This window comes from Protomyctophum bolini (assembly GCF_963924005.1).
Source record: "Protomyctophum bolini genome assembly, chromosome: 9".
Classification (NCBI taxonomy): Eukaryota; Metazoa; Chordata; class Actinopteri; order Myctophiformes; family Myctophidae; genus Protomyctophum; species Protomyctophum bolini.
This window is the reverse complement of record NC_137870.1, coordinates 4056036-4200214: the sequence shown is the minus strand read 5'-3', so window position 1 is coordinate 4200214 and position 144179 is coordinate 4056036. Positions and strand designations below refer to the sequence as shown.

Sequence of the window (144179 nt, the reverse complement as noted above, 5' to 3'; positions counted from 1 at the left end):
TGGAGCAGGACATACCTGGGAGCAGGGTGGGACCCGAGCCCACCACCGACTGCTTCACCGCCATCATGCACGGCGAGGTGGAGGGCGTGATCCCCGGCAACGCCCTGATCGTGGACCCCAACAAGCCCTTCCGCAAGCTCAACCCCTTTGGAAACACCTTCCTCAACAGGTGAGTGCATTGGAGAGAGAGAGAGTGGCAACACCTTCCTCAACAGGTGAGTGCATGGGAGAGAGAGAGAGAGTGGCAACACCTTCCTCAACAGGTGAGTGCATGGGAGAGAGAGAGAGAGTGGCAACACCTTCCTCAACAGGTGAGTGTATGGGAGAGAGAGAGAGAGTGGCAACACCTTCCTCAACAGGTGAGTGCATGGGAGAGAGAGAGAGAGTGGCAACACCTTCCTCAACAGGTGAGTGCATGGGAGAGAGAGAGTGTGGCAACACCTTCCTCAACAGGTGAGTGCATGGGAGAGAGAGAGAGAGTGAGAGTGGTAACACCTTCCTCAACAGGTGAGTGCATGGGAGAGAGAGAGAGAGAGAGAGAGACAACACCTTCCTCAACAGGTGAGTGCATGGGAGAGAGAGAGAGAGTGGCAACACCTTCCTCAACAGGTGAGTGCATGGGAGAGAGAGAGTGTGGCAACACCTTCCTCAACAGGTGAGTGCATGGAGAGAGAGTGGCAACACCTTCCTCAACAGGTGAGTGCATGGGAGAGAGAGAGAGAGAGAGTGGCAACACCTTCCTCAACAGGTGAGTGCATGGGAGAGAGAGTGGCAACACCTTCCTCAACAGGTAAATGGTGCATTTATATAGCGCCTTTATCCAAGGCGCTTTACATAGATTGTGCATTACATTCACCCATTCATACACCGATGGCAGCGGAAACCATGCAAGGCACCAACTAGCACATCGGGAGCAATTAGGGGTTCAGTGTCTTGCTCAAGGACACTTCGACAGTAACTCTGGGGGAGCCCGGGTTCGAACTGGCAACCTTGCGGTTCCCATCCAGGCACTCTACCCCTGAGCACACCTTCCTCAACAGGTGAGTGCATGGGAGAGAGAGAGAGAGAGAGAGTGGCAACACCTTCCTCAACAGGTGAGTGCATGGGAGAGAGAGAGAGAGAGAGAGTGGCAACACCTTCCTCAACAGGTGAGTGCATGGGAGAGAGAGAGAGAGTGGCAACACCTTCCTCAACAGGTGAGTGCATGGGAGAGAGAGAGAGAGTGGCAACACCTTCCTCAACAGGTGAGTGCATGGGAGAGAGAGAGAGAGTGGCAACACCTTCCTCAACAGGTGAGTGCATGGGAGAGAGAGAGAGAGTGGCAACACCTTCCTCAACAGGTGAGTGCATGGGAGAGAGAGAGAGAGTGGCAACACCTTCCTCAACAGGTGAGTGCATGGGAGAGAGAGAGAGAGTGGCAACACCTTCCTCAACAGGTGAGTGCATGGGAGAGAGAGAGAGAGAGAGAGTGGCAACACCTTCCTCAACAGGTGAGTGCATGGGAGAGAGAGAGAGAGTGGCAACACCTTCCTCAACAGGTGAGTGCATGGGAGAGAGAGAGTGGCAACACCTTCCTCAACAGGTGAGTGCATGGAGAGAGTGGCAACACCTTCCTCAACAGGTGAGTGCATGGGAGAGAGAGAGTGGCAACACCTTCCTCAACAGGTGAGTGCATGGGAGAGAGAGAGAGTGGCAACACCTTCCTCAACAGGTGAGTGCATGGGAGAGAGAGAGAGTGGCAACACCTTCCTCAACAGGTGAGTGCATGGGAGAGAGAGAGTGGCAACACCTTCCTCAACAGGTGAGTGCATGGGAGAGAGAGAGAGTGGCAACACCTTCCTCAACAGGTGAGTGCATGGGAGAGAGAGAGAGAGTGAGAGTGGTAACACCTTCCTCAACAGGTGAGTGCATGGGAGAGAGAGAGAGAGAGAGAGAGAGACAACACCTTCCTCAACAGGTGAGTGCATGGAGAGAGAGAGAGAGAGTGGCAACACCTTCCTCAACAGGTGAGTGCATGGGAGAGAAAGAGAGGCAACACCTTCCTCAACAGGTGAGTGCATGGGAGAGAGAGAGTGGCAACACCTTCCTCAACAGGTGAGTGCATGGGAGAGAGAGAGAGAGAGAGAGAGAGTGGAAACACCTTCCTCAACAGGTGAGTGCATGGGAGAGAGAGAGAGAGAGAGAGTGGCAACACCTTCCTCAACAGGTGAGTGCATGGGAGAGAGAGTGGCAACACCTTCCTCAACAGGTGAGTGCATGGGAGAGAAAGAGAGGCAACACCTTCCTCAACAGGTGAGTGCATGGGAGAGAGAGAGAGAGAGAGAGTGGCAACACCTTCCTCAACAGGTGAGTGCATGGGAGAGAGAGTGGCAACACCTTCCTCAACAGGTGAGTGCATGGGAGAGAAAGAGAGGCAACACCTTCCTCAACAGGTGAGTGCATGGGAGAGAGAGAGAGTGGCAACACCTTCCTCAACAGGTGAGTGCATGGGAGAGAGAGAGAGTGGCAACACCTTCCTCAACAGGTGAGTGCATGGGAGAGAGAGAGTGGCAACACCTTCCTCAACAGGTGAGTGCATGGGAGAGAGGCAGGGGCGGACTTAGGAATCTGGAGGCCCGTTTCAAGACCAAATATGAGGCCTCCATATATACCTAATGTGACATCATTATCCTGTTGATACAGGCATATTGATACAAATAGTTTAGATTTGTTCAATATCGCGCGCAATCATTAGTCTCGACAATTACGCTGTAACAACACCCCCTCATCCTGTCGACCCTTCACAATAAAGTGTCTCCCCATTTACCTCCCAATACCGCACATTTTACCCAGGTTATTAACGGGAAATAAGTGTAACTTAACATCGCGGGAGAGAGTAACACCGGGGCTGCACCGGGCACGTCAGCGTCACAGAATGTTCCCTTTTTAATCAATGAAGGGTGGCTCCACTGCCCGCCTTGCGTCTCCGTCACCATTAAAATTGCCCCGGTTCGTTTTTTGCATTATCGACCCATTCTGTATACGGGAGCCCCTTTTGGTGTTTTATTATTATTAAGCATTCTGTATATCCTTTTAGCTTTCGGGAAATAGCAGATCTACAAGCTCGTATAGCGTGGCACCTATGAGCTTGTGGATCTACTGTTTTTGAGAAATCGTGAAAATGTGGCGCACGTCTTTGAACATAAATTCTTTCAAACGTACGTTTTAAACTCAAATCTTTGCTTCTGGTGGGGGGGGTCCCTGGAACAACATATTATCAGATGGGGGTCGGCGGCCAGTTACAGATATAGTTTTTGGGGTCCCCTTGACATGAAGTAGATTGAGAACCACTAGATATAGAAAAAGGGATTTCAGAAAACTGTCAGGATTATGAAGACATTTTCGACGTCAGGCCTAAATGGGTTTTAAATCACGTCCCCACTGGCGTTGGAAATGAATGCCCGAGAGGGGGATATTGAAAGCATCCCCCCCTCCCCCCACCCCATCCCCCCCACTAGAGCCACTAACATAAGGACGATGAAAGCAAGGAACCAGGAGCCCCGAAAGTGAGAGTTGATATCCCTCGTCGCTCTCCCCGAGGGGGAGCAGGGAAAGGAGAGATAACGGCAGAGAGAGAGAGAGAGAGAGAGAGAGCCAGCTTTTTTAGCTCTATGGAATTTTAGAGTCTCGGTGCCAAATTTCAAAGTGGGGAGTCACTTGCCTTATCCCATTCTGAACGGGAACACCTTTTGGCGTTTTAAGCATTGTGTTATATCTTAGCTATTTTTGAAAAATCTTTGAAAATGTGTTGCAAATCTTTGAATACAAAGATTGTATATATTCTTTCAGAGTGTTTTTAACTCAAATCTTTGCTTCTTGGGGGTGGGGGGGGTCACTGGAACAACATATTTTCGGATGGGGGGTCGGCGGCCAATGACATTTTTGGGCGTTCCTTGCCGTGAAAATGTCTGAGAACGACAGGATTTTCAGAAAACTGTCATGGGATTTCGACGGCATTTTGTATAAAGAATCTCTTCTCGGGACGGTCTAAACGGGTTATTTGTGGAAAAAAGTGGAGAAAGAGGAGAGACATCACCCGAAGAGGGGGCGATGAAAGCTCATGTACGCAGAGAGAGAGGGAGCTTTGCAATGTACTCCGGGTTCAAAGGCAAGGTCAGAGGGCTCTGTTCCGTGTGGACGCTCCAAGTTCAAAGACAAACAGATGACGCCACTTGACTGCAGTAGGTTTTTGTTTTCTCCGTGCGAGAGAAACGTAACACATGTTGCGCTTCCCCCCCCACCAGCTCTGTTTACTCTCTAGACCATTCTGACCTGAGATCAGATTCTAAACATTTTAAAAAGTTTTCTGAAAAAGCTATGTTTCTATGTCAGTCGTTCTTCGATTTTTCAAAAATAGCAGATCTACAAGCTCATAGCGCGCCACCGAGTGGCGCGCTATGAGCTTGTAGATCTGCTATTTTTCAATAGCTAAAGCATAACATAATGCTAACACCAAAAGGGGGTTCCCGCACAGAATGGGCTACTAGACTGCCAGCTCTGTGTGGGTATAATGTTGTTTCATTGATGTAATCCCCCTAAACCAAATCGTTGGAAGACCCCAGCATGCCTTTCACACAATGAAGCCCCAGACTAGTCTCCGTTAATGGGACACGTAATGTCCCAAAAAAACAGGACAGCTAGGCCAAAAAATGTTATTGAAACACTCATGAGCTCATGTTAGACGACGGGTTTCCACTTAGAGAAAGAAAGGGTTCAGTAAAAAAAGCTCTGACGCCAGTTTTTTTCTGTTTGTTTCATTCTTTTTAGCTTTCCTTTTTTTCCAAAGGGAGTCCCTCACCACCTCCGCGGGGTGTTTGTGATCATGTTTTGCGTCTCTCTCCCTTTTTGCTTTGACTTCCCGTTCTGGGAAACCGGTATGGGCCGGTGGGCTCGTTAACCCATTCTGAACGGGAACCCATTTTGGTGATAGCATCATGTCGTGCTTTAGCTATTGAAAAATAGCAGATCTACAAGCTCATAGCGCGCCACCGAGTGGCGCGCTACGAGCTTGTAGGTCTGCTATTTTTGAAAAATCGAAGAACGACTGACATTTTTCTAGAATCTGATCTCAGGTCAGAATGGGTTCATCAGACCAGTGTGTGTCCTAGTGGAAACCTCGTATGAATCTGATCTCAGGTCAGAATGGGTTAAGCTCGTCAGCCACAGGAAGACGCACTGTTGTTCTAAGCCTCACATCATTAGTGCCCCTTATTGTTTTTGATTCTGGCACTGGTGGCCATTTTCCACCAGGAAGCCCTGAAGCAACGAGATGAAGGCTTCTACACAATAGACCTCGCATGCATGCGGAACGGGGAGGGGTGTGTGTGTGTGTGTGTGTGTGTGTGTGTGTGTGTGTGCTCCTTGGAAACACATTCACCTAGCCACGGCCCTGATAACAGATAACCATATTTCACATGATTAAGATTCCTTCCACCATGCACCCCCCCTTTGGCTTTCAACGGAAAGCATTTGAAGCGAATCCCACCTCGGTGACCTCCCATACCACGGGATCATTCCAGAAGTAGCTGTCATAAGATGCGTGTGTGCGTGTCAGTGTCAGTGTGAGTCAGTGTTCCCCTCTCTCTTCTCTCCTGTCTGTTTTTCCAGGTTCCAGTGCGCCCAGATTCCCAACCAGGTCCTGGAGAGCATCAGCATAATCGACACTCCGGGCATCCTGTCCGGAGCCAAGCAGAGAGTGAGCAGAGGTGAGAAAGGCTTTGGGAAAGGTGAGGCGAGGGGCATGATGGGGGGAAGGGAACAACCAGCAGGAGAAGAGACGCACGTCCCTGAAAAGCTTCGACTTCACACGCTCATCATCATCATCGTCATCCTAAACTGTCACACCTGGCTAACTCATTTGGTGACTGACATCCTCTTCGTTCTGTGTCACAATAACACTTGGCTACGGAGGCAGGGTGAGGTAAACAAAGAGGCAATAATTATAGACAGAGGAAGAGAAGCAAATTCCACTTGCACATCTGGAAGTAGTGCGAGACTATAAACCCTATAATACTCGCCATGCCTCATCGTCATCCATCTTATCCGTATAGTCGTTTTTACTTTTTCAAATCCTCCACCCACTTTTTTAAAATTTGGTTCATTCAGTCGATCTGCTATCACTTAAAGTCATTGTGCATGAGCAACTAACAACATTAAATGTGTATCATGTTGGTATGCACACACACACCCCTAGGGTACTGTAGGTATACCCTCACAAAAACATGCAGTAATCCTGGTCTTTAAACTACCTCCCCCTGGCCAGCCGGGGCGCCTGATGGAGGGGAAAGGAACTGATCGGAATAACGTGTTCCTCCCACGTGCTACGTCCGGCCGGGGAAACTCCCCCCCCCCCCCCCCCCCCGTCCCCCCCGTCAGGTGAAAAGAAGCAGCTTGGACTCCTCATGCATACAGGGAAGCATGAGGTCAGTCCGCTGCCCCCCCCCCCAGGTTGGCAGAGGAAGTGTAGCGCCCAGGATTACATTAGATAAATGACACTGGGTGAAAAAATGGGTTGCAAAATCGTGGGATAAAAAATATTTTAAAAAAAAGATATGCGCACAAACGCACACACCCACCCCCACACACGGACATACACACACGGACATACACGCACAAACAATACTATAGTATGGAAGTATCATATTAGATAATTTGCACTTTAAAGTCAAGGAACTTTTTTTGTTCAAAGTTGTAACATGTCCAAGGTTGGGGGCCGCGATCGCCGATCAGAGGCTCAGGTACAGGAATGTAGATACGATAGAATGTGAACTAGATAAGAGGGGGGTCCAGTGAGGTTCAAAGGAAAACAAAGGAGCTGAGAAGGGTTTGTGTCTACTGTATGTTAGTTAACCTTCTCCCCTTTCTCTACTGTATGTTACTTAACCTCCTCCCCTCTCTCTGTAGTCAGGCTTCCGGACTGGGAAGTGGGACATTTGGTATTGTCTTTTTTTATTGGCCTAAAATATTGTCTACGACATTCATGAATCCACTTGCTGACCGGCTGACGGCATTGGGCAATTACCGACATCCGGTCAGCAAGTGGATTCATGAATGTATAATATACCATATAGACAAAATTTTAGGCCAATAAAAAACAAACTATATACCAAATTTCCCACCCCATAACCCCCGGCTGCCGGACTATACTGTGTGTGGGTGTGTGTAAAGCCTAATTATACAACATACTTTGACGTACCAAGGTGTCACTCTGTGAAACTGTGTGTGTGCGTGTGCGTGTGAGTGTGAGTGTGCATGTGCGTGCGTGCATACATATACTGCATGTCCATGTAGGTCTGTATGTGCATTCATTGCAGTGTTGTTTTCGTCGACTAAAACTAAGACGAAAAATGTTCGTCGACTACCTATTTCCACTGACAAAAACGAATGGAAACTAAATGAAAACTATAAGCTACGATGACTAAAACTAAGACACAACTATATTTAGTCGACTAAAATCTTATGACATTTAGTCGACTAAAACTAGACTAACACTAAGACATTCCTGGTGACTAAAATGTGAAACTAAATGAAGTTTCAGTCCAAAGACTATGACTAAACTAAAATAGAAATTTGCTGCCAAAAACAACACTGCCTGTATGTGCACTCATTGTATCGGAGCCTACACAACAGCGAAGTCACCTTCTTCTTCTTCTTCCCTCTCTCCTCTCACACAAGGCTACGACTTCCCGGCCGTGCTGCGCTGGTTCGCTGAGCGCGTGGACCGCATCATCCTCCTCTTCGACGCCCACAAGCTGGAGATCTCGGACGAGTTCTCCGAGGCCATCGGCGCCCTGCGCGGCAACGAGGACAAGCTCCGCGTCGTGCTCAACAAGGTTAGAAGAGTTTTGGTTTTTTTTCATTATAGTTTAGTTTTAGTTTTTTTTGTAATTCAGTTCGTTTTTAGTTCGTTTTTAGAGCGTGTTTGCTAGTTTTTATTTTGGTGAAATGCTTCGTTTTAGTTTAGTTTTAGTTTAGCTATAGTTTAGTTTGAGTTTTTTTCGTACTTTGGTTTATTTGTGGGTTAGGGTTAGCGTGGTCTACATGCTGCCGTACGGTGCTGAAAACTGTTGGAGAAATGAGGAAATGAATCGAATGAATTTAAAAGGATTTATATTATAAATATCCGAAAGGCATATAAATATTGATAAAAAAAAACTACGGGTATTTTGTCTATAATTTCAGTTAGTTTTAGTTAGTTTTGAGGACACACAATACAAGTTTTAGTTTTTATTAGTTTCAGTTAAAGGTAGAGTCAGTGATTTCACTTAATTCAAATATCACTTATTTTTTTGTTTTGTTGTGATCCTCTCTACGATAGAGTGTGCTGACCATATAAGGAGTTCCTCCCTGTCCCCAGTTAACCCCTGGGGGTCAAAAAAACCGTAGGTTTCGTTTTTGACTCTCTATCCTGATTGGACGAAGGCTTTTAGGTCCCACAGCCAAAAACGAAACCTACGTTTTTTTGAGTGAAATCACTGAATATACCTTTAACTGTTATAACCTTCTGCTCGACATCAAGGCCGACATGGTGGACACGCAGCAGCTGATGCGCGTCTACGGCGCCCTCATGTGGTCGCTGGGCAAGGTGTTCGGGACGCCCGAGGTCCTGCGCGTCTACATCGGGTCCTTCTGGTCCGAGCCGCTGCTGGTGGCCGACAACCGCCGGCTGTTCGAGCTGGAGGAGGAGGACCTGTTCAACGACATCCAGAACCTGCCGCGCAACGCCGCCCTGCGCAAGCTCAACGACCTGGTGAAGAGGGCACGCCTGGTCCGGGTGGGTTGTCTGTCTGTCTGTCTGTCTGTCTGTCTGTCTGTCTGTCTGTCTGTCTGTCTGTCTGTCTGTATGTTTGGGGTACGACCCATTGGGCATTGACCCCTGCAGTTTATTGGGGTTCGATTCGGGTCACACAGGCCCCTTTTCCACCGGTTGGTTCCCATGTGGGAACCGGTTCAGTTATTTTTGGTTCTTAGTCCAAGAGCTCCAAAATTGAAACGTTAATTATGAATTGAGTGGAGCAAAACCACTACCATACCTATATTAGATTGTTATCACCATTAAACTTCCCCAATTGAGTACTTACACGAAGACAATGATTTATTGTATTACAAATTTTACATTTTTAAATATGCAAATTAAGCATTATGTAGGAAAATATGCAAAATAATAAAAAATATGAAAAAGCTACTACTGTGGAAGGGTTATCATGTATTAATTTACTTGTATTGATCCTATAAACAATTTAATACAGGGTTTACATGCAGGTAATACAGAGTTTGCCCACCAATTTTTGGAGCTCTGGCTCATGGACTAAAAACCCAAAAGAACTGAACCGGTTCCCATTGGGAACCAACCGGTGGAAAAGGGGCCTCACTGTTAAGCAGCCTAACGGGCCATTGTCGAGCAGCCCGCACCGCTCATTTCACACGGGTGTGATCTTTTTATCATTTATATGAAGTTTGATTTAACACCGTTTTCCCCAGAGTAAAAAAACCTCTCCCAAGCTCTGTGGTTGGTTATCCCCTTTTGGTGTTTTTATAACATTATGTTATAATGTAGCTATTGAAAAATAGCAGATCTACAAGCTCATGGTGCGCTACGAGCTTGTATAGGTCTGCTATTTTTTTTAAATCGAAGAACGACCGACATAGAATCATGGCTTTTTTTTCCAGAAAACTGTCAGGATGTGTAGAAGACATTTTTAGAATATGTTTCCCATATAATGCCAAAGCTATACTGAAGTGTGCTAGTGTTTCACTCACTATATAAGGCCAAGTACCGCACCTGGGGGGACAGGGCCTTCTACGTTTCGGCCCCCAAACTCTGGAATGAACTCCCTAAACCATCTCAGAGTTGCTCCCTCTCTCCTCTCTTTCAAAACCTCACTCAAAACCCACCTCTTCAAAATAGCTTTCCCCAGTTGACGTCTCGTTTATCCTTTTATCTTTTAACCCTGTATCTGTTATGTTTTACTTTGTTTTTTTTCTCTTAATAAAGTCTGTTCCTAGTGTTCCCTTGTAAAGCGCTTTGGGTATTTAGAAAAGCGCTATATAAATCTGAGCTATTATTATTATTATTATTATTAACATTCTCCTTCATCCGTCTGAAATCCCATCACTGTTATCCAGGTTCACGCCCACATCATCAGCCACCTGAAGCAGGAGATGCCCTCCGTCTTCCGCAAAGACAACAAGAAGAAGAACCTCATCTACCAGCTGCCCGTCATCTTCGCCAAGATCCAGCTTCAGCATCACATCTCCCCCGGAGACTTCCCCGACGCTGCTAAGATGCAGGTAAATATTGTCTTTGTATCCACATTTTTCATATTAATATAGCCCATAAGTCTTCTTTGCGTTTGTGTGTGTGCGCGCATAAGTTCCTCTTTCTCTTGCTGTGTTGCCAGTTTTGCAAGAGAAACCAAGTGGCCACAGGTCTATGAAAACAAGCACAAATGAAAATAGCTGATCTACAAGCTCACAGCGACACATTTTGAGGTTGTACATCCAAACATTTTAATAAAAAAGGCACAAAATATGTGCAGATGGATGTCTGTGGACAATTACATATAGTATTCATCTGGGTTTCCTTGTTGTGAAGAAATGTGGAAGCAAGCCCAAATAAGCCACTACTATACACTTTAGAATCAAGCCCAAAAAACATCAACCAGCACTATACCAATAATTTATTTGCAAGTGATTTTACAGAAAAAAACAAGCGCTTATAATAAGCAGACATGGCAACACGGCCTGAAGGAAGCAAAGCACACACACAAGTATAGCCCCAGTACGTTGGCAGGGAAAAACGTGGATAAGTTGTTCTTGGCTGTACTTCTGTAGATTTCCATTGCCTGTACATACATTAGGCTAGTATACGTAATTGAGCTGGATGAACGGTCTTAAAGGAGAAGTCCATGCTAGAATGCTTTCTTATCTTTCTTACCTTTCTTTGTAGTTGTTACGTCCCCACCAAAGAGGTCCAGGTGTTTTTTTTGTGCAAAAACTCCTTATTGGCTATTTTCCCTACCATAAGCCCTAAATGAATTGCATTGCATTGAATGGGAATTGAATGGGGCTATGGGGTGTTATGCTAGTTCGCTTATTTCCATCGAAAGAAGTAGTAAAGTGTGCCGCTTGGGATATTATTTACATTATGAAGAGAGGATATATACAAAGAAATTATAATTTTGAGCGATGGAAATAAGCGAATTAGCACAACACCCCATAGCCCCATTCAATTCCCATTCAATTCAATGCAATTCATTTAGGGCTTATGGTAGGGGAAATAGCCAATAAGGAGCTTTTGCACAAAATAACACCTGGACCTCTTTGGTGGCGACGTAACAACTACAAAGAAAGGTAAGAAAGCCTTTTAGTATGGAATTCTCCTTTAACACCCGCATTAATTTCTACTTGCAAAAAATAGATTTCAACCTTACTACTACTTTGTACTACTAGCACTGACACTAAAAAAGATGTTAAAAAAATAAAAAAATAAAGTTTGATGAAAACTTTATAATAATTATATAATAATTATATAATAATTATATAAATTAATAATTTACATTTGGGGGATATCTTTCACAATAATGAATAAAACATGTTCTAGACATTCTAATGATCACAAAAAAACATATGTTACAATTATTTTACCTACTTTTATTAGGGTAAAGGTCAAAAGTTTTAGGTTAAAAAATGTTCAAAATTGCACAGAGTCCAAACATTTTTTATTTGTGTGAATTTCAGCCTCTGTGGGGGGTATTTATATGCAAATATCATGACTAATGGCATTGAATTGGCATTGCAATGAACATCACTGATTACATTTAGGTGAAAAAAGAACAGAAAAAAAAAAACTAAATTTAGTAATTAATTAAAATAAAATTGTAGCTAAAAAGCAACTCTGGGTGCTAGAGGGTTAAGCCAAAGTTTACTTCATCTTATGATGCCCACCAAAAATAGCCGATCTACACGCTCACAACGTGTCACATAACCAGTGTTGTGTGAGCTTGTAGATTGGCTATTTTTTCTACTCTATGGCACAGGTATAGAGTGTCGCAGTCCCGCCCCCCTACCACCAGGGCCCAGGAAATGATTCCCCCGTTCATTTTCCTCATAGACTTTTCAAAAAGTATTTATTTAAAGACCTTTTAAGCCTCGTACAAAAAGCCAACTCGAGTTGTGACAAATCATGACAACAAACAACAATTCTTTGGGCCGAACAAAGAATTAGAAAGGAGGAAAAAAAACGGCAGGTTTATACAACACTTTTGTTGTTTTTCTTCTTTGTAATTATTTGTTTGGTCCAAAATATTGTGTTTGTTGTCATGATTTGTCACGACCGGCCTTGAGTTCGCTTTGTCCGCGGTCGTATAACCGTCTTTAAATAAATACGTTTTGATTTGAAATGTCTTTGGGGGAAAAATGCATTGTGGGATCATTTCCTGGGCCTGGCGTCATGTCGTCATGCCAGGGGGCGGGACCGCGACGCTCTACTGTTGTCACTGCAGGAAACGTTAGTTGCTTGGCAACGTGAATCAACTCTAACATTTAATATAGTGATGGGATTTCAGATGGATGAATCATGAAGGAGAATGTTATAGTGAGGGAAACACTAGCACGCTTTGGTAGCTTTGGCATTATGGAAAACATAATGAACCCCTTTTGGACTGAGGTCGATTAAAAAAAAGGCTTCTAAATCCTAATATGTTTTTGAAAAACCCATGTTTCTATGTCAGTGGGGCTCAACCTTTTTCATGTCAAGGACCCCCAGAATTATCTCTATTGGGCCACGGAACCCCCATCTCAAAATATGTATAGTTCCAGGGACCCCCCCAGAGAAGCCAATTGATATCTTAGTTAAAAATGTTTGCTCGGAAATATATATTCAATGATTTGCACCACATTTTTACGACTTTAAAAAAATAGCAGACCTACAAGCTCGTAGCGCGCCACTCGGTGGCGCGCTACGAGCTTGTAGGTTAACCCAGATCTACAAGCTCACAACGAGCTTGTAGATCGGCTATTTTCAGCAAGTGTAAAATCAGTCATTAGTACGACAGCATCAATGCGCGCCCAAAAATCTATAAATCTCACACTATTAAGGCAACCGGACGGTTCCACGCGCTGCACAAGGTGCCCTTTTTCACTTGAGCACCTCGCCTCTAAATGTCTGTGCACGTCACTGATGTCTGTTTGTTTCTTTTGCACATCGAAGGAGCAACTGATGGTCCACGACTTCACCAAGTTCAAGACCCTGAAGCCCAACCTGATGGCGGCGCTGGACGAGCTGCTCTCCAACGACATCGCCCAGCTCATGCCCCTGCTGCGGCAGGAGGAGCTGGACGAGCGGGACCTGCCCGGCGTGCAGGGCGGGGCCTTCCTGGGCACGCGCGGCGGGCCCTTCCAGGAGGGCGACCCCTTCGCCATGGAGATGAACGGCGGCGGCGGAGAGGCGATGGAGACCGGGGACGGCGTGGACGAGGTCTGGGTGGTGACCAAGGACAAGCCCAAGTACGACGAGATCTTCTACAACCTGGCGCCCGACGAGGGCAAGCTGAGCGGCACCAAGGCCAAGGACTGGATGGTGAGCACCCGGCTGCCCAACTCGGTGCTCGGGCGCATCTGGAAGCTGTCGGACGTGGACCGCGACGGCATGCTGGACGACGAGGAGTTCGCCCTGGCCAGCCACCTGATCGAGGTGAAGCTGGAGGGCCACGGCCTCCCGCCCATGCTCCCCAACCGCCTCATCCCGCCCTCCAAACGCCGGCAGAAAGGCTCCGACATATGATGAGACACGACACACTGTCCCCGACTCCCCCCCCGTCCCCTAAAAGGTGAGAAAGACTCTCCACTAATGCCCCCCCCCAACCTACACTCATGCTACTGTTTCTGTCCGTCTCCCATATCCTTCCCCCCCCATGTGTGCCGAGTTTGAGCAGTTTCATTATTACCTTTTTTCTGTGGTCCCTTGATTTTGATCTGGGGAAACAATGGAACACGTTCGATCACACATTGTGTGGTCTATAGGGGGCTATAGGCCAAGCTATTCAGACTATTCAGATCTAAATGAAAATATTCCAAATGGATTCCTCTAAGTTTTCATTCATAATGTTCTTTCATATATTATGCTCTTAAACCATTCTGTCCTGAGATCAGATTCTAAAAAATGTCTTCTACATCCTGACAAGTTTTCTGAAAAAGCCATGTTTCTACATGTCAGTCGTTCTTCGGTTTTTCTAAAAATAGCAGATCTACAAGATCATAGCGCGCCACCGAGTGGCGCGCTATGAGCTTGTAGATCTGCTATTTTTCAATAGCTAAAGCATAACATAATGCTAACAGCAAAAGGGCGGGAACCCCCCAAAAATGGGATAGCTATTCAGACTATTCAGATCTAAATGAAAATATTCCAAATGGATTCCTGTAAGTTCTCATTCATATAATGTCACAATGTTCTTTCATATAATTATGCTCTTAAAAAAGGGGTTTGCTGGGCGGAGCTAATAAAGGCTGGCAGGCACACTCTATTGAGTTTAGAAATATTCACTGCTTTGTATTTACAATGTTTGAAAGGATACAGAACAGAACAAAGCATTCTGGTATTCATTGATTCAGAACATTCCTTATACTATGACTTTTTAGACCAGACTGGCACAGTATTATTATATTTGGCAGTACATGTTAATGCATTGCCACTTGATTCTCCGGTCATTTAAATGTATTTTACATGTACAGTAGAAAATAAATTATGCTGTAATGATGCACACGCTTCTTTTTCTTGCTTCAGCTTAAATGTGGTCGACTCAAAAACGACTCAAACTCTGACAACCTTTGAATGCCCACAGATTTTCCTTAAAGGCTTTTACCTGCCACACCATTTTGTGATGTTTTTTTTTTCATCAGCCTTATAGTGTTTTGTAATTATTGCTTGTTTGTATTGTATGTTGTAGGGGAATAAATGCCTCTGTTGTATAAATAAATGAATGTCACATGCAATGATGGAATTCCACACAAAATAAAAGATGTATTCATATCTTGCTGACTACTGTAGCCTTACACAGTTTACCAACTGTTCCCATATCAGCATTTATCACAATAACCAAATAAAACTTCAGTGACTGTGTGTATTGCCTGTTGTGTCACTTATTTGGGTCATGGTTATATTCACCCATTCTGACCTGAGATCAGATTCTAAAAATGTCCATGGTCCAAAATGATGAGAAACGAGGATAACTTTTTTTTTTTAATAAAAAAAAACATGGGCTATAACCCATCGTTTTTTTCAAATCCTCAAAAATGATGAAAAACGGCGTGCTATAGTATGCCGTACGGGCGTACGATATGGGCTATAGCCCACGGTCCAAAATGATGAGAAACGAGGATAATTTTCAGTACCCTAACCCTAACCCTTGATCGTAGGAGATAGTAATGTAGGAATCTACAGATCGAGTGCTATCCAGTCATACAATTTGAACACTTGAAGAAACTACTACAGAAAACTGGAAACACCGCCAATGTGGCGCACTGCATCCTATCCGTAGGAATGAACAATGGACAGCAGGTGACAACATAGAAACAGGACGGAAGACAATGAGGGCGGACACAAGTGTGGCCTACATGGGTCACGTATAATTGGCCCAGCTGGTACCCACTTAAGGCCCAATCAGATCCCAGTTCAAACCCATATAGGCAAACACAGGTGGCGCAGACATGGTTCTGAAATAAAATGGCCCATTTGGATACCACCTAAGATCCGGTTAGAAACCCACGTAAGCCCATATGGGCTAACACGGGTGGGCCCTTTGTGAAAACTGGGTGCACGGCCCACTTGGGCCGTGCTACGAGCTTGTAGGTCTGCTATTTTTGGAAAAATGAGCTTGTAGATCTGCTATTTTTCAATAGCTAAAGTATGGCAAACCAGGGGAAACAGCCAGACCTATTCCCCACAGAATGAGGCTGGGGGAGGTAGGTGATAGAGGGAGTATATCACCCGGTACAGGTATTGCAGCCAATGGGAGCCTGGACATGGACGCACCTGCAGCCAGTATAAGGCAATCACCAGAAGCTGTTAAAGAGCCGACGCCCAAGCTGTCTGGTGGGTGAGTTTGAACTAATGGAGGAGTGAGGAAGGAGGAATCTCTCTGTGCATGAGGAGGCTGGTATGAGGGAGATCTCTCAAGTGAGTACAAGACCTAACTCCTTAACCTTTTGACCCACGTGTATGTGCTGTGTGTGTATTGTAGTGGCTCACCTGGTCTCGTTCTCTCTCCCAGTCCCTCCTAGGCCGACTGAACTCCTCAAGGGAGAGCCTACAGCACCCTCCCCCAACTAAAAGTCACTAGCTCTCTCTCTGCTCTACACACAGGACTGCCAGTGACTATAGAAGCCTAAGCCCCTGAGAAGAGGAACCTTATGTTGATGTTTTGCCCCGTTTTCCCCTTTCCTTAAGACTTTAAATAAAAGACAATTTAAGTTTATGTTGACTCCGAGCCTCTTACTTTATTGTGAATCTGTACCTATTCTCCCCTGGGTTGCCACAGTATTATAACATAATGCTTAAAACACCAAAAGGGGTTCCCGCCTACTTGATGCATATACTTTAAAGAGAAGTATTTCGTGTGTCGTTAAAGTTGGCTGAAAGACGTTGTGGGCTTTTCTTTGACAAATGTGTGTTTTTTCTCTATCATGGCGGTCGCTCAGTGACAGATCAGACAAACAGTGAGTCACAGTCAACCTCGCCAGAGCCTCATACCACCATTTTCCATGACCCCCCCCCCCTCCCCCCCCACCCGTTTCCCTACTCTCTCTCTCTCTCTAGCTATCTCTCTCTCTCTCACACTGTACACACACACACACACAGAGTTTCACAGAGCGACACTTTGGTACGTCAAAGTACACGTGCACGCGCACGCATAATACCTTTTAATTCCTATATCCTCTTCCTTCTTCCTATACAAACTTGCACTTTGAAAAGTATGTAGGCCTTGCTGAATGGAGGCAAAGCAAATGACAGATGACACTCCTCTCTCTCTCTCTCACACACAGTACAGTAGGCTACAGTACAGTAGGCTACAGTACAGTACAGTACAGTAGGCAGTTCCCTATCCTCTCACCAGCCTGCATATCTGAAGGTGTTTATATATTACGCCTTGGTAAACTATGTGGAGTAGTAGTACGGACGTTCCACTGTACTGTACTGTGAAGTCTAGTCTGTGTGTTATATCCTTATAATATGCACGATGGGTCTTCTAACTCATTCTGGGCGGGAACCCCTTTTGGTGTCAGCATTATGCTGTGCTTTAGCTATTGAAAAATAGCAGATCTACAAGCTCACAGCGTGCCACTCGGTGGCGCGCTGTAAGCTTGTAGGTCTGCTATTTTTGAAAAATCGTGAAAATGTGCCTCAAATTTGGAATATATTTTTTTCAGAACAACTCAAATCTTTTGCTTCTGGGGAGGTCCGGGACAACATATTTTCAGATGGGGGTCGGAGGCCAATTATACAGATCATTTTTGGGGTCCTTGACATGAAATATTGAGTGATATAGGCCTATAGAAACATATAGGTATTTCAGAAAACTGTCAGGATTTAGAAGACATTTTTTTCCAGGCCTAAATGGGTTAAGGTTCTGTGAAAGGAGGGTGGTCTTCCCCCTCTCCCTCCCTCTCTCTGTTCCACTCCTCCATGGAAAGAGAAACAGCGGTGGATCCGATCCGAGCCGCTATAGCGTAGCTCCTTTCCTCCTCGCTCTCTCTCTGGTCCACACAGTGTGCGTGTGACTCACATGTGAAGAATGTGGTGGGCTGGCCCCAGGAGTTATTAATATCTCCTTTCCTAGGGGTCCGTGAAGTTTCCCTCGCGCTCGGCCGGCGCATGAGCGGCCTAGACACTGTACCTTTATGAAAGACGTTTAACAACATCCCCCTATTTGGAGTGTTGCTGAACTTGGCCCCGAAGTTAAGACCACACCCTCTCTGTTATGTGTTCTACGGTTTCATGCAGGGGGGGGAGAGGGAGAGGGAGAGAGAGAGAGAGAGAGAGAGAGGGAGAGAGAGAGGGAGAGGGAGAGGGAGAGAGAGGGGGGAGAGAGACAGAGGGAGTGAGAGAGGGGGGGAGGGAGTGAGAGAGGGGGGGAGGGAGTGAGAGAGGGAGGGAGAGAGGGGGGGAGGGAGTGAGAGAGGGAGTGAGAGAGGGGGGGAGGGAGTGAGAGAGAGGGGGAGAGAGGGAGTGAGAGTGAGACAGAGGGAGTGAGAGAGGGGTGAGAGAGACAGAGGGAGTGAGAGAGAGACAGAGGGAGTGAGAGAGGGGGGGAGGGAGTGAGAGAGAGGGGGAGAGAGGGAGTGAGAGAGAGACAGACAGACAGAGGGAGTGAGAGAGGGGTGAGAGAGATGGGGGAGAGAGAGAGAGAGACAGAGGGAGTGAGAGAGGGGGAGGGACTAGGGAGAGAAAGAAAGAAAGACCGACAGAGAGAGAGAGAGATAGAGAGAAAGAATGTGCAAATTTTTATCTGAGAATGTGCAAATTTGAATTTGACTGCTTTTAATTAAAAACAAACTCGTCTTCCCATCCCATGTATTGCCCAATGTGGGTGCTATCAACATTCTTTTTACAGACAGTGGAGTCAATAAAAATGTCCTCAGAATTAAAGAATGTTCACCCTTAACACAATTAATCTTCACTGATGAGTCACACTCACACATTCAGTGCAAGCTTTACATATTCAGCTGTTGCACAAAAAGCAAGAACAAATGCTCTGTAGGCCTACAAAGTAGCCTACAAATGCTACATTGCAATGCAGCACCACGTTCACACAGTGGATAATAGGATGTCTGACCTACAGCGCCGCACCACCGTTGCAATAACAAACACCCCCCAACAATGTAGGCTACAGTTAAGTGACTCAACTAAACTGGGGTCTCCATGTACGTCACGCCATGTTTATGTGGGGAATTCCTCACAAAGGCCCAGGCCAGCGGTGGAAGACACCGAACGAATTCAAGACTGACCCGTAGTGGAGAGAAAAGGAACTCTTCCATAAATCCATTCATTCCCCCCCATTAAAGAACATTAAATTGCCTATGTTCTCTTTATGGTGTACTGTAGCCCCACCTAGTGGTCAGCTACAGGCACTTATATTCCAGTTGCACAGTATTAACTTTTGGACTGAAGTCGATTAAAAGATATATATCTGAAAAACCCATGTTTCTATGTCAGTAGTGCTCAACCTTTTTTATGTCAAGGACCCCCAGAATTATCTCTCAAAATATGTAGTTCCAGGAAACCCCCAGAAGCCAATATTTTAGTTAAAATGTTCGCTCTGAAATATATATTCAAAGATTTGCGCCACATTTTCACGATTTTTCAAAAAAAATAGCAGACCTACAAGTCCATAGCGTGGCACTTGGTGCTGCGAGCTATGAGCTTGTAGATTTGCTATTTTTCAACAGCTAAAGCATAACATGCTTAAAACACCAAAAGGGGTTCCCGCCCAGGTTAGGCAGATTAACTAAATGTATCTCTCAACAGTGCATGGATGCATACTTTACTCAATGTTATTCACTATAGACTGTACATACCCAGATACTGTTTGACATCTATAATGTACATAATTATTCATTCTATTGATACTCTGTAATATGCGTTCATATATTTGCCAATGGACATGTATTGGTGAGACTGTACATCCATACACTGTACATACTTTCAGTTAGTGTCAGAAGCTAAGCCTAAGTTATTTGTATTGACTCTGTCTGGACTACTCTTAAATGTCCCATTTCAGTCTTCCTGCTCTTGTTGCAGGATACCAGAAGCCCCTGCTCTCCAAGTAGATTTTAATTTGTTTCCATGTGCCATAAATTCCCCCATTTAATGTGTTACTTTTAAGGCTTTAAGATTTTAATTTCAAGAATTTAGAAAATATTCAGTCGATGACATGATGCAAGGGACTACAAAGAATGTTTATTTTTACTCTCCAAAGAAACATACAAAACAACATATTGAATATAAAATATTGAATATACATGGACTGTATTCAAAACATTTCCCCCCATGTCAATAACCCATTGATTCCAAACATGCCACACATTCTGTTGGTGAGACTAAAGCGCTGACAGAAGAAATGTATCCATTAGGTTTTCACATGAAAACGTCATATTTCAACGTCGACTGTTAAAGCGCTTTAACAGACAGTAAAAATGGGACTCGGAAACATTTTTTTTGAACACTCCCGAGTTCAATTAACCCATTCTGGACGGGAACCCGTTTTGGTGTTTTAACTAAGCATTATTTAGCTATTTTTCGAATAATCGTGAAAATGTCGCACAAATCTTGGAATATATATTCTTTCAGAAGACTATTTATTTCGACGTCAGGCCTAAATAGTTACTTTGACCAGTGTCCCTGGATCTACAGGGATCTACTCCTCATGCCTCTGTCTACACCAAATATTTTCCCTGAAATAGCTGCTCTACAAGCTCACATGGGACACGCCATGAGCTTGTAGATCTGCTATTTTTGATTAATGTTAGCCCCAGACCATAGTGACGGTAGTAGTAGGGGTGTAAAGGAGACCTTTTAACCTATTTAGGCCTGTAAAAAAAACGTTCGCTCTGAAAGAACATATATTCAAAGATTAGTGCCGCATTTTCACCATCTTTCTAAAATAGCAGACCTACGAGCTCGTAGCGTGCCACGCTATGAGCTTGTAGATCTGCTATTTTTCAATAGCTAAAGTATAACATAACGCTTAAAACACCAAAAGGGGTTCCCCGTCTAGAATAGGTTAAAACACACTCTGCTGGCGTTTTCAGAAACTGAAATGGTTCTTGACGTCCTTGATCTGCTTCATCATGTCGGCGATGTGCTCCCCCTGCTCCTTGAGCACGCCCTGGACGCACTTCCGCTGCTGCGCGTTGAGCGAGACGCCCGTGGCCTTGCCGGCCGCGGCGCTGGCGCTCGTCCCCTTGTCCACCTGCTTCTTCTGGTACTCCATCTTGGTGTGCACCTGCTTGATGCCGTTGTCCAGCCTCTGCAGCTGCTCGCTGACCGACTGCAGCTCCCGCCGCATGTCCTTCTCGCTGTCCGACAGCACGGGCAGCTGGCTGCGCAGGCTGCCCAGCACGCGCCGCACCCGCGCCATGATGGCCTCCTGGCGGTACTTGGCGTCCTCGTACTTGTCGGCGAGCCGCTCCGCCGCCTCCCGCAGGCTGCGCTTCTCCTCGCGGCACAGCGCCATCTCCTCCTGCTGCCGCGTCTTCTGGCCCGCCGTCAGCAGCTTGGCGCGCCGCTGCATCTCCTCGCGGGCCATGTCCTGCTTGAGGACGTACTCCTCGCGGAAGACCTGCGTGGCGCGGCTGAGCAGCTGCAGGCACTCGGCGGGCAGCGGCGCCGACGACGACGACTTGTCGCCCGCCGCCTTCAGCATCAGCGGGTTGGTGGAGCCGCGCGCCAGGATGTTACGGATGTGCTGCTCGATGGAGGAGTCGTCCGCCAGCCCGCGCAGCGGCGAGCTGGGCGACCCGCCGCCGTCGCCCGGGTGGGAGCACAGCAGGGGCGGCGAGGGCGGGCGGATGGAGCTCAGCAGGGGCAGCAGGAGACACTCGTACGTGCTGGTGATGCAGATCATGGTGGCGCCGAGGGAGAGGTCCGACACGATGAGGAAGCCGCGCACGGGCGCCGGCGCGCTGGTGCAGAGCGGCCGCGTGCAGAGGATGTGCTCCACGATGCAGCGCTGCTCCGCCGCCAGCTCCGTCAGGCTGTCCTTGTCCTCCTCGTCGTCCGTGGACTGGAGGAACTTGTGCAGCTTGTTGAACCAGGTGAGGCCCACGCTGTGCACGCCGGCCTCGTGCGTGCAGTGGTAGCGGTGCTGGCACAGGGGGTCCCGGTGGAGCCGGATGGGACAGGTGAAGTCGGACTCCGGGGGGTCCTCGTCGTCCCCCGTGGCCAGCTTCAGGGTCAGCTCCAGCTCCACGCACTCGAACACGTACAGGGACGGCACGGCGGCCGAGCGGTCCGCCGCCCAGCGCTCCACCGCGCCCCCCGTCGTCGTCTCCTCCTCCTCGTCCGCCTCCAGCACCACGCAGTGGTAGAGGGTGCCCGTCTCCGTGGCGATGACTAGGATGTTGGGCACGCAGGGCAGGCAGAGGATGGCGCAGGCGTCGTAGCCGTAGTTGTCCTCGGCCGCCGGGTACATGGGCAGGGGGCCCGTGGGCTTGCCCACGGTCATTCCGCCGCTGGGCGTCTGGCTGGCGTAGCTCAGGTACATCTCCCCGTTCTCGTAGAGGACGTACAGCGGGTACACCAGCAGCTCCTTGGAGCGCTGCTGGCCCGTCACCAGCTGCCGCGGGCCGCTCGACGCCACGGGGCCGAAGTCGAACGCCACGGCGATCTCGCCGAGGGACGCCGCGTAGGAGCGCGCCGTGGCCTGGACGCCACCGCCGCCGCCGTCCTCGTCGGACTGGGAGACGGACAGCGCCTTGGCCGGGATCTGGGGCGACTTCAGGCTGTAGAAGCGGACCGTGTTCTCCGAGGTGAGCAGCACCAGGTGCGGCTCCTCCGTCTCGCTGGGGTACCAGGCCGCCTGCCGCAGGCTCACGGACGCCGAGCTGGTGAAGAAGCGCTCGGCCACGGGCACGGTCTTGCAGTTGACCTTGGCCCGCCCGCCCTCAAACTCGGACCTCTTGCCCCAGCGCTGCGGCAGCTCCAGGACGGTGGCGCCCCGCTGGCCCACCAGCGCCACGTGGTGCTGCGTGGGGCTCAGCAGGACCTGGCACACTTCGAAGCGCGGCGGGTTGATACATAGCAGGGTCTGGTGGTGGGTCCCGCTGTCCTCCTGGCCCTCCTCTTCAGAGTTCAGCTGTTGTGAGATTCAAAAGATGACATTTTTACTCAAGCGCACAAAGTGGAAAATATTGCTTCAGCTTTCACCCATACAATAAGTATATATAATAATAACAAAACCACAAAAAAAACTCTAAACAGGAAAAGTGCACAGTCAAAGAGAAGTGTGTCCGTCGTAAGCTTAGGTAGTGTAACGGACCCGCAGTCTACCTTTTTATTGTGATGTTCAGGAAGTGTTGACATGCTGGCCCTTTAATTTGACATGGGCCTAGTTAAGGATAATTGGTGATTGGAACCCAGGTAGCTCAGCTGTGGAGGTGCAGACTGGTTTAAAACAGTCCTCCATGGTTGAGCATCAGAGACACAAGGACAAACATTTGTTCATTATGGATGGAAAGGAGCCAAAGTAAAGGCAATGGAACGTACAAACGTAAAGGAGAATTGGAACAAACCATGGACACACGGACTCAACAATTAGCACCCAGCTGGAAAGGGGACAAGGTGAAACTCTTTTGTTTATTATGGTCCGATGGTCTTGTGTTACATTCTTTGATGTTTATTGTTTTCATACCGAGTTTGATATCTGCACTGTATGGATTTTATTGGTTATGTAAATATGGTTTAAGTGAACAGCTTGTGCTGCCTTATATATGTCGTTCATTGATTATTGTCTGATTTATGATGCATATTATGTTTTTCTTTTCTTTTAGTTCTACGGTGATTCACTAATAAAGCAACTTAAAATCATCAGTCAGTCTTCAACCTTTCATGGCCAGCTGGGTCCGCTACAGGTAGTAGCTACACCATATTCTTTGAGACATGCATACAGGTATTTGGGTGCATGACTTGAGTTTACCATTGTCTTGTAGGTGCAAACAAACAGGTATCACAATAATGATTATATAATATAAAAAGCTAACAGCTCAGATATGTCTTCATTGAGCCATGGTTGTCATTGACAACTATAGGACGGACTTATTATTGCATAATATGATCAGACAAGGCACTAAAGCTTTGGCTTGCAGAAAACAGCCAATCTACAAACTCACAACTTGTCACTGAGCTTGTAGACCTGATGGTGAAGTGACAATTCATGGACTTAATTTTAAGATCTTAAAAAAAAAAGTAAAAGACCAATATTGCATCAAAAAGTAATCAACAGATTATACTACAAAAACGGGTCAAACTTCCTCCAAATTGTTAAATAGTACAACAAGGAATTTTGAAAACTAGCCAAGCTTGTTGTAGGTCTGCTATTTTAGCATTTTCACAAGTATCCGTGGAACCGAAAATGTAATGCCGGCAGGCTCAACTCCTCAGGATGAGGGGTCCACAGTCCACACATAGCCAGGGATAACGTCCACGGTGCATACGATTATTTTGGGGCGTCACGAGTCCACGACCGGTCCTGAACATGTTGCGAACATTTGAAAGTCATTTTCGGCGGGGTTTGTGGAACTTTAAGTTTCCCTTTACCAGTAAAAGTTGCGCATGATGCGTCAAGCGTGTGACACAGGCAGGCACTCAGCTCTGTCTGTTTACACGTGACGTGACTATTCCCTACAACATTTCTAATGTGTTTTGATCGTTTTGTTTGACCCCTCGTAAATGAACGAATGTTTTTCTCAAGACAACTTTTTAACCCTCCAAATTGAATTCAATGGAAAGATCGTTGCCGCGTTGAGGAGGAGAGACTGATGGGGAGACACGGACAGAGACAGTCAAAGATACAGACCTGTCTCAGGTTGGTGGTGTAGAACACGCGGCTGGAGTCGTCCCACACGAACAGGTCTCCGTTCAGACAGAACGTCAGGTTCTTGGTGCTGGTTCCTCTGTCGCTCGCGCTGGGCTCGGCGGCGAGGCTCTCCCGAAGTTTGCTGAACACCGAGTGACTCGGTAGCTCGTTCTGCCAACGCTCTCCGGCGAACGCCGCCATCTTGCCCGCGTCTTCTTACTAACTAACTAGTACGAGGGTTTTTTTTTGCGACAGTCGTGTGCGCCTGTGCGGCAAGCATAGTCTTTCTTCTTCTTTTGGGGAGCCATCATCAAGCAAAGCTCTGGTGGTTAAAACAGCTTGGACGCATTGGCGCCACCAACTGGACTGGATCATCATAGGGATTGATTGATTGATTGATTGCTTGATTGATTGATTTCATTGATTGAAGTATTTTGTATTTATTAACAGTTTTGAGAATTACAGTACATTCCAAGTGCAACTCAATATACAAGACTGTTAACTGTGGACGGCACCATACAGCATCACATGTTCAATCTTCATCATAACATTTAGAGACGTACAAATATACACTTAATAGCCAAAAACAGGAAATCATCATAGAGGAGGACATAAACATATACAGTGAGGGGAAAAGGGGTTGGGTGGGGGATTCATATTTTAGGGAAACAACGTTATTTACTTTGCTGATTGATTTGGAATGAATACTTATCATTATAGTAACAGTTTGCACAGACAAGTATAGGGCGGCTATGGCTTGTTTCCATTGGGGCCCTTTGTACTCAATTCATCGAAACATTAAGCATCATATAGCAGCATATACCAGTAAGACGCCCTGAGGTTGCGTGCACGCATCCGCCTGGGTGACGTCAGACTGCTGAGCGAGCGCTGGCGCTTTGGCATGGTGGGGGGTCATATCAACATATGAAATGAATTCTGTACGCCACCCCTTAAGGCTTAAACCTTATTTGCCCTTTTTTTTTACTATTTTAAAACATTTCAAAATAGTTCAACTAGCCAATCTACATCGACACGTTGTTAGCTTGTAGATGGCTATTTGTACTATTTTAAAATATAAAATATTATGCCCATATATGGGCATAATATTGATGACATCTCATTGATTGATTGATGGAATCATCAGGGATCTCCATCCCTGATGATGTCACGTGATGTCACGAGGCAGTCGCAATAAACTTGTAGAAAACAAAATAAATAAATAAAGTTGTATTTTATAATAATGTGACGTAGCCTACATGTGCTGCCTTTTGACAGTTTATGTACAGTGTTTATGTTTTATTTTATTGTCTGTTTTGTGTTCTTTTTGGCGCTCGACACCGTCGTACCACGGGGTATAATCGTAGTTTTACGACAGCCCATATTGCCGTATTCCGACGGCCGGTGTCGTTTATTTTGCAGAATCACCATGGCGCTGAAAGAAACAGCAGGTTTGTATGAATCTCTGAAGTCGGAGTGGAACAAGAAGAACCCCAGCATCAGCAAATGTGGAGAACTGTTGACCAAACTGAAGGTAAAACACACAAACAAACAAACAAACACACGACATCGTGTTGAGGATGTCTGAACGTGTATTCATGTACTGTTCTGTAAACAAGAGGCGAGCTATAGTTAGCTTTAGCACGCAGGGAAGGCTAGCTCAGCTGGCTAGGACGTTTGACATCACTGTGATCACCAAAATATTAAATAATCAACGTAACGCATGGAAGATGGGGTATGTGATGTGTTTTGGTTTATACAAAAACGATTAAAGCTCTATGATTCTGATTGTAATCATTGTTAGTTCAGGAACAGGGCAGCTCTTTAATAACAGAACTTACATTTTCAGGTGGGTTTCCAATTCGAGGATTCCAAATTGCTCTGATCATTTCTTGGTGCCATTCACTTACTTATTCATCCTGTACTCTGTAGTTCTCTCTGCTGGTAGGATACAATTGGTATCCCGACCTAAAAGGGTCTTTTCTGGAGAAAAAAACAAACCATAGCAAGCAAAGTATTCGTATTATCAGAATTTAGAGCTATTTAGCCACTAGACTAGTACTGTTGGAAATATTTGATGTGTTTATATATTACAAAATAATAATAAAACTGTTGCCATTGTGGTTTGAACTTTGAAGTATTGAAACCTGTCTTTGCAGATATCTTTATTGGAGTTAAACTTTTTGCCTACGTCTGGGACCAAGCTCACTAAGCAGCAGCTCATCCTGGCCCGTGAGTATTTCTTTACTAGTCTACGGGTTAACAAGCTAAAAGCCGTGTTCATAATCATAATAAGAGCAGGATCTACAATCTGACAACTTTAAGCGAGGAACACTGTCATTTACTCTCTCTCTTTCAGGCGATGTTCTGGAGATCGGAGCGTTGTGGAGCATCCTCAAGAAGGACATTCCTTCCTTTGAGAGATACATCGCCCAGATCAAATGTTACTACTTTGATTACAAGTAATGGAGCCTTTCTGACCATGTTTTTCCGCTAAGTTTATTATTGTTGTTATTATGATTATTATTGATTGAATATTTTATTCGTAGTTTAAAAATCACACCCGTAAGAAGTGAAGGGGCGCTAATATATTAAAGTTAACTCATGTTGATTAGGTGATACATGCTGATGTAAAACAAACTGTGCAAGCACAAACATTAAACGCCATTAACAATAAAGAGGCAATATGACGTAATGAGGCACATTATGACGAACATTGAAGTAAAGACCAAACATTAAACCTGTAGGTCTGCTATTTTTGAAAAATCGAAGAGCGACTGACATTTTTAGAATCTGATCTCAGGTCAGAATGGGTTAATCAGACCAGTGTGTGTCCAGTGGAAACCTCGTATGAATCTGATCTCGGGTCAGAATGGTGTTGTGTGACATCTGATGTGTCACTTTTTCTCCACCCAGAGATGAGCTGCCCGAGTCGACCTACATGCACCAGCTGCTGGGCCTGAATCTGCTGTTCCTGCTGTCCCAGAACCGCGTGTCCGAGTTCCACACAGAGCTGGAGAGGCTGAGCGCACGAGACATCCAGACCAACGTCTACATCAGACACCCCGTGTCTTTAGAGCAGGTGCTGCACACGTCCTTAACGACCTTTCAACCTGGAATCCTTGTGTTGGGGATGTCATTAAGGGCAAAATATATATAATATGATGCATCATTATAATAGCACATCTAGAAGCACCACGATTGGCTCTTATTTTATGACAAAAAAAACGTTTAAGTGTAATTGGGACTTATTTTAATAGATAAATAAACCAATCTCTATGTTAGAGGTAATGTTAAAATCCAATATAACCAGCACATCTGCAGTGGTTGGAGATCATGGTCTGCCCTACTCTTCTATTGAGACATTTAAGTTGCATTCACACCAGGATCAGGATGCTTTTCTGTGATTTAAAATGACCAATCCCGCCCGCTCCCGCAATGGTTTCATTTTTGACCGCCCGCAAGTGACCGCCTCGCCAGCCCGTGACAAAAAAATAAGTACCACTATAGTCCCGCACCATCCCGCAATTGTATAATTTAGTCTCGCTAAACCAGCAATATTTCGATTGAGATTGAAAGGAAAAAATTTTTTTTTTACAGTTGCTGAGATTGAGCAGGCGTGCATGCACAAGAGAGGAGTTATGTATTTGTAACTCCTCACTCGTGTATTTGTAACTCCTGCGCTCGTAGCGCACCACCGAGTGGCTTTCAGAAGACTTTATTTTTTATTTCGACGTCGGGCCTAAATGGTTTAAATAATAAATACAGGTATACGAAAAATTCTATATCCAAACGTGTTTTCTTTGTCTCGGTTTATAATAACTGTTGTGTATGTACAGTGGTAAGTGATACGTTTGTTCTGTCTCTCGTGTTTGCAGTACCTGATGGAGGGAAGCTACAACAAGGTGTTTCTGGCTAAAGGGAACATCCCGGCCGAGAGCTACACCTTCTTCATAGACATTCTGCTCGACACCATTCGGTGAGTACTAGTTCCTGTGCACCCGGTGTCCATTCTGAACACTGTTTAACTGTCTTCAGCCCAACACACACCGTCTGTGAACGTCAAAACAGCCGCCTCCGTTATTTTCAATGAACCGAGGGGTGTGTTGAGCTTTCCACACATCTGCTGTCTCACTGGTCGTTTAGTTTACATATAGTCTTTTTGAGCAACCTATGTGATCTGGCTTGCAGTCAAACAAAATGTATCGATGTCACAGTTGTACTATATTATCCACATTATCGAGTCAGTAAAGATGTTCTTAAGAAGATGACGTTCACGTACAACTCTGCTTTGAATCAGTTTGAGTGCCTCAGCCATGGACCTTTTACGATAGGCTATACGAATGGCTGCATAAGAATGGCTGTTCACTGTATCTGTTAATTGTACAGTGATGATTTTGGTGAAGCGTTGAAAAATGAGTGATTTCTTGTGTAGTTCATCATCCACCACATGTTGTGTCGTTGACTTGCAGTGATGAGATTGCTGGTTGTATAGAGAAGGCCTACGAGCAGATCCAGTTCCCTGAAGCCTCGCGTGTGCTCTTCTTCAACACTCCAAAGAAGATGACAGAATACGCCAAGAAGGTTGGTAATCATTGAATGGCATTCTAAAAACGCTTATCGGTGGTCGGGTCACGGGGGCAACGGCTCCACCAGAGCGCTCCAGACTAACCTTAGTTAGCAACATTAGTGACTTCCTCCTGGGCGATCCCGAGGCGTTCCGAGGCCAGTGAGTCGACGTCGATACAAGTCATCGTTGGTAAACAAAAGATGTCAGTGAGGATAGAATCCATGTTAACCCATATAGACCTGAGGACGATTCTAAAAATGGCTTCTAGATAAACAGTTTTCTGAAAAACCTGTTTCTATGTCAGTGGTTCTCAAACTATTTCATGTCAACACCCCCTAGAATTAAATGTAGGCTATTTGGCCTCCCGACCCCCATCTGAAAATATGTTGTTCCAGGGACCACCCCCAGAAGCAAAGATTTGAGTTAAAAAAAAATAAGTTCGTTCAATCTGAAAGAATATATATTCAAAGTTCCGTGCCACATTTTTGAGATTTTTCTAAAATAGCAGATCAACAAGCTTGTAGCGCGGCACTCGGTGAACTGTTTTCTTTAACACTTTTAGTGCCGGAAGTGCTTCAAAATAGGAGCTCTGGTGTGCCGAAGTTGTCTGATCGCTTTTACTCTGAAAGCCATGAACCGGAAACACTTTCCTAAAAAAAGTTGACTTTACAAAGTTGACCTTACATCCCGATCATTTTAATTTATACAATATATGATCCAAAAAGCGTTCATATTGTGCGGGAGAGACGGATGAGGAGCAGAAATGAAGCGCCAGCATATGGATCCATTCATCACCACGGAGAGCGCCCTGGATTAGGAGATGCGAGTCATTCTTTCCGCCGCGCTAACATGTGAGTCAACGGCAAGCTAATAATTGCTATTTCTATCCCCCTCCAGAGAGGCTGGACTCAGAGCCCAGATGGCTACTACTCGTTCAGCAGTCAGCAACAGAGAACGGAAGAGGTGACCATTCCCTCCACGGAGCTGGCACAGCAAGTCATCGAGTACGCACGACAGCTGGAAATGATTGTGTAATCAAAGCCCCCCATGGAACTCCGCCGACAACATGCAACAGACGTCACACACGACGACAACGGTGCCGATACGGTAGAAAACAATTGACTTGCAAACATGGGGCTTTCCCCCCCCCGAAGGACCTGCGTTTACATATTGCCAGACTAGTTTAATTTGTTGCCTACATTTAAAAATTGGTTAATAAAGTTGGTTAATATCCTCCCCCTTTTGAAAGTCGATGGCGAGTTTTTAAGTGTCTGAAGATGTCGTCTTTGATCCAAGTTTTCATCTTATCCATCCAACACTGGAGGGATGTTTCTGTTACTGGGATCACCTTCACTGCTGTCAGGAAGGTTAAAGAGCGTTGGATGTGTGATTGACCACGCTGTGACTTTTAATTCCCATGTCAAACAAGCCTAGCCACATATTTCTCCCCCCCCCCCCCCCCCCTTCCTACTATAAGCAAATTGCTTCTGTATACAAAGTTTATTTCTCTCTCTCTCTCTCCAGTAGCGCTCACAAAACTGTGTTTTGCTGCCCTTGTCTTGTATCCTAGCAACTGACTAGAATTATTTGCCATTGACGTTTGCGAGTGTTTTCCAAATGGTAAATTCTTGTCCCTCGATGGTTTGTTTTGATCTGGAAATGGGTAAAAATATCTGTCTGAAACAGGTTATTAAAAATAATAAACCTTTCTTTTTTTTCCAACAGTCGTATGTTTTGCCTTAATTTGATCATGAGCTGTAAGCTCTCTTATTTTGGATCATTCAGTTGGAAACCGTTCACAAAGCGTAAGCCCATTGACCATTCTTGAAAATGTTTACGATACAATGAAATGTGTCGGTCTCTGTATGCTTCTCTTCTCAGCTGTATTAGAAGCTGTATAAGTGTTGGCTGTGCTAGTCTGTTTCTCAACAGGTTGTGTTGCATCCAACATTCAACCGCTTGAAGAAAATGGAGACGTCGTCAAGAGGGAGATATAATAAAAAAATAAATAGATGCCTCATTGGTAGCTGCAGTTCGTTTGGAGTGATGTGTGACGACAGGGGAGTGCAGAACTATTTACACTGGTGGCGGAAGCATTATGCGTTAGCATTATGTTATGCTTTAGCTATTGAAAAATACTCGGTGGCGCGCTATGAGCTTGTAGATCTTGCTATTTTTGAAAAATCGTGAAAATGTGCCTAAAATCTTTGAATATATATATTATTACAGTGAACATTTTAACTCAAGTCTTTGCTTCTGGGGAGGTCCCTGGAGCAACATATTTTCAGATGGGGCGTGGAGGTCAATTACATGTAGTTTTTGGGGTCCTTGACATAAAATATTGAGCACCACTGATACAGAAACCTAAGGTTTTTCAGAAAACTGTCAGGACTTTTTGTTAATTTCGAACTCAGTCTAAAATGGGTTAAGTGAAAAATAGCTCTATATTCTGATAGCACTAATTGCTATAGAGCAGTTGGTTTTCAACTTGTTCTCACATCAAGTCCCATTGTTTATCTGGCATTGGAGCCACAGATCACACTTTGATGAGATTCAGCCTCTCTGGCCCTAAACTTTGAATAAATATGTTCTCGTTGCTGTCAATACAGCACTAAGACCAGTTTACGTCAGGGTCCTCCTCGGGTCAAACCTTGCTGACCTCTGCTATAGTCTAGTGAGATTAGTGTCTCCAGCTCTTTATTAAACAGGAAAAAAAAGGTCGGGACGGGATACCAATTTTATTCGAACAGGATTGGAGAACTCAAAGACAGGATGACACAAACTAAATTAGATGACAAAATTGCAACCGGAAACGTTGAAAATGAAGCTGATTTAGAAATGTTGGGAACACACCTGACAATGTATTTCATTCAAAGAGCCGGATTAATGGGGGGTACCCCTGTAAGTGAACAAAGACTACCTGCAGTACTACTTTTCAACCACAAGGTGTCCTACCTGACACCAGGGAGAGAATTTTCTCAATGAAACTGCGCGGAAGACCACCTCCAAACAATGCATCTACCATCCTCCAGGGTTTACTGCTTTGCATTAACGTGTGTGTGTGTGTGTGTGTGTGTGTGTGTGTGTGTGCGTGTGCATGTGTCACTATTGTGTCAGAAATCACTTCAGTTGTCACAGCAGTAGATCTAATTGCTTGTTGAAACCATTAACTGACATTTTCATTTGTTTTTTTTACCAAAAGTGAAGACAGGAAATTATGGACTTTGGACTTGCTTTCCCATTAAATATTTAGCTTGTTAATTTTTCATGAAACAATTGCCAGATTGACAACAATTAGCTGTGCACATTAATACTATATTATTATCGGTATTAATATTAATACTGATTGGTTTTGGTGACCCCTTGCATCTATAGCATCAGGCCAAATATTCCATTTTGAAATTATGAGCATATCGGATTTGAGCAATTAACAGTAGCTATAGTAAGAGCAGTAAATTACAAACCTGCAAGGGAGAAGGGACACGGGTACCATTTGCAAATCCACTCAAGGAACCCACTTTGAGTTGAGTTCAGCATTGCCTGCACTGTAAATGACTCCATACACTGATACACTGTAAATGACTCCATACACTGATACACTGTAAATGACTCCATACACTGATACACTGTAAATGACTCCATACACTGATACACTGCGTTGAAGGCCATCGGTTTTGATACATGCAGTGGGCTGCATGAGATCCTATACTAATAAAGATATGATATGATATAGTACTTTATTGTCAGTTCACACTGAAATGTGTCTTGCGACACAGCAGCCAGATAGCTTTCTTAACAGATGTCTTCATGAAGGTGTCTACAATCACATAATTATACATTTGTTCCAAACCAACACCTTTGGGAAACAGCTGCTGAAAGATGGGGTACCATTATCAACCAATATAAGGCTATTCCAAATTTCATTATGCTTTAAGTAGCATGCGACGTGTCAAACTAGGGTTTTTTTCATGATTCTGAATCCTTTGCAAGCCTTAGTTTTGTATTAAAAAACACTTCTTTGCCTAAAAATGCCCATAGCCGTCAGGTCAGCACATTTTGACACATTAGTGCTATAGTTGTCATGATCTGTCACTCCACAGACCATGTCTCCTCCCTGGCCAGAAGAAGAAGAAGAAGAAATGCGTTCTGGTAAATCATGTTTACCAAGGGTAACTCGACTAAGCATCAGATACTTGTTTACAGCAAGGCCCACATGGAGCATTTCATGGTAGAGGTTCAATGCCTTGTCCAAGGGCACTTCAACGGTGGTAATTTTAACGTGTCGGATCGCTGATTCGAACTGGCGACCTTCCGGTATCTAGACCGCTCCGCAATCCACTCGGCCACCGCTGCCACTCCCTCATTTCCATCCCATTCACTCACCTGCTTCCAACTCCCTCGTCATTCCACCTGTGAACAATTCCTCAATCAACCTCCCCCCTATAAGACTGGACTCATGGCTAACATTCAGTGTCAGTTCATTATTTGTTGTAGCAGATGCATGTTCCTGGTTTTTGACAGTTTGGACATTTTCTGATTTGATTCCTACGTGCTGCTCTAGTGTGAGTTTTTGTCCTATTTTCCTGAAATCTACTGTTGTGAGATTTATGCCTGGATTCCAGAGTTTCGTCTTCATTGTCAGATATTTTGATTTATTAAATACTTTGAATTAGACACTGTTTCCTGTGACTCTGCATTTTGGGTTCATCACTCTGCCACCGCTTAACAATAGTGGCTATGGCCGAATTTAGTATTTTCGTGTAAAAAAACTAATGGTTGGAATGGATTCCGCATCATGAAAACACGACACGTCACATGCTACTTATTAAAACATATGACATTTCGGGAATTTTGCCTCATATTGGTTGTTAATGGAAGCAGCTGTCACAAAGTTCCCCAAGGGAGTTGGGTTGGAACAAATGTATTAATGTTACAGTAGACACCTTTTATGAACACATCTGTGAAGAAAGCTAGTGGTAAGCATTTCTTCTTCTTTTTTCTTGCAGATTTGCCACACATTTAGCTAATTTTCTCTTAACTATTTCTGGATGTGAGAGAACAGGTGTTGGAGGTGGGGTGAAATAAGTTGTACTGCTATGGCACCAGCCATGTGGAACCCCTTTTGGTGTTAGCATTACGTTATGCTATTGAAAAATAGCAGATCTACAAGCTCATAGCGCGCCACCGAGTGGCACGCTACGAGCTTGTAGGTCTGCTATTTTTTGAAAAATCGACTGACACAGAAACATAGCTTTTTAGACATTTTTTTAGAATCTGATCTCAGGTCAGAAACTTAAACTGGTCTGATCAACGTGTAAACTCAACCCCAGAAATGGACCCCTGCAACTTTCCCCCGTCGTTATCACTGCGTTAAATATACGAAATCAACCCCGTTATCAGGACGTTGGAATATGGCCAATATGGCCATACTGGCATACTAGACATTGTGGTGTTTGGCATGTGTTCACCCAGGATTACACGGCACACCTCTGTCATGGACACAAAAAGCAAAACGCTCCCATAGTGTCACTTCCCGGATTTCCCAGTATGTTGATTATCACATACTGAGGGTATTTCTAAGGCGCTGATCACGGACATTCCCTTGATTAAGGGGTGATAACATCCGAAGCGGGTTCATTTTTTACTGGATATAGTATTGTATATTATTGTATGTCTTTATGACTCTATGAATTGAATACACAGGACCTCAATGGAAACCAGTCCTCATACCAGGACTTTTGGGCGTTATCCTTTAAGACCAAGTGTATGACTATATTCGTGCTGTTTGCATCTCTGTCTAAAGTATTCAATCAATCAATCAATCAATCAATCAATAAATGTGAATCTTATGTTCGGTGGCACAGCCCCACTATATGCAGTACGTCCCCACTTAAAGAGATGAGTTGGTGTAACTAAGAGATTAAATTAAATCCCACACTTGTGGGAAGTGGGGGGCACCTGACCCATAGACTGTAAACATTAAAGAGGGCACCTCACGCATTTAAAGATGCAGTGCTGTGATTCTTCTCCTCCCTAAAACAAGATCATCAGGTATCATTATTATATTATGTGACAGAGCAGCCTCTGTCAGAGTAATGTAATGTACAATATACATTCATTGTATTGTTTCTGTATGCTATGTTTAACAGGTTGATTCTCAGTCCCGCACAGAAGGTGCACATTCTGCTGTGACATGTGTGTAAGTGTCCCAGCAATGGGATTTTGTAATTTCCTATTTCTATTTTTCTATTTCTATTTCTATTTTCTATTGCTATTTTATTGCTTACCTTTCGGAAATGTATATGTGAACATTATGTAGGTTTATTTGGGTACATATAGATGCATGGTGATATAGTGCCATCTACTGTGCTCTGTTTTGTGGTCTATCTGGTTCCTGGGCAGGTTGAATTAGGCTCACCTGCTCTAATCACCTCATTCTAATCACCTCATTTACAGCACCTGTGGGTCTTGGGCATGTCAGATCAGAACAAACAGCAGAGCTGCAGAGAGGAGCTCTCTCATGTCAGAGTCTGACATGACGTGACAAAGATAAGAGAAAATAATATAATATGAAAGAACTTAACTGAACTCCTGAATAATCTGTGCAGAAGGCGCATACGGTACGTTCCCAATTGTTTTGTTTGTCTGTAAAAGTTATATTGCCATTGTTTGGGGTTATTGTTTGTGTGTATATATATATATATATATATATATATAAGGGGGACATGGCTCAGTAGAGTTTGTGCTGCCATGGCGAGAGGTTGACACCAGTACCTCTCTGTTCACAGTTAAGTTGTGTTATGTTGTTTGAGTTGTTTTGAGTTCTTTCTTTTCTTTATTAAGTCTGCCTCATGTCCAATATGTCATTTAAAAGGTTTTATTACTGACAAACAGCCCATCCTACGGTCCCACTTGGTAACAATATAAGGTTATTAGATTAACCTAGTGTCATGCCTGGTGGGTGGTGATGGGTGGTGATCCACCTGAACTGAAGCCGCACCCACAGCCTCAAAAACGCATGAAAAACTGGAAGAAATATAAAAGATCACGGCACTCCATCTTTAAACAAACACCGTACTCTGTTTAAAGTGCTCCAAACAAACAGAAGAAAGTCCATAGACTTGGCTGGCGGCTTCCACACGACGTCACATGGGTATGGAAGCATATATATATAGCTGGCATAATTCAAATGAAATGGCAAATATGAAAAGTCAATTGAAATGAGATAAATGATTTTTAATCTTTACATTGGAGGGATAGTGCCCCTCAAAAAGCTAGGACAAAATGTATGCAGAACAGAACAGAACTTTACATGTGACCCGCCTGACATGACATCAATGTATGACGTCAGTTGTCTCAGTCTGTGACGCGGTATGACTAGCCTCCTGCTGATTTTAAAAGTATTGTGTTAACACACAGAAATAGCGGATTTGCTCAGACACATATGACATACATTTTCCATTTCATTGTCAACGGCATTTAATGTTTGCGTTAGGACGAGAATCTACACTATAGAGGGTATGCGCATGCATAAAGTGAACGGCAAATCGAGTAGCAAAGTGAATTTAATGTGGTTTAAAGTCATTTAATGCAATCAAATAGGACTTTTCTGTTTGGATGTATGGGGCTGTCAAGGCCGGAAAGTAGTGTTTTTTGCCACGCATTCCCGCATAACTTTCCGGGTATGATGATGATTCGGTCAACCTTTGCACCTTCTTGGCATTCTGTCAACCAACTTGATGAGGTACATTTGTGGAATTTGGGATTTTATTTAATCCCAAATTTGGGATTTAATCCCGAATTCCATTTCATCTCTCTCTCCAGTCCAGTCCAACTAATATTTGGACTGGAGAGAGAATGAAAGGCATCCAACCTATACTAACTGTAATACGTTTAAGACTGATTTGTAAAGTATTCCAGATGACAACGTCATAAGATGGTCGAGAGAGAATACCAGGAGTGCACACAGCTGCAAAGCATAGCAACTTTGAACAAATGTAAACATACAGTATATTAGTTTAGTATCAGTAGAATGTATAATAGTTCGTGTTTGCCTATATAGCGACTATAAATCACTATAAATCATACTATAAATTTGACTGTAAATCAAATCATGAAAAGCACAGAAAAATGCAGTCTCTCCATTTTATTCTGTTAAGGCTGACATCATCATCATCATCATGAATATGTTTGTCTGAGACTCAGCTTGGAGCCACGCCATTATTTGTACCGTCCACTTCTGGGAAACATGAGATGTATAGTAAGTTAGTAACCCTTCAATTGAGTCGGGTTGTCCTCACTCCTTCTGCCACTGCCAGACAGTCCTTCTGCCTTAACAGTATTCAGACTAAGAGACGTAAACAAACACAGACCTTGCCTAAAACAATCACAGGAAAATAGGGAATATGTGACCGGGGACAGTATAGTTTGATATATACAAGGGGGCCATGGTCATTTTTCAGTTCTTTACATATTATGAAACTGCACACTGTAACCTTTCATATGATCTATTGCTCATTGAAATTGGGGGGAGGGGGGGGGGGATGAAGAAGATATGACCATTTGAAACTTGTTGAACCAGAAATCCCAAATTAGAGAATTCCCTCTTCAAAGATTTCAGCAGTGATCTGTGACTTTAGGGGGCGCTGTTTTCCCTTCATTCCTCCATTAGTCAACCAGCAGTGTTGCCATGTCTGCTTATTATAATTAGTTGGCCTGTTTTTTGGGGCAGCAAGCAATTCAGAAAAGGGCAGGGGAATAAAAACACCAACCAACCCTCCCCCTGGTGGCTATAACAGGGCTGTTTGTAGTTCCTATATAGGACAGGTCTGGGACTCAGAAGGCCTGCTGCTGGGCCGGGTTGTAGTTCAACGTCGTCGGCACACGACAAGGCCTCCTTTCCAGCTTGTCGTATTCCACGTGAAACTCCCTGGCTACCTTCCTCCAGTTGAGCCAGTCAAAGAAGTAGTAGGTCCCCCTCTCGTAGGTGTCCGTCTTCAGCGTGGGCTCCGCGGTGCCGGGCGCCTTCGTGATCCAGACCCGCTCCTCCCGGTGGTACCGCCAGTCCTGGTCGAAGAGCTCCTCCGCCGACCGGCGCCGGAGGTCTCCGCCGTGCATGTAGTACAGGTAGAACAGCAGGTCTTCGCCGCATCGAGAGAGTTTTATCGCGGGCAGCTTGTCCCGTATGTGAACGTGGAAATCGATATCTGGATTCGACGACGCGTCCCCCCAAGGGGAAACAAACTTGGGGTACACGTTGCCCGGCGAGTCGAAGTCGACTCCCAGGGTCGCGGGGTCGGTTCCCAGCGCCAGATGGACCATCCCGGGACCCGTCGTCTGTGCCGCTCGCAGGAACGTCAGCAGTCCGATCATCCCGAATTGGTCCGTCACCATTCCCGAAGGGACGTTTGTCACCTGGCCGCCCGGCGGCGAGACCCGAACACCTTTCTTCGGGTCGCTCCGTGCCGAGGTGGTCTCGTCTCGGGGGAACACGACGGGCCCACCGGCGTTGGATACGGTGCTCTTGCCGGCGGGGTTTAAGTTGGCTTTACCGACGTCATTGCTCGGTGTAAGGCGCCCGTAGTCGAGGCCAGGAGGAGGAGTGGAGTTCACATCGGTTTGTCTGTTGTTGAGACGCTTGAAGTGGCGAACGGGCAGCGCGGGGAAGTCCTCGTTGTAGATGGAGAAACCCTGCGTTTGTTCGTGGGAAGGTTTTGGCACCGTGCCAACACATTGCGCGGGGTCTCCACAGCTCCCATCTTCTTCTTTCCTCCGACTCCTGCGGTGGTCCAATAAGGAGGAGAGGTCTGAATCCAGTCCCGTTAATATATTCCCCCTCACGTCTTCTTCTCTGCCAAAGACGTCGTCGCTCCATATGGAGCTGTTCGTCCCATGAACAAAGGCCTGATGACTGTGGTTCATTCCAAACCCTGCCGTGCTGTTAATGGCGAAGGGCTGGCCTACTACTGGCTGTTGCTCGGGCATACGGACGATGCCGGGTGAGCTGTGGTTGGGACTTACTAGTGCAGAATTCTCCATGTTGTTTGTGCCACCACCCATTGTAAACGCTTTGGCCGACGTAAAGCAGAAGCATTACGAGAAGTGATATGAGAGTACTTGTATAGGTTAGTCCAAGACGTTAGTCACCTGTGATGTCAGTAGACTATACACCAGTAGTTCAGTACCCATTATTCGGAGTCTGCGTAGAGCTCCTTATTTGGGAAGGACGACCCCTTTGGTGACCTCATCGATATGTCATCAGCCATCTCCATATTTGGGCATGGACAGACACCTCCAGCTATTATGTCGGCAACAATGTTGCCGCACGCCGGTTTCCCGGACAACTGTTGATCTTATACCGACTTCACAGTCGACACTGCACACTCTTGGGGTCCTCAATACTCAGACTAAGTTTGAAGGTTGAATGGTTCTCGACAAAGGACATACGTGCTTGCATATTCACGATATATGCAGAGATTAGCTAGATAGAACATATCAGGATTGGATTGAATTGGCACCAGTAATGCATTTTATTTTTATTTTTGCAGATTATTTATTCATCTCAAATATTGGTACTACCTATACTACAATAACATTCGAAGGTTGGTAGAGGAAGTTTTCTAAAGGATTACATTAGATAATTGACACTAAGTGAAATCAATGGGTTGCAAAATCGTGGGATAAAAAAATTAATTCAAGAAGTTGCCTCTAGTCATGATCTGGAAAAATAACATAACATGACACATGTTTTTGATACATTTATATCTGTTTGACTCAAGAATAATCATAACATGCAATGTATATATACCACATGATGCAAAACTGTTGGCCCAAATAAAAAACATAATTAAAAAGAAAACAAAATAAGTTGCCTCTGTATTGAAAAATGAGTTCGTACAAAGTACTATAAATAGATAAATAACGTATTGTATAATTGACACAGCACCTGGCACACCGTTTTACGAACCACAGCGGGTTGTGAATGAAAATAAAATAACACAATTGTGTATTAATACAATTAAATATATATATATATATAAATAATTAATTCATTGTCCATGTGTATATTAATTGTATATATGGACAACATTTGCAAGAAGAAGCCCATGGCCTGTATACATTCGGCCCAGAGTGGAGCAGAGTTGCGGGGAGATGTCGCTGTCCGTGGTGCTGAAACCTTATGTCCTGCACCTGATGTGTTGCTGTCCGTGGTGCTGAAACCTTATGTCCTCCACCTGAGATGTTGCTGTCCGTGGTGCTGAAACGTTATGTCCTCCACCTGAGATGTCGCTGTCCGTGGTGCTGAAACCTTATGTCCTCCACCTGATATGTCGCTGTCCGTGGTGCTGAAACGTTATGTCCTCCACCTGAGATGTTGCTGTCCGTGGTGCTGAAACCTTATGTCCTCCACCTGATATGTCGCTGTCCGTGGTGCTGAAACGTTATGTCCTCCACCTGAGATGTTGCTGTCCGTGGTGCTGAAACCTTATGTCCTCCACCTGAGATGTTGCTGTCCGTGGTGCTGAAACCTCATGTCCTCCACCTGAGATGTTGCTGTCCGTGGTGCTGAAACCTTATGTCCTCCACCTGATATGTTGCTGTCCGTGGTGCTGAAACATTATGTCCTGCACCTGAGATGTTGCTGTCCGTGGTGCTGAAACCTTATGTCCTTCACCTGAGGTGTTGCTGTCCGTGGTGCTGAAACCTTATGTCCTGCACCTGAGATGACGCTGTCCGTGGTGCTGAAACCTTATGTCCTCCACCTGATGTGTTGCTGTCCGTGGTGCTGAAACGTTATGTCCTGAACCTGAGATGTTGCTGTCCGTGGTGCTGAAACCTTATGTCCTGCACCTGAGATGTTGCTGTCCGTGGTGCTGAAACCTTATGTCCTGCACCTGAGATGTTGCTGTCCGTGGTGCTGAAACGTTATGTCAGAGTGCATTTCTATTTGACACTATAGTACTCTATGGACTATATAAGCAGACCGCAGCCATCTTACCATATATAAGTCAATGGCATTAAGGTGCTAACAAGGTTCCCATTGGCAGCCCATTCATCCAAACAGAAAAGTCCTATATCTGATTGTATTATACACACACTGCACAACGTCAAACTCGCCAACATTGCAGCTGTACAAAAAGCTTGAATTTATTATTCTCTTTTTTTTTTATCCCACGATTTTGTAACACATTTTTCACCCCTGTGTCAATTTTCTAATGTGGTTCTGCAGGGCTCTATACACACCCTCCGCCAACCTATTCCCATGGGGGACATGCATGGGGAGAGCAACGGACTTGAACTTTCTCCTAACAGGGGGGAGTTTCCCTGGTTGGAAGGAACACGTTATTCCAACCAGTTCCTTTTCATTCTCTTTCTACCCTCAAAGTGTTTGTGTCATAAAAATCCACCGTAGACATGTTATGAGCTACGTTATGTCCTTGCAGGTGATTCTTCTTCTAAGTGTTGAAGTTTGGAAGTGCTCGTTAGATATATCACTCGTCTTCCCCGCCTACCACCTGTTTTTAATTTGCACATAATGCAGGAGGCAGCATGCAGGACACATGCTTTACTGAAAACGAGCGCTTCCAAACTCTGACGGCAAGATGGCCGCGGTCTGCAAATGGTCAATACCGGTCCGTCCATAGATACCACACCAACATTCATTGATCAGCATTCAAATTGTTATGAATGGGCGCGCACAGCATTGGGGCTGGCACGTTTAACTCTGCGTGTACACATGTAAACAAATGGAAGGGTCCATTTTGCATGTGTATAGACTAGAGTATATATGGATACACTCTCAGAGTTTAGCTTGTTTTCTCCTTTTACAACACATTTAATCATTTATCGTCCACATAGTTACAGACAATACACACAGTGATGCGTGCGGATGTGATGTAGTTGGAAGGAGGGGAGGCAGCAGGTATAGACAGAGGAGGGAGAGAGAGAGAGAGAGAGAGACAGAGGAGGGAGAGAGAGAGAGAGAGAGAGAGAGAGAGAGAGAGGGAGGGAGGGAGGGAGGGAGGATGATGCTGCTGCTGCTGCCAGCGGAAAATGGCTGCTGTAACCTCGAGCCTATCCTGATCCACCGAAAAACTACATGAAGGTGGAAGAGAGAGAGAGAGAGAGAGAGATTAGACTTTAGAGGGGGAAATGAGAGCAGCAGCGGGTTCGATATAGACGAGAGAGAATGAGAGGAAGTGTGTGACCATACGTGCGTGTGCGCACGTGCGTGTTTGTGTGTGTGCGCGCGCGCGTGTGTGTGTGTGTGTGTGTGTGTGTGTGTATATATATATATATATATGCGCGCGCGGGCGCGTGTGTTCCGACAGGATAAAGAGGACAGGAGACCGGGTTGGGGGGGACTGTGGGGTGTGTGTGTGTGGGGGGGTGGGGTGGGGGGTGGGGGGGAGTGTGGGGGGGGGGCCTGGGGGCGGGTGGGGGGGTGGGAGGGGGGCTGAGAGCTGCAAGCGGAGGCTGCGAGCGTCGGGCAACACCGAGCCATGGAGGGCGAGTAAGTCCTTATATTATATTTTCATTCTTTTTTATTTTATTTTTTTGTATTTATAACATCCTTTCAATTCAGTCATCCAACTCATCGGAACCAACCAGAGCCCGATGCTGGTGTCACACTGATGCATATAATCCAAGTGTACAATGAGCATATAATCTCTATAGCTAATTACAAAAGGCTAATACAGGAGAATAAACAATATTACGTATATGGTGTTGAATCAACAGTATGCAGGCTACATGTATACACTCCATTTCCCACATAGACCCATCCATGTCAATAACGTGTGATCAATATGTTAAGTCATATAGCCTAATATGCTAGAGCGAATTGTGGCACTTATAAATATCCGAAATAATATCAATCAATGAACAAATAGCCACGGCGAAATGTTTGATTCCAAGCTTATAAACGCGCGTGCATGGAGGGCAAAAAAATAAAAAATAAAAAAATAAATATAAATATATATATATAGTCACGAAGTCGTATAAGCATTAAATAAATGAGTCAGTGTGTAAAATGTATAGAAATATGGCGAGTTGTGGACATCCATCGCGTCATTATGTTCGGGTCTACCGCGGCTGTGATGGAGGCTGGTGATTTTTATCAACGTGTCTCGGCTTTCATTATGATTTTTAAAGCCAAACTTTATGAATGAAATGTGATTTTTCTCTCTCTCCCTCTCTCTCTCTCTCTCTCCCTCTCTTCCTCACCCCTCCTCTCTCTTCTTCCTTTCTCGTCGCCCCCCTCCCCCATCTTTCGTTTTTCTCCATCCTGTGTCACCCACTCGTTTTACCTTTCACACACACACACACACACACACACACACACACACACACACACACACACACACGATCGTGGGATTATATTTGTATAGGGTTTTTTTATTTATGCTTTATTGAAATATCGTTCATAGATACAGCCTCTCTGTAGACCGTCGCATTTCAAACCCCAACGTTGTTTGTCTCTAGGCTATTCATTCACAAAAAAAAACGAACACATATCAGGGTGTGTTAGTGTGTGTGTGTGTGTGTGTGTGTGTGTGTGTGTGTGTGTGTGTGCGTGCGCGCGCGTGTAGGGGCGGAATGGACAGAGAGAGAGAGAGAGAGAGAGAGAGAGGCGCGTCTCGAACATATTATTACCAGCTTTATTGAAACCATTCAAATTCAACGTGATACATAACAACGCATAGGATTGTTGCATATGTTTCAAAATGCAGTATTAGGCATATATAATAGGGTATATGCATCGAGCATGCTGTGACATGGAGCCTATAGTCACATTATCGGGCCTTGGATAGCGAATGGGCGCGTTCTTCATTCATATGATAGCCTGTACATATTATGAGGGGAAACACTCATTCTTTCCCACCTAGCTCCCATTCGCTGATTCTCTCCTCCATTCTTGCAGCATGCACGCTCATGCAGGCACGCTGTAAGCCTGTGCTATAATATAACTGGATATATACTAGTGTTCAAATGCGCACAGTTATTTCTCTCCATTTAGACAATATAGTTTCCTTTTATTCCTAAGCACATTTTGGCATGGTAATAATGATTTGCAAAAAAAGAGCAAAAGGCACTTTGTTCGTTTTCTCTTTCATTGAATGCACGCGGGCATCACATCCCAATACAGACTTATACCTCCATCACATCCCAATACAGACTTATACCTCCATCACATCCCAATACAGATTTATACCTCCATCACATCCCAATACAGATTCATACCTCCATCACATCCCAATACAGACTTATACCTCCATCACATCCCAATACAGATTTATACCTCCATCACATCCCAATACAGATTCATACCTCCATCACATCCCAATACAGATTCATACCTCCATCACATCCCAATACAGACTTATACCTCCATCACATCCCAATACAGACTTATACCTCCATCACATCCCAATACAGATTTATACCTCCATCACATCCCAATACAGATTCATACCTCCATCACATCCCAATACAGATTAATACCTCCATCACATCCCAATACAGATTTATACCTCCATCACATCCCAATACAGATTCATACCTCCATCACATCCCAATACAGATTAATACCTCCATCACATCCCAATACAGACTCATACCTCCATCACATCCCAATACAGATTCATACCTCCATCACATCCCAATACAGATTCATACCTCCATCACATCCCAATACAGATTAATACCTCCATCACATCCCAATACAGACTCATACCTCCATCACATCCCAATACAGATTCATACCTCCATCACATCCCAATACAGATTCATACCTCCATCACATCCCAATACAGATTCATACCTCCATCACATCCCAATACAGATTAATACCTCCATCACATCCCAATACAGACTCATACCTCCATCACATCCCAATACAGATTCATACCTCCATCACATCCCAATACAGATTCATACCTCCATCACATCCCAATACAGATTCATACCTCCATCACATCCCAATACAGACTTATACCTCCATCACATCCCAATACAGATTTATACCTCCATCACATCCCAATACAGACTTATACCTCCATCACATCCCAATACAGATTTATACCTCCATCACATCCCAATACAGACTTATACCTCCATCACATCCCAATACAGATTTATACCTCCATCACATCCCAATACAGATTCATACCTCCATCACATCCCAATACAGATTTAATACCTCCATCACATCCCAATACAGACTTATACCTCCATCACATCCCAATACAGATTTATACCTCCATCACATCCCAATACAGATTTATACCTCCATCACATCCCAATACAGACTTATACCTCCATCACATCCCAATACAGATTTATACCTCCATCACATCCCAATACAGATTTATACCTCCATCACATCCCAATACAGATTTATACCTCCATCACATCCCAATACAGATTTATACCTCCATCACATCCACAAATGAAGAAGAAAACAACAACAACAACAACAACAATAGAGGATAGATGTCTATACATACAGACAGCTATAGCCTATAACCTTTGACCCATTATAGTAGAGGAACCCCTTAGGCCTGACGTCGAAATAAAAAATAAAAAATCTTCTAAATCTCCAAAATCTTCGAAATCTGAAATACATAATGTTTCTATATAAGTGGTCCTCAATATTTCATCATGTCAAGGGACCCCAAACATTAAATGTAATTGGCCACCGACCCCGATCTGAAAATATGTTGTTCCAGTGACCCCCGATTCATAAGCGATTTCAGCCACATTTTCACTATTAAAAAAAACCCAAAACAAAATAGCAGACCTACAAGCTACAATTTTTTCAATAGCTAAAGTACGGTATAACATAATTTAAAACACCAAAAGGGGTTCCCGCCCAGAATGGGTTAAGGTCATTCAATACCAAGTTAACCACTTCTAAATACCGCTATTATATGTGCAGACTATTCATCTTTTATATTTTGCAGCCTATAAATAGGGCATATGTGCAGACTGCTTGTTATAGTTAAAGGGTTTCCAACGACTTGGAATGCCCAAAAAAGGAGGGCAAAAAGGGCTGGCAAAGTATTGTGGTGTCTACGCTATAATTGGCAGCCGTCATACATGGCGGAGACGCTGTTATACTTATCCCCATAGAGTACTGAGTGACATGCCTATTGTATAGAAAACACATGCCTGTGTGGAGTTTGCATGTTCTCCCCGTGTCCCCTAGGGTAGGTATACCCTCACAAAAACATGCAGTAATCCTGGTCTCTAAACTGCCTCCCCCTGGCCAGCCGGGGCGCCTGATGGAGGGGAAAGGAACTGGTTTTGGAATAACGTGTTCCTTCCACGTGCTACGACGTCCAACCAGGGAAACTCCCCCCTGTCAGGTGTAAAGGAGCAACTTGGACACTCCGGCATGAAGGAAGCACGAGTTCAAGTCCTCCCCATGTCCCCCATATTTGGGGACTAGGTTGGTGGAGGGTGTGTAGAGCCCAGGAACACATTAGATGATTGACACAGGGGTGAAAAATGGGTTACAAAATCGTGGGATAAAAAATATATATATAAAAAAACAAAAAAAAAAACACATGCCATGATTTTGTAAATGTACTACTCTAGTCTACTGCACCAGTGCACCTATAATATTTTAATCAAAATGTGGGTGCGTGCTCTGCGTGTGTGCGTGCGTGCGTGCGTGCGTGTGAGAGCTCGTGTGTGCTTTGTTTTAATGGGCCCCGGTGGTTCTGAGCTTATACATGGCTTCCTCTCTGCTCTTTCCCCTTCACAGCGTGCGCGTTCGTGCGGTGGTGATGACACGTGATGACTCCAGCGGCGGCTGGGTGCCCCTCGGAGGCGGCGGCCTCAGTCACGTGGTCATATGTAAGGGGCGGAGTCAAGACGGCAGGGGGCGGAGAGAGTACATTGTGCGGGGCGAGCGGCTCCGAGACCGAGCAGTGAGTGTGTGCGTGTGTGTGACTGTGTGTGTGTGTGTGTGTGTGTGTGTGCGTGTGTGTTATGGCCGCCCTCCTCTCTGGTATAGCTCCAGTCGCTACGCCGGCACCACCCGGGCAACCTGACCCATGTATATAAATACCAACACCTTCTTTTTTATGAATGGTGGATTTTCTTGAAGGGGTGAGGGGGGGAAAAGTGACCCTCCGCCCACCCATCCCCTCCTGACCTCTCATGGAGCCTTCTTTTTGTATGTGTGTGTGTGTGTGTGTGTGTGTGCAGCCGGTGTTGGAGTGCGCCGTACAGAGGGGGCTGGTGTACAACAAAGTCAACCCCATCTTCCACCACTGGCGCGTGGAGGAGCGCAAGTTCGGCCTGACGTTCCAGAGCCCGGCCGACGCCATCTCCTTTGAGAAAGGCCTGCAGAGTGTCATCGACAGACTGGACAGAGGTAAGGTGTATATATGTTGTCACGGGGCAACCCGTGTGGCAACCCGCAAATGGCAACCCATGTCAACTGTCAATCAAGGCAGTATAAAAGTGACATCAGGTCCTACACTCCCCACTCCCACTTCCACCTATGCAAGATGGCCGAAATGTTTGACAGCAGCATGGCAGCAGTAGCAGGTTCACTGTGACAACCTTTGGTTACTCTTTGGTCAGGTTTTTGTGTCCTTAAAAGGAAACCCATTGGATGGTCCAGGTACCAGCCGGTACCACTTGCTACACGTGCCCTATAGACACTAGAAGACTCCACAATGTGAAACTGAACATTACAAAGTACAAACACACACACACTGCACAGCTGCTTCCATTAATTGACTGTCTTCAAGCTCCGTGGAGGTGTGGCATCATATACTACTTATCTGTGTTGCCTAATGCTATCATAATTGTTTTGTGTTTGATGTGATGCCTTGGAAAACATTCAGACTCTATGAAGGAATTGTGTAATTGTATAGTTGGTCTAACTCATCATGGGTCATGGTTTACCTTGTTTGAGTAGATTGGTCCAATTACTAATCATTGTGGGTGGGGTCTCACCTGGTAGGCCTATATAAGGGAGGCTTGTGGAAATGTTCAGTTTTGCTTGAGACTAACAAAGGAGACAACTCCAGGGGAGAGCTGGCAGGGCCAGGAAGACATAGCCTGTTTTCAGTTTCTTAAGTTCTTGGTTTGTTGTTTTTCCTATAGTTTAGTTGTCAAGTGTTCATTTCTTACTTTCTGTTATGTGAAAGTGTATTGTTAAGTCTTTATTCTGGAAGTATTATCTTTGCCTGCACAGTTGAATCCGGCATGGTGTCGTTCACTCCGTGTTTTGAGGTCAGTTTAAAATACCAAAAAGAGATTTATATTCTTGGACTGTCGATTCTTGGAGCCTTGGCCGTTCGGGAAACTTTACATAAATACTAGACGGGAACTCACCTATGCTTTCTATGGCATAACAAGCAGCTCCCCGCAGGATCCGCCTGGGGAGACACTACACCCAGCTGCAGGACATGAGACTAATTAGAGCGACAGAGAGAGAGAGAGAGGAGTGTGCGTGTGTACGTCAATTTAACCAAGGTGCAGACGATCAGAAATCAGCAGGGAGTGAGCGACGTTTGCGCTACTGTATGCCGTATTGAAGTGGACTCGGCCCCAGACTTTTTTTCTCTCTCCCTGGAAATAAAATCGTCTGGGTTTCCGAGGATACCAACCGGACACACTTGGACCTCTGTGTGCATGGTTCTCTTTGGGCGAGAATGGAAGAAAATGGCGTTCAGCCCTGAGTGGGGCCTTATAGAGTATATATTAATAGAGTCACAGAGAGGAAACACTGATTTAGCGCTATGGACATGGTGGTCGTGGCCCCGGAAAGTGCTGTTGCAGCTTCGAGCGACATTGGGAACATCCGTGAACGCGCTGGCTCTCGCCGCGAGCCAATTACACGACAACCGGCGGCGCTCGTTTTATTACACGCTCGCACACGCACACATGCGTGGTATACACGTATACTGTATATGGCCCAGTTCCATCCCAGAATGCACTCTGTTCAATTCCCGGGAAGAAGGGGTGAAATGGCCTCATTCGCTGAGGTGAGCAACTCAATGCAAGTGGATCGTGGGACTCGGGAGGAGAAATCCAGTGACCTCTCTATTATATATACACTCTTAAGGGTGGGGCGGCAGTGGCTCCATCTTGGAATCGTAAGGATCTCGGTTCCACCCCTGGCTCCTCCTCCTGACTTCATGTTCAACTAAAGATCCTTGTATACAAAGACACTGAACCCCTAACAGCTACCCCTAACAGCCTTGCATGCGGTTTCCTCCACCTCCGAATGTGTGTGAATAGGGTGGTGATGTAATGCACGATACAACGCATTGCAAAGTGCTTTGGAGAAAGGCGCTATATGTAAATGCACCGTTTTATTTACCATTTTATATACAGGTTCAATCTATAAGTCCACCAACCAAGCCTATTAGTGGAATCAGATCCTGTGTAGCGTTATTGGGGGACACTCTTCTCCGTGGCACACAAAGGATGAAACCATTGCATTAGCCTATATAGAGGGTGCGCGTGACATCATCGTACCTGGAAGTTATGCGGGAACGCCCACTGAGTGTCAAAAAACGGCTTTCTGGCCTTGTTGACAGCCCATTCATCCAAACAGAAAAGTCCTGTCTGATTGCATTAAAACAATGTTAAACTCACCAACATTGCAGCTGTATACGAAAAGCTTGAATTATCCTCTTTCTATCTGCAAAGTATTTGTTTCATAAAAATCCACCATAGAAACGTTATGAGCTACTTTCTGTCAGAAAAAGAGTTTGGAAGTGCTTGTTTTCTATAACACAACACTTTGCTGCCTCCTGCATTATGTGACATTTAGAAACAGGTGGTACGGCAGGACGGTTGAGTGATTTCCAACGAGCGCTTCCGAACTCCAACACTCCATGCTGCTCAATGTTTTGCCACTCAGTCTAGATAAGGGTGTCCTGAAAATCATGCATGTGCATACTCTCTATATGTCAGAAGGACATTCTGAAAAGTATACTGAAAATATTTTCTTTATGTCATTTTATCTTGTGATGAAGGCTCTGACTCTCCTTCCTCCTCCACACCAGAAGAAGGGGACACTGAGGATGACGGTCAAGCTGTGAGTATATCTTAGTCTTATACCACTTCACTGTTTGAAGCTATATACAATTCTGGACTTATTTGAAGTTACATAAGTATAGCCTTGGGAAACAGTACGACTGTACTGAGCCATGTGGCTCACAGGTCAGAAGCCTATATCTCCGGTGTCCTTACCAGGTAGCTTTATGTAGAAGTGTACGCACCCCCTTGGAAATGACGCTCGTCTGTCGCAAGGACCTCCGACGTCTGGCTTTAAGAAATCATGTCATATGTAGCAGCCAAGTCCATGGACTTTTATATCATTTTTATCCCACGGTTTTGTAACCCATTTTTCACCCCTGTGTCAATTATCTAATGTGATCCTGGGCTCTAACACACCCTCCGCCAACCTAGTCCCCATATATGGGGGACAAGGGGAGAGCAACGGACTTGAACTCATGCTTCCTTCATGCCTGAGTGTCCAAGTTGCTCCTTTGCACCTGACAGGTGGGAGTTTCCCTGGTTGGACGTATAGCGCGTGGAAGGAACACGTTATTCCAACCAGTTAATTGGTAATCGAACCCTTCTAGCTGTGAGGCGACAGCACTACCAACTGTGCCACCGTGCCCCCAGTCTATATGGACTTTTCATGATATTAAAAGAAACGGGGGGCGGCCGCGTTAGTCCGAATTCCTGTTAGTCTGACTATTTAGCCGGTTAAGACTCACCCGTAGCTACTGTGTGAAGGGGAGAAACTCTGCACGCACTGCACATACTTGGGGTATTATGTCACATCCATGAACGGTGTTGAACGCGTATATATGGACCTAGTCATGGATACTAATGTAAAACTGCTGAATCCTTTAAAAGAGCTGGTTTGTGCAGGTGTGGTCCAGTAAGTGACGTTGAAGTCTTATAGGCTTGTGTTATGATATATATGTATATAGGTCTGCATGTACTGTGATCACAGCTGTTTCTATGTGTGTTTTTTACCATGCGCCTGCTGTGAAATAGCAAGCTCTATATAGTCTATCGTTCGAGTCTATCATTGATGTGCAAGCTAGTCCTCTACACTACAGAGTAATCTAGTATAAAGAGAGTGGTGACACTATAGCGTTGACTCCCATTGTAACAATGGAATGCGGAAGTGCTCATTCTATCTCAATGGGATAGTTCCAGCCATAGGACTCAGAGCAATGTTTGGAACTATAGCCCATAGCACCCCGCTTTACGGCGAGATCTACACTCTGGTCCTCTAGTTAAGTAGTCTAGTCCAGTTGGCTTTCTCATTGGCTAAACCGAGATGTGCTGTTTCTGTGTGTGTGTGTGTGTGTGTGTGTGTGTGTGTGTGTGTGTGTGTCTGTGTGTGTCTGTGTGTGTGTGCGTGCACACCGCAAATATGTCTGGGCGGAAACGAACAACTCAGAACACAATAGTTCAGGGAGTTTCCCTGGTTGGACGTAGCGCGTGAAAGGAACACGTTATTCCAACCAGTTCCTTTCCCCTCCATCAGGCTCCCCGGCTGGCCAGGGGGAGGCAGTTTAGAGACCAGGATTACTGCATGTTTTTGTGAGGGTACCTACAAGCTCACAACACATCGCAGCGTGACGTGTTGTGAGCTTGTAGATCGGCTATTTTCAGCATGCAAGTGTAAAATGACTTGAACTGGATCTCTTGTTCACTAGTCCCTAGTTTTTATTTGTTGACGAAATTGTCAGTATAGTTTTAATCATCACAGCTTAGTTTTCATTTAGTTTCCATTTAGTTTTCGTCAGTGAAAAAAAGGTAGTCGACGAACATTTTTCGTCTTTGTTTTCGTCGACGAAAACAACACTGTGTCACAGAGATAAAAATGAAAGAGAGGTTGTGAACTCAACTGGGGATACTTAAATTCATTTTTGTTTAAGCGGTGCTAACCGCTCCCATGTGTGGCTTTGTCTGTATGTCCACCCCGAGACGTCATTTGGCATTAAAGTCAGTGGCAAAAATGGCTAAATAAACGTGTTTTGGTTTGTCAAATGACACACAACTCAGACGACAAAGGTGTAACGTCACATGCCGAAGGCCAATCAAAGCCCTACTAAAGACATGGATTGGCCAATGAGGAAGTATGTTATCCTTGCGTAGAATATCAGTCTTGCGTGAATATTAGTGTTGTGATTGTCCCTCTCAGTGTGCATATTAAGTCTCGATGTTTTTCTGCAATGTTTGCATTTTGGACCATTGAGCCGCTCCAATCTGTTTTGGGCAGAATAGTTTGATTTTAGTTTACTTTTAGTCACGTTTTAGTCACCTGGAATGTTTCAGTGTTAGTCTAGTTTTAGTCGACTAAATCTATAGTTGATTTAGTCGACTAAAATGTATTTTGGCGGGCCTTGATGCCGTCGTTATGACTGTTTTTTTACACTTGCTGAAAATTGCCGATCTACAAGCTCACAAGGTTGGGCTTGTAGATCTGCGTAAAATGGGCTTGTAGATCAGTGTAAAATTACTTGACTGGATCTCTTGTCCACTAGTCCCTTCCTAACATTTCAGTCTAGTTTTTATCTGTTGACGAAATTGTCAATATATGTATAGTCTTAGTTTTAGTCACCGTAGCTTAGTTTTCATTTAGTTTCCATTTAGTTTTCGTCAGTGAAAACAGCGAAAACTACACTGCCCCATATGTCTATAATAGTGTCTCCCCTTTACCTCCCAAAGCCACATTTTACCACCCAGGTTATCACCAGGAAATGGGTGTAACTTGACAGCGGTGAGCGAGAGAGACAGGGCACGATAGAGGCATATATAGGGCTAATATTGGCCCAATTCCAATCCGCTCCCTTACTGACTCACTGCTGACTCACTGACTTATATAGGTGTGCGTTTATGTGAAGTCTACGAGGGCTTGCGGGCTGTCCCATTTGAAATGGGTATAAGTCAGTGTCAGTGTGAGGTTTTATATTTATCCATTTATTCCATAAATCAGTACTATTGAACACCCTTTACGCCTGTGTCTTGTTTAGAAAAAATATTGAACTAATGGAAAGTAGTATAGTTACGTGCATTACAACCGTACACTCATGCACGCACACAGACACGCAGAGATGTGGTGCATTCATAGTAGGATGTAGCACCAAAGTCCTATATTCTTTAGCTGCTACTGTTTGCAGAGGAAGTTTAAGTGTGTTCAATAACTGAAGTCCAAAACGTTTCTGTGTTGCCTTTAAGGCAAATGTTCTATTTTTCTGTATATTAATTAATGGTACGTGGTTGAATTTCTGTTTACCTTAGAAGGGCTTTGAGTACTTTATTTTGAAGGCGGTTACCAGTGATTTTATTTTGAAAACTCTTTGTATTTAATGAGTAATTTCCTGTCAGCACCATTTTCATGCAGCAGTGCACAGAGATCACAGGCTGTACATAGCTGTGAGCCTAGAATCCCATCTAACCCACTTGGAAGCATTTTAGAGGCAATGCCGTAAGTTGTTGTGTTGATTTCAGTTAACTTTCTGTACAACTTTGTGAATTTGTGTAGGCCTTCATGTTTATCTGTAAGAGGAAAGTTATTTATTGAACAATGTTTGCTGCTGTTTGCAGAGCATAGTAGCCTAGAGTGCACAGGTGTAGGGCATCCTGCTAATTGCCCTGGTGTGTGTAGGTCATTTAGCTACTCACCTGTTATGTTTTCTTTTTACTGTGAAATGATGTCAATTAAGAACAAACCCTGAATGTTTGTATTGTTGTTATGTTTGCAGTTTTCACCGTCATGTCATGAGGAAGAGCAACAGTAAATGGTCAAATCTTACTTCGTCTCTGTCTTCATTGGCTACGGTTTAACTCGGTGTTTAGTGACAGTTCTCTAACACTGCACGAGAACACTACAGTTTCCATAGAGTGGATAAATGATACGTAGCTTGCAGAGTTAGTTCAGTCAGATATACTCGAGGGGGGGTTTCATGCTGTCCTCAGGGGGCGCATTCATATACTCAAGGGGTTAATATGCTGCATTACTATATGTGGGTGTGTTCAGTTTGTGCAAGACCCACATGTCATTCGCTGATGTGGCAGTCAGCTGACCAATTGGGCGGGCTACTTAAAGGGACACTTCACCCTTTTTGCAAAAAAATATATGTTAATGACGTTTAGAAGCTTTAGATCACTTTCCTGGGCGTATTTATGTGTGTAATATGTGGTTTTAGATATTTTAGATTGTAGCAGTGAGCCTGTTGTCTCTGATGTCATGGACACTGGTCTCACTACCTTCCTGGACTACAATTCCCATAATTCTGTCTTACTGAGACAACATGTAGTCCAGGAAGGAAGTGAGCCCAGTGTCCATGACATCAGAGACAACAGGCTCACTGCTACAATCTAAAATATCTAAAACCACATATTACACACATAAAGACCCCCAGGAAAGTGTTCTAAAGCTCCTAAACGGCATCAACATATATTTTTTTGCAAAAAGGGTGAAGTGTCCCTTTAAGCTCACTAGACTCTTCCTGCCTTCCTTCTGGTTGTTATGCTCCCACCACCACCACCCCAGCACCACCGGTGGGCTCTGTTATTTATGTTCCCCATGGGGGGGTTGTTATTGTATATCTATCTCCTTGACGGTGTTTGATTGTGCCGAGCAGGGAGAAAAATGTCGCAAAGCCGAACGGCAAGATAAAATATTATATGACCATATACCATAATAAATATTGGTTAAATCTGTTCGTGAGTTGTCTGTCTGACTGAAATTATATTTATTCTCTCTGTAGCTGTTGTCCAAACTTCAAGATGGAGTGCGTGATTTTTCAACCTCTTCCGTTTTGTGGTTTTGTTTTGTGGACCACGTGTCGAATTTGAAGTTGGTAGGGCGACCGGTTCTCGAGTTATACGTGGATTACAGACGTACACACATACGTACAGAGACATGGTGGTTTTACTTCGCCTTATACTTTAGTTTTAGTTCATTTCCAGAATATATTTTTATTTCATGGTTATTTTGAATCTGGGCCCGCGTTAAAAATGATCATTAACTGTGCAGCTCTAATGACATACAGCCTGTGTCAGTCTCATACAGGAAGTGAGTCGTCGTCCAACAGCAGGAAGGAGATGCTTCCGAAACCCGTCACCATAGTGACCAGCGAGTCGTCCTCCGCCTGCTTCGTGCGACCCGAAGAGTTCAGTTTTGCATCCGGCCACGCCGTCACCACTCAGACACCTGCCCAGGTACTAGACCACGCTGTCACCACTCAGACACCTGCCCAGGTACTAGACCATGCTGTCACCACTCAGACACCTGCCCAGGTACTAGACCATGCTGTCACCACTCAGACACCTGCCCAGGTACTAGACCATGCTGTCACGACTCAGACACCTGCCCAGGTACTAGACCATGCTGTCACCACTCAGACACCTGCCCAGGTACTAGACCACGCTGTCACCACTCAGACACCTGCCCAGGTACTAGACCATGCCGTCACCACTCAGACACCTGCCCAGGTACTAGACCACGCTGTCACCACTCAGACACCTGCCCAGGTACTAGACCATGCCGTCACCACTCAGACACCTGCCCAGGTACTAGACCACGCTGTCACCACTCAGACACCTGCCCAGGTACTAGACCACGCTGTCACCACTCAGACACCTTCCCAGGTACTAGACCATGTTGTCACCACTCAGACACCTGCCCAGGTACTAGACCATGTTGTCACCACTCATCAGACACCTGCCCAGGTACTAGACCATGCCGTCACCACTCAGACACCTGCCCAGGTACTAGACCATGCCATCACCACTCAGACACCTGCCCAGGTACTAGACCACGCTGTCACCACTCAGACACCTGCCCAGGTACTAGACCATGTTGTCACCACTCATCAGACACCTGCCCAGGTACTAGACCATGCCGTCACCACTCAGACACCTGCCCAGGTACTAGACCATGCCATCACCACTCAGACACCTGCCCAGGTACTAGACCATGTTGTCACCACTCAGACACCTGCCCAGGTACATGCCATCACCACTCAGACACCTGCCCAGGTACTAACTAGACCATGTTGTCACCACTCAGACACCTGCCCAGGTACTAACTAGACCATGCCATCACCACTCAGACACCTGCCCAGGTACTAACTAGACCATGTTGTCACCACTCAGACACCTGCCCAGGTACTAGACCATGCTGTCACCACTCAGACACCTGCTCAGGTACTAACTAGACCATGGGTTCCCAAACTTTGAGAATCACAGATCATTTGGGGACCCAAATCCAAAATCACATCTCGCTGGTACTTCACACAAGTTCACTGAGACCACGATCCATAAAACCATGTGAGCAACATGGCACGGCACCCTTATACGGTCTTCACGTCTCGTCCTCTTTAGACAGTCCTTGGTCTCACTGACACCCTGCTATCCATTCCTCCCCCCCAGATCCACGCCAGGCCTGCGCAGCACCACCACCATCTCACGCAACAATCGACGGCGGCGGCATCGAGTCCCCCGACGGCGTCCCCCACGTCACCCGCCGCCGCCCCTCCCCCCACCGCCGCCCCTCCTCCGCCCAGCAGCCCTCCTCCCCCCCACCACGCCACCTCCCACGCCTCCTCCACGTCTCCCCGCTCCCCGCTGTCGCCCACCGCCATCGCCAACATCTCCCTGCTGGAGGTGGAGGGGGACCTGCGCAGCCTGGACCCGTGCAAGGACCTGTGGGGCTCGCGGGGCTACGAGGACTACCGGCGCGCGGGCGGGTCCACCCGGACCATGGTGGGCGGGCTGACGGGCGGCGTGGTGGTGCCCGACAAGCACACGGAGCTGTGCGTGGTGCGCTTCGAGAAGGACCCGGGCGGGGGCGGCGTGGGCTGCGAGGTGACGCTCAGCCTGGACAGTAAAGGGTCAAAGCGGCGCCTCTCCTCCTCGGCCTCGCCCACCTGCGTGGGGTCGTCCGGGGCGTCGGGCGCCGGCTCGCCGCAGTCGGGGGGCGCCGGCTCGCCCCGCGGTGGCGGCGAGGAGTCGTCGACGGGGGGGAAGGGCGGCTCCTCCCCCTGCTGCATCCACTCCACGCTGGCCATGACGCCACGCTCGCGGACTCGGAAGAGAGGAGGGGGAGGGGCCAGCGCCGGGGACGCGGGCGCCATCTCCCCGGACCACGAGGACGGCGACCACCACCACCACCACCACCACGGCGGCGGGCCCTGCCCCTCCTCGGGGGCGTCGTGCTCGTCGACGCACCGCTGCGTCTACTGCCGCTCCGTCTTCAGCGCCTCGGAGAACGGCCGCGGCCGCTGCCGGGACGCCCCCGACCCGGCGCTGCGCTGCCTGCGCCAGTGGACGTGCGTGTGGTGCGCCGAGTCGCTCCTCTACCACTGCACGTCGGACTCCGAGGGCGACTTCTGGGAGCCCTGCTCGTGCGGCGACGAGGACGACACGTCGTTCCAGCGGGACGAGGGGGGGGGTGGCGGGGGCGGGGGGGGCCTGGGGGGGGGCCCGGGGTACCCCGGGGGGGGGTCGTCGCGCCACTACTCCAGCCTCTGCTGCGCCCGCTGGCTGGCGCTGCTGGCGCTGTCGCTCTGCGTGCCCTGCATGTGCTGCTACCTGCCGCTGCGCGCCTGCCTGCAGTGCGGCGAGCGCTGCGGCTGCTGCGGCGGGAAGCACAAGGCGGTCCGGTGATATGAGGGGGGGGAGGGGGGGGGGGGGCAGGCCCAGGGGGGGGGGGGTGGGGGGGGCAGGGGGAGAGAGAGAGAGAGAGAGAGAGAGAGAGGCGGTACACCTGTAAGGAATGAGGATGGCAGTGCTTTAGATGTTGGGGGGGGGGGGGGCCCTTTGAAGCCCCACATAATGGCCTTCCACTGCTTTCCTGGTCTTTCTCTATTGGCTCTTCTGGACTCTGAAGGGTAACGTGGAACCTTCCATAACCTACGGGATACTTTGACTCGCTCACCGTATAGAAACTAGAAGTATAAAACTCCTTAGACTGAAAATATTTTTTCCTTTATTTTATCACGCTCATAAAGTGCTCTGTGCTCAAAGTGCAATTAAAAAGCAAACGTTTCGGTCCTATAAGACCTTCGTCAGTGCTATGTGATTTTCACAGACAAATAACTTGCTCTTTAAAGAGCTCCAAAACAATACAGCTCAGGTGCTGAGAATTGCTAATTATACTAATTGATGACATCACCTTCCATAACCTGACAGTTTCCCCCGAACCTGAAAGTGGCTTGAATTTTCTTATACCGGAACTCCCAGAGATTAAATTTAAATTAGGGACACCTCCTGCCATGGCCTCCATTTCGGGGTCAAAGCCCCCCCCCCCCCAATTTCTTGTCTAGATTTTGTGTCAAACCCCCCAAAACGTGCGGCTATGGTTTGAGGTCGGACTAATGAGCGGTCAGACCAGTGCCACGCTATGCCCAAAACCCCCCGAAATGCATGGAAAACATGTACTATTATTATTATTATTATTATTATTAATAATTACCTGTGCTTGCTGGTGGTCCTGCTGTCAGCCGGCGTATATAGTTTGTATTATTATTATTATTATTATTTATTAATTTTCTAATTTTTTAGAAAAGACACGTGACTGTGATTTGAACCAATCGTAACTAACTGTGATATAACTGACAGTCTGTCGGCCAACCAGAAACATGTTTTGAATTTAATTCGTCGTAGCCCCGCCTATACTGTATCCGGTATTTGTTTTTTTGCACACACCATTATATAGGCAGTTGTCCGTATCCGGTCTAAACCGGAACTGAGCCCAGGCTGGTTCGTTTTTGGGCATCGCGCGAGTGGTGGGATATATATTCTCTCCGTTGAATAAATAAACACTGAACGCATGGATAATATGCCACCACTGACACAAACACACTGGAACAATTCAGAAGCACCTTATTTGAAAACTCAACTAATAACACTTTGTGTGTATTAATCTGGCGTTTAGTAGATTATATGTTTTCTTCTTGGACTTTGTGGCGTTTGTGGCACTGTGGCAGGTTATTTAATATGGGATTTTGAGAGCTGTCGGCTCCCTTTTCCTTAACAAATCTTTGAATAGCTATATATATATTCTTTCAGAGGGAACTTTTTTTATTTATTTCGACGTCAGGCCTAAATGGGTTCATTTAAAATGGACCCGTTATAGGGAACCATTTGGTTCCACGTGTACACTCTCTGAGTTACAGACCCATAAGGGTCCATTTGGTTCCTAAATATCATTTAGCTGCGGGGCGGGGGACCCCCTGGAACTCCCTCAAGGACCCCCCTATAAGGGCCCCTGGACCCCACTGTGGGAACCACTGAGTGGCACAGCATAAGGTTCACTTATTTCATTTGTTCAGCCATGACAGTCCAAAAGAGTCAAGAGAGACGGCACCTGTATAAGAACTACAAAGTAGTAAAACTACAAAGGAGCATTGCTTATAGCTGTTGGGGGGGGGGGGGGGATGATATATAGGCGGGGTCTGGGGGAAGAAGACGACCCGTATCTCTGCTGCCACCATGTGGCCCTTTGAAGCCGCACACAACACACAACATGGCCTTCCACTGCGAATTCCCGCTCTCTCTCTTTCTCTTATCCTCTCTTCCTGCACCCGGTGGGCCTCTATAGCTTCCCTCCGCTGGCCCAACATGGCCTGCTTTGCAGAGGGCACTTATAAGACCTGGCTCTGTGGGGGGGATTCACCTGGAGCCTTCATACGTACACCACGGATGTTACCGGAAGGGGTCAGCCAAAAGGAGCATTTTGGGGTGGCGGGGGGGGGAGGGGGCAGAGACATTAAAGGGACACTTCACCCTTTTTGCAAAACAATATATGTTAATGACGTTTAGAAGCTTTAGAACACTTTCCTTTTGGGGGTCTTTATGTGTGTAATTAATATGTGGTTTTAGATATTTTAGATTGTATAGCAGTGAGCCCGGTGTCTCTGATGTCATGGACACTGCATGGGCTCACTTCCTTCCTGGACTACATTTTGTCTCAGTAAGACAGCTCTCCCCCTATCCACAAGGAGGAGCAGTGCACCAAAGAATTATGGGAATTGTAGTCCAGGAAGGTAGTGAGACCAGTGTTCATGACATCAGAGACACTGTGCTCACTGCTACAATCTAAAATATCTAAAACCACATATGACACACATAAAGAAAGACCCCCAGGAAAGTGTTCTAAAGCTTCTAAACGTCATTAACATATTATTTTTTTGCAAAAAGGGTGAAGTGTCCCTTTAAACAAAACCACGTAGACGGAGAGAGGCAACGAGGACAATGATGTGTATACACTGTTTCAAGATGATTTGTTTTTGTTTTTGTTTTGTTTTATTATTGATTTTTTTCCAATGATGATTTAGAGAGAGAGAGAGAGAGAGAAAAAAAAACCTAAAACTTAAAAAAGATGTTTATATATTATGATTGTTATCATTTTAACTGGTATATTTTAGTAGATGTAAAACTCTTGACTTAACTGCCCCCCCCCCCCACCCCCCTTCCCCCCCAAAAACGGCACACACAGCTTATACAAACCCCACAGACAGACACGAGAGATTCTGCAGTTTTTTTTTTTTAATGGTTCTGTTTTTCGTGTTTGTTTGACCTGACCCACCTAACCTAACCTAACATAACCACCACATGCACAGACAGATGTTATTATACCTCTACATTTACCTCGGTTGTTATAATTATATTCAAGCACTGGCTCACATGACCACGGAGAAAGTATATGTGAGCAAGAAGAGAGGAAGTTATACCTGAAAACACTGTTGTCTTTATTGCTTCAGGAAGTATCGCGTGGTGCAGGCGCTGAAGGTTATAGGAACTAACTGGCAGCGGAGACTGATATCATAGGGGACACTTAATCATTATAAGGTGCAATTCAATGACAACCACAAACACTTCATATAACTACGATTCTCTGAGGCTTTTGCATACCAACCAAACCCGGTTATATATACTTTACATTTGAGCTTTTCACTTATACTACATTTGATTGGATAACCAATAGTGCTCTCACCTCGCTGAATCAGTGTAGAGGCGTTTGACGTTACAATTGTAATGACGTGCACTGCACACACAGATATGGGCCTCATTTATCAATTTTGATGAGAATTTCGTGTGAACTTCAGCCACCGCATTGTATATTGTAGCCATGGTTCACAGAGCAAACATGTATTTACACGTTTGCTCTGTAAACGTATAGCAGCCTCGAAAAACAGGCTGCATGACATGAGTCTTCACGACAGCCATGTTCCAGGGATAGATAAATTGTCAATCGATAAATCCATTTGGCCTTTCAGTAGGTCAGTGGGCTCCTAGTTAAGTCTGGGTATACATGGTTAAAATGGTTGTGTTTAGGAATTAGCTTATTGATGGTTATAAGTTCAGGTATACAGTTAAAACGGTTAAAATGGCTGTGTTTAAGCATAGTTTACAGATGGTTAAGTTCTATAGTATACCGTCAAAATGGCTGTTTAGTTCGGTTAAAGTCATACTGTGTACGTTTTTCCAAAGTAAACATTTTTAATACAATTTTCCAATGGCATATTTTTCGCAAAAATACATAAATGTCTATTAATGTCTATTAATACTATTTTTAGTCACCAGTGTCTGCCCCGTAGCAGTGTTGGTTTCGTCGACTAACTTTTTCACTGACGAAATTAACTAAATCAAAACTAAGCTAACATGGCGACTAAAACTAAGACTAAATATACTTTGACAATTTCGTCCGGGTGACTGAATTGTGACTAAAACTAAATGAAAACTATTCAAGAGACTATGACTAAAACTAAAAATAGAAATTTGCTGCCAAAAACAACACTGCTATACACCAACATATTCAGGATGCACAATCACTTCTAAGTATATCCGAAGAAAGCTTAGCAGGCACTAAATACTAGTACACGAGATGCATACTAGCTTTGCCACCAAATGAGGTATACTTTCCTAAAAACCCTATACCGCATATAGGTACGAAACAGTAGGCTGAAAATAGCATACATTATAGTGTGTGGCTTCTTCAGACACCAGATAATATATTACTTACTATAGTGAAGCCAGCAGCAAAAAACAAGCTATGAACAGATGATGTAAATGACACGAAAAATACTAAAAAAACAAAACAAAGGTATCAGTTGTGTGGTTTAGTTCAGGGTAAGGATCTGGGAGGGACGGCGTCGGTAACCAATGAGATCGACCGACCTCAAACCCCTGGACTCAGTCAGAGCTTGTAGAAATTGTCTATAGTAGCCAGCTTTTAATTAACATACATTATGTTAAAGCAAAATTTCAGAAATGGAATAAGGAACTGCTGTGCATGATAAAAGTAAAAAATAAAACATCTTTTATCATTGGCCATAAACAACTTATTACTTGAATGAAAAAATCCTGCTACTCCTGTGTAAATACCTACAGTAGTAGTATAGGGACATTATTTGTATCTAACTTGATAGATGAGGCCCATTGACAATTAGGCAGCCCCAAGGAAAGACAAAGAGTCCCCCATGCTGACCAATTAGTCAACCCGTCTTTGCATTTGAACGAGACACCACCCGGAAATAATGCAATGTGCAATGAACAAAGTGTTAAAAGTACCACACGAATGACACGGTGACCCCTAAAATGATGATAAGCAGTAACTGAAAACGTAGTGAACGATAATAAGGTTGTGACACGAAAGACACAACAACAACATGTCTTGTGGGGCAGCAGCACCGCTGAAGTGGTAGAAATTATACCATCAGTAAAAACCACCTGTGTCCATTTCTATCCATTTGTTCCTTATTTCCCTGAGTCATGGAACATTTGTGTAACTCTGGGAGTCGCAACGTGGATAGATTTATACACAGAGGAGTTTGCTTCGTATGCCGTTTTGAATTCTCGTTTGGAAAGAATGCTGACCCATGCGAGACGCGTTAACTCGACGGCGAATGGGCCGAAAGGTATCTTGTTTTGTTGGAACCTCAACAGTCGCTTGTTTACTGAATGTTGCTTTAAATATGAAAAAGCTGCTACTTTCCTTCCCACTACCTCTGAGTAATCAGTGAGGTGACGCGGGAGAACCGGAGACATTCCTTCTAGCACTGGCGTCACATTAACAGCCCAATTTATAGTGTCACAATACTTTTTGTCGAATGACATGGTCACGCCACCAAAGTATCACCTCCTCCGAAAATATCTAACCACCTTTGACCTTTGCGCGTCCCTGTTTTTGCACGACACCGTTAAAAGTGCAACAATGGCCTTATATAAACTCCTGTGACGTTTCCTTCACTACCAAGAAGAGCCCCATAGAGCATAGTTCATAGTTTCTTATCACTCGAATGCAATGGAGCCAGGACTGGACCGGGAGGGTCGCATGGAGCCGACTGGCTGCGGTTAGGAAACGTGGAAACGCAAGAGACGACGGTCGCGTTGTCCGTCTAAAAACCCTATAAATATAACCCTAACACGAACCCTAACCTCGGTCTTGTATAAGTCAGTCATTTCCACGATGTTTTTGCTTCGCAGTAATTTCACTATCTGTGTTTCCTAAGCGTATATAGCCAGTATATATAAATGCAGTTAGGCCTATAGCAGGCTCCACTATACAGGCGAGCCTGCTGGCTTCATTGCATTCAAGTGATTAAGTAACCTATACTGGCGATTATATCGGTTGATGATACATTTCGAAAGCAGGAGAAAAAATCCCAACATGGAGAATCACTTATAGAGATGTCAGGAAGAGCTGTTGAGAGATATGCCCCCACCGGGCGGTCGTTTATAACTCCTCGTCACCACCAATGCAGGACGCCAACCAACCAACCAACCAACCAACCAACCAACCAACCAACCAACCAACCAACCAACCATTTACTAGGCTACAGTGTCTCTCAACCCTTTTGTAAAGGCAGTCTGTGGGACACATGCTCAAAAGACAATTCATAAACCATGAATAATGAGGCAACACAAGATGTCAGAGTTATAGAGTATAAGGATTTTACTCGAGTAAGGAGACGAGACTTACATGACCTGTTCATGTATGGAAATCCCAGTCTGACTCCCAGAATGGTAAAAGGAGACAACTTTTATAGCTCAGTCCCACACAAAACAACCCCCAACATAGAGCCTCAAGGCATTCACCAGATGGGACAGTGACATCATAAACAAACAGCCGAACAGCACCAAACTGTAACTCGGAGTATTATTAGATGTTTATCACGAAATTTCCACGACACTTTTCAGGCCCGTGACCATACCGCAATCATATTCGCAATCATATACCCTGACAATTAAGCACTTGTAGGAATGTACGGAGTTGTTTGACTCGGTTCCACAGATAAATATTGTGGAAAAAAATAGCAGATCTTACAAGCTCGCGATGCTTCGCAAACACACGAGGCACTAGTAGTGAGCTTGTGGATTGTATAGCTATTCTAAATTTTGTTTTTTGCGTCTTAAGTTATTTGAAAAAATTTGGCCAATGTTTGACCTTTTTTATAGTATAGTTTGTTCACTTTTGATGCAGTGATGCTTTTTGTTTCACTTCACTGTCATCTGTGTAAACTTGAACTTGTGTGGACCCCCCCCCCCCAAAAAGACCTGGTGGTTCCCGACTCACAGGTTGTGAACCACTGAGTTACTAGACTGCTACAGTATACCCTCCCATCACACTCAGACACACGCACGCACACACACACACACACACACACACACACACACACACACACACAGACACACACAACTCGCTAGTGCTGATTCAGAAACCATGTTGCGAGTACAGTACAGAGTCATGAGATCACATTCAAAGCCCCCCCCCACCCCCCATTCTTAATCTTAATAAATGTGCCTTTTGATTTGATTAATCAATAACTATATGATTTCTGATGTAAACTCTGTGTTATAAGTACCATTTTACTTTTTTGGTTATTGATTTTCTTTCGCCGATGTGCATATTTTTTAACAAACCGAGAGAAAAAAAAATGTACGTATTTATTATTATTAGTTAATTTCAAAGTAATTGATTGAAAAATATGACCTGTTTATTTATTTATTGAGATATTTATTCTGATTCCTTATTTATTTTTTTGGAGAGCGGTTTTTAATCTTCCGTGCTGTCTTACTTCTGACTTTGTGCCAACGTGCTGCTTTCAAGTGTTACGTAACATATCGTGGGTTTGTATTATTATTAAACCCTCACTCTATATTTTAAATGGATGTTAGTTTTCTCTTTATCGTGTGTGTGTTTGTAGTCAGTGTATTATATGTCATTCGTTCAGGTGTGTGTAGTCAGTGTATATGTCATTCGTTCAGTAACCATGTCTTTCACCCCCGAGCTATTAACCCATTTGGACAGTTTTCTTTTTCTTTTTTTATCCCACGATTTTGTAACCCATTTTTCACCCCTGTGCCAATCATCTACTGTGATCCTGGGCTCTACACACCCTCCGCCAACCTGGGGAGAGCAACGGACTTAACTCATGCTCCCTTCATGCCTGAGTGTCCAAGTTGCTCCTTTACACCTGACAGGGGGGAGTTTCCCTGGTTGGACGTAGCGCGTGGAAGGAACACGTTATTCCAACCAGTTCCTTTCCCCTCCATCAGGCGCCCCGGCTGGCCAGGGGGAGGTATAGTTTAGAGACCAGGATTACTGCATGTTTTTGTGAGGGTACCTACCCTAGGGGACACGGGGAGAACATGCAAACTCCACACAGAAAAACAATGTTTCTATATCAGTGGTTCTCAAACCATTTCATGTCAAGGACCCCCAAAAAGTTATTTGTAATTGGCCGCCGGAGGATTTGAGTTAACAATGAACGTATTGTTAACATGCGCTCAAAGACTTGAGCGCATGCACATTTTCAAGATTTTTCAAAGTGCCGCGCTACGAGCTTGTAGATCTGCTATTTTTCAATAGCTAAAGTATAACATAATGCGTAAAACACCAAAAGGGGTTCCCGTCCTGAATGGGTTGTCTGAAAACAATGTTCAGTGACAATTTAGATTTTATTCATTAACGCGCTGATTTGGACGGGACAGCGCATATTGATAAACATTACATTATTTTGTAAAATGTAGTACACGGAGGAGGAAGAAGAAGAAGAAGAAGGTACATATCATTGTCAGTATCATGGTCAGTATAATGTCAGCATCATGGTGAGTATAATGTCAGTATAGTATATACCTATTATGGTCAGTATCATATGGTCATTCACTCGCGTGTAAAGATTAGCTAATGTGGTACAAAAGCACAAAAGCTGCGAAAGATTTGTAGGTCTTTGTATGAAGAAAGGTTGAAGGTCCAGACGAAGATATATTCTTCAAGTCAATGTATTGGTATATAGGAGCAGATTACATGCAGGCTCGTGGAGTTCTGCTCCTATATATACCAGGCTACCAGCCTGCCGACCAGGCCGTGGCACTCACTGACTGAACGGGACAAGCTTTCAGTTGACTATACAGTATACTGTGGATGTTATGCATGTAGGGTGAAGAAGACAGTTGACCTACAGTATACTGTGGATGTTATATGCATGTAGGGTGAAGAAGAGAGGCCTGTTGACCTACACAGTATACTGTGGATGTTATATGCATGTAGGGTGAAGAAGAGAGGCCTGCCTCATCCGGCAGAGACCAGCCGTGCTCCGAGGAGGACATTTTCCAAGTTGGTTTCACTTGTCACGGTCCTGATGTGGCCCCCGAGGCCCCGACTTAGTATTTGAGGCAGGCTGGCAAGGTGTTGTACATGCGTTTACATACATGTTCGTATGAATGAAAGGTTTTGTGAGTCGACCACAGGTGACCATATAAGCTTAGGGATATTTTCCACTAATTAGTCCAAAAGCACCTACATTTTGCATACATATACTGTAGATGTAGCCCAGGGCATGCTCTAGTGCGCTAATAATAACCAGGGCTGGACTGGGTCAATAATTATTCTGACCTGACATTTGGCACGGACCGGCCCACCACAACCAGCACACAGATAGATACTCTACACGGTAGACTAGTATCTATCTGTCGACGAAGCAAGGCGGTAGCGTCTACCGCCTTGCTTTGTCGAGGCAAACAAACAAACAAACAAGCCCTAATACCACTGCTTTTATACTGAAAGTGCAGAAGATAAATGGAGCGGCCCATTCATTGGGCGGCCCACTGGGCCGATCTAGGTGCAGATCTAGGTGATGATCCGTGTATGGCTATCCAGGGTTTGATGAGGTCAGTGTCATGATCTTCATATATGGAGACGGTCATATAATGGAGCGTGTCACAAGGCGTGACGCACTGACAGCCATACATGGAGTGTGTCACCAATCTAGAGTTGCAATACATAGACTTTTCAAAAAGTATTTATTTAAAGATGATTATGTCGCGGACAAAGCCAACTGGAGTTGTGACACATGACATGACAATAAACACAATGTTTTTTGCTGATCAAATCATTTGTAAGAAGAAAAACAAAACAAAAAGTGTTGTATCCTGCTGTCTGTCTGTCTGTCTGTCTGTCTGTCTGTCTGTCTGTCTGTCTGTCTCTGTCTCTGTCTCTGTCTCTGTCTCTCTCTCTCTCTCTCTCTCTGTCTCTGTCTCTCTCTCTCTCTCTCTCTCTCTCTCTCTCTCTCTCTCTCTCTCTCTCTCTCTCTCTCTCTCTCTCTCTCTCTCTCTCTCAATTAAATTCAATTCAACAGGCTTTATTGGCATGACGTTTTACAAGTGTTGACAAAGCACAATCACAGATATGACAAACAGATAAAACAACATAATATCAATGACATGAAAAAATAATATAAAATAAAGCAGGTGTCCTACTGGTTGTCCCTTTTCTTGTGACAGGAATTGACATATTTTGCAGCCAACTCTCTCTCTCTCTCTCTCTCTCTCTCTCTCTCTCTCTCTCTCTCTCTCTCTCTCTCTCTCTCCATTAGGGCTAATGTCGCGCGGATCTAATGTCGGTGATCCATGTTTTTGGGGAACCTTTAAGAAACGCACCGGAAAAGGTCCCGTCGTGTTATTGTTCCGCCAGTCTTTTTGGATCTAACAGGCATTGAACGCATTTAACTGCAGAACGCTGCTGCTCTAGCATAAAAAACCCGAAACCAAACCAAACTGAACTGACCTAAACTAATCTATAACAATTAATAACTTCGATATGGAACACACGGTTAAGTTTTGAATAGACATTGTTTGTAATAATATGGAATGGGACTGGGACAGTGCACAGTGTCGCGCTCAGCTGAATGAGATATTTTTCCGTCAACATGATTATATTCAAGCAGGTAAGTGAAAGTTACCTAAACTCACCTAGCCACCACTGCTGGATTTATAAAAACTACTGATGTGTTAGCTGCAATTTGCAACTCTAGATTTAATAATGGGATTTATGGGAATTAATCTAGAGTTGCAATACGTACCCTCCATTGACTCCCCACTCATCCCCAACCATGCATTTGCTTTTGCGATCTGGTTGTATTAAACGACGTTTAACAAACAACTCACCAACATTGCAGCTGTAGGGCAAGCTTGTTGTTATAATCTTCTTTCAATCTGCCAAGCGTTTGTTTCATAAAAATCCACCGTAGACATGTTGGTGAGGTACATTTAAAAACATTTAACAGAGACGTACAAATATACACTTCTGTAGAAAAACAGGACATATAAAGAAAGTAAAACCGGGGAAAAGCATGTACAGTAACAGTATGGGGAAGTGTGTGTGTGTGTTTGGGGTGATCATAATTATAGTCTAATATTTTCGGTGGTAAGGTGACCACCGAAAATATTGAGAGGGCCTATTCATAGTCTGGATTTTCGGGTGGTTTGCTCTTCACCACGGCTCCGTATCAGTCAAAAGGGAGACATCGAAGAGGAAGGACGGGTGGGGCGGGATCGACATGTGGAATGTCAGAACCGATCCATATATGCAGATATAGGTGATGATCCAGTCTTCTCCGTGTATGGCTATCCAGGGTTAGGGTCAGTGTCGCGGTCTTCATATATGGAGAAGGCCCATATATGGTGCTATATCAGGCTAGCTGGTATATTGTGTCAGGAGGTGTGACGGACTGACCGCGCTAAGACGCGCTAGGCGCAAGAATTGTCATACATATCTAAATATGTATGACATTTTCACAATTCCATAGCAACCATATGTAGCCCTATAGTTGCTATCGTGATCAATTTACCATATTAGGGGAGGTCGGCACGCATCGACATCCTTGATTGGTCAAACCAAACCCATCGGCTTCACGGATTGGCCAAACTGTGCGTGACGTTTGTGCATCTGAAACAATATAAGTGAAGACAGAGAACATTCCGTGCTTTTACACAGCAGGACTCGACCAATAGGATTTCATCGGTCAATAGGACATATTCTAGTGAGTAATGTTACACTGGGCGGAGCGTCTGAGAGGACCAGAGACAGCCAATCAAAGAGCTGTGACAGTGAGACACTGTGTGTACTCCTTTGGAGGAGACTGTAGGGACCACGACGAGAAGAAGATTGATGTGAACGTCTTCAACACAAAGTCTTTGATCTGGAGGACGTTGACCCCAGCAGTGACACCTGGAAGAGAACATCGCCTTGAGGTTCCCTCAAGGCGCCATGGCCACACAGCTGTTCTGATTGAAGACACTGTCTACCTCTGGGGAGGGGGGACCTACAGAGATTGCAACGTGCTTTATGCATTTGATGTCGACGCCCACAGATGGTTCAAACCACAGGTTTCTGGGACTGTTCCAGAGGAGAGGTTCTACCACTCAGCCTGTGTGTTGGGGAAGGTCATGTATATTCATGGTGGATCAACCCAGACTGTATACACTAATGACATGTACAAGTTGGACACCACCACAATGGTCTGGAGTTTAATTAACACCGGAGGAACTCCACCTCCTGCTTCATCACGTCACTCTGTTACCATCATCGGGACAAAGATGTTTGTATTTGGAGGCTGGTCGATTAAGACCACCTACAACACCCTCAGAGTGTTTGACACAGAGACCAACCACTGGCTGGACACACCTTCTACACAGATTGTTACAGCAGGACACTGGGATCATTCAGCCTTTACCTACAATGGAGAGCTGTACATATGTGGTTGTCTCTACGGTAACAAGTATGATCTGTGGAAATTCAGTCCAGAGATCTTCTCCTGGAATAAGGTTGAGCCCAAGGGGAAACGTCCACATATGTTGAATAGGATGTGGCTGTGCTGTTGCATGGTGGGAGATCGTGTCATCCTCTTTGGAGGACACAACACACCTGGTGACCTGTATGTCTTAGACTTAAGTCCTAGCCTCAAGACATTATGTAAGCTAGCAGTTATTCAGTACGGTCTCGAGCAGTCTGAACTCCCACACAACATCAGGTGTGAACTGGGCACTGGCAGCCATGACTAGCTACAATTCCCCCCCACTCCGGACCCCCCACCCTGGCGGGGGAGCGCTATCATTCTAATCTTGCATAGGACCGCCTGAGTCATACAACTGATACTGCCTGCTTGATTTAACAACGCAATATGATTTTTCGTCGTTTTATATTTTATTATTGACTATTGATTATTTAAAATAAAAAAAATTGTGCCCCCTCAAAAATCTCAATTGCCCCCCTCAGTCATTTCATCCTGGCGCCGGGCCTGCTTAAAGGCTCATACATAGTCTGAATTTTCGGTGGTGAGGTGACCACCGGAGCTGTAATAACGTGGAGCGGTGGTGAGGTGACCACCGGAGCTGTAATAACATGGTGAGTAAAAACAGAGAGAAGGGTATAGGGCAGAGCGGTGGTTTTCTCTTCACCGGGGCTCCGTGACTTCATGTTGTGGTTGCGGCGGTCACCCCACCACCGATAAATCAGACTATAATGAATAACGCTTTAGCCCCTTTCGGTACCCTCGTCGTTACCAAAGATAACTGAGGGTCCCGAAAGGGGCGAGTGGGGACTTAATTCACAGGAACCTGCCGTTTCGAATGTCAGGCAGCCGTCCGTATAGGTGCTCGATCTTTGGCAGGCTCTCCTTTAAGGAAGATTCTACAAGTCAGTTCAGTTCAGCAAGGTTTTCTGAAATGCGTATGTCAGACGTGGTTCTGAAACGTTTTCATGTCAAGTTGGGAATTTTTTGCAGGGATCCCCAGAAGCAAATGTTGAATGTTTGCTTAAAAAATTTAATTAAATAAATATATATATGGTAGCTGTGTTGCTTACAAGCTGTACCTCGTTGTAAAATACAATACCAATTGGTAATATTAACGATCGACCAATGTTACGTTCCTGAACTTTTTGTGAGGAGTTTATATTCAAAGATTTTGCCCCAATTTTTAACGATTTAAAAAGATTGCAGATCTACAAGCTCGTAGCGAGCTCATGCGCTATGCAGAGCTTGTATATCTGCTATTCTTATAGTGGTTAAAATAGCTAAATTCTAACATGACACAGGTGCTGTCCCGGTCCCTTTTGGTGTTATCATCACGTTATGCTTTAGCTATTGAAAAATAGCAGATCTACAAGCTCACAGCGCGCCACCGAGTGGCGCGCTACGAGCTTGTAGGTCTGCTATTTTTGAAAAAATCGAAGAAACATATAGAAACATAGCTTTTGTCAGAAAACCGTCAGGATGTTTTAGAATCTGATCTCAGGTCAGAATGGGTTAAGTGACCTGACGTTGAACCTTTCCCGTTTTTCCTAGGTAGTCCAGAACACCGGGAGTTCTGGAACTTCTTTGAACGCTTCCAACGGTTCAAGACGAAGAGGGACAGCTCCGGGCACGGAGCGCCGTCCGACGGGAGAGAGGAGGAGGAGGAGGGTGGAAGAAAGACGGCCATCGACCTCGGCCTTCCGGACGAATACGACGCCCGCTACCGCATCAACGTGTCGCTGTGCACGCGGGACGTGGAGGAACGCCTCGGCAGGTCGCGTTTTAATGTTTCTATTAAAGGGACACTTCACCCTTTTTGCAAAAAAATAATATGTTAATGGCGTTTAGAAGCTTTAGAACACTTTCCTGGGAGTCTTTATGTGTGTAATATGTGGTTTTAGATATTTTAGATTGTAACAGTGAGCCTGGGGTCTCTGATGTCATGGACACTGGTCTCACTACCTTCCTGGACTACAATTCCCATAATTCTTTGGTGCACTGCTCCTCCTTGTGGATAGGGGGGAGAGCTGTCTTACTGAGACATGTAGTCCAGGAAGGAAGTGAGCCCAGTGTCCATGACATCAGAGACAACAGACTCACTGCTACAATCTAAAATATCTAAAACCACATATTACACACATAAAGACGCCCAGGAAAGTGTTCTAAAGCTTCTAAACGTCATTAACATATATCTTTTTGCTTAAAAAAAAAAAAGCTTTAAGCTTTTTCAAAATAGGACAGACAAAAAATAAAAAAGACAAGACAAAAAGAAAAGAACAGGGCATGATTTAATTCTAAATGAGTCATTACATTGCATTACACTTCTAGATTGTGTAGAGTGGAGGACATAAACTAAATGCTGAGGTTCAATGTGACATTTGCGACAAGGTGATCTAGAAATGGCTGCCATAGAACATCAAACTTATTTGAGTTGTCCCATCATGTCATAGCGAATTTTCTCCATATGTAATATACAAGTAAGTTCCGTTAACCAGGTCTTGAAATGAGGTACTTCATCCCATTTCCAGAGTTTGCAATTACCATACAGGGCATACAGCATTGTATTTTGTACAGAGACATTGTGATTTGACGGTATTTGAGAAGAACAAAAAAGTGCGGTCTCTGGGTCAGGTTCAAACACACATCTATACACATCTGAAAACCATTTAAATATATATCACACCAAAATTTATACAATTTTGGGCATGTCCAGAAGAGGTGGGGTCAGGGTACCTTCTGCCATTCCACAACGATCACATAGTGGGGATGTAGTCGGGAATATCCTGTGTCATTTAGTTTTTGAGTAATGGAGTCTATGCATAACTTTAAACTTTAAATATTAATTGATGCCTCGGCAGGTCAACGGAACAACAGCACAGACCCAGGCACAGATCCTCGGGGCCTCCTCCCCCGGGGCCCCGGGAGGTGGCGGACTGCCGCCTGGCCCTCCTCCACTTCCTGGACTTCAGCCAGAGGCAGAGCTTCGGGAAGCTGGCCAAGCTGCGGCGGGACCAGCGGAACCTGCCCATCTTCCAGTACCGGGAGCGCATCGTGGATCTGGTGCGGCGCCACCCGGTGGTGGTGGTGGCCGGGGACACGGGCTGCGGGAAGTCCACCCAGGTGCCCCAGTATCTCCTCCAGTCGGGCTTCACTCAGATAGCCTGCACGCAGCCTCGCCGCATCGCCTCCATATCGCTGGCCAAGAGGGTCAGCTTCGAGAGTCTCAATCAGTACGGCTCAAAGGTAACGTTTAAAAGTGTGTAAATAGAACGCCGAAGTCCCTGACGTAACTCGCTCATCCCTTCGAGTCCCCCCTGGTTCGCGGAAGTAATTTCTCTATGGAGAATAACATGGGCTTCATCTTTAAATCGTTTCATATAAGCGTTGTGGTCCAAAACTAAACAAGCTGTCTCGGCGTTATTGTCAGGGAGGTGTCTCTGGTATCATTTGCGACAGTCAGTCACTCATATATGATACAGTCTGTTTCTAGCGAAAATCTAACTAATTCAGTAGCAGTAACATTAGCGTTTTCTCTCAGTCAGTTGATTTGTCATATCCATATGAGTGAAGCGGCCGGGATGACATGTTTATTTTTCAAACACAGTTCTTATATGAGGCGATCTAAAATCCCCCCTATGGGGATTACAATGCAAACAAAAAGTACATGAACCTGTGGATTTGCGCCCTCTACCAATATTGACGTCAGACTTCGGTGCTCTATTGTTATTAGGCTTAAACCCGTTATTGAGTCCTGTTTTAATGTGAATATCAACTAGGCGTGCTAAATAAAAATCTACTTCATAAATTGATCGTGACGCGGACATGGACGATTATTAATTGATTCTCAATGGCAAAGATGTTTTTATTTGTTTATTTTGTTTTGAATGTTGGTATATAATTTTTTTTTTTTTTTTTTTTAAGAAAGCTGCTTAATGTTTTAGTTTGTTTTGTGTAGTGTAATAAAAGATGATGGAAGTAAATCAGTTTTCATTAGGCATATTTCGAAAGCACTTTTGGCCTGAGGCCGATTCTAAAAACACCTTCTAAAGCCTGACCTAAGTTTTCTGAAAAACTTCAAATATTTAAATAGCAGCATCAATTTTTTTGTAATTTTTGAATACTGTACATACTGTACAGAACCCAAATATGGGTTCCCGATCTGACTGGGTAAAACACCAAAAGGGGTTCTCCCGCCCAGAATGGGTTAACCCATTCTGACCGGGAACCCATTTTGGTGTTCAATTTAGCTATTGAAAAATAGCAGATCTACAAGCTCATAGCGCGCCACCGAGTGGCGCGCTATGAGCTTGTAGGTCTGCTATTTTTGAAAAATCGAAGAACGACTGACATTTTTAGAATCTGATCTCAGGTCAGAATGGGTTAATCAGACCAATGTGTGTCCAGTGGAAACCTCGTATGAATCTGATCTCAGGTCAGAATGGGTTAATAAATGGAGATGCATCGGTAATCGATCGGGTAGGCCCATGGGAGCATGTATAATGACGAGTGACTTTGAACTTGCAACCGTCGTCGTCCCGGTACTGTCGCACACAGGTGGGATACCAGATCCGCTTCGAGACCACCCGCACGGCCTCCACCAAGCTGCTGTTCCTCACCGAGGGCCTGCTCCTCCGGCAGATCCAGCAGGACGGGAGCCTGGCCCAGTACCAGGTGCTGATCGTGGACGAGGTGCACGAGAGGCACCTGCACTGCGACTTCCTCCTGGGCGTGCTGCGCACGCTGCTCGCCCGCAGCCCCGACCTGCGCCTGATCCTCATGTCGGCCACCATCAACATCAAGCTCTTCTCGGACTACTTCGGCGGCGCTCCCGTGCTGCAGGTGCCGGGCCGGCTGTTTCCCATCCAGGTGAGGCAAGGGGAGCAAGGAGGACAAGAAGCATGGCTTGTTGTTTCGACGAAGAAGAGTGATCGCTTAGAAAGTCATTGTGACTTTCTGTCTGTGTGGAGTTTGCATGTTCTCCCCGTGTCCCCTAAGCCAAATTCCAATGCCCCAAATCTCGGCCACTCGCTCACTCCAGCATGGTGGTGTTACGGTGAAATTGGTGACCTGCTGAAATAATGTGAAAATCTTGCAGACATCACATAATGTCAGTGTCCGAATGAAAATCGTTGCAGTTTGTTCATTAGCAAAGTTCAACCTATAGCGGTATTCAGGCCACATATTTAAAGACCTCCATTTAGTTGTGTGAAGTCCACAAGATGGTAACATATTTCGGCAGGTCGCCAATTTCACCATGCTGTAGTGACCGAGTGGGAGTGAGCGAGATTTTGGGTATTGGAATTTGGCTCTAGGGTAGGTATATAACCTCACAAAAAACATGCAGTAATCCTGGTCTCTAAACTACCTCCCCCTGGCCGGCCGGGGCGCCTGATGGAGGGGAAAGGAACTGGTTGGAATAACGTGTTCCTTCCACGCGCTACGTCCAACCAGGGAAACACTCAGGCATGAAGGAAGCATGAGTTCAATGTTGGTGGAGGGTGTGTAGAGCCCAGGATCACATTAGATAATTGACACAGGGGTGAAAAATGGGTTACAAAATTATTAATTAATTAATTAAAAAATATTTAAAAAAAGAAAGTCATTGTGCGGTCATACAACACTGATGGTTTGCAAGTTCACATACAGTATATTCCAAGCGATTGAATGTCTGACCATTTATTTTCTCAAATATTCCTCCAAATATCAGTGTGCAGTCTTGACAGTCTCGGATTTTTATTAACCCATTTTGGGGAGGGAACCCCTTTTGGTGTTTTAAGCATTATGCTATACTTTAGCTATTGAAAAATAGCAGATCTACAAGCTCATAGCTTGTAGATCTGCTATTTTGTATGTCTGCTATTTTTTTGAAAAATCGTGAAATGTAGTGCAAATCTTTGAATATATATTCTTTCAGAGCGAACGTTTTTAACTTAAATCTTTGCTTCTGGGGGGTCCCTGGAACAACATATTTCCAGATGGCGGTCGGCAGCAAATTACATAAAAATGTTTTGGGGTCCTTGACATGAAAATGTATGAGAATGACTGACATAGAAACATGGGGGTTTTTCAAGAAAGCTGTCAGGATTTAGAAGACATTTGTAGAATTGACCTCCCGGTATGTTATGTTATGGTAGCATACATCTCATAATAAGCGAGGCGAGAATATAAAAGCCATTTTGCAGTGTTCCTAAAATGCGCCTCCGGTCTTCATCGTCCGTGTCTCATGTGCTCCGCCGTCTGAAGTGGGAATTCTTGGTCTCAATATTGATAAGCATAAGAAAACATCAGAAGCAGGACTCCGGCATCAAGATTAAGGCATCGTCCTCTTTATTCAGAGTTCTCAGTCAGTACAGCAAAATGGTAGCATCACTGCGTCCCAGTTCTCCCCCCAGCATCAATGAAATCATTCCCTTTATTCCCCAACAGCAAATAGACATTCAGTAACAGATGGTTTATTCAACATGTCCTTCTAAGGTTGGAGCTACGCATAGGAGACAGACACGCTATTCTAATAAGTCCTAAAATCAGAACAACACAAATAGTTACACCTTTGCTGACAGTGGTATATTTAAGCATGGAGGCACAGCTTTCAGATTGACAGCTTGCCGGTCACTTAGAAATGAGCTCAACGGTGAAAAATAGACTGGATGGAAGGATGAGAAATGGGGTGCAGTACTTAGTTTAGACAGTTTTTGGTTTAGACTATAGTCATTGGTTAGACCAGTCATTAGTCCTACAACTACAACCTATCTCAAACCCTCACCCTAAACCTAACCTCCCACAGGGCAGCACACCTAAACCTAACCTTAACCCATGTCTAACCAATGACTAGTCTAAACTAAGTATGAACCCCTGAGAAATGTATGTATATTTATGTATATGTGTGATTGTTCTATGTGGCATGTTCTAATATTTCTATGACACGCCTTTAAGGTGATCTACCAGCCCATTCCGTCCGAGGAGCAGCCCTCCCGGCAGGAGAAGCTGGACCCGCGGCCCTACCTGCGTGTCCTCCAGGGCATCGACCAGCGCTACCCCCCGGAGGAGCGCGGCGACCTGCTCCTCTTCCTCAGCGGCGTGGCGGAGATCTCCACCATCCAGGAGGCCTGCCAGGTCTACGCCACGCACACCCGCCGCTGGATCGTGCTGCCGCTGCACAGCACGCTGTCGCTGGCCCAGCAGGACAAGGTTAGAGAGGATGGCGTTACAACGCTTTTTTATTTTTTCATTGATTTTATTCCTTATTCCTTAGTAGTTGTTCTTTTTTTTACCTTTTTATGCCTGACCTCGAAATAAAATTAAAATGATCTAAATCCTCCAGTTTTCTGAAATAAATATTTTCACAATTTTTCAAAAATAGCAGACCTTTTATCTGTATTGTATTGTGTTTTTGTATGGACGTAGTGTTGGGTGCTTGCACATATGCACACATGGCATCAACGCATGGTGTTGTGTGCAGGCACACTACACTTTGTTCTTCTTTTTTATCATTCATTCATTTTTTAAGAGCCTGCCCAGGGACTACAGATGAAATTTAGCTTCGGCTAACTCTGGCCCATTTACATTGATGTGAAAACTGACATGTTGATTAATGAGCTTTGTCCCTGTCAAATAAATAAATACAAGCTCTTTTGCAGAATTAGAATATTCTGCAAAAGTTCATTTTCTTCCGTAATATAATTCAAAAAGTGAAACTTTCATATATTCTCAATTCATTGTGCATAAAGTGAAATATTTAAAACCTTATTTTTTTTTTAAATCTTGATGATTATGGTATACAGCTTTAAAAAAATCTGAAAAATGTATGCAGTCAGTACTTGGTCTGGGCTACTTTTTGAACAAATTATTTCATCAGCGTGGCGTGGCATGGAGGTGATCAGCCTCTGTCACTGTTGTCGGTGTTATGGAAGCCCAGGTTTGTTTTGATAACGGCCGTAGATTCATTTTTTATTGTTCAGTCTTATCGTCTCACACCTTCCTCTTGACAATACAACCTAGAGTCTCTGTGAGGTTCAGGTCAGGTCAGTTGGCTGGTCAGTTAAGCACAGTAATACACCAGTTACTAGTCGTTTTGGCATTGCCGGGCAGGTGCCAAATCCAGCTGGAAAGGAAAATGGGCATCTCCATAAATCCCGTCAACAACATACAGAAGCACAAAGTGTGCATACTGTATAATGTATAACATACCGTATGCTCAGGCGAACATGCTTGGGAGGAATTTCCACTCATGTTCACCTGATGTTAAAGTAAATCTCTTCAGAGCATGCTGCGCTCCCCTCTATACCGCCCCCTTGTGGGTTAAATGTAAGAAAGCAAGCGTGTGTATAAATTGCAGGTTGCCTATAATGAGTGCATATTGGATATTGTTGACAACACCAAGTGAGTTATTCTGTAGTGTGGGAGTATACACTTTTCATGCCTTACTGAGACACTTAATGTATACATTTATGTGTCGGCTCAATGAGTCTCAAAACTGCATAATTATGCTGCTATGTAACCCCAGCTTCAGTAGCACTAAAGGTACCGGTCTGCTTTTTGGAAGCACTGGTATGAATGTTTATTGTAAATTTGATGTTTTTATGGGTTAGGGGGTGTTTCTTCTCTGTATGTATGTAGTGTTTTATGTTGTTTATTGGACCCTGAGTCTGAACAAATAAAGTTGATTGATATCCTGGTAAATGGCATACTGTATATATGAAAGTTTCACTTTTTATATTACGGAAGAAATGCTGAACTTTTGCAGAATATTCAAATTCTTTGTGTATACTGTATATGTACATATATGGTGATCTTCACTATTCCTCTCCTACTACCGGAACTACCATTTTCTTTAATAATAATAATAATAATACATTTTATTTATAAGGCGCCTTTCAGGGCACTCAAGGTCGCCGTACAGATTAAAAGCAATACAAGAACACAGTTAAAAGCAGGAAAAAAAAAAAACTAGGGCACAGCCTGCAGCAGAAGACACTAGAGGTCACACAGAGTTATAGGCCTGCCTAAACAGGTGGGTTTGGAGGTGAGTTTGAAATATAGTGATAGAGTCCATGTTTAATTCCATCTTTAATCTCTTTACTTTTAGGTGTTCGACATCTCCCCTCCGGGCGTGAGGAAGTGCATCATCTCTACAAACATCGCGGAGACCTCTGTCACCATCGATGGCGTGCGCTTTGTCGTTGACTCGGGTAGGGAACTATAGGACGTACAGATGGCTTTGTTCTTTTTTTTTTTTTATGATTTTGCTTTTTGGCTTTTTGCCTTCATTGATGGTTATTAGTGCAGACAGACAGGAAAGTGGGAGGGAGAGAAAGGGGGAGAGACATGATGCAGCAAAGGCCGCCATGAACGGGACTCGAACACACGACGCGCTGTCAGAGGCCAGAGGCCTATATGTGTGGCATGGGCCTGGACCACTAGGCCAGCAGGGGGCACCCAGAAGGCTTTGTTCTTATTCAACAAAAAATAAAAAAAAATGTCCTGGCAGTTTTCAGAAAGGTTTCTGTCAGTGGTGTTCAATATTTCACGTCAAGGACCCCCAGAATTATGTGTATTTGAACCGCTGACCCCTATCTCAAAATATGTTGTTTCAGGGACCTCCCAGAAGCAAAGATTTGAGTTAAAAACGTTCACTGTGAAAGACTATATATTCAAAGATTTGTGCCACATTTTCACGATTTTTCAAAAATAGCAGACCTGCAAAATTATGAATCGATTTTGAATCGTTCATAGCTGGGATCGCGATTCATTTTTTTTGACACCCCTATTTATTTTATTTATTTATTTATTTGACAGGGACAAAGCTCATTAATCAGCTTAAACATTAATAATGTCAGTTTTCACATCAATGTAAATGGGCCAGAGTTAGCCGAAGCTAAATTTCATCTGTAGTCCCTGGGCAGGCTCTTAAAAAATGAATGAATGATAAAAAAGAAGAACAAAGTGTAGGGCGCCTGCACACAACACCATGCGTTGATGCCATGTGTGCATATGTGCAGGCACCCAACACTACGTCCATACAAAACACAATACAATACAGATAAAAGAAGGACAAAGTGTAGTGTGCCTGCACACAACACCATGCGTTGATGCCATGTGTGCATATGTGCAGGCACCCAACACTACGTCCATACAAAACACAATACAATACAGATAAAAGAAGGACAAAGTGTAGTGTGCCTGCACACAACACCATGCGTTGATGCCATGTGTGCATATGTGCAAGGCTGCAAGCACCCAACACTACGTCCATACAAAAACACAATACAGTACAGGAACAGATCGACATGGTACAGGGGACAGAACAACGGCAAGTGAAGTGAGAAATGACACCGGTGATGAATACTAAATAGTGCTGATAGATCTTAAAGATGAGGCAGGCATCTGCAAAGTGTTTAAAGCCGTCAAAATTAAATAAATTGTACTTTTTAACTATATGGCAGTGGTGGTAACGGTTGGGCTTTTGATCCAGTGTTTTTAATGTCTGTTTGTAAAGTGATTCTATGGGTTTTAAAGTTGTCTGATTTGTCTGTGACCAGGTTGTGAAACAGTAGGTTATGTGTGAAAAAATCATAGCATGCATGAAGAGTTTGGCTGCATCTGTTGTTAGATATGGTCTTATGTGTCTGAAATTGGATAAATTGAATTTGATTTTATTGGCTACATTTTTAACATGCTTTTTAAATGTCAAGTTTGAGTCTAGTGTAATTCCAAGATATTTAAATTCTGATACTACCTGAATACTACTACCTTCAATAAGAATGTCAGTGGCTACGTTTACATGAAGGGTGATCATTCCGAATAAATACTTCCGAATAAAATACATCCGATGTAATGTTTTTTGCCGCGAGTTTACATGGGAAATGGTCATTCCGAATGAGTGTTTATATGGAGAATAGAGGTGGGATCGGGCCGACTTTATACTACCCGAACCGAACCCGTCACCGACAGCTTTGTGTCCAAACCGAAACGAGCCCGACCTTAATTATTAATATATGCGCCTGGCCCGTGCCCGATACCCGACACTTTTTTTTGTTGAGGAAGGCACTTTAATAATTCCACTGACAGCATAGGCCTACAGCTTGCCTGGCTGTTACCTTTAGACATATTATGCCACACTATATGTCTTGCAAATTACCATGAAAGGGGTCCGTTTTATATAGCCTAGCCTACTACGTTGATAAATAGCAATAGTATAACACGCCGTGCACACTACAAAGCACACTGCACAGCACTGTGCGCAGTCAGTTGCATACACACCGTCATTATTACACACACACACACACACGCACACACACTCCTGCAGTTTTATACCAGCATTGATGATTGATTTGACATCGGCAACTCTGCATTGGCAATATTTAATCCACACAGCTTGTTCGTGCAAAGTTGCAAACTGCTATTCAATCAAACAATCCGCGCCAGCGGGAGGCGATTATTGGTAGCCTAATTTGCCATGGTCCATGGGCAGGATCGAGTAACTACTCAACTCTTCACTGTTCAACATCTAATAAATCAAACTATTTATATTAATCCAAAAATTGCGGTTTACATGTTGTCATGGAGGAGGAGGATTGCATCCGCCGTGGGTGAGTTCAACCTAAGCTAACTCCTGGCTCCTCTCTTCAGTGGTTCTTCCAGCTGCGCCCAATATAATGTAGCCTCGGATCCCTACGATCATTCTGTAGCTTCAGACCTACAGAATTGGCGTAGTGACTGAGGTTCACAATTTCACATAGGGCTACGTTCGCTGCTGCTGCTGCTCCACGTTTTTTTTGTGGATTTCGGATCTGAAAAAAGGAACAAAATAACGCGCTCTATGTGCAAACTCCTCGGCGCCGACGGCGCGCCTTGGATATGAGCGCCTTTGGAGCATGCTCAGAAAGACCAGAATGAATTTACATCCGAAGCAGTGTATACATGAGTCAAATTTCTTTCAATCGCATTGAAAATCGGAGTAATCCGGCCAGTGACATCGGAATGGTTTTTAGATCGCATCGAGCGTTTTCATTCGGATGTAAGTTTTTGTAGGTGTTTACATAACAACGTTTAATAGGATTGAACTTCTATTCGGAATGAAAAGGGGATTTAACTGCTCATGTAAACGTAGCCAGTGTCAGGGTCTGTGGAGTTCCGTGGAGTTCCTAATAGCCATGGACTTACTCAATGTGAAATTTGCTAATTTGAGACAAAGGGCATTTACGGTACCTGGTCCTGGTAATGTATTATTGGAAGGAAGGAAGAGCATTTTGATGGAAATGTTAGCCTGTGAAGTAATGGAAAATAAAGTGAACCACACATTATCAGCATGGGGGGCCTCCCCAGGAGTCCTTGAGCGGGTCCCCATGATTAAAATACATCAATACAGCAGATCTACAAGCTCCCGACGCTGCGCATCGCAACACGTGGTGACTGTGAGCTTGTTGATCTGCTTACTATTTTCACTATTAAATTAAAAGGACATTCATAATAACATTTGTGTCCATTTGTGTCCCGGGGGGGGGGGGGAGAGACACAACATTTCTTCTTTGAGTTAACCCATTTTGGGCGTGAACCCCTTTTGGTGCTACGAGCTTGTAGATCTGCTATTTTTTTTAAATCGTGAAAATGTTGTCTATCTTTGAATATATTCTTTCAGAGCGAACGTTTTTAACTCAAATCTTTGCTTCTGGGGTGAGGGTGGGGGGGGGGGGGGGGGGTCCCCTGGAACAACATATTTTCAGATGGGGGATCGGTGGCCTGATGGAGGGGAAAGGAACTGGTTGGAATAACGTGTTCCTTCCACGCGCTACGTCCAACCAGGGAAACTCCCCCCTGTCAGGTGTAAAAGGAGCAACTTGGACACTCAGGCATGAAGGAACCATGAGTTCAAGTCCGTTGCTCTCCCCTTGTCCCCCATATATGGGGACCAGGTTGGTGGAGGGGTGTGTAGAGCCCAGGATCACATTAGATGATTGACACAGGGGTGAAAAATGGGTTACAAAATCGTGGGATAAAAAAATATATTAAAAAAAACAAAGAACCACTGAAAAACGTGAGGTTTTTCAGTGAAACCGTCAGGATTTTTAGAAGACAAACGTTTGTGTGAACGCTCTGCTGCTCTCCCCCCCACTAGGGAAGGTGAAGGAGATGAGTTTCGACCCCAAGGCCAAGATGCAGCGTCTGCAGGAGTTCTGGATCAGCAGGGCCAGCTCGGAGCAGAGGAAGGGCCGCGCCGGGCGCACGGGCCCCGGGGTGTGCTATCGCCTCTACGCCGAGTCCGACTACGACGCCTTCGCCCCTTACCCCGTTCCGGAGATCCACAGGGTGGCGCTGGACTCCCTCGTGCTGCAGGTATAGGAGGACATTGTTATATGGCTGCAACAACTTGTCAATTGTATTATTATTATTATTATTATTATTATTATTATTATTATTAACCCATTTTGGGCCGGAACCCCTTTTGGTGTTAGCATTACGTTATGCTTTAGCTATTGAAAAATAACAGATCTACAAGCTCATAGCGCGCCACCGAGTGGCGCGCTACGAGCTTGTAGGTCTGCTATTTTTGAAAAATCGGAGAACGACTGACATATAGAAACATGGCTTTTTCAGAAAACTGTCAGGATGTAGAAGACATTTTTAGAATCTGATCTCAGGTCAAAATGGGTTATTATTATTATTATTATTATTATTATTATTAGGGGTCAAGCAAGCCCAAAGGGCGTAGAGACCTCTTTTGTTTTTCTGTGAAACTTCCGCCATTTTAGCTGTTTTGGCAGTTCTGAGCTCTCGTTGTTCTTTTTTTGGCCACGTCAAAGAAATCAGAGAATAAAATAGGGTGCATTTTGCATCCCAAAATGTAGTTTATAGTTAAAACAACGACCTCTGCATCCACAGGATGCACTACTGTACTACTGTACTGTTTTTTATTCTAGTTTATTTTCCTAGCTTTAGTCATAATAATAATCATTTCTTCTTCTGTTTTCTACATGAATATAACCACATTATTGATTGATTGATTGATTGAAATATTTATTAACAGTTTGTAGAATTACAGTACATTTTAAGCACAAACTCAATACAGAGACTGTTAACTGTGAGTGGACGACCCAATTAAGCATTACACTTGTTTACAACAGGGTCCACATTGTTCAATTCATCAAAACATTTAGAGACATACAAATAGACACTTCTATGTAGTTAAAGAACAGAACAGGAAGTTAAATGCTGCAATTTTTAAAAATGGCAAAATATAAGTGGGACTCATAAAATGTCCCTGGGAGTGGGGCTCATCTAAAAGACCATCCCTGCATCCCGGGACTCGTTACATTGCAAACCTATTTACGTCACTGAGAAATGGCATTTCATACATGGGAAATTAATGGAGTCTGACTCGGGTTACGGGACGACAGCTCCTTGTATTGTATGATGATAAGAGCGCCCCTCACTACTTATTTTTCTTTCTCTTTTTGGGCTTGACCCCGTCTTATAGCGGCTTGCAGCTATATTTATTACTATTGTTGTATAATTATATTATTAGCAGTGTTGTTTTCGTCGACTAATACGGAGACGAAAAATGTTCGTCGACTACCTTTTTCCACTGACGGAAACAAAATGGAAACTAAATGAAAACTAAAGCTACGACGACTAAAACTAAGACTAAATATACTGACCCATTTCATTAAAAACAAACAAAAACTAGACTAAAATGTTACGAAGGGACTAGTGGACACGAGATCCAGTATAAGTCATTTTACACTTGGTTGCATGCTGAAAATAGCCGATCGTTGTGAGCTTGTAGATCGGCTATTTTCAGCAAGTGTAGAATCGGTCATTAGGACGGCATCAAGGCCCACCAAAATAAAATTTTGTCGACTAAATCAACTGTAGGTTTTGTCGACTAAAACTAGACTATCACTAAAACATTCCAGGTGACTAAAATGTGACTGAAACTAATTGAAAACAATTCAAGAGACCTATGACTAAAACTAAAATAAGAAATAAGTTTCTAAATGTTTTTTCTTTCTTCCTGTCCCTATAGATGAAGAGCATGGACGTCGGGGATCCGCTGTCGTTCGTTTTCATCGACCCCCCTCCGGCAGCCAGTATCCAGACCGCAGTGACCTATCTGAAGGAGCAGGGGGCGCTGGATCACCGCAGTGAGCTCACCTCCATCGGGAGCCTGCTGGCACAGCTGCCTGTGGACGTGGTCATAGGTACTGTATGTGTGCCCTGCCCTCTCCCATAAAAACCCATTCTGGGCCCGGGAACCCCATTTTTGAGTTTTAAGCATTATGTTATGCTTTAGCTGTTGAAGAATAGCAGATCTACAAGCTCGTAGCGCGGCACCCGAGTGCCGCTGTACGAGCTTGTAGGTCTGCTATTTTTTAGAAAAATCTTGAAAATGTGTTTCAAATCTTTGAAAAAATATTCTTTCAGAGCGAGCGTTTTTTTAAAACTCAAATCTTTGCTTCTGAGGGGTTCCTGGAATCAAAAAATGTATGGGCGGGTTGGTGGCCTACAAGCTCGGTGACCTACAAGCGTGTAGGTCTGCTATTTTTGAAAAATCGTTAAAATGTGGCGCAAATCATTGAATATATATTTCAGAGCGAACTAAAATATTTGCTTCTGGGGGAGGTCACTGGAACTACATATTTTCAGATGGGGGGGAATGAGAATTCTGGGGGTCCTTGACATGAAAAAGGTTGAGCACCACTGTAAATAAATAAATTAGGATTTAGAAGCCTTTTCTTTTTAACCCATTCTGAACGGGAACCCATTTTGGTTTTAGCATCATGTTATGCTTTAGCTATTGAAAAATAGCAGATCTACAAGCTCATAGCAGCTTGTTAGGTCTGCTATTTTTGAAAAATCGAAGAACGACTGACATTTTTTTAATCTGATCTCAGGTCAGAATGGGTTAATCAGACCAGTGTGTGTCCAGTGGAAACCTCGTATGAATCTGATCTCAGGTCTGTGTTGGTGTTAATTCCAGGGAAGATGCTGGTGCTGGCGTCTCTCTTCAACCTGGTGGAGCCCATGCTGACGGTGGCGGCGGCGCTCAGCGTGCAGTCCCCGTTCCTGCGCAGCGCGCAGCACAACCCGGACTGCGCCACGGCCCGCCAGCCCCTGAACAGCAACATGGGAGACCCCTTCACCCTCCTCAACACCTTCAACGCCTGGGTGGAGGTCAGTGAGTGTAGCAGCAGCAGGGGCACCTTTTTTTTTTTGTCTGACCGGCGGTTAGACAAACCCATTTATCCCCTACTCAGTCTGTGTCTCATAGGAGATGGGCAGTTCAGAAACCCGTCCACCAGTGACATCATCAATGGTGAATCCAAGTGAATAGGCAGGCTTTCTTTTATCCTGAAAAGTTGCAATGCAAAAGTGGAAGCCATCTCATTCTCACGATAATAACAATCTAAATATATTTTAAAACAAATCTTGGCAAAAAACTACTTTCTGGCCTTGACAGCCCATTCATCCACACAGAAAAGTCCTGTCTGATTGCATTAAACAATGTTAAACTCACCAACATTGCAGCTGTGCGAAAAGCTTGAATTATCCTCTTTCTATCTGCAAAGTATTTTTCCAAGTGTCAGAGTTTGGAAGTGCTTGTTTTCAATAACACAACATTTTGCTGCCTCCTGCATTATGTGACATTTAGAAACAAGTGGTACGCAGGACGGTCGAGTGATTCCAAACTCCACACACTCCATGCTGCTCAATGTTTTGCCACTCAGTCTAGATGAGGTGGGCGTGTCCTGATGGGAAAATACTCTCTATTTGGACTGGCATCGGACAGTAGTGGCCTTTTGGGGTTTGGGTTTTTAGCGAAGGGCTAACGAACTGACCGCTGCTCTGTGCAGGTGAAAGGAGAGAGAGGCGGAGCCTCCAGGAAGTGGTGTCGGAGGCGGGGCCTGGAGGAGCAGCGGCTCTATGAGATGGTGAACCTGCGACGGCAGTTCAAGGTCAGTCAACGACGCACCGGCGGTGGTGGGGAAACCCGCTCAGTCATTTTTCAAAAATAGCAGATCTACAAGCTCATAGCGCTGCACTCGGTGGCGCGCTATGAGCTTGTAGATCTGCTATTTTTCAATAGCTAAAGCGTAACATAATGCTAACACCAAAAGGGCTTCCCGCCAAGAATGGGTTAAGAGTATCAATACTGCAATATCGAAATACTCTGTTACAAGTTAAAGTACACAAGTAAAAGTACTCATTATGCCGAATGTTTCATTTCAAGTTTTCAAATGTGTGAAAAAAATATTTAGAAAATTGCAGATCTACAAGCTCACAATGTGTCGCATGTGTAGATCTGCTATTTTCAAATGGCCCCAAATGTATATGGGGGTTGAAGTTGTTAATGTATGTCTTGGGTTACAAAATCGTGGGATAGAAATTATTTAAAAAAAAAGTTTTGTAATACTATAAAAAAAAAAAAATCTACAAAGTAACTGAAGTAACTAAAGTTTTCAAATAAATGTTGTGGCGTAAAAGTACAATATTTGCCTCTGAGATGAAGTAAAGTACAAATACCTTAAACGTCCTCCAGTCGTGCTCTGTGGAGGGCCTGAGCTTACTGTACACCAAACCAATGATTTAAACCATTACTATTAGTTAGTAATAGCACTTACCCCACCCCCTTAGATAGCATTTCTGTAGACCTAGATAGCATTTGATACAGACTTATAGCATGTTAGGTAGACAGCATAAGTGCATTGTATGTAGTGATAGCACGTCATATGTATATCATAGTAGTATAGATGTATAGCTTATATGTATAGTTTCATTATAGATATTCCACTGTTACTTTCTTAGCTTACGCATGGTTCATGATAAATGTTTTTATGTGATGTATTCCCATGCTGTTTTGTTCTTGCTTAATGTAAATCGCTCTGGATTAAGAGCGTCTGCTAAATGCCTAAATTGTAAATTGTAAATTGTAGTTGGTGTAGTCGGTGCCCGATGACAAGATTCAGCATTCAAGACAAGTGATATGTTGGTATGGCAATTATATACAGCAGTGGTTCCCAAAGTGGGGTCCGGGGACCCCCAGGGGGTCCTTGAGGGAGTTCCAGGTGGTCCCCTCAGCTAAATGATAGTTTGGAACCAAATGGACCCTTATGGGTCTGTAACTCTGAGAGTGTACAAATTGTATAAATTGTGTACATTTGGTTCCATTTGTACACTCTCAGTGTAAATAGAGAACATTTCTATGTCGGCAATGGTACTGTCAAACGCACGTTGGCAGCATTGAGGAATGTGCAGATTATGTACACTAATGTACATTAGTGAACATGACAACATTGTGTCATCTTTGAAAAAAACGGTGACGCTCTTTCTCTCTCTCTCTCTGTGTGTGCCTGTGTTGTTTTTGTCGACGAAAAATGTTCGTCGACTACCTTTTTTCCACTGACGAAAACTGAATGAAAACTAAATGAAAACTAAGCTATGATGACTAGAACTAAGACTAAATATACTGACAATTTCGTTGACGAATATAAACTAGACTAAAATGTTAGGAAGGGACTAGTGGACAAGAGATCCAGTATTTTACATTAGGTTGCATGCTGAAAATAGCAGATCTACAAGCTCACAACGTGTCGCGCTGTAAGATCAAGTGTAATAACAGTCATTACAACAGCATCAAGGCCCGACAAAATTAATTTTAGTCGACTAAATCAACTGTAGATTTAGTCGACTAAAACTAAAACATTCCAGGTGACTAAAATGTGACAAAATGTTAACTATTCAAGAGACTATGACTAAAACTAAAATAGAAATTTGCTGCCAAAAACAACACTGGTGTGTGTGGTGTGCCAACCCAGGACCTGCTGAAGAGCCACGGCCTGCTGGAGTCCGTCGTGACGAGCGCCCCCTCTGCTGGCGACAGAGGGCAGCGCAGGGAGCGGCTGACGGAGCGGAGGAAGCTGCACCAGCTGAAGAGGGAGCACGACCTTGCAGAGGGCGGCCGGCGGAAGGTCCTGAGGCTGGGGGAGGGGGAGGAGGCGTCCTCGGGGGAGGAGGACGCAGAGGGGGACAAGAAGGACAAGAAGGACAATAACATGGACATACAGGTGAGACACAGGTGTCACGTTCTCTCTCCCCCTCAGGGCTCATACATAGTCTGGATTTACGGTGGTGAGGTGACCACCGAACTACAACAAGACGTCACGAGCCGCGGTGAAGCGCAAACCACCGCCACCGCTCCAGCCCTTCTCTCTGTTTTTACTCACAACGTTATTTCAGCTCCGGTGGTCAGCTCACCACCGGAGCGGTGGTCACCTCACCACCGAAAATCCAGACTATGAATAGGCCTTCAGTCTGTGACTCCACCATGGCCACTCCCACATTCATTTCCACCACACACTGCAGTCCCATTTACACACCTGTCTTCAACTCCCTCGTCAGCCCACCTGTGAACACTTTGCCAATCAACCTGCTCCTATAAAACAGGAATCCACAGACGAGCAACCATGACATCAAACTATTAACTGTTTTATAGGATGCGTGCGTTGTACTTATTACATTCTAAAGTCCATATTGTCTGTTGAACAGAGTCAACGAGGGCTGGGTCTCGTCATGCACCTCGACATAAGCGAGAGCGCTCGAGTGCTCTCTCTCTCTCTTTCGCTTTGTCTCTCACCCCAATCCTGACAGCGCACGCGCGCACACACACACACACACACACACACACCGCTGGGCCGGCTCTATTAATGCAATCACGGCGGCCCCCTTGAGCGAGCGAGGTGAAACGCAAAGCAACGAGCAAATATGTGGGACTAACCCCGCGTCACCAGGCTTTTCCACCTCGGAGGAAAAATGTGGGAGACAGTTTTGTTGTGATCGTCAAACAGCGCTGGTAAGAATGTCGGTTACGCTAAAATGCACTAATATTAGCCTATATGCGAGTTTGAAACCCTCCGCTGCGTCTGGAGAGGCGGCGGGGTGGTGCACGTGGCGTCGCTCATAGAGAGCAGTCTCATGTCACGTCGAAGCATATAATATTGCACAGTGTTGATTTGTCAGTAATTGGTTATTGAATGCAGCTTGCGCCCACCAGAGAGAACTTTGGAGGAGGCATGGACCTGAACAACTAAATATTCACAAAATAAGGCCTATAGCGACATGTACTTACTTAGTATATACCGTATGAAACAGAAGACTCTCTGCTTTCATAAGAAAATAAACTAATACTGTAATAATATGTTGATAACGGTGAGGGTTTGACTGTGTTACCGTGGTTTGACTGTGTTACCGTGGTTTGACTGTGTTACCGTGTTTTGGCCGTGTGTGTGACTATAGGAGGTGAAGTTCAAGTTGATAACGGTGAGGGTTTGACTGTGTTGCCGTGGTTTGACTGTGTTACCGTGGTTTGGCCGTGGTGTGTGTCTATAGGAGGTGAAGTTCAAGTTGCGTCACAACGTGTCGGAGCTCCAGGTGGCGGCCAGCGCCAGTCAGGACCTGCCGTCCCGCCAGCAGGCCCTGCTCAAGCTGCTGCTCTGTCGGGGCCTCTACCCCCAGCTGGCGCTGCCCGACGACCACAACGCCACGCGCAAGGACTCCGAACAGGTCAGGTTATGTTTTATTATTATTCTTTTTTGAGTGGTGCAACCACCTACCTATGTGACTGTGAGCACCAGTATGACTATGAGTACCAGTAGGGGAGCTGTTGTGCCAGAAACAGAGAGAGAGATAGTGCTGCACGGTTGCCTGCTAATGAGAGAGAGAGGAGGGAGGGGTGGGGTGGGGGGAGAGGGGAGTTGCACTACTCAGTTCACACGGGTGTGATTTTTTTATAACCCATTTTGAGTAGACCCGAGTGGACGAAAATGCCTTCTAAAATCCTGAGTTTTCTGGAAAAACCCCATGTTTCATTTTCATTTATCTTGCAACGGAGCAGTTCTACATTGCAGTATTGCAACTTCAGTAAAACATACGAGTGCTTCTTCTCTCCCCCCACCACCACCACCGCCGTGTAGATCTTCCACACCAGGAACAAGCAGGGCGTGGTCATCCACCCCACCAGCGTGTTCGCCAGTGACCCCGAGGTCCTCCACGTTCCCGAGGACGAGACCAGAGAGATGGGTGAGCCTTTAGAGCCGTCCACCACCCGGGGCCCATGTCACAGTTATATCGTCGTTATACATGCACTAGGGCTGCAGCCTGCAACTAACGATTATTTTCATAATCGATTCATCTGCCGATTATTTAAACTGCCCACTGTCTATTTGTGTAACTGCACTGTACTGTATATAATGTTTTTCCCTGTATACGGGACCCCCTCTAAAATGAGATGCTGCATCTCAAGGGGCTATCCTTTCAATAAATTCTGACCAAACGATGAATCGATGAATCGGATTATGACACTTAAAATCACCTTAAAAATATATTTTAGGTTATGTTCTAACTAACAAACAATTTAAATTTAAATTTGATTAGCTGCTGATTAGGCTGCTATTCAAATAAAAGACAAACTAATTTTACAAAATTAATTAAAGCAACTCATGGTGTCTAGGCTTATTCTGACTCATACATTTGATTAAAGAATAGCTACACATGTGTCAGTCTAGAAGGAACAGTACTCTTCTGAACTCAAATAGGTAATTTAAAAATAAACATTCAAGCCATGTTTTGTTCTTGATACTATAATCATTATGTGTCACATTTTGCTTTGCAGTCGCTACTCCTCTAAAAACTATGGTTAAGTAGGAAAACACCTACTGTATGTAATTGCAAAAAACTCTAGTGATTAGTTGCCGATTTGATTAATCGATTACTAAATTAGTTGACAACTAATTTAATAATCAATTCGATAACGATTAATCGTTGCAGCCCTAACATGCACACAAACACACACAATAGAGAGTATGCACAGACTGAGTGGCAAAACATTGAGCAGCATGGAGTGTGTGGAGTTTGGAAGCGCTCGTTGGAAATCACTCAACAGTCATGCGTGCCACCTGTTTCTAAATGTCACATAATGCAGGAGGCAGCAAAATTTTGTGTTATTGAAAACAAGCACTTCCAAACTCTTGGCACTTAGAAAAATAATCAAATGCAAGGCATTCATTCACTCATAACGTTTCTATGGTGGATTTTTTATGAAACAAAAACCAGATAGAAAAAGAGGATAATTCAAGCTTTTCGTACAGCTGTACAATGTTGGTGAGTTTAACATTGTTTAATGCAATCAGACAGGACTTTTCTGTTTGGATGAATGGGCTGTCAAGGCCAGGAAGTAGTTTTTTGCCACTCAGTTATGCGTTCCCGCAAGACTTGAATGAATTCTCTCTCTCTCTCTCTCTCTCTCTCTCTCTCTCTCTCTCTCTCTCTCTCTCTCTCTCTCTCTCTCTCTCTCTCTCTCTCTCTCTCCTGTTGCAGGTCCAGAGAGTAAGACTAGCAGCAGACACCAGCTCCTAGCCTTTGTCACTCTGCTGGAAACCAACAAGCCCTATGTGTCTAACTGCGTCAGGGTGCCAGCACTGCAAGTCAGTAGTCTCTCTCTCTCTCTCTCTCTCTCTCTCTTGCACACACACACACGCACACTAAGGCTGTCCCCAAACATTCAAGGTTCGAATGTTCGCTCGTTATGGTTGGCACTCGAATCTTAATTGGTGGCCTTGAACCATTCGTTTTTTTATTTCTTTATTTTAATTATTATTATTATTATTATTATTTATTACACTCTCGTTTTAGCTGCCTGCCAGCAAGCTAACACACACCGGGTGCACAGTGACGCGGCACAGGCGTTGCTGCGCGGCAACGCCTGGAAAAGCGTCAGGCGAGGCGTGAACGCGCGTCGGTGTGCGATAGGTTCATTGAAAATAACGGAGGCGGCTGTTTTGACCCACGCCGTTCGCAGACGGTGTGTGAGGCCCTTTACAGAGACATTGGGAAGCATTTTTGGTCTGACAAAAAAATATGGACAGTTGTACGGTACAGGTACTCACAATTACCATGTTTTGGGGGGCTGCGTCGTGTCCATTCCATATATAGGCTCTGCTGCTGGTGGCCAACTCGCTGGACTGCAACGCCGACTGCACCCGCCTGGTGGTGGACGGCTGGCTGGAGCTGGAGCTGCGGGACGCGGACGGTGCCCTGAAGGTCCTTTCCACGGCGCTCACGCTCCGGGCGTCCTGGGAGCGCCTGCTGCACGTCCAGCTGAGACGGGGCACGGAGGTGGAGGCGGCGCTGGCGGCGGAGGTGGGGACGGTGTCCCGCAGAGAGCTGGAGAAGCTGAGCGAAGGCCTGGTGCGCTTCCTGCTATACACAGAGGTATACCAGCTACGTACTAGCCCTGGTCCAGTGCTTATAGCGAGTCTCTCTCTGACGCAGCGGCGGAGCTACCGGGGGGGTAGGGGGGGTGGTCACACCCCGGCCCGGACCTCCTGGGGGCCCGGGCTGTCAGATGATCGATGGACGATTTTTTACACAGTCACTCACGACTGATAAAACCAGCGGGCCCCCGCGAGTCCCGCATAGGCTCCCGCAATTAACTAACTAACTCCTCTTGCTTCTGAAGAAGTCGCCGGTCGCTTACTCGCTTTCTTCTTTTTCTTTTTTTCTCTGATGTAAAGAGAAGTTTGTGGCAGCGCGAGCTGCGCGACCCATGCTTCTGCGGCCCGTGCACTCACTCAGCACATCGCTATTTCGTTTTTTTGCAGTTGGAATTAAAGAATGACAAATAAAGCAATCTTGAATCTTGAATCTTGACCATATACAGAGCTTATATAGCCTATAATAGCCTACACTTTAACAAAATATCATGTCTGTCTGATGAGAATGTACTGCGCTGCCGAGAGTCGCTGTAAGCGGTCCAGCCAGGGCTACAAAAGTGGCATCACCTGTCACTCATTAGTAGGCTAATCACTCTGTGTGAGGACTTAGGAGTGCATATGTGTGGACTTCCTTTTCTCCACAACGGACTGTTTCGATTCTAAACTCCTTCTTGTTGCTTTTCCCTGTGTGCGATCACTCAGCAATAAGGTGAAACAGAACACAAAGATGAGTAGTAGCCTATTTATTTTTTTAACACGCAGCACCTCTCTCTCTCTATGTCTCTCTCTCTCTCGTGTGTGTGCACTGCTGCGCAATGTCACAGACACAGACGCGATCAATAATATATAGCAGAAATAATAGGCAAAATATAACACTTTCCCTCTCTATCTGTGACTGTGATCAGCTCCTCACACACATAACTCCTCTCTCGTTCATGCAAGCCTGCTCAAATTAGCAGCAACTGTTAGCGTAAATGAATTTTTCCCCGTTCGGGGGGGGGGGGGAGACGCTGTTGGGAGTCAGGTTCGGTGAGGCCCGGTCGTGCTGTCTCACCCCCCGGCCCGGCCCAATGTTGTTCCGCCACTGCTCTGACGCCCTGTGGAAGTCCCTTCCGCAGCCCTCTGGTGATTTTCTCACTCCCGTGCGAGTGTTTACAATTCCCAGCAAATAAACAAAATGACGTAACTACTCATGAAACAAAGCCTGTTAGACCTTGGTAAAAGTCTATTCTCGTAGCTGGGAAGCGTCTCAGGTCCCCCAGCTTCTCTCTAAAATGCACTATTTTAATCATTTCAATAAAATGAATCCAACCAGATCGGCGCAGGCAAAACCCGGAAATGCCGTAGTAGAAGAAATGACTCTAAATTCAGGGTGCATTGCGTTATTAAAATGGCACAAAGTGTTTTAGTCGACTAAATGTCATAAGATTTTAGTCGACTAAAATCTACAGTCGACTAAAATGTATTTTGGCAGGCCTTGATGCCGTCGTACTGTCGACTGTTTTTTACACTTGCTGAAAATAGCCGATCTACAAGTTGTGAGCTTGTAGATCTGCTATTTTCAGCATGCAATCAAGTGTGAAATGACTTATACTGGATCTCTTGTCCACTATAGTCCCTAACATTTTAGTCTAGTTTGTATTTGTTGACAAAACTGTCAGTATATTTAGTCTCAGTTTTTGTCATCGTAGGTCAGTTACAGTCTGCGGCGTCTCACAGCGTTCCAGACCCAGAACCTGTACGTGGGTCCCCGGGCGGAGTCGGACCTCCCCGAGGCCAACCCCAACCTGAAGCCCCTCTTCCCTGGAGCAGAGGCCAAGCCGGACCCCATCAAAGGAGGCCTCCGAGTCACCAACTTCTTCACCTACAACTGTCTGGCTGTAAGTGTGTGTGTGTGTGTGTGTGTGTGTGTGAATCATAGACTGTAAAAAATATGGACAAAGCGTTCCGCGGGTCTAACGTGAACGTAAAATGAAGCCTGTCAGTCCTTGCAATGGAAGTCGCCATCTTTCTAGATCCGTTTTGGCCCAGCTCAGGCCAGCTGGCCCATTGGCTGGCCCAGACAACGAGGCGGGACTTCCCCCTTCTTCTTCGTTGGTTTTTATTTTGACTCGAGTGGGTGGGGGATCCCGTTCATAGACTGTAACGGTAGCCACGCCCCTCAGAACATGCGCGACTTTATGGTCATTCTTTTTATAAATGGGACCATAATTTTCCAAAAAGAATATTATGACATTAGAAATGAGACTTTAAACTAGTGACTTGAAGCAAAAAGTATTCATGACCATGTTTATTAAGGTAATACAGTCTAGGTGAAGTTGGGCCAAAATACATGGACTTCTATAGGGATATGGGTTTTTCTGGGTCCAGTGACAGCGCCACAACAGGCCATTATATGAACTTTCATTTCCTTAGTGGCTTCACAAAATATCTCTCTGACTGCCCCCCTGGTGTGAATGCAAATTCCCATGCCGTTACACAACAAAACAGCGGTGGGAGTGGAGTCAGAAAATTTGTTTGATTGATTGTTCTGCGTTTCTCTGACATGGTGTCGATCAGTGGCGTGCACAGACATTTAGAGGGGCAGGTGCTCGACTGAAATAAAAGGGCACTGTGTGCAGCGCGTGGAACCGGCTGGTTGCCTTTATCGCAGTCCCTCCCCCTTTCAGAACAACGAGTGGCCCAGGAAAATGAATCCCAATGCATTTTTCCCATAGGCATTTCTTATTTAATTTATTTAAAGACCTTTTAAGCGTCGTACGAAGCCAACTCTTGTCGTAACAAATCATGACAACACACAACATTTTTCGGGCCAAACAAAGAATTAGAAAGTAGGAAAAAAACGGCACACGGAACACTTTTTTTTGTTGTTTTTCTTCTTTGTAACCGAGTGCCGCGCTTGTAGGTCTGCTATTTCTGAAAAGTCGTGAGGATGTGGTGCAAATCTTTGCAATATATATTCTTTCAGAGCGAACGTTTTTAACTAAAATCTTTGCCTCTGGGATGGGGGGTCCCTGGAACAACATATTTTCAGATGGGGGCGGTCGGCGGCCAAATACAGATCATTTCTGTGGGGGTCCTTGACATGAAACATTGATCGCACCACTGATACAGAAACATGAGGGTATTTCAGAAAATAAAACTAAAACTAAGAATCATAATAATTTCCCGACAGGACTCGAGGGACCTGTACAGCGAGTGCCTGCGTTCGTTCTGGACCTGTCCTCACTGTGGCCTCTACATGCCTCTGACGCCGCTGGAGAGGATGCAGCACGAGGCCTCCTGCGGGCCGCCGGGGGAACTGCAGGCGCCAGACAACGGTGAGAATAATCAGCTCTGTGATGATGATGATGAGCCTCAGCCTTGTGATTTATAGATTACAAATACACGTTCAGAGTGTTATATTATACTATTGAAAAATAGCAGATCTACATCTACATCAGATCTCATAGCGCGGCACCGAGTGCCGCACTATGAGCTTATAGGTCAGCTATTTTATTTTATTTTAATTGTGGCTCAAATCTGGAATGTATATTTACTTTCAGGGCGTTTTAAATCAAATCTCTGCTTCTGGGTAAGGTCCCCTGGAACTACGTGTTTTCAGATGGGGGGGGGGGGGGGGTCCGCAGCCTCTTGACATGAGAAAAAGGTTGAGCACCACTGACAGAAACATGGGTTTAGCACCACTGACACAGAAACACCACTGACACAGAAACATTGGTTTTTCAGAAAACTGTCATGAGAGAGAGACATTTTGTAGAATCGAATCGTCCTCGGGTCTAAATGGGTTAAATTCAGCCCACAATTAGACGAGCTAGAAAGTAAGATATTCTATTTTGCCTTTATTGATATATTCACAGTAGTGAATATATCACTACTGTGATTTATACGGCCTTGACCGCTCGGCCGGGCCAGGCCGGTAAGCCACTTCTACTTGGGGGGGTCTCCCGACATCTATATATGCCATCTATTCAAGTATGGGTTTTTTTGAGTGCTGCAACCACTGCAAGGAACAGCAATGTCCCTATGCTTAGAGTACCAGTAGGGGCAAAAGTGGCGCTGTTGTGCTAGAAACAGAGAGAGAGAGAGAGATAGTGTTGCACCTGTTGCCTGCTAATTACAGAGAGAGGGAGAGGTGTCTGCTAAATGCTAATTCCCCCCCACACAGTAACTCTGTCATTTCTCGACCGTATCGGACGTGGGGGCGGCTCGCCGGGAAACCGGGCTGGCACCCTGGGCGCGTTCCTGTGGGGTCTGGAAGTTCCCGGGGGACTCACCGGGGACCCCCACACCACTCCGTTCACACGGGTGTGATTTTCTTTTTTTTATTGAATCTGAGATCCATAATTTATTTTCTTCGTCGTTCACGTTTGTGTATTTCCAGAGCCCGACGACATGAAGGCCAGCTCGTCGTCCTCGTCCAGCCTGACCAGGCTGTACCACTGTGACGTCTGCGACGAAGACTTGACTCTCACCTCCACGGAGATCCTCAAACATAAGAAGAAGCACATGTATTCTTCTAACCGCTCCTGAAATGCCAAGGGCTCAACCTTGACTCGAAAGACTCTGAAAGCTTCGTTCAACTATGAGACTGATGACCATTTCCCAGTCTTTATTGCAAAGATATTGGTGGCGACAGTTAAAAACTAGAACTGCACTCTGTCGAGTGCATACTTGCTTGTTGCACACCAGTAGGCCATAAATGGCCAACTAGTGCGCAAGCAGAGCACGTAAGTATATATATTTCTTACGTCATCATTGAGAGCTAGTCATACATATACTATATACATAGGCTATGTAATTTGTAAGTTGATTAGCGGTATACTGTGGTTACTTTGTGCCAAAAACCGTTCCAGCCAACCCGCCACTTTTGATGCGTATGCAAATAAAACAGCAAATTGTGCCTGATTTGCTGGGACCAGATTACATACATGACCATATTTCTTACGTCACCATTGAGAGCTAGTCATACATATACTATATATATGTAATTTGTAAGTTGATTAGCGGTATACTGTGGTTACTTTGCGCCAAAAACCTTAAATAAATTAATAATTAATAATAAAATTAATTAATAAAACTTTGGTTTTATGTATTTGGCCAGTGGCCACGAACCATCATCTGAAAATGTTTTGTGGCAGGGACCCCCGGATAGAAGATTTGTGTTAAAAAGAATAATACTCAAAAATTGCAGATGTACAAACTTTCAGCACGGCACAGCTCTGAGCTTGCATATCTGCTATATATCTGCTATTTTTGAAAAGCCAGAGTATGAATAAACAAATAATGATGATGCTGTATGAACACGTTTAGCTGGGGACCCCCTTGAACCCCCCCCCCCCCCCCCCCCCCCCCCCCGTTAGGATGGGTACATGCAGAAGGCAAATTCTACATTTAACGTACAGTAGGAAATGCCCTCAAAAACTAAAGAGGACAAAATATTATAATATAACCATTAAGACTTGCCCATCTTATCTGAATATTGAGACGCCGTGCTCACTTAAGTTTCACAATAGATGATATCCAATTAATCCTTTCACGCCCTCTGCAACACTTCCTCAAGAAGGTGATAGTTATCTGTATCTGTTATTCTCTGTTATGTAAGCTGCCAAGTCGCGTGTGAAACGACAAATTCCTACTGAAACCACTTCTATTTTCACAGGTTGATAATCAAATTAGTTTGATACTTATCGTCTCTGGAACTGTCACAAGGACATACCAAATAATTATTGGTATGTGCTTCCGTATACCTGCAGTCTGCAGAATGCAAATGAGTTGACACAGCAGGTTTAGAATGCTCGGAAACAGTGCGACAGGAATGAGGAACCTACAGAGTACAGTATATAGCTCATACATAGTCTGGATTTTCTCGATAGTCAAGGTAATTTACAGTTCTCTCCTTTGCTTTCACAGCAAAGGAGAGAACTCAATCTTGAATTACTTGTTCTAATAGGACATGCCTGTAACGAGACAAGAGTACTGTACATACTGTACATTTTCTGCATTCATTCTCATGTACTGCATTACTGTATTGCACTCTGGCTAGACGCCACTCTTCATTTCATTGTCAAAGTATTTGTATACTATGTGCATTGACAATAAATTGAATCTAAAAAAAAAGGAGAGACATCAGTAACATGAGCACTTGAGCAGATGTGCTTGTGCGCTGAAGAGTAGGGACGGCATTTCATAGTTCCTGTCACCTTTAGTACTTAACCTTTTTGTTTATTACCTTTTCTTTTTTGGCCTTCACTATGACCGTCCTGCCCTCATGTTGTACATAATGGCACGAAGCCCCTGCCTCCCATTCTCTATATGATGACACAAAGCGCCACCCTAATTTGTGACAAATCAAATTCATTTAACTTCATAGCCTTTGTCAAAAGGCTCATGGAGAGTAACTCCCATCCAATCAAGCCTGAGTGAGTGGCAGCTTGTCCATTGGCCACGCACAGGTGTCGGAGGCTATATAAGTAGACCTGTCCTGCACTCAATCCCCCATTCAAGCTGAGAAGATCACCACACCAGTGCTGTGTCTTGTCTACCAACCTCCAGAACACCATCTCTCTCTCCAGTCTCCACCCAATCTGCTCATAAAGCATACTACAAGGCCCACGTACGTCTCAGACCATCGTAGACCTCATTTTGACTCATTTACATAACCGTAAACACGTGACAATCAAATGCAGATCTCTGAAACTACTCCAGTGACGCCCGTTCAGCTGCTCTTGAGAGAATGGACTGGGCAAGATGTTCTAAATGGCACCTCGGCCGAACAAGACCTGGTCATTATTCAAAAGAAACTGCATTTTTATCTGTACTTATATAGCGTTGCACCGACACAAGTGGTAAGGGTCAATTAAAGCCTGTACTGAACCTTCGATGACGGGAGAACTCTTTGGTTTAAAGCAATAATACTCGGAAAACAAAAACCGAAATGAGCAACTACCTGAACATTTGCAGGAAACAAAATGTAGTAAACAACCTGGTCACTATAAAGACAAAAAGAACGTCATAAATCAGAACATTGAAGCAAACGGGGGGGGGGGGGGGGGGGGAAACACAAACTCTGGGAGGCAATTAACCAATTGGGCTGTAGCAATACAATTCTGACGAAATCTACAAGTTTCAGCATTATTTCAGGTGGCTCGCTCACCACTGACAAACTAGTTGCTAGTTGTTTTTTTATCCCACGATTTTGCAACCCATTTCTTTCACCCAGTGTCAATCCTGGGCGCTACACTGACCTCATGCGTCCTTCTATGCATGAGGAGTCCAACCTGCTTCTTTTCACCTGACCGAGAGAGAGCCTTACGGGGCATGTTCCCTGGGCCACCAGCCAAAAAAAGCTTACCATGATCTTTTTTTTAATTAATCTTTATTTACCCAGGGAAGTAGCTGAGCACAGGTTCTCATTTTCAGCAACGCCCTGCACATAGAAACACAGCCTTACCAGCATTCCATCACAGTATGAATGATCAAACTACAATCACTTTCAGTTCAGCACAGCTGATCGAGGTGTGGGTGTCAACTGTCCACTGTCTCGTTGGCACTCGTAAATGTTACTTGCATCAAGGCAATTATGTTGTGTTTCTGCAGGATCTGAACAGTTATTTATTTTAATGAACACATAGTGTTAATCCTGGCCTGCATTCCACAAATTGCTTGTTTAAACTGTTAGGTTGTTCAAAGGCTGCAGCTTCCGAAGACCTGTGAAACAGCATTTCCACAGGTGTCTAGTAATTAAACTTTTCAGTCCTTCAGTCCTGCCCCCATTCTCTATGATGACACAAAGCTCTGCCCTCATTTTCTAAACCTCCGTGCCAGACGCTCTTACTATAATGTCTTGCCATTTGTGTCACATAATATGACAAGGAACTCAAGAAGCTCCTGAAGAACTGAATCCAGAACATTTTGACTCCAGGTAAGAATGTTGTTTTTTTTTTCTTGTGTTTGTGTTTGTTTTTACATGTTAGTAGTAGTCAAGTAATGTGCAAAGCTTATAGAGTAGTAGCCTCGGAAACCCAGACGTTTTATTTCAATAGAGTAGAAGTTCTTATGCGTAACGTGCATGCATACCAGGCCTGTCACAATTATTACATAATCGACTAAACCCAATTATTTGAGATAATCCCAATAATTTTTTGCATAATCGTAAAAAAAAGAAAAATACGCAGAAATAGCAGATGTACAAGCCACCACTTCTTGACCCATTGTAAGCTTGTAGATCAGCTATTTCTGTTTTTGAATGCCGTACAACCATGGTTGTTTTTCACCACCTGTGCGCAAACTAACACACAAACACATAGCACTTACCCTACCCCCTTAGATAGCATTTCTGTAGACTTAGATAGCATTTGATACAGACTTATAGCATGTTATGTAGACAGCACTATAATTGCATTGTATGTAGTCATAGCACGCTATAGTACATATGTATAGCATAGTAGTATATATGTATAGTTTCATTATATAGATATTCCACTGTTACTTTCTTAGCTTACGCATGTTTCATGATAAATGCTTTTATGTGATGTATTCCCATGCTTGTTTTTGTTCTTGCTTAATGTAAATCGCTCTGGATTAAGAGCGTCTGCTAAATGCCTAAATTGTAACACACACGCACATATTAACTGAATATATGGTGATTTCAGGTGTGCCAGACAGTACAGTACCGTACCGTACAGTAGAGGGACCCCCCACATGGGTAACGTGCCGTGGCACCCTGGCCCTGATCCTGTGGGTCCGGAGCTTCCGGGTCTCCGCCGGAGACACACATCCGAAGTTGCACCGCTCAGCGTAGAAAGTGCGGACGTCGTGGCCATCGGTACCAGTGCCACAGTCGATTCGTTGCTTCCGGACCACCCCGACGCAACTGATCGCCAGTGCATCATTACAATCAGCAACCATAGTTTGCATACACTCTACAATCCCAGGTATCTGTTTATTTTGTATTATTATTAAAGTAATTTCCAATCCTTTTTTATTAATGATTAGAAGTCTGGAGCTCCTCTGGTGGAGTTGTTGCCCCTGTGACCCTACTACGGATAAGTGGTTGAAGATGGATGGATGGATTATTATTAGTGTTTTCATCAGTTCCTCCGTCATTTAGGGTCTCCCGGGATGACAATTGCTGTCCCCTAGTCCCCATATTTAACCTCAAATTCAGTTATTGTAATACATAATTATGTTCCCCGACTCTAAACATTTTTGTTATTTTGGAAATGGGGTCAAAATGGTAAATTATATTTGCCGACACCATATTTTTATCCTCAAAATTACGCCTCTGCCTCTAACGTTCTTTTTTTTTCTTCCCCCATTTCCCACTATTAATGAAGGTCGTATGTTAACAGTGGAGGTTGCACCAAGTCTTTGCCATGTGAACTCCCCCCCGGACACGAGTGCACGCTGGCGTTCCAGAAGAGAGAATTCAGAAGAGGCTCCTGCGGTGTCGTCGCCTACGAGCTCCATCCGTCCACGCTGACCGCCTTCCCCGGCGGATGCACCAAGCAGGTGGCGTACATGTTCAACGTGCCCTTTGACTACAACATGTACAAGAACTACCACACGGGGGGGATCTTTGACAAGGACAAACTGTGCGATAAAGAACTTTGGGGCGAGATGCTGTGCTGTGAGAACAACGAGGAGTTTACGAGAGCCAAGGGAGGCAAGGAGTCCTCTCACTCACAGGGTGGTTTTAAAGTGGTCGCCACTATGACAAACAAGCCCATCAGTGTCTGCACTGTGAAAGTCTATGACAGCTCCCGGGTCATAGAGAACCGAAGTCCTGTCGTAAGTCCCCGAGGATACCGCCGGGTTCTTGCCTGGTTTGCGGAAGTAATTGTTCGAGTTAAAGGGGGAGGGGAGGAGGAGGAATCGCGAGCTGTCCGACACACAGAAGACACAGAAGAGGAGACAGAAGACTCCGAGAACTGAGAAGACACGCGTCTCTTATGTGTGAGCGGAGCCTTGTATAGCCAGGTTGTACTAGCTAGATCCTCATTGGTGGAGGCTTTGTTTGATTTTTTGTTTGATTTGTTGGTTCTTTGTATTACACGACTACTCCTCAATATTACCGTGCATGTGTAGTGTACTGTGTAGTATTCTTAAAGATATATAAGAATATAATAATAAAAGCACATTATAGGTCACTTGTGTACCGAATCATTATTATTATAATTATTATTCATACAATCCTTCTTTCCCTAACATCTCATCCCAAATCCATCTTATAGGTGCCCGGTTGCAATTAAAAGTCCTTTAGTCTTATATCTATAATATTATATATTTGGTCCTGGTGGAGACGACAAAGTTCTTCAAATCAAAGACATTCCACAAATGCTTGTTTAAACAGCGTTTTATAGGTGGTTCTTAAAAATGTCCACAGATGCTGTTGCTTCCGAAGACCTGTGGAACGGCATTTCAGAGTTTCTGTCACCTTTAGTACTTTTTGTTGATTGTCTCCACCAGGCCGAAGGCATGGGGAGAGAGGATGTTTTGTTGTCTCCACCAGGCCGAAGGCATGGGGAGAGAGTATGTTTAGTTGTCTCCACCAGGCCGAAGGCATGGGGAGAGAGTATGTTTTATTGTCTCCACCAGGCCGAAGGCATGGGGAGAGAGTATGTTTAGTTGTCTCCACCAGGCCGAAGGCATGGGGAGAGAGGATGTTTTGTTGTCTCCACCAGGCCGAAGGCATGGGGAGAGAGTATGTTGAGTTGTCTCCACCAGGCCGAAGGCATGGGGAGAGAGTATGTTTTATTGTCTCCACCAGGCCGAAGGCATGGGGAGAGAGTATGTTTTGTTGTCTCCACCAGGCCGAAGGCATGGGGAGAGAGTATGTTTTGTTGTCTCCACCAGGCCGAAGGCATGGGGAGAGAGTATGTTTTATTGTCTCCACCAGGCCGAAGGCATGGGGAGAGAGGATGTTTTGTTGTCTCCACCAGGCCGAAGGCATGGGGAGAGAGTATGTTTAGTTGTCTCCACCAGGCCGAAGGCATGGGGAGAGAGTATGTTTAGTTGTCTCCACCAGGCCGAAGGCATGGGGAGAGAGTATGTTTTATTGTCTCCACCAGGCCGAAGGCATGGGGAGAGAGTATGTTTAGTTGTCTCCACCAGGCCGAAGGCATGGGGAGAGAGTATGTTTTATTGTCTCCACCAGGCCGAAGGCATGGGGAGAGAGTATGTTTTATTGTCTCCACCAGGCCGAAGGCATGGGGAGAGAGTATATGTTTAGTTGTCTCCACCAGGCCGAAGGCATGGGGAGAGAGTATGTTTTATTGTCTCCACCAGGCCGAAGGCATGGGGAGAGAGTATGTTTAGTTGTCTCCACCAGGCCGAAGGCATGGGGAGAGAGTATGTTTTATTGTCTCCACCAGGCCGAAGGCATGGGGAGAGAGTATGTTTAGTTGTCTCCACCAGGCCGAAGGCATGGGGAGAGAGTATGTTTTATTGTCTCCACCAGGCCGAAGGCATGGGGAGAGAGTATGTTTAGTTGTCTCCACCAGGCCGAAGGCATGGGGAGAGAGTATGTTTAGTTGTCTCCACCAGGCCGAAGGCATGGGGAGAGAGTATGTTTTATTGTCTCCACCAGGCCGAAGGCATGGGGAGAGAGTATGTTTAGTTGTCTCCACCAGGCCGAAGGCATGGGGAGAGAGTATGTTTTGTTGTCTCCACCAGGCCGAAGGCATGGGGAGAGAGTATGTTTAGTTGTCTCCACCAGGCCGAAGGCATGGGGAGAGAGTATGTTTTATTGTCTCCACCAGGCCGAAGGCATGGGGAGAGAGTATGTTTTATTGTCTCCACCAGGCCGAAGGCATGGGGAGAGAGTATGTTTTATTGTCTCCACCAGGCCGAAGGCATGGGGAGAGAGTATGTTTAGTTGTCTCCACCAGGCCGAAGGCATGGGGAGAGAGTATGTTTTATTGTCTCCACCAGGCCGAAGGCATGGGGAGAGAGTATGTTTAGTTGTCTCCACCAGGCCGAAGGCATGGGGAGAGAGTATGTTTTATTGTCTCCACCAGGCCGAAGGCATGGGGAGAGAGTATGTTTTATTGTCTCCACCAGGCCGAAGGCATGGGGAGAGAGTATGTTTTATTGTCTCCACCAGGCCGAAGGCATGGGGAGAGAGTATGTTTAGTTGTCTCCACCAGGCCGAAGGCATGGGGAGAGAGTATGTTTTATTGTCTCCACCAGGCCGAAGGCATGGGGAGAGAGTATGTTTAGTTGTCTCCACCAGGCCGAAGGCATGGGGAGAGAGTATGTTTTATTGTCTCCACCAGGCCGAAGGCATGGGGAGAGAGTATGTTTTATTGTCTCCACCAGGCCGAAGGCATGGGGAGAGAGTATGTTTTATTGTCTCCACCAGGCCGAAGGCATGGGGAGAGAGTATGTTTTATTGTCTCCACCAGGCCGAAGGCATGGGGAGAGAGTATGTTTTATTGTCTCCACCAGGCCGAAGGCATGGGGAGAGAGTATGTTTTGCACTCCGTGTGTGTCCGTCCGTTCATCCTTCCGTCCGTCCGTCCGTCCGTCCGTTACCAGCTAATATCCGGCACCGTTGTCCCGATCCATGCCAAACTGTGCACACACTCCCTGGATGCCAACGACAAAACACTACATTTCTGTAGATTGGTCTTCACCCATCAATATTTGAATCAGTCAACACAATCCTGTAGTGTAGTGGTTTGAAATTTGAACAGAAGTAATTTGATTACAAACAGAATACAGTAGGCTATAGGCCTATAGCACACGGATGTATCATGTATGCAACTTCCATAGGCCTTTGCGGCTGCCGCCTGGCTCCAGGCTCTGGAGACGACCTGCCTCTCCCCATCACATTCCGATCTGCCCATGCAGTCCATTGAGGTTTTAAGAACCCACCTATATTCTCCTTGGCTTTCAATTACACTTGATCCTATATCTAATGTGTTTTTAAGTAACTCGTGAAACAACATACGTGAAAATGGGTTAGATGTGCTCTATACAGTAAATAATTATTCGATTTTTATTAATTTTTTTTGCAAAGATCCACATTAAGGTGGTGGTCTGCAGACGTGAGCATGCATGACCCATGACCCATGTCATGCAGTCCTATAGCCACTCCTTCCTGCAGTGTCTGGGGTGATACCTGCAGGTCTGACCTGATCTCTGACAGGTTGGACATGCTATAGCCCGTGAGCTGCTGGTCGGTATCACCTGAGGGGAATAATAGGGAATCCATGGGTGTAGAACAGGTGGTGGGCAACTAGCTGCGGCCCCCATCTTCACTTATCAGAATACTGATATAGTATTGATTTCAGCTGTTACAATTCCAAACCCGCTTTACTTACTTCATGACTATAGTATTTAATGACTGGTACTTAATGACTAGTATTAAAATGTGATTGTCTTTTTGTGTCCTTACAATGTAGTTTTGTTGAGGAGATCTTGAATAAACAAGAAGGTGGCCGCACACACCAATAGCTAGAGTACCAATATTTATTAGGACAGCAGGTAAGACAGGAATATCCAACGTTTCGGCGGTTAAGCCTTCATCAGGGTAGTTTTGTTAACAGTTCATAAAGTTAACATAACTATAACTAAATGCATTTGAAATTCAATAAAAAGGTTACTTTTCAGGATTCCCATTCAAAAAACGCAAAAAAATATTTAGGTTTTAAATTCAAATATCTACCGATCTACAAGCTCAAAACATGTCACAATGCGACGTGTTTTGAGCTTGTAGATCAGCTATTTTTGCTACGACAGTAATATGCACCGTGTCCCCTCTGGAGTGAGTGTGAAAATATATTGGCCCTCGCCATCGTCAAAGTTGCCCACCCTTGAAATAAATCAATACATTTGTATTTTTTGTGCTTTTTATTTATTTGATCAAGTATTTATTTATTTAACCGTGTTATTTATATCACAGTTTTTTATTTCATGCTGACTTTTCATAATCATGCATGGCTTCTTCACTTTACATTTAATGACTTATTTTACAGGACAATGACTTGACACAGCAGTCTGTCAATCAACACAAACAAGGCGGGGTCATGGGCGGGGGATGTCATGTACAGGAAATCATCATATATACAGTTAAAGAAATTAGAAAAGGTAAGGCCCGTAGATGCTTTTTGGGAGTGGTTTTGTAGGAGTCTAGGGATTCACATTTCTTAATGGCCGTTGGTAGGGCGGTCCTCATTTATAGTAATACAGGGGTCCTTGACGGAGTTCCAGTGGGTCCCCAGCTAAATGATGTAGTTATATTAAACAAATAGGTCTGTAACTCAGACTAGAGAGTGAACCAAATAAATGAGCCCTAACAGGTCAATTTGGTTCCATTCGTAAGCTACACGCTCAGAGTTAAATTAACGTAGATTTGGTTGCCCTGCTGCTGAGGACAGACCCAGCTCTGAGAACAGTTCAGGGTCTCTCTCCTCAAGATGAGTGATGAGTGAGTTAGCAGCCCTGTCTCCTTTCTTCTTAAGAATGTCAACGAGACAACGTGCCCTGTCCGCTCTGGCAGAGTTCTCCTCGAGTACTGAGTCTTTCTCGCCATCGTTCAAGCACTTGTCCTCCAAGAGGTCATCCAGGAGCTGCTTGAGGTTGGCAAGTGATATTTTATCTACAAATTTACTCCGGATCTCGATTAGTTTATCTAGGAGAGGGAGAGAGAGAGAGAGAGAGAGAGAAATACAACAGATAAATAAGACATAAATCAATCCATAAAACATTTACACCCTGTTGAGTCTAATTGATAAACTTCAGCTTAAAATGTGAAAAATAGCTAAGCATTTTGTGTCTTTTTTTCTGTCAAGCTTGTAATAATGTAAGCATTTACATCATGGAGAATGAAATGCCCTGAGCTACCTGTAGCCTGTAGGCTGTGACCAGTCATGTGAAACTCCCAGTAAGCCTATAGGAAGTACTGCCACTGTGCCACACCCCAGATATTTCAAATCAGTGGTGGTAGCCTATTATAACAACAGCCTGCTTCAGGTTTTGAACTGACAGCTCTTGTAGGCCTATATATACATACAATCACTTATACTTTTGCTATACTTGTACAAAACATTTAAATTGGTAGCCTATATTTCTGTGGTCAAGATGTACCTTTTTCAGATGCCATTCCCATCGCGCTTTCATTATAAAACTGCTACTTTTGAACACAACCCCCCCCCCCACACACACACACACACACACACACACACACATATCCTGAGTCACAACATAGGGGATGATAGAGGGTACGGTAAAAATGCCTACGTGTATATATACTGTATATATATATATATATATATATATATATATATATATATATATATATATATATATATATATATATACACACAAACACCTTTAACCCATTCTGACCTGAGATCAGATTAATACGAGGTTTCCACTGGACACACACTGGTCTGATTAACCCGTTCTGACCTGAGATCACATTCTAAAAATGTCAGTCGTTCTTCGATTTTTCAAAAAATAGCAGACCTACAAGCTCGTAGCGCGCCACTCGGTGGCGCGCTATGAGCTTGTAGATCTGCTGTTTTTCAATAGCTAAACCATAACATGATGGCTAACACCAAAACGGGTTCCCGGTCAGAATGGGTTAAGTGATTTGTCTTAATAAAATAAGTGTTAAAAAGCTACATATTGTGATATTATTATTATTATTATAGTGTTTGTTGCAGAAACATGAGTCTCTATGTCACTCCAGCTTTTTATTAAACACAAAATGCATTTTCAGAAACTGAAACCAATTTTTATCTAATCAGGACCAGGATACAGATCAAAGTTTGTCTGCTCATTTCTTTATGGCATCTATTGCAATTCCACTTGTTTAATGATTAAACAAGTGGAATTGTAAGAGATCATAGAGCCATAAGGAAATGACAAACACTATAACATTTTAAGCTCATAAATATAGCTACTCTCTCCTGGTTGGCCTATAGGCCTACCTGAAACTGTATTTTCTGTTTATTAATAAAGTGCTGGAGAGACAGTGAGACCAGCTCTGTTACTGAACAAACACAATGGTTACTTTCAGAATGTAGTGATTTAACCTTTTAACTAAAATCTTTGTGTTTTAACCAAAAAATATCACTTTAGGCTACACTACCTTTAAGGTGCCCTGATTGATTGACATAAAAAGGCAAACCCAAAATGCAACACTTTGTTTTCAAGAGTGGCATTACAAAGTTTACTTTTTATTTGCCAACACTGCTATTTTCAGCAATCAATCAATTTAAATTATTGTTTATTAATTGACAAATATTGTACAAATAATAACAAATAAACTAATTTTATTTAAATGTGGTAGCATATAGGCTAAATAACTATCCTTTCTTTTTCCTTTATTTTACTCAGACATTACTCAGACATGACAAGACATCAGTGAGTTGGACAAAGTTAAAGTAAAACCAAACCAGATTAAAACATTTCTGTTTAGATTATTTGGCAATAACGATAGCTGTGCAAAACATAATATAGGTTATAGTTTCCAGCACGAATTTGATGTAGCCAAATGTTAACATTTAGGCTGCCTTTATACATAACTGCCTAATTGAAATCTAATAAAACGGTCGTCTTACCTGTCATTTTCCTGGGTCAAGCGAAGGATATTATTCAAATCTAACGTTGTCAGGTAAAACTTCTCAGACGTTTAGGCAAAAAGGTCACAACACAAACGTTGAAACAAAGTGTTTGTGCCCACTGCCTAGCAAAGGGCTTGTATTTAACTATCTATAAAGTTGCCTCCAGCTTATACTGAAACCCTATTGGCTGTCTGGCTGACAATGTCATCTCACCTAGATAGTGTAGGCCTACTGTAACCTGTACGACTTGAACCTGGTATTCCTGACTTGCAGGTCTGCATTCTGGGACAGTTTTGGGATTAGGCCTATATTTCTGTGTACTATCACTAGAATGTCTAGAATAACTGGTTTTCAAGCTTTTTTCTAATAACGTTTAATGAAAGTTTCAATGCATTAGTTAGGCTATATGGCATTCAAATCCTCTGCTATGTTCTTAAAACCACATTTGTGTGAAGCCTGACTTCTAAAGGTGGGAAATAGGTACTGCAGTCTGATTCGCATTGGGGGACCAATACAAGTCATTACAGCCCTGTTTACACAAACAATGATGAAGGCCTACTCTAGTCTAAAGTCCATTCCTAATCCAATAATGCTGCTGCTCTGACAGAACTCTATATTTCTAATGTGATTAATCCGTTCTCAAACCTTCTATTTTTTTTTATATATATATATATTTTTTTTATCCCACGATTTTGTAACCCATTTTTCACCCCTGTGTCAATCATCTAATGTGATCCTGGGCTCTACACACCCTCCACCAACCTAGTCCCCATATATGGGGGACAAGGGGAGAGCAACGGACTTGAACTCATGCTTCCTTCATGCCTGAGTGTCCAAGTTGCTCCTTTACACCTGACAGGGGGGAGTTTCCCTGGTTGGACGTATAGCGCGTGGAAGGAACACGTTATTCCAAATTCAAATCTTCTATTAACGGCTAGGTGTGCTGTCATGTCATGCTCTTTTCAGCATGGCTGGATAGCCTACTGTATATTTCAACCAATTGCTTTGGTCAGAAGAAATATACCTGCAGTAATATAAAAATTTCATTCCACTTGTCTTTTGCCTTTTTTCTCCTTTTTTAGGGTGACTCCTCTGTGTACACATGCAGTACACATGAGGTACACTGGTAAACACAATACGCCTACTTGTGCATGGCTGAACTTTAACATGCGGGCCGCATTAAGTGAAGATGGGGGCCGCAGCCAGTTGCCCACCACCTTTTTCTACACCCATGGATTCCCTATTATTCCCCTCAGGTGATACCGACCAACAGCTCACGGGCTATAGCATGTCCAACCTGTCAGAGATCAGGTCAGACCTGCAGGTATCACCCCAGACATTGCAGGAAGGAGTGGCTATAGGACTGCATGGCATGGGTCATGGGTCATGCATGCTCACGTCTGCAGACCACCACCTTCACGTGGATCTTTGAAAAAAATGATAAAATCTAATCTTTATTTACTCTATAGAGCACATTTAACCCATTTTCACGACTTTTCAAAAATAGCAGACCTACAAGTTCATAGCGCAGCACTCGGTGCCGCGCTATGAGCTTGTAGATCTGCTATTTTTCAATAGCTAAAGTATAACGTAATGCTTAAATTGAATTAAGTTGACTTGATTGATTGACTGACATAACAAAGGGCCTGTCAGCTCAAACCCATAATGCAATACTTTGTTTTCAAGAGTCCACAAATGTCAGTAGATTACAAATGAGAAAAAATAAAATAAAACTAGAACTGCACTCTGCCGAGTGCATACTTGCTTGGTGCACACTAGTAGGCCATAAATGGCCTACTAGTGCGCAAGCAGAGCGCGCAAGTACTTTCGACCGCTGGAAAGTATCACATCTCAGTATCTCTGTGAAGGAACGTTTGAAATGTATAATCATTACGTGTAACTATTTGCTACCTAACTACTTTTTTACAGAAAAATGAATCATTGATATGTGATGAAAAAAAAGGTATATAAACTGAATTTAAATATATTATACAGTATAATTATCTTATTACTTATTGTAAATTGTCAATTGTCATCTGTATAATCTGGTCCCAGCAGATACCACATTACGTCATCTTTGAGAGCTGGGACCAGAGTACACGGTGTGTATATGTATGACTAGCTCTAAGTGATGACGTAAGAGATATGGTCATCTGTGTAGTCTGGTCCCAGCAGACCAGGCACAGATTTACAAATTACAAATCACATTACAACTACATACAGAGTATGTAGTTGTAATTTGATTAGCAGTATACTGTGGTTACTTGGTTCCAAAAAGTGAAGCCAAGTTTTTTTCAACCGTAAGTCTGTGCCTGGTTTGCTGGGACCAGTTACAACATTACGTCATCGTTGAGAACTGGGACCAGAGTACATGGTGTGTATATGACGTAATGTTGTAACTTGTAACTTGTAACTTGTAACTAGTCCCAGCAAACCAGGCACAGACTTACGGTTGAAGAAAACTTGGCTTCACTTCGAAGAGACCAAGCGAAATGATTACTTGCGCGCTCTGCTTGCGCAAGTAATAAAATAATAATAATAGGCCTACATAGCCTATTCCATTTCTCCCCTTTCCCATTCCAAGTGCATTTGTCTTAAATGTAATGAGAGCGTCGCTATTCCAAAGCCATTTTCAGCAATGATATTATGATGTTTCCGGTGGTCATTTTGAAAGTAGCTCTCGAGTCAAAAAGTGTGGGCACCCCTATGTATAGTATAGTTTAGTATAGTATGTATAGTTTATAGTTTCATTATATAGATATTCCACTATTACGTTCTTATCTTACACATGTTTCATGATAACTACTTTTTATGTATGTGATGTATTGCCATAACATGCTTTTGTTCTTGCTTAATGTAAATCACTCTGGATTAAGAGCGTCTGATAAATGCCTGAATTGTTGTAACGTGAAATCCTTAACGATGTTAAGCTCCATGTATACTTTTTCCATGTTTTGAAATTGACCCAACCCTCCAAACTAGGGACACCTTTAACCCATTCTGGAAGGGAACCGCTTTTGGTGTTTTAAGCATTATGTTAAGCATATACTTTAGCTGTTGAAAAAATTGCAGATCTACAAGCTCACAGCGTGGCACTCAGTGCCGTGCTATGAGCTTGTAGATCTGCCATTTAAAAAAAAATCGTGAAAATGTGGTGCAAATCTTTGAATATATTCTTTCAGAGCGAACATTTTTTAACTCAAATCCTTGGTTGTGGGCGCTCCCTTGCAACAACATATTTTCAGTTGGTGGCCAATTACGTATATTTTTTGGGGTCCTTTACATTCAAATATTGAGAATCATATAGGTATTTCAGAAAACTCAGGATTTAGAATACTATTTTTTCCTTTTTTCTCAACGTTAGGCCTAAATAGATCACCGAAGTCCTGACGTAACACGCTCATCCCTTCGATTCCCCTGGTTCACGGAAGTAATTTCTCTATGGAGAATAACATGGGGTGATCTTAATATCGTCTACTATAAGCATTGTGGTCCAAAAATAAACAAGCCGTCTCGGCGTTATTGTCAGGGAGGTGTCTCTGTATCGTTTGCAACAGTCAGTCACTCATATATGATACAGTCTGCTTCTAGCGAAAATGTAACTAATTCAGTAGCAGTAACAATATAGCGTTTTCTCTCAGTCAGTTGATTCTTCATATCCATATGAGTGAAGCGGCCGGGGTGACATTTTTGAGGCGATCTAAAATCCCCCCTATGGGGATTACAATGCAAATAAAAAGTACATGATCCTGTGGGTTTATAGCGCCCTCTACAGATATTGACGTCAGACTTCAGACAGTGCTCTATGGGTTTTAAACTTGTATTTCTGTGTCCTTTCAGGCGAGGCCATACTGGGGGACCAAGAGGTGGATCCACCACACTCACGTCCCTACATGGCGTCCATCCAGGTCGCTCAGGGGGAGACCACCAGGCACGAGTGTGGCGGCTTTCTGGTGGCGCCTCAGTGGGTGATGACTGCAGCTCACTGCCAGCCAGCAGGGTGAGTTCTGGTGGCTCCTCAGCTCACTGCCAGCCAGCAGGGTGAGTTCTGGTGGCTCCTCAGCTCACTGCCAGCCAGCAGGGTGAGTTCTGGTGGCTCCTCAGCTCACTGCCAGCCAGCAGGGTGAGTTCTGGTGGCTCCTCAGCTCACTGCCAGCCAGCAGGGTGAGTTCTGGTGGCTCCTCAGCTCACTGCCAGCCAGCAGGGTGAGTTCTGGTGGCTCCTCAGCTCACTGCCAGCCAGCAGGGTGAGTTCTGGTGGCTCCTCAGCTCACTGCCAGCCAGCAGGGTGAGTTCTGGTGGCTCCTCAGCTCACTGCCAGCCAGCAGGGTGTGTTCTGGTGGCTCCTCAGCTCACTGCCAGCCAGCAGGGTGTGTTCTGGTGGCTCCTCAGCTCACTGCCAGCCAGCAGGGTGAGCACCTAGGGCTCCATTTTCCGTCACCGCTAAAAACCCTGATTTTCAAATGACTGATTTTACAATTGCTGAAAATAGCTGATCTACAACTTAGCTCACAAGCTTGTAGATCTGCTATTTTCAGCATGCAACCAAGTGTAAAATGACTTGTCTTTCTTTTATACTGGACCTTTTTGTCCCTTCCTAACATTTTAGTCTATTTTTTATTTGTTGACAAAACGTTCAATATATTTAGTCTTATATGTTAGTCATCATAGCTTAATAATAATAATAATAATATATACGATTTATATAGCGCTTTTCTGGGTACCCAAAGTCGATTTACAGAAAGAGTACAGACATATTTATTAGAAAACTATTTAAAAAGGTTTAAAATGAGGTCATGTACTCAAGAAAGACGCAGGAACAGAACAGAGCGGAACAGAGATAGAGTCCAGATATAGTGATTGTGTAGAAAAATCACACCCGTTTGAACTGAGTGGTGCAACTCCTCTCTCTCTCTCTCTCTCCCTCTCTCTCTCTCTCTCTCTCAGGCAACAGTACAGCAACTATCTCTCTTTCTGGCACAACAGCGCCCCTACTGGTACTAATAGTCATACTCGTGCTCATTAACACATACATAGGCGAACGCATAGGCGGACACATACTGGCGGACACGGACATTGCTGTTCCTTGGAGTGGTTTCACCGCTCAAAAACAGCTACTGAACCTGACAATATCAACGAAGACAAACAAGATATCAAGCCATCTTTGTACACATTTTGGTGTCGTGTCAAATTTGCACAGGGGCACACAGGGTGGCACACACAGGGGCACACAGGCTGGCACACACAGGGGCACACATGATGGCACACACAGGGTGGCACACAGGGTGGCAAAGAAGAACCTAGTTATACAAGTGCATGAACAAGGTGACTCTACAATACGAAGACAGACAAATAGCCTACTGGCAGAAAAGGTCATGATAAATTATCAGTCCATCGCTGCCCTCTGGTGGTCAGCAACAAGGCAGTCAGTAAGAAACACAGGGCCTGTTCTACTGCCTTGTGCTCTACAAGACAGTCAGGAAACCGGGTTCATCTTTAATACATCACCAATAAAAAAATCAGCCGGAATAATTCAAAATATTTCAACTTCACACGACAAACAGGACCGGATGACTATATTGATTGCTGCTCTTTCTCCACATCACACCATCAAAGAATACTACAACTGGACCAGGACCAAACCCCAACCAAACTAACCCAAATTAAAAAGACTACCAACAGCGGTACAAAATGAATTGCCTACATTCAATCATTTAACATTTGATATTTTATATGCCTATAGACCTACAGTAAAATAACTACCAAATATTACCATAATAAATACAATGTGTGCATTTTGTCTTACAGTCACAAATAAAGTCAACGTACTACTCTTCAGCAGCAGCAACATAGAATTCACCTCGGCCCCCCATTTATTTTGATTGATCATGTTACATCCTGACCCGCCGGTTCTCTTTGGAGAGGCTCCTGCAGTACGCCAGAACAATCCTCCATCGACCGCATGAATGACCAGGGAACCCCCTATGGAGATCTTCTTGCAGTCTGGCAGCACCTTATTTTTTGAATAATTTCATTTGATTGTTTCATTGTTCACGATTGTTATGTTTATTGATCCTGTTGTTGTAAGTGTTGTAAGTAAAACTAGTGTTGACTAATCATTGCACACACTACCAGTCTGTCAGAACCACACACCACCCAGCCTGCACACACACCACCCCGGCTGCACACACTACCAGTCTGTCAGAACCACACACCATACCCAGCCTGCACACACTACCGGTCTGTCAGAACCACACACCACCCAGCCTGCACACACACCACCCAGCCTGCACACACTACCAGTCTGTCAGAACCACACACCATACCCAGCCTGCACACACTACCAGTCTGTCAGAACCACACACCACCCAGCCTGCACACACACCACCCAGCCTGCACACACTACCAGTCTGTCAGAACCACACACCATACCCAGCCTGCACACACTACCTGTCTGTCAGAACCACACACCACCCAGCCTGCACACACTACCAGTCTGTCAGAACCAGCGCATACCAGAACGTTGAAGCCCAGCAGAGGAATTTGCTCTTCCGTCTCCAGTTGGAGGGCAGTTTTGATGTGGACAAGTCTCTCGCCATTGTCAATGACACCATTTTCCCTGCCGATGACAAATCTGCAGGCTCAATCATAATGAGCAAGAGAAAGAAGGCAGCTATAATGATGATCTATAGTATACCAGTGACGAGGAGGAAGACGTGATTGAGGATGGTGAAGAGAAAGATGACCACACAGAGCAGCCAAATATTAGCCTGTTGGCTGGACCGGGAGCTTCCAGTTCTACCCTTCTCAGACATGCCCCCCTCAGACCCTCCCCACTCAGTTCTCCCAAGTCACCCACACCATGGGACCTCTAATAAAAGAGTGCTCTAATAAAAGAGTGCCTCAGTGCAAAAAAAGAAGGCTCTGGAAGGTCACGCTATATGGACACATCATAGACACTTATTGTGTTGCATTCCAGGCTAGTGTTTGTGCAGGCTTTATTTTCTGTAGCATTGATGTGTGCCTATTAAGCGACCCTAGGTTAAAGTGACCCAAGCCTGCTTGATTGTACCTGATTGATTGTCACCTGTGTGTAAGCTGCACTGAGGGGTAATCAGTACAATGAGACTCCATGTGAGTGAGGGAGAGCAGGCAGAACTATGTTTGCTGTGAAGAGAGAGGTTAGCTGTGCTGTTTGAGACTACAGAAAGAGCATTGTTTGTGAGTTTAATGTTTATTTCCATTTAATGCAAGGAATGTAACACATATTTGGATTTAGACAGGATTGTTATGATTTTGGTTTGATTATTTAAATGCCAATTGTTTAACTGCTTTTTGATGTCAACACCTTGATGCTTATTTCCCAAGAGGCCTATATAGCAATATTTTATTTCATAGTTTTACTGAATACTTTAGTAGTTTTACTGAACTAGACTGAACTACTACTGGGAGGTACCATTCTGGCGCATGGAAGGACGTGGCTCTGTGTGTTGACTCCTGTCCGGGCCCCTCCTACGTCTCACCAGGTCCACCTTACATGAACGTTATGTAATACCATCCTAAATCAAGTTCTGTAAATACAATACAAAATCCAGTGCAGCTCAATATTGCAATATTGCTCAATGTTCAATGCTTTATGCTGTATGTGTTCGAGCAGTGGGCCATGGCAGATCTCACAGGACTATTATGTCGAGAGCCTTCTTAAGGCGTCTGACTCCAAGAAGGTTAAAAGAAGATTGCAATGGTTTGGTCATGGACCTGGCACATCTGACAAAAACTGTGCCATTTGGCGAAATTGGACAACAGCTTGCTGTCGCTGTTCCAGCAGCCAATATTATACAACTTCAGAAACTTTATACATCCACATATGATAACAGCATCCTAAGGTTAGCAAGGAATATCACCTCTAATACTAAGCATGTGTGCTATGGAGAATATAGGTTGCTACCTTCAGGAAGGAGATATGGTGTACCAGCATACAATAAGGTCAGACTAAAGAGGTCCTTTGTCTACCAGTCGACCTTGAGGCTTAATCAGGAGATGTAGTAGCCACAGGATAATCTAAGCGGTGGATATTGCTCATGTCTTTATGTATGTAAATTGTCCTGTTCTTTGTGTTTGTATATGTGTTCTGCATACTTGGCTGCTGTGTCGCAAGACAGATTTCAGTGTGAACTGACAATAAAGTACTATATCATATCATATCATATATATATATATATATATATATATATATATATATATATATATATAATATTCCGGCAGCGCTACAAGAAGTGGATGACTTGAGTGCCGCCCTGGAGGATATTCAGAGGGTGTTGAAGGAGAACATGGGGTCCTACTGTGTCTATGGAAAAGAATAAAGATATTTGAAGACTAGACTGTTTCAGTTTGATTTGCTTGTGTGAAGATTTGACAGATGTTACAAAACTGATGGGTAACACATCAGTTTTAAAGGTTATTTTTGTATGCCTCTGGTCTTTACCGATTGTCCTGCTAACTAAAACCCAGATTTGTCAGACATCTAGCCTTGAACAATATAGTGGGTGTCAACTATTTCAATACTCTCACGTCATGTTTCTTGCTCAACTTAGTGCTATAACCACTTAAACCCTAGTCTAGTCTTTGCCAAAAAATAGCTCTCACCAGGTCAGGCCCTGTGTGTTGCACCAGACTCCCAGCAGCAGGCACTTTATTCTGGAATGGTGGATTCTCGAGCCGCAACGGTTCCGTGTAATAAACTTATGAAGAAATGTATAAAAAAAATAAAAAAAATAAGAACATTGCACTGTAGTATACTTTAGTATTCTACAGTAGTACGAGAGTAAACTGCAACAGCTAGTACGCTAGTACACTTCGGGCTAAAAACGGCCATATAGCCGTCATCACAAATCACAAACATATTAACCCATTTAGGCCTGATGTCGAAATGTTAAACGTTCGCTCTGAAAGAATATATATTCAAAGATTTGTGCCGCATCTTTTTACGATTTTTCAAAAATAGCTAAAGTATAACATAATGCTTAGTTAAAACACCAAAAGGGATTCCCGTCCAGGATGGGTTAATTTCAAGGACCCCCCAGTTTCACACGCATTATGCTATACGGACCCCCGATTTAATGGCATTTCTATCTCTGGCACCTGATCAAAAATGCAATAAATATTTTGAACTGAAGTCTTGGTGTGTGCGACCCACTACCGTGGTGGTCACATGAAGAGTAATATCTCTGGTACCCCAATTTATATTGTAAAACCACTGTTCATTTAACTCTGACGGTGTTCATTTAACTCTGACGGTGTACAAATGGAACCAAATGAACTACATGCCTAACACCGTGGTCAAGGACCAGCCTGAATCGGACACAGCCTGTGGGGACTGGGGGGTGCAGGCCGTTACACAATTATATATTGTAGGATATAATCTTTCAAAAGTATACCCATTGTTTTATAATAGACATTTCATAATGTGCAAATCATACATTACATATAAAGTGAGAGATTTTCAATTGTGCGATTCTGTGTAGTGATTTCTTGAAATGTTTGCTAAAAAGACAAATGTTCCATACTAGAAGATAGCAAAAAAACAACGGCAGGCATGTTTGCCACTGGGATATTTCCTGGTTTCAGAGAATTGCAGGAGAACAGACCATTGAGTGAGGGCAGAGACGGTTACTAAAGAAAAGAAAAATAATAATTGCTGCAATTACGCAAGCAACGTTTCCATGTTTTGTATACTGCATGTACTGTAGAAGCCATTTTACTGTGTTTTGTATTTTCTGAGTATTCTTTCTGTTATTATTTAGCCTTAGCCTAGTTTTGAGAATATTCTGTTGTTTATTGGATAATTGGTTTATTGTTTTGGGCACAAACGGCCACGCCGCCCAGGCCTAGGCTTTAATTATGGACAGGTGTGGGGGGAGAATTCATGCACCTACTGTACGTGGAGACATGGTTTTTACCAGTAGCACAGAAGAACGAGTAAACGTTTGTATCATGCACTTTATTTCGAGTAAAAGCAAAGCAAAATGAATGCAACTTGTGGACATTGAAATTCTTCATGCCTGCGTAAGCCTATACACCCATTGACTGTATACTGTATTTATCGTCACTCATGGTCCCTTACACCCCATCCAGGGCCCTGAGGTCAGCTGACCAGCGGCTCCTGACTGTGCCCAATTCCAATCTCAGGTCCAGAGGTGACCGTGCCTTTTCGGTGGCTGGCCCCAAACTCTGGAACTGTCTGCCCCCTCATATTAAGTCTGCTCCCTCCTAAGAGGCCTTTAAGTCTTTACTAAAAACCCATTTCTTCTCCCTGGCTTTCAATGTTTGACCTAATTAACCTGTGTACTTTTTGTGTTGCTTTGATTTTGTAATGTTAACCTGTGTACTTTTGTTGCTTTGATTTTGTTTTACTATGTTACTTGTGTCATGTTTCCTGTACAGCACTTTGGTTGGCCTCCTGGTCTTTGAAAATGTGCTCTATAAATAAAATTTGATTTGATTTGATTTGATTTGATTGACTGGGCGCATCAGTGGGTTTGACATTGAAATGTTTGAAAGCCGACAAACAGCACTTACACTGCATGTAGGCACAGAAGGCTTGAATTGGTTTAGTTTACTTTCTGTGGCAACACTGAGTTTGAGAGCAAACAGCTCTCAGTCTGTGAGACAGGAGTGTATAAGGACCCAAAACAGCTACAGGCTCATTTTAACAGCATTGCTGTTAAAAAAAAAAAAAAAGTAATGAAGGGCTGTTTGGACAACTCACTGTCTGCACACATATACTGTACAGGACAGGACTTCCTTGCAAAGAGATTTTCTAAATATTAAATTGTGAAATAAAATAAATGTCTGAGCCATGGCAGGAATTGCAAACAAAGATTTTATCCCCCCCACATAGGAGAATAAAACTCTGCAGGAGAATGCCATGGACACACCAGCATTCACACATATATAATTAAAAAATATATATTATGTCTGAGCCACGGCAGGAATTGGAAACGACTAAGATTTTATCCCCCCCCCACATAGGAGAATAAAACCTTGCAGGAGAATGCTGGACACACCCGGAGAACAGAACAGAGCTGCAGCAGGACATTAGAGAAGTGGCAAACACAGAACACAGGTGGAGATAACTGATAATAATCACAGGGAGGCGAGACAACGCAGGCAACAGTAACTATAGGGCAGCCACACCAGGAAACTGCTAGGAACAATACTACAAAATAAAAGGAACACAACAGTGAAGTAAAAACTAATATCCTAATACTATATAATAATACCCTAAGCTGCTATACTACAGGGCGTGTATATCACTACAAAATAAAACACATCCTGACGTTTGGTCTCTATATCATGGGACCCAAACTTACAAAATACATGATCAATACATAGACCAGTTCCATGATGAATGAACAAAACAGATCAGAGATCAATAGACCAGTTCCATGATGATGAATGAACAATTAACAGATCAACAGACCAGTTCCACTGAAGTGGGAAAGATTTCTTCTCTATGATAATGGCTTGTAATGACAGCCTCCCTCCCTCCCTTTCAAGGGGGACCAGCTAAATGATAGTTAGGAACCAAATGGACCCTTGTGGGGTCTTGTCACTGGCAATAAAGTCTTGAATCTTGAATCTTGAATCTTGGGAGGGATAGAAAAAGAATACATTTATAATAACTATTAGGCTACATCAGAAAAGATTGAGCTTTAAACTTTAGCTGCCAAGCCTGCAAGCTTTTGTTATGAATATTATAATTAGACCTAAATATTGCATAGAAATAAATGTAGGCCTATGATAAATGTAGACCATATAGGCCTACACAATAAAACAAACACAAATAGCAAAGCATTTTCTGAAAGACTTAAAATAATTATTCTATTACCGGTAAATACATCGTTTTTTTCGAAAGATATTTGTAGTGTATTGCTTCTCCAGGGACTACTTTATGTGGCAGACCACTCTGCCTTGTGCTATATAGGTGCTCTTAGGTCCTGCGCAGCTGCATTGAATATCCTTGATTGATGTGTGTCAGTTAACCATACGCGACAATATTAAAGCTCGCGAGGTTTTAAGGCTGCGCGCCTGAAAAGCACAGACATACAAGCCCTCGTAGCGTTATATGCGCTGGGCATGTAGTCTTGTAGCTCTGATATTTTCGTCTCGCGCGGCTGCACCGCGGCCGCTTTTCTTTAGTCTTCAAGTGTACCTGTTTCATGCTGGTCGCATGAAGCCGGGAGAAGAGAAAGAAAAATGAAGTGGGAAAACACGCACCTATATAATAATAAAGGTGAGTTATTACATTATTAATTATTAATGAGTTATTAATTTTAAATGTTTTCTCATAAACTCGACGAAGAGCCACATTTAATTGTGACTGGCTGCGCAACAAAACACACACCACCACCGCATGCACTCGATAAGTTTTAACAAGTTTTATATGTCAATTAAATGAAGGGACATTAATGCAGTAGTTTTTTTTTTTACAAACACACACCGTGGAGGAGATAAAGACGTGAGGTATTAAAAATAACTTTTATTTTCTTAATGTTCTTTGGCCTATTGAACACCTTAAGCCCAACTCCTAGGACGGTCGGTCGGTAACCCTTTTGGGGGTTTTACATTTCAATAAACCTATATTTTTGGCTAGCCATGTAGCCTACGACATAATTGTTTGGTAAAGTGGCCCAGAAAGTGAACAGTGTAACATTGTATCAGCGTAGGCTAGAGAGTAGCCTATACGGACCACATGGCAACACTTTATGTACATTACATACATGGTTCATGAATTAATATAGTGAAGTACTTCGCAATAGTGTACTTTGGGAGGGATAGAACAAAATACAAACATTTATAATAACTATTACATTACTTTCATGGCAAAGTGGCCGTGGTTTGTAATTAGGCCTATTTCACCCCGCCCCCCTATTTTTTTCGCGGCTAATAAACACAGAGGTTTGCAGCTCTGATGTTTTCGTCTTTCCTTCGGTGAAGTTGTATATTTGTTTGATGTTGCAGGAGGAGCAGAGAAGAGAAGAGAAGAGAAGAGAAGAGAAGTGGGGAAACACACACACCGCAGACGTGAGTTATTAAAATTATAACTTTTAATTTGATATGTTTTCTCCATATTAACATAAAACACTCGACGAAGAATGGAGAACAACAGCAACAGCGAGCGAATGTGTAACTGCGCCACGAGGCCAGCTCGTGCATATAACAACATTAAGTAACACGTTGAGTTTATAACCTTTATATGTCCATAAATACAGTGACTTAGGGCGCTTTCACACCGGACATGTTTGGTTCGTTTAAAACGAACCATGGTCCGCTTACCTCTTTGGTTCGGTTGGTGTGAACATGCATCCGAACTCTGGTGCGGATCAAAGAAACGAACCATGGTCCGCTAAAAAAGGCCGGACTCGGTTCGCTTCCAAACGAACCACGGTGCGGTTCGTTACTGGTGTGAATGCATTCGGACTTTATAGAGGACCAAATACAGTACGATAGCCAAAATAGCTGTCGGGCTTCGGCAGTTGTGAGGCTGCATTAATAATTAGTTATAAAAGCATGTATTTTTTACGGGGATCACTATTGATATGACAGCTGACAGTCTGATTTTATTTTAATAGTAGACGCATGTCGAGGCGCAGCGCAAATGTAATGGCAGCGTAGGCTACGAGGTTCACATGCGCAAAAATAACAGATGTATAATTATCGACACGGAATGGTGTACGGTATATGGTACACGTGGATGTAAGCTTGTAGATCTGTTTATTTTAAGCATGCGCAGCCGTCACGCAAAGTTATGACAAAGCATGCGATGCATGAGTCTTCATGCGAGAGTTTCTCTTTCAACTCGTGTCCCCTACTTTTTTGTCTGTCTGTGTTTGTGTGTGTGTGTGTGTGTGTGTGTGTGGGGGGGGGGGGGGCGCACATGAGGGGGAGAGAACCATATATTTATATGGGAGAGACGCAGAGACAGAGAATTTGAAATATTTAAAATCATCCATGTCGCGCACGGCCGCACGTATAGAGAAAAAGCCAATGTTAAATAAGCTGGTCCCAAATGATTAATTGATTACATCACTATAGCAAAAGACGTAAAACTAGGTCAACTCAATTAGCTGCAGCGGAGCTTTTCTGACTTGAAGCTCAATAACCTACAGTACCTACTAACTGACCACCTTCAAGTTTAAACCATAAGATGACATGGAAATGCCTGCCGATTTGATGCGCAGAAATAACATATCTAATCAGGTCAAGGTGCACACATGGAAGAAAAGTCATTTTTATCGGGGATACCTTGTTGTTGTAGGCTATACGTCTCCGTGAATTGTATGCATCAGCAGCAAGCACATTATTGTTCAAACACCTGCTCCTCTGTTCACCTGTTGCTCTTATTTGGCTAATAAAATAATTAAGAATGAATGCAATAGCAAGTTGTTGCTGTCATGTTGCTGTTCTCTTCTCTCTCTGTGTGACTGAAGGTTGCCCCAAAAATTGTAGACAGTGATTTCCCCTCACTATTTGGTTCGCTTAACATGTCCACGTGTCATTTGGGACTGAAGCTTGAGGCCTCACTTAACCCATTCTGAACGGGAACCCATTTCGGTGTCAGCATCATGTCGTGCTTTAGCTATTGAAAAATAGCAGATCTACAAGCTCATAGCGCGCCACCGAGTGGCGCGCTACGAGCTTGTAGGTCTGCTATTTTTGAAAAATCGAAGAACGACTGACATTTTTAGAATCTGATCTCAGGTCAGAATGGGTTAATCAGACCAGTGTGTGTCCAGTGGAAAACCTCGTATGAATCTGATCTCAGGTCAGAATGGTTATACAGAAGAGAAGGAAAGCCATAATGTATAGAAGAAACTTGAAATAATAACTATAGTGTTTGACACACGTCACGTGGTGTTACATTAACAATATCAGCAGCACTCTTGACTCTGTTTGGACAATGGAAACACATTATTATAATATTATTTAACAATTAATATTATTGATATTAATATAATATTATTATTAGACTGCTATTGGTGTAAATTGTATCACAGACACATTTCTTCAGTGTTTCAAAGTGGTCATTCAACATGACACTGGTTGCACTGGTGTGTCTAAAGCAGTTGGTTTTCAATCAATTTCATTAATATTAATAATATACGGTATATAATCAGCTCTCATCAAGCAAAGTGATAAAGTAGAAGACATTACAATGATGATTATGCAATGTTTCCACTACTCTGCTGCCACCTAGTGGGAAGCGGGGTGGAGTGCAGTGGTATGGCAGGTCTATTATGAAAGGGGAATGAAAAAGAACAATGAAATAAAACACAACTTCTTTCTTTTTCTTCTTTCTAGGTCCAGCTATTCCCGTAGGAGTGGATGTCCAGGTGGAGAGTTCGGACAGCATCTCTGAAGTGGATATGGTACGTTCTAAAATGACTACTACAGGCTGACAAGCAGTGTTGTTTTTGGCAGCAGATTTAGATTTTAGTTTTAGTCATATATGGCTGTATTTTGCGTGTCTTAAGGACCAGGTCTTATTCCCTAACTTGAGTAAACTAAAGACCTGGAGGCGTGATCAATGCTCTTTGGCCACTCAGAATAGCCAAATGGCCAAATGTTTGTGCACTAGTGCCAACTGCTGTGGACATTTAAAAAAAAAAAGTCTAATCCCCACTGCTCATGATCACTGTTGCTGTGTTAATGTGAATGCATTTTATATAGTATTTTAATGCACCTGTGTATTTTTTGTAATGTTTTATTGTTGTAACTGACTGCCGGTGTGCCAAAGATGAATTTCCATTTTATGTCAATTTAACCCATTCTGACCTGAGATCAGATTCATACGAGGTTTCCACTGGACACACACTTGTCTGATTAACCCATTCTGACCTGAGATCAGATTCTAAAAATGTCAGTCGTTCTTAGATTTTTTTCAAAAATAGCAGACCTACAAGCTCGTAGCGTGCCACTCGGTGGCGCGCTATGAGCTTGTAGATCTGCTATTTTTCAATAGCTAAAGCAAAACATGATGCCAACACCAAAATGGGTTCCCGTTCAGAATGGGTTGATGGACAATAAAGTTTTCTTTATCTTTATCCTTATAATTATAGGCTAAAAATAAATAATAAATACATTAAATAATAATTATAGGCTAAGTTAGGTGCTTAACCTACCTACCAGTAGATCACAAAGGCTGTGCAGGTAGACCACATGACAAGCCCCTAAAAATATATATAATTTAAATATAAAAATGTATTTTTGCACCTGCCACTTGAATTAAGGTGACTTGATTGATTGACATAAAGTGCCTGTCAGCTCAAACCCACAATGCAATGAAAGTCTTTGTTTTCAAGTGTGTTGCGCAGATGTCAGTAGCATTATACAGTTATACTGTATATATATTTTTTAAAACCCTACCAGTTCCATTTCCTCCCCTCCTCCCATCTATTCCTCAAGTGCGCCGCTAGGTACATTTAAAAATAAATCAGCAATGGGATAATACTGTTTTTTGGTGGGTAGATCTTGGTGAGCTCGTCGTTTTGAAAGTAGCTCGCAAGACAAAAAAGTGTGGGCTTTATGCCACAGCACTTTCGCTGTTTCAACCCATTCTGAACGGGAACCCATTTTGGTGTTAGCATCATGTTATGCTTTACCTATTGAAAAATAGCAGATCTACAAGCTCATATCGCGCCACCGAGTGGCGCGCTACGAGCTTGTAGGTCTGCTATTTTTGAAAAATCGAAGAGCGACTGACATTTTTATAGAATCTGATCTCAGGTCAGAATGGGTTCATCAGACCAGTGTGTGTCCAGTGGAAACCTCGTATGAATCTGATCTCAGGTCAGAATGGGTTAACCATTTAGGCCTGCAGTGTCGAAATTTTAAAAAATGTCTTCAAAATCCCGACAGTTTTCTGTATCAGTGGTGCTCAATATTTCATCTCGAGGACTGGCGTTTCTTTCTAGTGTGCCAAAATGCATATTCTTTTTTACTCTGATCCATTGATACTTGTAGACAAGCTATTTTCTGGGGATTTTTTTTATATTGTTTGACAAAAAGGTCTTTGGCACTGCTTTAAACCACTGCATCTGTTATCCAAAATGTAAAAAAAAAAAAATGAAATTTGGAAAATTATAATTAATGTAAAGTGTATGTGAACATGCAGGGTACATAATTATCAGACTATTAATCTTAGCCTTTTATTCTTGTTTATGCCCCAAAATGACCGAATATACAGGTTTTGTAGGAATTGTAGAAATGTTAGTCCTTAATATTACGCATCATGTATATAGGCTACTTTACTTTACATTTTCTAACTATTTGTTTTTTTACCATTTTGAACAAAATAGGCATTTTTTTTACATCGAGGTGTCCAGATGGCATCCTGTTTCCAGCCCCACCCTAGCCGCAAATTTGCAACTCTAGATTTTTTTTTATTATGAGATCTAGAGTTGCAAACTGCGGCTAGGGTTGGGTTGGCCTTTTTTGTGTGATGTTGTGAAGTGAATCATATTGTTGCATTGAGCTGTGTTTTGGTTGTGATGTATTGTATGCCATGCTGACACAACATTAAGCCCCAGTGAAGCAGGCAGCCTATAGTAGCTCATAGCCCTGGTCCAATGCTTACAGCGAGTGTCTCTCTCTGACGCCTTGTGGAAGTACCTTCCACAGCCCGCTGGTCATATTTCCACTCCCGTGCGCTGTTTTTCTAATACCAGCAAATAAACAAAACGACGTAACCACTCACCGAAATAAAGCCTGCTAGACCTTGGTAAAAGTCTATTCTCGTAGCTGGGAAGCGTCTCAGTTCCCCAGTTTCTCTCTAAAATGCACTATTTTAATCATTACATAAAATGAATCCAGCCAGATCGGCGCGGGTAAAACCCGGAAATGCCATAGTAGAAGAAATGACTGCCCGGTAAATTCAGGGTACATTGCGTTATTAAATTGACACAAAGTGCATTTTAGAGAGAAACTGGGGACCTGAGACGCTTCCCAGGTTCGAGAATAGACTTTTACCAAGGTCTAGCAGGCTTTATTTCGGTGAGTGGTTACGTCGTTTTGTTTATTTGCTGGTATTAGAAAAACAGCGCACGGGAGTGGAAATATGACCAGAGGGCTGTGGAAGGTACTTCCACAAGGCGTGTGAGAGAGACACTCGCTGTAAGCATTGGACCAGGGCTGATGATCAGGTTTGATGTTTGTCTTTAGTTCAAAGTTGGTTTTTAGCACCACTTTCAACTTGCGTCCATAATATGTTCAAACACTTCCAAGATAGCAAATCTTCCAGCTCACAATTGTGAGCCTGTATCGGCTATTCTAGTTAGATGTTGTCAAAAACAATCTTTACGCTAATTTAAGATTTCTTTCAAATTGAATACCTAATGTTGCACTTTTTACAGTAATCGGGGCTCTGCAAAATCGACACTGGCATCAGACTCAAAATGATGACATTGGTCGGGCTGTACATGGGTCCAGTCGTTCTCAAAGTGGTTTCTGGGGACCCCCAGGGGTCCTACATTCATTGTAATGTTACATAAATTATGATGAACTTCTTTCTTTCAGATACTCAAGGCGTATGGCGACAGAGCGAGAACCGTCCACATCTCTCTGTCCGGGTTCCAGTCCAACTCAACACCACTGATGAAGACCCAGAACCGTCCACATCTCTCTGTCTGGGTTCCAGTCCAAAGCAGTGAGACTCACCACCACTGATGAAGACGTCTCAAAGTAGGAACCTTGATTTTGTATTATTATTCTCTGCTGCTGCTGTTTGTGTTCTACAGTATGCCAGGATATTGGGTGCCTTAACGCAATTTAAAAAAAACATTTTGGCCATAAAAAATCTTCTGAAAGAATATATATTCAAAGATTTGTGCCGCATTTTCACAATTTTTCAAGAATAGCAGACCTACAAGCTCGTAGCACGCCACCAAGTGGCGCGCTACGAGCTTGTAGATCTGCTATTTTTTCAATAGCTAAAGTATTACATAATGCTTAGTTAAAACACCAAAGGGGGTTCCCGCCCAGAATGGGTTAACGCAAGTCCAAGAGTGCCCCAGAATACTTTGATAATATTATTTGGAATGTATCGATGCCACTTCAAGTTGAACTGAAAAAGAACTCGCAGAGTACAGTTTAATAAGTCTCTTCACCAAAAATAGCAGATCTAGAAAGGCTATTTTTGGTGAATGTTCCGGGATGTTAGGATGTTAGTTATGGAGCCATTTCAGGGCCAAAAGTTTTGATAATTTATTAAAAACAGTTGACGAAAAAACATTTAAATTGAAGTGGAAAAATAAGAATTGAAACCGAAAGTCTCACATTTGTATCTTGAACTTTGAAAAATAAAAAAACGTATTCAAAAGTTTTTTTCAGTTCAAATGAATTTTTGATTTGAATCTAAATATATTTAGATTTTTGAGTAAATTATTATTTTTCAGTTTCAGATCTTATTTTTACGGATTCAAATCATATTTTTACGGATTCAAATCTTTTTTTTTCGGCTTCAGATTTTATTTATTTTTTCGCCTCTAACTTTTTTCACTTTCAGGTCGAAAACTTTTACGTCTTGTTTTGGCCCTGAAGTTGCCTGGGGGCGCGGCCTCAACCGAGAGGGGCGTGGAATCCTGATTGACAGGTCCCCCCCTGTGTAGAGTGTAGAGGCCTCTACTCTCTGTGTTGCTCCATGCCACCCAGCGTTGGGCAGAGGCCTCTACTCTGTGTTGCACCATGATGCCACCCAGCGTTGGGCAGAGGCCTCTACTCTGTGTTGCACCATGATGCCACCCAGCGTTGGGCAGAGGCCTCTACTCTGTGTTGCACCATGATGCCACCCAGCGTTGGGCAGAGGCCTCTACTCTGTGTTGCACCATGATGCCACCCAGCGTTGGGCAGAGGCCTCTACTCTGTGTTGCACCATGATGCCACCCAGCGTTGGGCAGAGGCCTCTACTCTCTGTGTTGCACCATGATGCCACCCAGCGTTGGGCAGAGGCCTCTACTCTGTGTTGCACCATGATGCCACCCAGCGTTGGGCAGAGGCCTCTACTCTCTGTGTTGCACCATGATGCCACCCAGCGTTGGGCAGAGGCCTCTACTCTGTGTTGCACCATGATGCCACCCAGCGTTGGGCAGAGGCCTCTACTCTCTGTGTTGCACCATGATGCCACCCAGCGTTGGGCAGAGGCCTCTACTCTCTGTGTTGCTCCATGCCACCCAGCGTTGGGCAGAGGCCTCTACTCTCTGTGTTGCACCATGATGCCACCCAGCGTTGGGCAGAGGCCTCTACTCTCTGTGTTGCTCCATGCCACCCAGCGTTGGGCAGAGGCCTCTACTCTGTGTTGCACCATGATGCCACCCAGCGTTGGGCAGAGGCCTCTACTCTGTGTTGCACCATGATGCCACCCAGCGTTGGGCAGAGGCCTCTACTCTCTGTGTTGCTCCATGCCACCCAGCGTTGGGCAGAGGCCTCTACTCTCTGTGTTGCACCATGATGCCACCCAGCGTTGGGCAGAGGCCTCTACTCTCTGTGTTGCACCATGATGCCACCCAGCGTTGGGCAGAGTCTACACAGGGGGGGGACCTGTCAATCAGGATTCCACGCCCCTCTCGGGTAGAGGCCTCTGCCCAACGCTGGGTGGCATCATGGTGCAACACAGAGTAGAGGCCTCTGCCCAACGCTGGGTGGCATCATGGTGCAACACAGAGTAGAGGCCTCTGCCCAACGCTGGGTGGCATGGAGCAACACAGAGAGTAGAGGCCTCTACACTCTACACAGGGGGGGACCTGTCAATCAGGATTCCACGCCCCTCTCGGTTGAGGCCGCGCCCCCAGGCAACTTCAGGGCCAAAACAAGACGTAAAAGTTTTCGACCTGAAAGTGAAAAAAGTTGGAGGCGAAAAAATAAATAAAATCTGAAGCCGAAAAAAAAAGATTTGAATCCGTAAAAATATGATTTGAATCCGTAAAAATAAGATCTGAAACTGAAAAATAATAATTTACTCAAAAATCTAAATATATTTAGATTCAAATCAAAAATACATTTGAACTGAAAAAAACTTTTGAATACGTTTTTTTATTTTTCAAAGTTCAAGATACAAATGTGAGACTTTCGGTTTCAATTCTTATTAAATGTTTTTTCGTCAACTGTTTTTAATAAATGATCAAAACTTTTGGCCCTGAAATGGCTCCATAGTTAGTTAGTTAGTTACTTTCATTTATTGTCCACGTATGTGGAAATTCGTCTTCGGTCTCAACAGTAAAAAACAAAAACACAAACACTTAACACAATTATTTTCTCATGGCAAAAAAGTGTAGGACAACAGTGGCAAATACATTGGAAAAACAAACATATCTAGCGAGACATGGTATCATTTAGTGCCTTAATGGCATTTGGTATGAAGGAATTAAAAAACTTTGTACCGTCTACCAGAGGGAAGTAGTTCGAACTCCCTGCCGAGTGGATGAGAGGAGGTCGTTTGCTATCTTGACAGCTTTTTTACGAAGTACCTCCTTGTAGATACAGCCTAATTGTTGCTGTCTCTTCCCAATGATTTTTGAGGCTAGGTTTACTATTCGCTGCAGCTTGCTTCTTCCTTTTACATTTAGATTGCCAAACCACATTGCCATGTTAAAAGTCAAGATTCCCTCTATCAGGTTCTTATAGACTGTTTCAAAGTGGTCATTCAACATGACACTGGTTGCACTGGTGTGTCTAAAGCAGTGGTTTTCAATCAATTTAATTAATATTAATAATATACGGTATTATCAGCTCTCATCAAGCAAAGTGATAAAGTAGAAGACCTTACAATGATGATCATGCAATGTTTCCACTACTCTGCTGCCACCTAGTGGGAAGCGGGGTGGAGTGCAGTAGTGTATGGCAGGTCTCTATTATGACAGGGGAATGAAGAGTTTTCACACTGCCTAAAGGGCAACTTCACCACTTTTCAACCTATCTTCATATAATTAGCCTTCACTAATGTTCATGATAAAATACCACAATTTTTTCTACTCAGTCTTCTGTCTCATGGAGGGCTGTGGGCATTCATAGCCCATGCCCTTTTGCAATATTTGCAAGTAAGATCATTGGAGACAAACAATTGCAACTTCAGGACATATATATATATATACATAACCAAAAAATCAATTCAGATTTACAATGATTCTGTACCCATCCTCTTCACTCTGAATTGGACTTGTTGCCATCGGGCAGGAGGCTTAGGGCAAAATTGGCTGAAAAGAAGGGTTAGAAAACTTTGTTTGTGCACTGCCAACTGCTGTGGACATTTAAAAAAAAAAATAGTCTAATCCCCACTGCTCATGATCACTGTTGCTGTGTTAATGTGAATGCATTTTATATAGTATTTTAACCCATTCTGAACGGGAACCCATTTTGGTGTTAGCATCATGTTATGCTTTAGCTATTAATGAAAAGCAAAGCTTTTGCACACCTACAAACGACAGGTGCGTAGGAGAGGGTACGGTGCCCCAAAATTGAACAAGGAAAAAACAACCGCACACTGTCTTCAAATGCAGTGACATTTATTAGGGAAATATCAACGTTTCGGCCTATGCGGCCTTCATCAGGCTGTCTTTTTGAACACAAATGAGAAAGCATCCTTTTTGTAGGCTGTCTGGCCTAAAGGTAAGCCTATCAGAACAAACGAAATGACATGACATCACTCAACTTAAGGTGACAGGTGCTCATGTGGTTAAATGAGAACAAAAAAGTAATATAAAGAGCTCAATACACCCATGAAAAGTAATAAGAAAAAATCATTATAATCCAAATTAATCATGACGGTATACAAATGGTAATATTGTTCAATATAGTATACAAACATCATGATCAAGCAAACATATTGCAGGTTGAAACTTCATGAAAAACTGTCCCTGTGAAAGAGAAAAGGGAACAGTTTACAAGAGGTTAAAACCAGGTGCACAATCAAATCATCAACAATACAATAAGTTAAAAACTATATGGAGCAAACTAAAGGATAAAATCAAGGATCACAGCATGACATTTAATAAAAGTTCATCATTAACCCATTCTGACTGGGCACCCATTTTGGTGTTAGCATCATGTCATGCTTTAGCTATTGAAAAATAGCAGATCTACAAGCTCATAGCGCGCCACCGAGTGGCGCGCTACGAGCTTGTAGGTCTGCTATTTTTGAAAAATCGAAGAACGACTGAAATTTTTCTAGAATCTGATCTCAGGTCAGAATGGATTAATCAGATCAGTGTGTGTCTGTCCAGTGGAAACCTCGTATGAATCTGATCTCAGGTCAGAATGGGTTAAGGCCTCTAGGTGCCAATGTTTGGAGTGTGAAGATCCAGAATGCTTTTTGTTCTCATTTAACCACATGGGTACCTGTCACCTTAAGTTGAGTGATGTCATGTCATTTCGTTTGTTCTGATAAGCTCTGATAAGTTCTGATAAGCTCGTAGCGCGCCACCGAGTGGCGCGCTACGAGCTTGTACTGTAGATCGGCTATTTTCAGCATGCAACCAAAGTGTAAAATTACTTGTATATTATCTCTTGTCCCTTATCACTAGTCCCTTCCTAACATTTTAGTCTAGTTTTTATTTGTCGACGAAATTGTCAGTACATTTAGTCTTAGTTTTAGTCATCGTAGCTTAATTTTCATTTAGTTTCCATTCGTTTTTGTCAGTAAAAAAAAGTAGTCGAGGAAAACAACACTGCTATGCAGTGTATCTGAAAGTGATTCAAGCTGCAGGACCTCTGTCATATTGGGGCCCATGCAGTGTTTGTGGCTCTGGGATTGATCTACAGCGTGTCTGTGAATAGTGTTGTTTCTGCTGTTGGAAGCATAGACTGTAAAAACAATATGGACAAAGCGTTCTCCGGGTCTGAAAATGTTCAAACGCTTCCAAGATAGCAGATCTTCCAGCTCACAATTGTGAGCCTGTATCAGCTATTCTAGTTAGATGTTGTGAAAAACAATCTTTACTCAAACAAATTTAAGATTTCTTTCAAATTGATTGCTCTAATGTTGCACTTTTTACAGTAATCGGGGGTCTAGGACAAAACCGAGACTGGCATCGGACTCAAAATTATGACATTGGTCGGAAAAAGTCAAAGTCATACGATTTGTCACACACGTTACCACAGTGAAATGTGTTCTCCGCATTTGACCCATCTCTCTTGGAGCGGTGAGCTGCAGCCGTGCCGCGCTCGGGAATCATTTGATTGGTATATTTGACCCCCCAATCCAACCCTTTGATGCTGAGTGCCAAGCAGGGAGGCATTGGGTCCCATTTTTGTATATCTGTATGTACTGTTAACTGGACGACACCAACTGGTGTCGTCCAGTTAACAGTTTTTGTATTGAGTTGTATTTGAAATGTACTGTAATTCTGCAAACTGTTAATAAATCAATCAATCAATGATGTGTCCTCTCTTGCAGGTGGACGCTGCCTGCTTGATCAGTTGTCTCGGTGATCGTGACTGCCGTCCTTTTAGGAAGCAGTATGGTCTTACAGGGCTCCGGCCCTACCTGGTTGGATGTGGCTGTCGGTTGTTTGGGCTTCGGCCCTCGCCCGCCTGTGCTGCATTCTCTCTTTGCCCTGCCCGCGTGGGCTCAAGGCCCCTTAAGCAGTTCCCCAACCCGTGCTCTTTTGGGTGCGGAGCGGGGCTTTCTGCTTCCTCTTGGTGGTATTTCCGAACTTTGCCCGTAAGGGTTGTCGATGAATGCGAGGGGCGCTCTCGTTGCTTGATCCGGCATGCCGTCCATGGATCCGCCTGCCCGCCATGGCGGGTGGGGGACCCATGGGCTTGCGTGGGGGTCGGTGCGGGGGCGTCCGCCTTGTTCGATCGGCAGTTCGCCTCGTTTCGGTCGGGGGGAAGAGCACGGTGTCAACCCGCATGAAGTCCGCATGTTTGCTAGGATCTTCGGATCGCAGGCAACGTTTGTGGCGCACCCTCTTAGAGGGCAGTGCGGGGACCTAACGTTCACTGCAACCCTTTGGGCTCTGCAGGGGCGCCTTACGCTCGCAACCCGATTCGAGAAAGGCTCCTCCGTTGGGAGGGGAATATACCACCAATCTAGGGCTCCGGCCCGCCCGGGCTGTGCTTGTTCGGCGGGCGTCTGGGCTCCGGCCCTCGCCCGTCGTCAGTACCGCACGGGGGTGAAGTGTAACTTCGGCCGTATGGACCCTCACAACCCCATGCCTGCTCCACCAGAGAGTCCCCGTCAGGGGAAAAGAAGTGGAGCGGGGGTGACTGAGCACGCTGTCGTCCCCTGTGGGCGGATGCCCCCGGCTACGTCGGGGGCGTCTCTCTTAGGGGACCGATCGAGCCCGTGGCGTGCTCGATCAGGGGAAGCCGGACCCTCCTGTCACGAGGGCTCCCGGCCATCCCCCGAGCGTGCTAGATTGGCGTGCTCGGCATGGAGGCCCTCTGTGAGGACAAGGCCTACGGCCGAGACGCCTAACCTGAGCCCCGGGGCCCCCCTGGGCCCCCCGGGAAGATAGGAAACGAGGTCCACCGGACGAGGAGGAAAGAAAGGCCTTCAAACGGTTCAACAACAGGTGAGCCAAGCGCACGCACGCACGCACGCACACACTTGCTCCCTTAAAAGGGAAAAGAAACATATACAGTACAGTGAGGGGGGGGGAGGGGGGGGATTCAGATTTTACGGGGGCCAGTTTCGAATTGCAGCCGTCCGTATAGGTGCCCTTTGAGAGCAGTTTTGAAGGAGTCAAGTGATTTGCATGTCTTAATGACTGTTGGTAGGGCGTTCCCCATTTTGGCATAGGAGCGAAATTAATTTAGTCCCTTGTTTGTGCCGAATCTGGGTTGTACATGGTTTGTTGCACTCCCTCTGGTGTTGTGGGTGTGTATGTTTAGGCTATTTCTTTGAATTGTCTTGGCTTTCTCTAAAGAATGATTATACTTAGTCGGGTGCCAGTGTTGCGCACATGAAAATAGCAGATCTACAAGCTTTGTAGATCGGCTATTTTCAGGGCAGTAGCCAGGCATAAATAACCCTAAAGCATGTCGCTGATACAGTCGAACCCTACAGTAAGAAGATATGTTAAATATATTGATTAACCTGAGGACGATTCTACAAATGCCTTCTAAATCATGACCGTTTTCTGAAAAACCCTATGTTTCTATATCAGTGGTTCTCGAACTATTTCATGTCAAGGACCCCTAGAATTATCTGCATTTGGTCGTGGACCCCCATCTGAAAACATGTTGTTCCAGGGACCTCCCCACTCCCCAGAAGCAAAGATTTGAGTTAAAAACTTTAGCTCTGAAAGAATATATATTCAAAGATTTGCGCCACATTTTTAGGATTTTTCAAAAATAGCAGACCTACAAGCTCGTAGCGTGGCACTCTGTGCCATGCTACGAGGTTGTAGATCTGCTATTTTTCAATAGCTAAAGTACAACATAATGCTTAAAACACCTGCAGTGTTCTATTAGACTAAGAGTAACGTTAACGCCATAGACGCATATAAAAACAGAAAAAGCAAAAAAAAAGAAGAAAGAAGTTTACTTGTTTTTTAATCCTTTATGTATTTTTTTTTTCTTTTATAGGAAAATAATGGCTGGTATCCTGGAACGACAGCGGTACAGGGTGGGAGAGGTTCAGATGTGATCAGGTGTGTAGGGGTGACCCTGCCTTTGGGAGATGGGCTAGTTAGGCTGACCCTACACACTCCCTCAGGCATGCCGGAAGGTCCCCTTCCGCGCGTGTGATGATCGGACTTCGCTGTCTGGTTGTCGCACGCGGCCCTTACTTAACACCTGCCATCTCGTCTGGAAGTCCCCTGGTTGTCTCCGGTTCCAACTCCGATGGTCATCACTGACACCACTGTCATCAGTGGGTGTCAGACAGCTCAGGGTACGGAGCTCGTTTATCATTTTATTTGCCGCTTGTGTTGAATGCTGTGTCTGTGATCATGGATGTGAATTCTGTGATCATGGATGTGATTCAAGCTGCGTGTGTTGAATGCTGTGATTCTGGATGTGATTCAAGCTGCGTGTGTTGAATGCTGTGATTATGGATGTGATTCAAGCTGCGTGTGTTGAATGCTGTGATTCTGGATGTGATTCAAGCTGCGTGTGTTGAATGCTGTGATCATGGATGTGATTCAAGCTGTGTGTTGAATGATGTGATTATGGATGTGCACCTCTCACAGACCAAAACACACATGCACGGACTCAGGCTCATTTGCACACACATTTTGTGTGTGTGTGTGTGTGTGTGTGTGTGTGTGGGCGTGCCCGCTTGGGCAACGTGTGACCACTTCAAAGGAGGAAGAGAGAGAAAGGCGCTGACACTTGTTTACTTTTCAGTTAAAGAAGGTAAAGAACCAGTTTAAACCAACCCAGTCTTCGTTAAAGACAAAGGGATCGGTTTTGCCCGCCAAATCATTTAAGGGCTACCTCCTTTAATATAATTGGAATACCAAAAGTTAGTTCGCTCTCTTAAAAACTTCTGACCTCGGCGGACGGTCGCAACTCAAGATAAGGACCAGCCCAACGCCGGGTGTTACACACGGACAGAGGAATCTCGGATTTAGAGGATCCATTCCATATAGAATCTCTGAGCCTCCGTGGTCTAACATTTGTTATTTTATAACTAAAACAGTCGTGTATTTTCTAGTTAGACACGAACTAAGCAAAGCAACGGATCCTGAATCATTGTCTCGGTTCCTCATATGGAAGCTGCATAGTTGGGTTTGTGTATGTCTTTCTTTCTTAGGACGGAGATCAAGGTAGACGCCGTTGAAAGGCTCAACACAAGCCAATGCCCCTAGAGATCCATCACAAAGCTTCCCTCAGGGCGCCCAGCAAGCCAGCTAGCCAGCAAGCCCGCCCAGTCAGCCAACGCAGCCAGCCAGCTCCGCAAGTCAGCCAGTGTAGAAAGTCAGGCTGCAAAGTCAGCGCACATCAGCTAGCGCACATCAGCTAGCTCAGCAAGCCAGCCCAGACTGGCCAGCTGCACTAGCTTGCTGAGCTCTTATTCTGAGCTGGCTGGCTTGCCACTCCGGCTTGTTCTGTTGCTGCAAGGCAGGGCGGGTCAGACCGGGCCAGGCAGACAGAGAGCCAGGCCTCGAGAGAGGTCTGGCTGAGCTGACTGAGCAAGGCTGGTATGGCTGCAATGGTTGACTGCAAGGGCTGATGTGCGCTGGCTTGGCAGCCTGACTTTCTACACTGGCTGACTGGCGGAGCTGGCTGGCTGCGTTGGCTGACTGGGCGGGCTTGCTGGCTAGCTGGGCGCCCTGAGGGATAGAAATATGTTCTAGCGTGAGCGTAGCCTCTCTCTCTCCCTCTCTCTCCATTTTTCTCTTTATCTCTCATTTCTCTTTGACGAGACAAGTCCACTTCTTACTTCTTATTTTTCTTCTGCATTGTGTTTTATGAATACTGCCAAAGATCTCGGCGGATCGTACGTGGTAGATAACTTGAAATGGGAAATTCACCTTGACTATCAATACTCGTATTGATGGACACAGCGAATCTTGCATTAGTCACCACGGACAGTTCATTTGAGATGCGCATTTCATTATACTTTGGCTCATGTCCTCAGTGTAATTTAATGACGCGCGTATTTAAGCTCATGTGTTTTGTATAAAGCATACCCAATTTGATTTGTGGTATTTGTCCTGAACGGAATCATTTCAATAACGTTATCGCTCTTGATGAACGGCCGAGCTAGTTTGGGCAGTTATCAACAGCGGTAACGCTTATATCTGATCAGCGCAAATTCATACAATTTGTCTCGAAACACCCGTGTATGACTCATGTTCAGACGAGGTGCTCCGAAGACAAAGGGTTTTGCAATGCTACGTGTTATTATGCAATTATCAATTTGTTCATTTGCAGTTATTTCGATATACGTTTATTTGTGTCATGTTGATTGTGTCTGATGGAATTCTAATTCACATTTATTAGCAATAATCAATTACTTACGTCCGACAAGAGACGTTGATTTTTAATGCAAGGCAAAGGGAAGAGCATGGAAAATTGTCAACCCACTTTACTGTCAGTTGATAATATTCCTGTTTGATTAATCAATATCAGGATTAATATCCCGTCAGTACTAAAATGTGATTCAAGCTGTGTTGAATGCTTTGATTTTGGATGTGATTCAAGCTGTGTGTTGAATGCTGTGATCATGCTGTGAGCACTTCTTGAGTGTACAGGGTTCGATGAGGTCTGGTCACATATGGAGCACGTCTTGAGTGTACAGGGTTTGATGAGGTCTGGTCATATATGGAGCACGTCTTGAGCGTACAGGGTTCGATGAGGTCTGGTCACATATGGAGCACGTCTTGAGCGTACAGGGTTCGATGAGGTCTGGTCACATATGGAGCACGTCTGTAGTGTACAGGGTTCGATGAGGTCTGGTCACATATGGAGCACGTCTTGAGTGTACAGGGTTCGATGAGGTCTGGTCACATATGGAGCACGTCTGTAGTGTACAGGGTTTGATGAGGTCTGGTCATATATGGAGCACGTCTTGAGCGTACAGGGTTTGATGAGGTCTGGTCATATATGGAGCACGTCTTGAGCGTACAGGGTTTTGATGAGGTCTGGTCATATATGGAGCTCGTCTTGAGCGTACAGGGTTTGATGAGGTCTGGTCATATATGGAGCTCGTCTTGAGCGTACAGGGTTTGATGAGGTCTGGTCACATATGGAGCACGTCTTGAGTGTACAGGGTTCGATGAGGTCTGGTCACATATGGAGCACGTCTTGAGTGTACAGGGTTCGATGAGGTCTGGTCATATATGGAGCACGTCTTGAGCGTACAGGGTTCGATGAGGTCTGGTCATATATGGAGCACGTCTTGAGCGTACAGGGTTTGATGAGGTCTGGTCATATATGGAGCACGTCTTGAGCGTACAGGGTTTGATGAGGTCTGGTCATATATGGAGCACGTCTTGAGCGTACAGGGTTTGATGAGGTCTGGTCATATATGGAGCACGTCTTGAGCGTACAGGGTTTGATGAGGTCTGGTCATATATGGAGCACGTCTTGAGCGTACAGGGTTTGATGAGGTCTGGTCATATATGGAGCACGTCTTGAGCGTACAGGGTTTGATGAGGTCTGGTCATATATGGAGCACGTCTTGAGCGTACAGGGTTTGATGAGGTCTGGTCATATATGGAGCACGTCTTGAGCGTACAGGGTTTTGATGAGGTCTGGTCATATATGGAGCTCGTCTTGAGCGTACAGGGTTCGATGAGGTCTGGTCATATATGGAGCACGTCTTGAGCGTACAGGGTTCGATGAGGTCTGGTCATATATGGAGCACGTCTTGAGCGTACAGGGTTCGATGAGGTCTGGTCATATATGGAGCACGTCTTGAGCGTACAGGGTTCGATGAGGTCTGGTCATATATGGAGCACGTCTTGAGCGTACAGGGTTCGATGAGGTCTGGTCATATATGGAGCACGTCTTGAGCGTACAGGGTTCGATGAGGTCTGGTCATATATGGAGCACGTCTTGAGCGTACAGGGTTCGATGAGGTCTGGTCATATATGGAGCACGTCTTGAGCGTACAGGGTTTGATGAGGTCTGGTCATATATGGAGCACGTCTTGAGCGTACAGGGTTTGATGAGGTCTGGTCATATATGGAGCACGTCTTGAGCGTACAGGGTTTGATGAGGTCTGGTCATATATGGAGCACGTCTTGAGCGTACAGGGTTTAAAGAGGTCTGGTCATATATGGAGCACGTCTTGAGCGTACAGGGTTTGATGAGGTCTGGTCATATATGGAGCACGTCTTGAGCGTACAGGGTTTGATGAGGTCTGCTCATATATGGAGCTCGTCTTGAGCGTACAGGGTTTGATGAGGTCTGGTCATATATGGAGCTCGTCTTGAGCGTACAGGGTTTGATGAGGTCTGGTCATATATGGAGCACGTCTTGAGCGTACAGGGTTTGATGAGGTCTGGTCATATATGGAGCACGTCTTGAGCGTACAGGGTTTGATGAGGTCTGGTCATATATGGAGCACGTCTTGAGCGTACAGGGTTTGATGAGGTCTGGTCATATATGGAGCACGTCTTGAGCGTACAGGGTTTGATGAGGTCTGGTCATATATGGAGCACGTCTTGAGCGTACAGGGTTTGATGAGGTCTGGTCATATATGGAGCTCGTCTTGAGCGTACAGGGTTTGATGAGGTCTGGTCATATATGGAGCTCGTCTTGAGCGTACAGGGTTTGATGAGGTCTGGTCATATATGGAGCTCGTCTTGAGCGTACAGGGTTCGATGAGGTCTGGTCATATATGGAGCTCGTCTTGAGCGTACAGGGTTCGATGAGGTCTGGTCATATATGGAGCACGTCTTGAGCGTACAGGGTTCGATGAGGTCTGGTCATATATGGAGCACGTCTTGAGCGTACAGGGTTCGATGAGGTCTGGTCATATATGGAGCACGTCTTGAGCGTACAGGGTTCGATGAGGTCTGGTCATATATGGAGCACGTCTTGAGCGTACAGGGTTCGATGAGGTCTGGTCATATATGGAGCACGTCTTGAGCGTACAGGGTTTGATGAGGTCTGGTCATATATGGAGCACGTCTTGAGCGTACAGGGTTTGATGAGGTCTGGTCATATATGGAGCACGTCTTGAGCGTACAGGGTTTGATGAGGTCTGGTCATATATGGAGCACGTCTTGAGCGTACAGGGTTTGATGAGGTCTGGTCATATATGGAGCACGTCTTGAGCGTACAGGGTTTGATGAGGTCTGGTCATATATGGAGCACGTCTTGAGCGTACAGGGTTTGATGAGGTCTGGTCATATATGGAGCACGTCTTGAGCGTACAGGGTTTGATGAGGTCTGGTCATATATGGAGCACGTCTTGAGCGTACAGGGTTTGATGAGGTCTGGTCATATATGGAGCACGTCTTGAGCGTACAGGGTTTGATGAGGTCTGGTCATATATGGAGCACGTCTTGAGCGTACAGGGTTTGATGAGGTCTGGTCATATATGGAGCACGTCTTGAGCGTACAGGGTTTGATGAGGTCTGGTCATATATGGAGCACGTCTTGAGCGTACAGGGTTTGATGAGGTCTGGTCATATATGGAGCACGTCTTGAGCGTACAGGGTTTGATGAGGTCTGGTCATATATGGAGCACGTCTTGAGCGTACAGGGTTTGATGAGGTCTGGTCATATATGGAGCACGTCTTGAGCGTACAGGGTTTGATGAGGTCTGGTCATATATGGAGCACGTCTTGAGCGTACAGGGTTTGATGAGGTCTGGTCATATATGGAGCACGTCTTGAGCGTACAGGGTTTGATGAGGTCTGGTCATATATGGAGCACGTCTTGAGCGTACAGGGTTTGATGAGGTCTGGTCATATATGGAGCACGTCTTGAGCGTACAGGGTTTTGATGAGGTCTGGTCATATATGGAGCTCGTCTTGAGCGTACAGGGTTCGATGAGGTCTGGTCATATATGGAGCTCGTCTTGAGCGTACAGGGTTCGATGAGGTCTGGTCATATATGGAGCTCGTCTTGAGCGTACAGGTTTCGATGAGGTCTGGTCATATATGGAGCACGTCTTGAGCGTACAGGGTTCGATGAGGTCTGGTCATATATGGAGCACGTCTTGAGCGTACAGGGTTCGATGAGGTCTGGTCATATATGGAGCACGTCTTGAGCGTACAGGGTTCGATGAGGTCTGGTCATATATGGAGCACGTCTTGAGCGTACAGGGTTCGATGAGGTCTGGTCATATATGGAGCACGTCTTGAGCGTACAGGGTTCGATGAGGTCTGGTCATATATGGAGCACGTCTTGAGCGTACAGGGTTCGATGAGGTCTGGTCATATATGGAGCACGTCTTGAGCGTACAGGGTTCGATGAGGTCTGGTCATATATGGAGCACGTCTTGAGCGTACAGGGTTCGATGAGGTCTGGTCATATATGGAGCACGTCTTGAGCGTACAGGGTTCGATGAGGTCTGGTCATATATGGAGCACGTCTTGAGCGTACAGGGTTCGATGAGGTCTGGTCATATATGGAGCACGTCTTGAGCGTACAGGGTTCGATGAGGTCTGGTCATATATGGAGCACGTCTTGAGCGTACAGGGTTCGATGAGGTCTGGTCATATATGGAGCACGTCTTGAGCGTACAGGGTTGGATGAGGTCTGGTCATATATGGAGCACGTCTTGAGCGTACAGGGTTGGATGAGGTCTGGTCATATATGGAGCGCGTCTTGAGCGTACAGGGTTGGATGAGGTCTGGTCATATATGGAGCGCGTCTTGAGCGTACAGGGTTGGATGAGGTCTGGTCATATATGGAGCGCGTCTTGAGCGTACAGGGTTCGATGAGGTCTGGTCATATATGGAGCGCGTCTTGAGCGTACAGGGTTCGATGAGGTCTGGTCATATATGGAGCGCGTCTTGAGCGTACAGGGTTCGATGAGGTCTGGTCATATATGGAGCGCGTCTTGAGCGTACAGGGTTCGATGAGGTCTGTTCATATATGGAGCACGTCTTGAGCGTACAGGGTTCGATGAGGTCTGGTCATATATGGAGCACGTCTTGAGCGTACAGGGTTCGATGAGGTCTGGTCATATATGGAGCACGTCTTGAGCGTACAGGGTTCGATGAGGTCTGGTCATATATGGAGCACGTCTTGAGCGTACAGGGTTCGATGAGGTCTGGTCATATATGGAGCACGTCTTGAGCGTACAGGGTTTGATGAGGTCTGGTCATATATGGAGCACGTCTTGAGCGTACAGGGTTTGATGAGGTCTGGTCATATATGGAGCACGTCTTGAGCGTACAGGGTTTGATGAGGTCTGGTCATATATGGAGCACGTCTTGAGCGTACAGGGTTTAAAGAGGTCTGGTCATATATGGAGCACGTCTTGAGCGTACAGGGTTTGATGAGGTCTGGTCATATATGGAGCACGTCTTGAGCGTACAGGGTTTGATGAGGTCTGGTCATATATGGAGCTCGTCTTGAGCGTACAGGGTTTGATGAGGTCTGGTCATATATGGAGCTCGTCTTGAGCGTACAGGGTTTGATGAGGTCTGGTCATATATGGAGCAC

General features: G+C 44.5%; 7 protein-coding genes across 8 annotated transcripts in view; 5 read left to right on the top strand and 2 right to left on the bottom strand.

Annotated features, from left to right (window-relative positions):
* The window catches only part of ehd2b (EH-domain containing 2b), a 19221-nt gene extending 4064 nt beyond the window's left edge, over window positions 1-15157 (top strand). Inside the window, exons 3-8 of one of the 2 annotated variants that reach the window (XM_080771554.1) lie at window positions 1-169; window positions 5647-5744; window positions 7714-7871; window positions 8558-8812; window positions 10165-10329; window positions 13250-15157. The exon at window positions 1-169 is cut by the window's left edge and continues 8 nt beyond it. In XM_080771554.1, the coding sequence (XP_080627680.1) occupies window positions 1-169; window positions 5647-5744; window positions 7714-7871; window positions 8558-8812; window positions 10165-10329; window positions 13250-13822 (1418 nt within the window). In that variant the 3' untranslated portion in view covers window positions 13823-15157. Of the gene's footprint in view, window positions 170-5646; window positions 5766-7713; window positions 7872-8557; window positions 8813-10164; window positions 10330-13249 lie in introns of both variants that reach the window. The other variant, XM_080771553.1, reaches the window with a different exon arrangement.
* A 4816-nt stretch (window positions 15158-19973) lies between these two features.
* Window positions 19974-24814, bottom strand: nup88 (nucleoporin 88). The gene is made up of 2 exons (XM_080771552.1): window positions 24609-24814; window positions 19974-22889 (listed from the first exon to the last, which is right to left on the bottom strand). Exons 1-2 carry the CDS (start codon window positions 24807-24809, stop codon window positions 20841-20843), a joined length of 2250 nt encoding a protein of 749 aa, XP_080627678.1. The 5' UTR covers window positions 24810-24814; the 3' UTR covers window positions 19974-20840.
* Window positions 24815-26010: 1196 nt separating this feature from the next.
* psmd8 (proteasome 26S subunit, non-ATPase 8) lies at window positions 26011-30897 on the top strand. Its single transcript, XM_080772008.1, has 7 exons — window positions 26011-26139; window positions 26765-26837; window positions 26965-27067; window positions 27522-27687; window positions 28484-28584; window positions 29078-29189; window positions 30073-30897. The coding sequence occupies exons 1-7, from the start codon at window positions 26035-26037 to the stop codon at window positions 30208-30210; spliced, it is 798 nt and encodes a 265-aa protein (XP_080628134.1). The 5' UTR covers window positions 26011-26034; the 3' UTR covers window positions 30211-30897.
* A 7113-nt stretch (window positions 30898-38010) lies between these two features.
* On the bottom strand, window positions 38011-39234 carry LOC308321197 (CCR4-NOT transcription complex subunit 2-like; the record flags this gene model as incomplete). Its single annotated transcript, XM_080772039.1, has 1 exon — window positions 38011-39234. One exon carries the CDS (start codon window positions 39232-39234, stop codon window positions 38011-38013), a length of 1224 nt encoding a protein of 407 aa, XP_080628165.1.
* A 15990-nt stretch (window positions 39235-55224) lies between these two features.
* Window positions 55225-57852, top strand: spred3 (sprouty related EVH1 domain containing 3; the record flags this gene model as incomplete). Its single annotated transcript, XM_080772038.1, has 2 exons — window positions 55225-56223; window positions 56569-57852. 2 exons carry the CDS (start codon window positions 55225-55227, stop codon window positions 57850-57852), a joined length of 2283 nt encoding a protein of 760 aa, XP_080628164.1.
* A 10335-nt stretch (window positions 57853-68187) lies between these two features.
* dhx34 (DEAH (Asp-Glu-Ala-His) box polypeptide 34) lies at window positions 68188-98549 on the top strand. Its single transcript, XM_080772227.1, has 18 exons — window positions 68188-68417; window positions 71817-72039; window positions 73124-73508; window positions 74820-75131; window positions 77199-77453; window positions 79351-79453; window positions 83380-83597; window positions 85288-85462; window positions 86242-86435; window positions 87116-87217; window positions 89078-89326; window positions 90648-90821; window positions 91232-91337; window positions 92634-92740; window positions 93249-93527; window positions 95221-95409; window positions 96705-96849; window positions 97914-98549. Exons 1-18 carry the CDS (start codon window positions 68336-68338, stop codon window positions 98060-98062), a joined length of 3447 nt encoding a protein of 1148 aa, XP_080628353.1. The 5' UTR covers window positions 68188-68335; the 3' UTR covers window positions 98063-98549.
* Window positions 98550-101355: 2806 nt separating this feature from the next.
* On the top strand, window positions 101356-103465 carry LOC308321195 (uncharacterized protein; the record flags this gene model as incomplete). Its single annotated transcript, XM_080772037.1, has 3 exons — window positions 101356-101453; window positions 102184-102465; window positions 102868-103465. The coding sequence occupies exons 2-3, from the start codon at window positions 102233-102235 to the stop codon at window positions 103463-103465; spliced, it is 831 nt and encodes a 276-aa protein (XP_080628163.1). The 5' UTR covers window positions 101356-101453; window positions 102184-102232.
* Window positions 103466-144179: the final 40714 nt, after the last annotated feature.

Coding starts and splice junctions, on each gene's coding strand:
- dhx34 (XM_080772227.1), top strand. CDS start 68,336: ATGGAATGGGACTGGGACAGTGCACAGTGTCGCGCTCAGCTGAATGAG. Junction 86,436..87,115: donor CCTTCAACGCCTGGGTGGAG/GTCAGTGAGTGT, acceptor TGCTCTGTGCAG/GTGAAAGGAGAGAGAGGCGG. Junction 90,822..91,231: donor CGCGCAAGGACTCCGAACAG/GTCAGGTTATGT, acceptor ACCGCCGTGTAG/ATCTTCCACACCAGGAACAA.
- nup88 (XM_080771552.1), bottom strand. CDS start 24,809: ATGGCGGCGTTCGCCGGAGAGCGTTGGCAGAACGAGCTACCGAGTCAC. Junction 22,890..24,608: donor ACACCACCAACCTGAGACAG/GTCTGTATCTTT, acceptor ATCTCACAACAG/CTGAACTCTGAAGAGGAGGG.
- psmd8 (XM_080772008.1), top strand. CDS start 26,035: ATGGCGCTGAAAGAAACAGCAGGTTTGTATGAATCTCTGAAGTCGGAG. Junction 27,068..27,521: donor TGTTACTACTTTGATTACAA/GTAATGGAGCCT, acceptor TTCTCCACCCAG/AGATGAGCTGCCCGAGTCGA. Junction 28,585..29,077: donor ATTCTGCTCGACACCATTCG/GTGAGTACTAGT, acceptor GTTGACTTGCAG/TGATGAGATTGCTGGTTGTA.